The sequence below is a fragment of the Pezoporus wallicus genome, unplaced genomic scaffold (genome assembly GCF_028554395.1).
Source record: "Pezoporus wallicus isolate ANWC-B61680 ecotype Strahan unplaced genomic scaffold, APGP_CSIRO_Pwel_v1 scaffold_8441, whole genome shotgun sequence".
In the NCBI taxonomy this organism is placed as follows: domain Eukaryota; kingdom Metazoa; phylum Chordata; class Aves; order Psittaciformes; family Psittacidae; genus Pezoporus; species Pezoporus wallicus.
In genome coordinates, this window is record NW_026641359.1 from 293,779 (window position 1) to 406,525 (window position 112,747).

Consider the following 112,747-nt stretch of genomic DNA (forward strand, 5'->3'; position numbering starts at 1 on the left):
CAGGGTGGTCTGTGCAGTAGCTCATGAACAGAAGGTTGACTCAAGGTCCATGGTGTGTTGCAGGTTCACCTCTCTGCCCAAAGGATGTCTTTCTCCAGGCAGCAGCTCAGCTCCCGCTGCTTCCCACCCTGCGAGGTGACCTGCCCGCAGCCCATCGCCAACGCCTGGAACCAGCCCTGCATCACCTCCTGCGGGGACTCCCGTGCTGTGGTCTACCCACCGCCCGTGGTCATCACCTTCCCGGGCCCCATCCTCAGCTCCTGTCCTCAGGAGAGCATCGTGGGCAGCTCATCCCCACTGGGGCTGGAGCGCCCCAGAGGCCTGCAGGGCCCTTATCTATGGGGGCTGCTTCTCCTCGTCTTCCTCCAACCAGCTCTGGAGCCAGCGCTATGGGGGCTGTGGGCCATGTTAAGCGTGGCAGAAGCTGTGTCTGGCAGGAGAAGCAGTGGAGGAGCTCACAGCAAGACCTGGATGTGCAATTGAGCTGAGGAGCTCTCCAAAGTCTTGGGCACCCACAGCTCCCAAGTAATCCATTGGGCCCTGTGGGTGCTTCTTAGCACTCATGGGAACTGCTCTTCTGCTCGTCTTTCTAATGCTGTTTTATTGTGATGCTGTTGCTGTAAATCTGCACTGATTTATCAAAATACGCATTTTCCATTCTGACAGTATGGGTGGGAAAGTGGGTCATTTTGTGCTTTAGCCTGTCTGTGAACACATGTGGTTTTTTCTGGTTTCATGTTCAACCTCAAAGATGTGACAAAATTTATATCAGGGGAGTTTCTTTTCCATGTGTTGGGATTTTGACTGCTACAGCTGAACCCAGGACAGTTTGTTATTGATGTAAATGTCATTTCTTGTTCCTAATAAAAATCATGCTGCATCCTAATAGAAATATTCTCTTTTTGGTTTATTCCAGCCTTTCTTCACACCTCCCTCCCTAACATCCATTTATTAGTTGATTTATTAGATGATTATAAATGTACCCACATTGAAAAGGCCAGGATATATCCTGTGCATAATTTCTCCTTCCCAGCAGCTGGAACTAAAATCAGCATCTTACATGGCTTATGTCAGCATAAATATGCCTTTGCACTGGGCAGTGCTTTGCTTCAGGACTCAGTTTATAAATACATACGCAGAGTGTTGTTATTAGGACTAGAATATGCCTATATTTGACATAGATATATTTTTATATTCAAATAAATATTCCCACTTTCATCCCCACTTCATATCTGTGTTTTCACTGTACACCAAGAGCTGGCTGAACCTTGCACACTTGTTTGCAGAAGATTCCAGTCATGTCTTTTGGACGCATGGAAATCCTGCCTCAGGAGGTCCTACAGGTGCATCAGTAATTTGATCCACAACTTTCAGACAAGTAAAGGGTACACCAACACTTCAGCTCAGAGGCATGAATTCATCCTATCTAGAGGTGTCTGAGATAACTCTGGTTTACTCAGCTTGAGTCATGCTCTCATCTAAGCCACAAGAGCGCAGTGCTGAGTCTTGTGTTATCCCTATGAATATTTATTTTATGCTCCCAGCTTTGGGGCCATTCCAGAAACAGAGTTCAGTGGGTCCACATTAGCAGCAGTCATGCTTTCTGGCTTAAGTCTAGTCAGACCAAGGCATGAATATTATTTTTTAAGTACTTAGAAATACTGTTCTTCAAACAGAGAGTGCTATCAATGCCTCTTTGTTGGCAGTTACACCTTTTTTATTGCATTGTCCTTCTGGCTCATCCACCCAGGTTGGACCACAAGGTCCTGGTTGGATCCACAGCATCTTGAGCAACCTGGTCCAGTGTGCAGGTGTCCCTGCCCATGGCAAGGCGGTGGAACTAGATGATCTTAAGGTCCTTTCCAACCCTAACCATTCTGTGTTTTGAATGCTTCTGTACAAGTATTAAAAAAACATACAGATGAGGCTCTTAGCGATAAGGTTTAGTGGTGAACTTGGCAGTGCTAGGGTAATGGTTGGACTTGATGATCTTAAAGGTCTTTCCCAACCTTATTGATTCTATAATTCTATATGGATGCCACTGTGTGTAAAAGTACTGAAGTAAAGCATGTAGCTGTAACCCTGAAAATCATGAGTCAAAAGAAGCAGTCAGGGGTGTCAGCAATATCAATACTAGTATGTAGCTCCCTTTGATCCTTCAGGAGGGCAGGATAGTTGGAAGAGGGACACATCTCCAAGAATTACATGATTCATTGTATGTATCTGTGATCACTGTCCTCACCTGCTGCCTGACAAAGTGAAACCAGGCGTGGTTTGGGCAGGAGGAACAGACCATGTTTCTTATTTATATGAATCCTCTACCATAAACTGTAAGTGACTTCAAAGGGTGTTTCCACAGGCATTGCCAGGAAACTAAGCTGAGCGAAACCCCAAGGTGGCCCTGGAAGAGGCTTCCTCTTCTTTCTTTCCATGGGTCATCTGTACAGCATTGCACTGCAGTATTGCTAACAGTGACCAAATGCTGATGGGCAAACAAATAAAATTAACATTTTAGAACAGAAGCTTTGAGGTTACTCGAAACCAGGCATTCAACTTTAAATTCTGTAGAGGGGCTGGATTTTAGAGGGGAAGAACTCATCTTCAGGAGGTTAGAAAATTGCTTGCAAATTATGTCAACTTGGCTATACAGAATGGTGAGACTGGAAACAGTTTTATCAGTAAATAACTGAAGAACTGAAAACAGGGTGCTGGATCTGAGGAATAAATCTGCTGAAGTAAGCAGCTAATCTCCTGCATCAGCTGAAGCTGCACTTTAAGATTTCATACCAAGGTTTTTATAGGGTGATGCATGCCTTCATTCCCTGACCAGTTTCATCCCAAACCATGAATCGTTCATCACTCAGGAGCCCTGAGGACTTTAGCAATGGTCCCATGGGGTCCCTGATGATGAAAGATGGACATGAATTTCTCATTCTCCTGTTCCCCATGCCAGGGTTGGATAACAGCAGCTCCCTACTTATGGGTTACTCCAACTGTACTGTTAAAGCTTGAAGTGGGACATGTGCTTTGTGCCTATTTCTCAGCCAGGAGGATGGGAACAAATGCTTCCCATTTCTAAACTCAGTAGGAAGGTGTCTGTGAAGTGTAATGCGTCTCGTGTCAGAGTCATAGGAATTAATGTGTGTGGGTATGATGGGATAAGTTGCATAATGCCCCCTCACTGGAGTATGACTTGGAAAAGTGGGGTAGTATCTCAGGTATGTCAGCATATTTTGTTTATGGATAAACTTCTGAGCAATCTTTGCTCCATGAAGCAATCAGAGAAATAGGAAAAAGCAATAAAAGAAACAAAATTGCTCTGCCAGTGTAATGGCAAGAACGCAATAGTAATCACCATCACTGAGCAAAATAATTGCGTTATCTGGGGCAGTTACAGGTGGGGTGAATTTTTGTTTGATAATGCATTAGGACATCATCCATGAAGAATGTTTCATATCCTCTTGATTGCCTAAGAAAAGGAATAAAAGCGCTCCCCATTCTGGGCTGCTCCAACCATTTCTCCTGACTCGCTCTTTGCTCCGAAGAGGTAAGCCTGAGCCTGACTCCATTGCAATGCTGCTGTGACAATGCAGGATTTTAACTGAAAACAAACTGATCTTAGAAATGTGTGAAATGTTTGAAGCTTTCTTTCAGAAAGAACTGTTTCCTATTTATTCAGTGGCAGACTGTAAAAATGCAGGAGCTTTCAGACCAGTTGACAGTTTGGGATATGCAAACTTCTTTATAGTGAGATTCAGTGAATTCCTAATTCCTGACCATCCTGCCTTTATGACTTTGTTCAACTTGACTTGTAATGGTGACTACTAAGAAAAGTTAACTCTGAGTCTCAGACTGAACTAGGAAGCCAGCGCTAGCAATAATGTTTTATCCTGTTCTTTGCAATTGTTTCTGAATGAATTTGAAGCCTGTTATATATTACATTATGCACTTGTTATGGTCAAGACTTTATTCCTTTTCATTATTCCCAGCCTTTCATTTTATGGGTTTTAGTAGGGTAAGACAGAGATCAAGAGGAGCTGCAAATTGATTTTATGAGTGATCAAGTGATCTTATGGTTAAAGAAAAGGACTCCCCAAAATTACACACAGCTCCTAGTTTTGCCACAGACATCTGTCACCTCAGTCATCTTTAGCAGGACAACTGGGACCACATTCACAGGAGTCCTGGTTATACTGGAAAGCTCACTGATACTACGTTCCTACCCAAACATAGGATATTCTGCCAAGCAAATTCTCTTTATGAGCAATTCAGGGATGTGGGTGCTGCTCATTTTATCTCTGCGAAGAACATACAAGATAGCCCTGATGCCAGCTGTAGCATCTGAAATGTTGGGGAATAGCACTGTTGTTAACAACCAGGCTTGCCTGAATTTTAACTCAGTCTCTCCAGTTACTTCACCAAATGGCCCTGGGCAATGCATTCACTTCTCAGCCTCAGTTACCTCTTCCTTAAAGCTGGAATAACAACGGCTTGCTTCATACAATTGTAGTGATTACAGGAGATGCAGAACCAGCACAGGATGTTACTATAGAAGTGCTAGCCAATGTTTTTGTTCTTTTCTGCAGCTGTTTATAAAATAAATGGTCAATGTCACAGGAAGTCAGATTCAAAAGGGAACGGTGGAAAGGAGAAATGGTAAAGAACAGGGGGATAGCTCAAGATCGAACATGCAATTTCTTTATTTGATAATGATATTCTTATTGATTAACTTGGCTCCATAATGAGGAGTCAAAAGAAATAAGGATTGTTCTAGAGGAAAGGAGGAGAGCATGAGAAGATGAGAAAAGGGATATGGTTGCTAAGACAAAAGTGAATTCTTCAGCCTCCTTCTGGTCTTTTTGCTGTCTTGTATTTTTTTCTCTTCCAAACACAGTCTCCATTTGACTGATATCTAAGCTCTCAGCCTTGTGTTGCCTTGGTGTTGTGTGTTTCAGATTTGTCTCCACTCCCTGAAGATGTCTTCCTATAGACAGATGATCAGCTCCCGTTGCCTTGCACCCTGTGAAGTGACCTGCCCACAGCCAATTGCAAATGCCTGGAGCCAGCCCTGTGTCACCTCCTGTGGTGATTCGAGAGCTGTGATCTACCCACCCCCTGTGGTCATGACGTTCCCAGGACCCATTCTTAGCTCCTGCCCTCAGGAGAGCGTAGTGGGCAGCTCAGCACCATCTAGCACTGGGAGCTTCTTTGGATCCATAAGCTCTCTGGGTCACAGCGGCTCCTATGGCTCTAGGAGCTTGTACAATTATGGGAGGTCATATTCTTCCTATGGATCCAGTGGTTATGGTTTTGGAAGCTGCAGACCATGTTAAATGTGTAATGAAGAAGGAGCAATCACTCAACACAGTGGAAGATATGCCTCCACAACTTCTATTAGGGGGATTGCTTTCCTGGGGCATGAACTGTGCATCACTAAAAATCACTCTTACATGTTATTCTCAAGCTTATGATTTAATTTCATTTTCTGACTATTCTTTCCAGTGGCTCCTGATAATAAGGGCCTCAAATTAGTTATATCAATGATCTTTGGCTGGTTGAAAGTGGGATGAGATTGTGTAAGTCTTTCTATGCTATGAAAAAGAAAGAGTAATGTGTGTGGAATGCATAGCCCTGGAGCAATTCTCTACTTGCAGCCTTTAATGAGACTCTGGCAATATTTTCCCTGTGTTTTTATTCTTACTAAGATATTTGCCTCTTACATTCTCATTAAATTATTGTGCATCAAAATTCTGAGCTTTCTTCTTATTGTGTTTTGTCTCCCCTCCCCCCCGCCCCCCCCGTAATTTGCTGTTTACATACCATTCTGGGTGAGCATCACCCTCTACAGTGAAACACCAGTGATTGACTTCTTTCAATGCCTAAAGCTGGAAGGTGACCAAGCCCTTTAAGCAGGAATGAGCGTAATAACTGCCTTCACAAAAATAATTTCATGCTGGATAAACATGTTTTGTAACCCTTACAACTAAGTTTGAAACTTCCTCCAGCACAGGTGTGGTTACAGTGTGCAACACACGAGCAACTTTGAAGCCTCAGTACTTGCCTGCGGCTCCAGTTTAATCATGTTCCCATACATTGGTTTTAAGATAGTTTTCATTGTTTAAAAACAGGATGTAACAATCTGTGGGTAAAACTTTCCTTTGAATAGCCATCGGGAATTTTTAACCGAATGGCAAATCTTTGCTGAAATTCTGTGAGTTCTTTGAACTTTCCCACTAGTACCTTGAAATACTTGTCAACTCCAGTTAAAATAAGGAAAAGATTTATTCTTAAACCTTCCCTGCAGAACAACACATACCATTCAGAATAAAAAAAAATTTCCACCTCAGGATCTTTACACATAAATTTTGGGCTTCTCACAGGTGACTGTGGAATCATAAAACATAGAGTCATAGACTGGTTTGGTTTGGAAAGGACCTAAAAATCATCCAGTTCAAACCCCCCTGCCATGGACAGGGACACCTCACACTAGACCATGCCGCCCAAGGCTCTGTCTAACATAACTTTGAGCACTGCCAGGGATGGAACATAGACAACTTCCTTGGTCAATCAGTTCCTTGTTCCAGTGCCTCACCAGGATGGACTATACATCAGACATTACTCAGCACTTCTGCTTTTCCCTGAATGAAACTGCTCTTCCTAGGAGTACCAGCAATGCACTGACAAACTTCACAAGGCTTGAGCAGGCTAATTCCGAGCAAACCCTGCCTCACACCACAGAAATCTGTTTGGACAGGATCAAGAATGTGGCAATAACTTCAAAGGGTTTGGAGGTGTGACTTCACTTGTAAAAAGGGCTGAAATGATATGAAGCTCCCATGAGGTAGCCAGGCCACACCTCTTTCTTGTTAGGATGTGTCTGAAGGCTTTGCCTTGTTTTCATGCTTCCTGTCTCCAATGCCCTGCGTTCTTGGAGTCACAAGGATGCTGTCAAAAAAACAGTACTTATTTGTACCAGTATGCAGAGCTCTAAAGCTACCAGTTCAGCTATTTTCAAGACACATCACCATGGTGTTGATCACTGCCGAATTTCTTGTTTCAGGACTTTTATTTTCATCCCACACAGTAGAATTACATCGATCCTCTTCTCAGCCCATCTTGCTGAGAAGGTGCTCTGGACTTGCAATAGAAGCTGGTTTCTCATGCTGGGGTGAAAAGTTGCAGTCAAAGAACCTTTCATGTGGATGTAGTCAACATACCTGGATGAAGCTGCTCTGCCTGTGTCCTGGTTATACAACAGAAAAGGCAGATGTGGGAGCTGAAGGTTAGAGCCCAGACTAAAAATAGATCACCATAACATGTATTGATTGATTGATGGGCTTTATTGACTTTGAATGGTTGAAGACATAGCAATTCACACCACCATTATTTGCCAGTCTGAATTTGCATTTTATGACAACAGACCAGAGAAAAAAACTAAAGGACATTTCTTTAACTGCCTTCCATTGTACAGGTCCTGACAATCAGCAGTCTGCTACTTCCCAAATGCACAGCAGGCTGAACTTGGATTACACGTTCATCTAAGTGAAATACAGATGAGCACAGTGATTTCACTGTCAGTACCAAAGCGTCTCAAGTCACACCACATGAAGACATAAGATGGGAGGAATGCCAGCTGCTGTTTATCATCATGATCTGGAAGCAGTCTTGAGATCTTGGCAGTTTGCTGGCCACTGCAACATGAGGATCATACCTGGCTGTGAGGTCTCCTGCAATTCTTGGTCAATCATGTGAAGTCCAGGCTGTTGATAGCACCAGCAACTTTTGTTCCTCCTGCAAGTGAAACAAGTAATTACCAAGAACAGGAAGCAACAATAAATGAAATCACGCTGTCTCTTCTTGAGCTATAGAGGTCACTACACTCTCTCTTCTCTTGTCTAAGTGCTCTGAACATGTGCTTGTATCTTAGTGCAAGGTAACACTATTGTTAAATGAGATGCAATCAGAAGTTGCTTCATAAAGATGATGTAAACACAGCCTGAAGTATATGTCCTCCCCACGCACTAAATTACATTTTAAGACAGATATCTGTTGGAGCTAAGCCTTTCATGTTTGATTTAAATAGGTGGATTCACTAAATATTTAATCATTACTAGAGCCTAATGGTTTTTTATGTGGTTTAGACTGACACCACTGGTAAATAGCCTGCAGGCACAATGGCTTAACATAACAGATCCATAAATACGCCAGAAATAAGCTGAATGACAGCTTCCTTCCAGGGTTTGATTCTGGAGGAATTAGTAAAGTGACTACTTGCAGTCAACCTTTTTATCAATTTTGCAGCTGGAGGACCTGAACTGTCCAAGAAACTGAAATAAATTAATCTTTCTTTTTTTTTTTCTTTTTTTTCCCCCCCCCAGCTTATTCTCCCCTTTTACTTAGAAAACAAATTATATAAACCCCAGGTATTGAAGGTCAGTGCTTTCTGGAAGTGTTCAAGGCCAGTTTCGATGGGACTTTGAGCAACCTGATCTAGTGAAAAGATATCCCTCTTCACGGCAAAGGAGTTGGACTAGGTGATCTATAAAGGTCCTTTCCAGTCCAAACTGTTCCTTGATTCCATGATTCTATGATCTGTTAAATGTCGTATGTCCTGTAATTTACTGGCCATGCCGTGCACCATTTTTCAGCTAAAATAAGCACAACTCCTTGAAAACGTGAATAAGAATGAAAAGCAAACCTGAAGCTAACCAGTGGAATGGAAAACGGGAAACAGAGACCGTATGATTGTTAGGTGGGGATACTGGAGAGAGGAATTCAGTTCTGGGCTTTGCCAAGTGATTTCTTTGTCACCTGGGGAAAATATTTACTAAAGTTTTTATTAGTATAGAAAACACAGACTTTAATCTCCGTATAAAAGATGATAACGATGCTTACTTTTTGTTTGTCTATTTACTCTGAAAACACTTGAAGGCTGCGACTACCTTTATTCTTTGTTTGCACAGCACTCAATACCTCATTTGCAGCTTCATTACAATTTGAATTGGCTGTATTACCAGAAGCTTAAAGCACTGAGTCTCTGCTGCTCCTGGCATTTAATGTACTACAGTTATTTCTTACAGGGAACAGGGATTATTCCTCTTTTTTTACTGGGGAGAAAACACTGCTTGGGATGTCTGGAACACTGAGCAGTGTCAGTGCTGTAGATTAAGTATTGTGTCTGTGAATTTATAGGGGCAAATTTACATTTGGAAAGCGCTTTGCTGAGCATCACCTTGGTGGCATTTGGTTAAGCAGAGTTTAACATGAAAACCCCCAATTAGCATAGAATCATAGAGTCACGGAATGGTTTGGGTTGGAAGGGAACTTAAAGCTCGCCCAGTTCCAGCCTCCTGTCACTAGACCAGGTTGCTTCAATCTGGCCTTGAACACTGTCAGGGATGGGGCAGCCACAGATTGTCTGGGCAGCCAGTGCCAGTTTTTCACCACCATCCAATTCTCCAGATGTTCCTGGGAAGGCCCCACTGAACTAATGTTTAAATAACATTAAAGGAGTTAAGATACTTTGTTATTTTAAACTTTACACATCTTCAAAAGATGGAAAGATCCTGCTCAAGTGTGTCATTATGGAAACATTTGTGATACTGTGTAAGTTCAGTCTGTGCTGGAAGGATCTGCCGTAAAAATGCTCAGTTAGCAGCTTGGTCCTGCCCATGGGAAGATGCTACCTAGGACATACTGCGGGTAAATGGAGAAAACGAAACCAGAAGGCTGCCATGCGATGCAACACAATTTTAATGAGCAAGAAATGCCTAGATTTGCAAAGCAAGATACCACAGAATATGAAAAATCTGTTTCCAGACTATTTCAGAGAATGTTCAACAAATGTCCTGTTCAGAGATACTGCTTTTCTCAGCTGTCTTTCTTCGGTCTGTTGTGCAACTACTGATGAAGATACACATCATTGTGAGTGATGTCCATATGGAATAGGCTGCCCCACGATGGTTAAAAAAAAAAAAATGGGAAAGCTGGAACAGGCAACAATAGCAAAAAAGGAACTAGAAATGGAAGGTTAAACAAAATGTAGAAGAAAGATCAGAAATGCAAAGTGGCAGTAGCTCCACTGCAGGGCTGCAGAAATGCTGAACCCCCATCCTTATTGCTCTGCATCTGGGTCTTCATGCCTCTCTTGTGAGATCTTTCTGCTGCCTTTAGCAGGGCCCACAGCTGTTGCGGAGGAAGCGGCTGTACCGGCGGGAGGAGAATGGGCTGCAGAACCCGCTGCTGAGCGTGGAGAGGGCAGAACTCCCATATCCATACTGGGCTCCATATCCAAGAGAGCCCCCATAAAGGCTTCCAGCACCATAGAGGCCTCCCAGCCCCAGGTTGCCCCCAAAGGCGGGTGCTCCAGAGGAGCCCACCACGGCTTGCTGGGGGAAGGAGCTGAGGATGGGGCCGGGGAAGGTGACAACAACAGGGGGTGGCTGGATCACAGCAGTGGAGTCAGGGCACTGGCGGACACAGGGCTCATTGCAGCTGTTAGCGATGGGCTGGGGGCAGGCAATGTTGCTGCTGGTGGGGCACAAATCGTAGCAAGACATTTCTTTGCAGGGATGAAGGTGATCCTGAAACACAGAACACAGAGCTGAGTCAAAACAAAGCACAAGATCTACTGGAACAACAGGTCAAGTGCTCAGTTGTTGAAGAACAGGCAAAATGATCATCAGATGATGGGGAAAACTGATGCCTGTTCACAAGCTTCCCAGTCAATCAACTTCACTCTTATCTTCCCCATCCAGTAATCCCAGCACTTGTCAGATCTGCCAAGCCTTCTGAAACTGCTGCTTCTTTTCTTTTTCATTTCTCCCTGGTGAATGCCAGGAGCTGCAGGAGCTGCAATAGAGCTCCTCTTTGCACTGAATGGGACAGAAGCAGGTTTTATCTTTGGAGAGATGAGTGGAGTTAAAAACCCAGAGCTGCTTTAACCATACATTTCCTTCTTCTTTCAAGGTCCCTGTTTCTAATCAAGCTCTTTGGAGTAATATATTTTTCAGTTGTTCTCCTTTAGGTCTCAGTTCTCTTAATATTTATGATCCCTCTGGTAAAACCCCAAAAGCATTTGAGCCTTAGGATAGATTCATAGGCTTGATTAAATAAGTAAATGTACCCTATAGAATATTTTTATCCAAATATTTCTTGGCATAGCTGTGTAATTTCATAGAGAGTGTGAAACAGGTTCGTGCAATGTAAGAAGATTATTTCCTTCATCAGATAAACAGTTTGCAAACTACCATTTCAGCTAAATATCTGATAACAAAAGGTTGTGACTTAGCACTTTTTTAAGTAAAAAAGAGGAAATACTACTTTGTTCACTGAATCAGACCACTCTTCTCCTTCCCTTAGTATTGTCCCTGGTGAAAATAATAAAGGTTTAAAATAAGCAGGATTTATGGATATCTATCCATAAAAAATATATACAAGCCAGGAATATTTTATAATTTAATTCCCATTTAGATAACACTCCTTCTTCGGCTGGATTATTGAACAGTTTAGGATATGCTCTTTCTGTTTCAGTCATTAGCTGGAACAGTATAGGAGAATTCTGCATTTTAAAGGTCATGCCATCCTACATTTTAAATGTGCTGAGAGTACAAGAATGTCCAAATTTGAATTACACTGAAATAAATGCTTCAAACCCTAGAACTGACTCCTAAAGCCTACTAGTAACAAAATTTGCCAAAAGAAAAACAAACCACCAAAAACTAAAAAAAAAAACAACCTGAGAGAGAGAAAAAGAGAATCAAAATTAGTCCTAAAAGCTCTAATGTAATGGTAGTGAAAAGTAATCTAAGCTCCAGAAAAGGCATTCTGGCATTTAGAAAGAAATGAAATCACATCAGACTTACCTGGTGTAGAGGACAGTACAGAGGAGAGTGAGATGGAATAGGTCTGAGCCCCTGCTCTTTTTATATGCTGCTTCACATTGCCTGTGGGGCTGAGGCACACTTTACCCATGAAGTCATAGTCACCAACCAGCCCAAATTTGAAGCACATATAACTTTCCAAAGTGACGAAACTGTTTTTGCTTGCTGTTTGCAAAATCACCCTAAATCTCTGAATAGCATGATATGCACATTCCAGCTCCCAGTTCTCTTTCATCTTGAAGCCTAATTGACCAGCTTCATTGCTGGTATCATTCCACCCTGCTTACTGGCATTGCAGGACGAATTAAACTGGTTCTATTTACTTGGCACTTCCTTCATTACCTTCCTATAATGATTTTAATCAGAGCTATAACCTGCTGTCATATACATGTTTGTATTTAAGTGCCTCAGATCTAAGCTGTAATCTAATCTACTCACACATTTTGCAATGAAATGTTCAGTGAGGTAGAAGACACCTTTTGATCCATAGCCACAAAACTTGAGAGAGGTCTTGTACCTATGGTAATCACAGACATTGTCCTATGGTCTGTGATTTAGAAATTCTGGCTTTTCCTTGCTGTTTGGCAAGACTAGCAGAAAACAATGTCTTTTAGTACATGAAACAGTGTTTAAACCAAAAGCTGAAGTTTCCTCTGAAGGGATACCAGTGGTTTTTCCTTATTTTACATCTGGATTCTTAAAGGCACACACAGATTATCTGATAGGTTCAGCAATGTAGAATGGATGTAAATGCAAACAGATTAATGATTACTAGCTTCTCTGTATTGATTGCACAGCTCTGAAGGAGGACAGAACACAAGAGAATGGTGAAGCAGGAGCAAATTTCTCAGTATCTTTGTAAGATTACACATTTCTGTTCAGCACTGCATCCAATTAGTCTATATATTCTCTTTCTGTTTTGTTCGTATGATGGAGTGTAGTTTGGCCCTTATGTCTAGTCCTTCATGTTACAAAGGAATTCAAGGAATCATAAAGTCATAGAATTGACTAGGTTAGAATAGACTTTTAAGATCAACACCAACTGTCCTCAGCGCTACCGAGGCCACCAATAAACCGTATCACTGAGGGCCTCATCTACATGGTTTGTGGACACTTCCAGGGATGGTGATTCCACCACTGCCCTGGGCAGCCTGTTCCAATGCCTGAGCACCCTTTCCATGATGGAATTGTTTGTAATCTCCAGCCTAAACCTCCCCTGGTGCAGCTTGAGGTCATTTCCTTTTGTCCTATAGTTTGTTACTTGGGAGAAAAGACCGACCTCCACCTAACCACAACCTCCTTTAAGGTAGTTGTAGAGAGAGGTAAGGTCCCTGCTGAGCCTTCTCATCTCCAGACTACAACCCCACTCTTCTCCAGAACAACACCAGTTCCCTCAGCTGTTCCTCATAAGACTTCTTCTCTAGACCCTACACTGAACCAAAGTTTCACTGGAGGATGTCACAGAAACAATTTTTTTAGTTCTTCCATCCCAAATTTACTGGGTAAGTGTCAGGAAAAGCAATCAAATGATATAAGAAATCCAACAATAGATTTATTATTTTTCTCATTTTCTTTCCTGACTAGCAGGGCATCTCCTACTAAGTGCATATTGTTGCAGAGCCCAATTTTCACTCCCCAGTGACTTCTCACTTGAAGTTACTCAGTATTCTCCAATACTTAGTAGGGAGGGACAAGAATTTCTACAAGACAATTCATCCCATCTTGGATGCTGACTTTAGCAGAATTGGTATCACTCTCAAAACATACCAATTCTGTTTTCATTGACTATGGAGACAGAAAACCAGCTCAGCTGAAACACCCAGCTTTTAAACAGGGAAGGTTTGATGAGGTGTGTCCCACCCATATTCCAATACTCTGAATATAATAAATGCAATAAAAAAGGCCTGGCCCAGCTGCCATAATCCTCATTTGCTTATAGGTGGGTTGTTTGTTAATTAAGCATTGCAGTATTTTTGCCAGAAGTTATACATAAATTATGAGACTTTAAGATGGCCCCAAGGGATTACAGGAACAATAATCTTCACAAAGGGTGTTCAAATACTTTTTGTGTGTGTTTTTAAGCACTTACCAACCCCTCCTTGGTAGTTTATGCATCAAGTGGTTTGTCATTATTGTAATATAACTACGTGGTTGGATTTAAAGAGCCCAGCCTTTTGAAATATGTTTATTAAATTGTACTGGTCAAGCATACTCTTCCTGTTCGCTTTGCCAGATCATGATTTCTAACCTTGGGTTTTCAGCTGATTTTCTTTCACACTTCAGGTTTTCATTTATTTGTTCTTGTAGAAGCTCCTTCAGGGCTGATGTTGTGTTAATTCACGGCACCTTCACTGTTTGTGGAACAAAGCTCTGCAGCACCTGCCTGTGTTCCCATGTTTTGAGAGCTTTCCCTAGGGTTTTCCTAGTCTAATTACAAGTGCTCTACCACTCTTCTGTGTTTTAAACACATCCTCAGCTTCCTAAAAAAAATATATTTAACAAATTGCCTGTAATCTGGCAAAGAAACTCTTCACCTGTTTTGACCAAATATGAAGAAACTGAACAACTGGGCTGTCTGGGATACAATCAGGGTGATTTTAAAAAATACTTTGCAAAGTGTCTTTCAAATTTTCCTCTGAAAAGTACATGCTGGTCCTGTCCAAATCTGAATGCCAACTTCAGATAAGGATTGTGATTTTGAAGGAAAACCACCATGGTTTGTATCAATTATACTTTGTCCAGCATAGGTCAGGAAGAAAGAGAGAAAACCTGCATATTAAAGCAGATGGCAATTATGATTAACGTTTGAGCCACCCTCATTATGTCAACCAATAGAAGAAGAGGTAAAAAAACAAAGCCAACATAATTCCTCCTGTCATTCTAATGTATTTAATGGACCATTACCAGGAATGAATCTTGCCAATTAAGTGCTAAGATGAAAGAAATATTTGTTTTGTCATTTGCATTTTACGCATCATGAGAATTTGAATCAACTAATACATATAAATATTGAGCAAAACTGTTACATCATTGTGAGGTGAACCACCTGTGATAAATGTAGGCTGGGGTTAATGGGAGCCTCAGGTTCTCCAGACAGTTTGAGGAAATGCATAAAAAGTCGCTCCTCAAAACTGCCTTGCATTTATTTCTATTGACTTCTTCTTCCCACAGCCAGCTGTTTGCTAGATATCAGATTGTTCTTTTTCTGTAGATTGAGTTTGGTTCTCTTTTATCATTTAGGAGGAAGCAGTATTATATTCAGGTTTTAAGGGCTAAGATCTCCACTAGCTCAAATCTGAGCTATAATCTGTTAAACAGATACTAAAACTTTGCCTGTAGTCCTGCTCTGTACTCTTGCACTATAAAGGCCTCAGTTGCAAATGCATTTATCAGAGGATATGTCTTCTTGATACTTAATTACTTGGTTTTCCAGTTACTGTTTCAAATTTGTTTGTATGGAAGAAAGCCAAATCTTGGAGGAGATGTAAGTAAAGCTGCCTACTCACAGCAAAAAGGCCATTTGGGGTGTTAGGAATCAGGTTAGCCTTTGGACAGTTCATTCAACAATGCATTAAACGTCAGACCATGTGGAGCTGCCTTTTATCACAGACAAGGTAAAGGATAAAACCAACCATTTGTCAGAGGAAGCATGTGACCTTCTATATTCCTGTGTTTCCACTAAGCAATTAACCATCACTGAAAAAAAATTTTGGTAGATCTTTTACTAATTTGAGAAATTACATCCACAGCAGTAAGTAGAGGGGAGGAGTAAGGGGGGAGTAGTTACAATTAGGTGGGATGGATCTGGAACTAAATTAGTGTTGCAGAGGATCCAGACTGCTGTACCTTTCCCATTTCCAGGAGATTTAGGCTTTTCTTCCTGTTCCAGAGGAATCTGTTCTGTGTTACACATACATTTAGTCATGTTGCCAGTTGACCAATTCATGTCCAGTACCAGTGTCAAGAGCTCCAAGGAACTGATTGCCGTGACCTGAGGGCAGTGGCTCAGCCACCATCCACTGTCATCACATTACCAGCCCAGATGCTCAGTTTCTTCCTTCAGGACAGGATCTCTGTTAGCGCCCATACTTTAAGGGCTCCTTTTGTTACAGGAGCTTTTGTTATGGTCGTCTTTACCACAACGGATTGCCTTGCAGATTTTAAGGTCCTGGCAGCAAGTAGGATACCCCTTCTGCCTGTTGTTTTAAAACTGGATACCACTGCAGAAGGTGTTGGTCTTGCAGGAAGAGCCATTAAACTTACAAAAGACTACTAGAAGGCAGATTTACAGCTGACTTCTTAAGTAATGAATGTTGAGAATTGTGTGGTATGAACTGTCCAGTTACAGAGGGTGGAGCTGGGCATGAGCAGCAGCACTTGCTTTTTTTTCTTCGTATTCTGCTTTCAGGTTCTGGTTGCAGTTTCTTTGCACACTGTTACATTATGCTTGGCCATGCAGCTTACTGTAGTAAAATATGTAGCCTAAGATCTTCTGGCAGCTGAACCACTTGAAGAAAGCTATCTTGCAAGATAAGCATCTGCTTGAGTGAGGAGATGGTTGCTTGCTTTACTGATAAGCTAAAAAGATATGCCATGTACAGCACAGTAATTTTGTTCAGTTTTAGGCTACCTATATAATATTTACAAAATTCTATTTGTTTTTCATATATACATGACATAAATGGAACCAGAGAAGTCCCAAACGTAGGAACTCAATCAAAAATTATTATGCACATAGTCCTTATTGTGGTTTTGAAGAAGTGTCATTTGCACACAGCCAGAATTTTGGAGTGTGAAACAATTTAATAGCACAGGTTAGTGCTATTAATAGGCTGGTCTAAACTAGAGAAACACAGAACATGAAATTCATTTTATAGCATTCACCAATCTTCCATTAAGAGCTGTGGTTGTGAAATCATTTGTATGACATTAGATTAGAAGTCTGCAGTGGAATAAACCAGGCTTTAATTTTCAGAATGTGAACAGTCCCTTGTAGTTCAAAGAACTATCTCACAAACTCATAAATGGGGAGTCTAATAAAGCAATGTGTAAAGAAGGTTGCTGTTCATCTATGACCATCATGTTGCGACCATGTTGTTGCAATTCAGTAGCAAAACAGGCCTAGCAAGGGCTCCTCATGGAGACTTTCACTATGAAGGCTGGGTTTGCACAATATTATTGCAGCCCTATGTACAACAGGCAGCTTTATCCAGAAAAGCTGGCAAGTTCAGAATGGATGAGAATGCAAAACCACAACAGACTTACTTTAAATGATGCAACAGAATTTTAATGAGAATGAAAAGAACAAAAGTATATTGCAATATCAAGAATGTATATCCAAGATGTCAGAGTCAAATGCATTTTGAAAGACGCTGTTAAATGTCTCACTGAATTCAGGCACAAGTATGATCAAGTTGAGGATAACAAGCAATTGAACCCATGAAGGTATCAGGAAAGAATTCAAAAGAAAAAAGGAGAGGTGTGGAGCATGCAGAAGACACTGCACTGAACAGGATTTGTGAGAGCTGTCACTCCTCTGCTCACCGGTGAATCTGCATTTTGCACACTATTCAGTGGATTTTTCTGTTGAGTTTACCAGAAGCCACAGTTGCCACGGAGGTACCTGTTGTGCCAGTAGGAGTAAGGGCTGGAGTAGCCAGATCCATAGAGTCTACCATAGCCATACAGACCCCCATAACCCAGAGAGCCCCCACAGCCATACAGACCACCGTAGCCTAGGGAGCCATACCCCCCATATCCATACAGACCACCATAGCCCAGGGACCCATAGCCCCCATAGCCATAGAGACCTCCATAGCCCAGGGACCCATAGCCCCCATATCCATAGCCCCCATAGCCAAGTGAGCCATAGCCTCCCAGGCCTCCATAGCCCCCAACGAAGGGTGCTCCAGAGGATCCCACAACTGAATCCTGGGGGAAAGAGCTGAGGATGGGGCCGGGGAAGGTGACGACCACTGGAGGTGGCTGGATCACAGTGGTGGTATCAGGGCACTGGCGGACACATGGCTCATTGCAGGTGTCAGCGAGAGGCTGGGGGCGAGCAACACCGCAGGCAGAGCTGGAGACCAGGTCGTAGCAAGACATCTTGTAGGGATGGAGGTAAGCTGTGACAGATGCTGATAAGTGAAAGAAAGTTACATGTTTAATGGGAAAAAAGAGTTTGAAATTTGGACACATGGACTAGAATAATGGCTTTATCTTTCAGGTCTTGCTTGTCCTTCCTTCTCTTCAGTATTTTCATGAAACATCTCTCCCTCTTGTAAATCAGCATTGCCCAAACTGCACACTAAGCAGTCAGCTCTTCTACAGTCTTATTCCTAATTTCTTACACTTGCTTCTCTTGAAGAAGTAGTTCTTTGTCCCACCCTGCTGCTAAACACTGCAAAAATATAATCCAGCACTTTACTTTGCAAATTACTTCCACTAAACTTTGCAGCCACTCTTACAAATGCCTGTGTCTGAAAGGTTGTTTCATGTTTGTTTTATCCTAGCAAAAACAAAGCAATGTAACCTGACAACCAGCAAAGCTCATGTGGTAAATTAATGGGTAGCTGGAAGAACAACTCTGGTATTGACTTTTTAACATGCTTCCAGAAGCAATAACTAATATCATGCTACCAGTATGCTGAACCTGCTTTAAACACGGACTAAATAAGGCATTCCCTGCCCTGAAGTGCTTGCAAAGTAGCTTGAGAGTCACAGGGTGGGTTAAAGATTGTCTGATTCCCCACATGAGAAACTGGCACACTCAGGTAACCTGCTGCAGGTAAGTATTTTGGGATGTGAGCTTTCAGAAAGACTTTTACCATAGGATCTAAGCCAATCTAAAATAAAATCTGTGGAAACCATTTTTTTTCCCCCTCCAGAACCAATGAGACATTAGAATAGAATTCTGGAGGTCATCTAGTCCAACTCCCTGCTTAAAGGAAGAGCAATGTAAAGGGTAGCCTAGGATTTCCTAGTTTCATCTCCTAGTTTTCCAGTACTTCATGCCTAGTTTTCCAATACTTCTTTAGACAATATTTCTCTATTCTTTCTAGTTGAGCTTGTCCCTTTAACAAACACATACATATGCACAGACACATATAACAAACATGCAAACTCCTTAACAACTTCCTAGTAATTGAATGAGCCTTCTGCTGATGTTTTGGAAGCTGCTTTGACAGCTCACATTTGTATTAGCAGGAAACAATAATTTTTGAATACTCTAGTTTTACCATTTTAAACCCAAATAGACTGATGAACAATATCAAATAAGAAAAATTAATTCATGGCAAAATAATCCAACACTATTAAGAATCTTAGAATACTTATGAATTATTCCAACCTTAATTAAAACTGGCAGAAAAGATATATTTGAATTTTAGGAAAGAAAACACATAGAGGGATACTTACCCTTTTCACGGAGGTGAATAAAGCAAGTAAAGTGGAATGAAGGGCCCTGAGTTGGAAGAGCTTTTATACCATTCTCTAGACCATGGGGATCAGCCAGAGTGCAATTTGAGCACGTGCGTAATTGGGGCAAACCCCAAACTCATACAACACGTAGGTCCTCAAAATTTTGCTGACTGCTTGTTCATTTGTTATTCTAAGTCTCGTGAAATGTGATAGGTGCATTTTGTCATGGAAGCCTCTTTCATCTCAAGTGGCTTCATGTCCTATTCATTCCTGTTATCATTCCATTCACATCCTTAGCGTTACAAGAATTATACTAATGCTCTTCCTTGGCTTCTCCATTATTAATGGCAAAACCCATTGCGTGGCATGGTCGCTCGATGTGCACAGATTTTTCCATTAGATCCAGACTGTAAGACACCTGGAGATAAAATGGAGTTCCATTGGAACAGCTTTGGGTAGTCATTTTTATCTTGATCATTTGTGCTTAATGTGAGACCAATACTGCACCCAAAGGAAGTCATAGAAAATATCCTGTGGAGTTTAAATGGTTTTCTGTTGTTTTGATTTTGCTACTAACACAATGCTGGCCTCATCTAATGAACAAAGGACTTGAGGAAACACCTCTTGCCTTCTTTGTTGTGCATTCAGTTGTGGATTACTTACTCTCCCTGTCCTTATCCCAAAACCGGGCAAATCCTTCGGACCATATTAAGCAAAAGGCAGGAATAGAACATCCTTTTAAACTACTAAGATTTGTCTAACAGATCCCTCAGTGTATTTCAACCCAGGTTGGAGTCTAGAGGCAAACTAATAATTAACCTTTCTGTTCTCAAGATTTCTTTGTGAGGCATTTGACTGCCACATTTTCTAGTTTTCTGTCTCCTGACAGAAAATCATCCTCGCCTTTAGGGATCCAGGATTCCTGGGGTTAAGTCCATCTTCAGATCAGGCAATACTGAATACTTCTGAGGAACAAAATTAATGAAACGTGACTGGTGGAAACTTGCTAAAGCTACCTGGATATATGCCATGATAAAGAGAAAATCATTTACATGAATAAAGGCTGATAATTGATAGAATTGGAACATCTAAAGAAATGAGTCCTCTGTTTCTGTGGTCTGTGTGACTAAAAATGATAAGGATACACTGATTATACAGCTTGTGAAATGCTGTATTTTTTGTAAAACTTTGTATCTTATTCAAATCTAGACTATTAAATAAAAGGAAGGTTACCAAATCCTCAGTATTCATCCATGAACTGATTATACCAAGAACACAAATATCTTGGCTTACATACTTTAATGTGATGTCATTCAATAATTGCTAGATACCTGAATCCAGGTACATGCCTTCAGTCTAATGTAAGATTGTATTTGTAAACCATTAGTGGATAGTTTGTAGCATCTGAAAAGATTTGCTCCCTGAAAGCTTGAAAATATTATTGTCCAACAGAACTTTCAACCACCTCAAAGGCTAAGAAACCCACCTCATAATTTAGAGATAATCTGTGGCGTAGAGTCTGCAGTAGTAAAATGATACACCTGTAAAGAAGGGAAGAACCAGCCTTTGTTTTCTGTGGTGCACTCCAGGTGTGTAATTGTTCCCTGTTCCCAAGAAACTGCCAGTTCAGCCCTGTTCTGGACTTACGGCTTGCAGCCACAATAGTGTATTACGAGAGGTTATGAATTCCTGAGGATCAAAATCAATGAATCAAAGCACTTCTGTCACATTTCATTTTTTACACCAGAGGTTCCATTGGTGTAAAGATAAAACTTAGATTTCCTCAGATCTGTTAAATATTCTCAAATACCATCTTTTACTGGCAACATCAAGCCAGCAATACCTGAAAAAAAGTCTCTTTGGGATCTCCTATCCCTTTAGTTAACTTCAGAAACTCATTCCTTGCTTATGTCCTAAAAACCAAAAGCCAGCTTGAGGAAGATGAAGGCTTCCCCCCCATCTTCTGTGTGAAATTCTGCGAAGTTAGTTCTACACATTTTTTTTTTTTTTGCAGGAGAATGCAACTGTTTGAGCGATCGATGGATGCAGAAACTGATTCAGATCGTAGCTGAATGAAAAGAGCTCCCAACATGCCAAAATGAAGCATTTCTTTTCTTTTTTTTGTTCAAGTTAATTTTCAGTTTCCACATAAAACCTATTTAGAGACTGAAGCAAGTCCCTGGAGTTGCTGTTTCTCTTCTGAACTGAATTGTCCCCATTTTAGCCACTGTCAAATGCCACTGCAAAATAGCATTAACTCCCAACTTCGCTGTGTCCCCCTACTGTAGGTGGGGAAGCTAAATCACCCCCAACCTTCCTGTCACATTCACAGTCTTTACCTTTCATCCTGGCAAGTTGTAATATGAATCATATGCACTTAAACAAAAATCCTGTCCACGACAACAGTTTGTAATTTTGATAAACTCATGAGACACTCTCCAGGTGTTAATACAAGAGGAGGTGGCTTAATAATTTCTGTTGTAACTTCAAGGAAGCAACTGGAATAATGCCAGGTATTCATTTTCCCCAAATTGTCACAAGATGAAAGAATTATCTATAAACTAATGTTTACATCCTTATACAAACAAATTTGAAAGGACTCATAAACGCCAATAATGAAAACAGCAATTTCATCATCTTGATGGGTTACACGTGTTTGAAATTGGGGCGGGCAGCTACCGTTGATCTTGTGCCTCCCAAACGCTCTGATATAAAAGCTCTTCTCTCTCATAGCTCTTCCAAACACTTCCCTTGACTTCTTGGTGACTTGGGTAAGTCTGATTCTTCTATATTGCTATCTGGGTATCTTTTTACTGCTGGTTTCAACTAGAGCTGATGCCCACCACCCATACTGTTGAGTGTATCTGCATTGCCTTGGGACAGAGATTCTAATGCTGGTTCTATGGTAGCAGATACACCTATTTGGTGCATGGGGACTTCTGGAGTTCTCAGTGTTAGAAACACTGGAACTTGGAGAAACTGGATGATGCTCTTAGTCATCTGGTATAGTTTTAAGTAGTCTTGCAAGGAGCAGGGAGTTGGACATGATGATACTTCTGTTTTCCTTCTAACTTGAGAAAATCTATGAACCTTACTTCAATGCATTTAATGTATTCCAAAGTTTGCACATCAGGTTCAGCATTTAATAAGGGCATCACCACTGCAGCCATTCATGCAACCTGAGATGAATGAGCAATGCTTCTGAGAACATTGTGTGTGTTCTGGTGTTGTAAATCTAGCTGTCGTTTTCTTTCTTGCTTTCATATTGTTCCTCAAAACACTGTTAAGGATTTATAGGACATAGTGAATGGAGAAGACTAAAATCACCCTTGGAGAAAATAATTTTAGAGGGGAGAATACAGGCTGAATTCTTGAGTTTACCAAAGAGTCCTAGTTTGTTTTGGGAATAATAATTTGAAATGAGTTTCAAATTCACTGGGGACTAAACCTCTATTTATATTGAAGCTATCCAGATTGAATTCATACAATGGCTGCATAAATGGAAATTGGGATAATAATGTTACCATGTATCCTTTATTGTCTTGTCAAATGGCTTACTTAGCAATCAGGGCAGTCACAGTCCTGTAATCTGTTGTTCCTACAACTCTCAGCAAAATTAGGACGAGTGGGAAGAAGAAGCTACTGTAATTAAGTTGTATATAAACTACTTCTCATGTAAACCTGCTGAAACCAAATCCAAGTTTTCCTACTGACTCATCAAGTAACCTTGGACAAAGTCACTTTGCTCTCTCTGGTTTTGTTTCTCAGATTTCAATTTAATGTGTAGAATTATATCAAAGTTTTTGCAGGAAATTTGTGAAGAAGAACACCTCAAGTGGTAGACATAACATTTCCCATCTGTTTTCATACCTGTAGACATCTTTTAGAGAATTTTTGAAAATCAAGGATAATGATTGCAAAATGGGAAACTGAAGTATTTACTCAAAATCCTGCACTTTGCTCATTATTTTAATGTAAACTGCTGACCTTTGAATTCTTCATCTTCTACTTAGTCTAACCAGTATTATGTGTCACAGCTTACCTCCATCCCTACAAGATGTCTTGCTACGACCTGGTCTCCAGCTCTGCATGTGGTGTTGCTCGCCCCCAGCCCCTTGCTGACACCTGCAATGAGCCATGTGTCCGCCAGTGCCCTGATACCACCACTGTGATCCAGCCACCTCCAGTGGTCGTCACCTTCCCCGGCCCCATCCTCAGCTCTTTCCCCCAGGATTCAGTTGTGGGATCCTCTGGAGCACCCTTCGTTGGGGGCTATGGAGGCCTGGGAGGCTATGGCTCACTTGGCTATGGGGGCTATGGATATGGGGGCTATGGCTCCCTGGGCTATGGAGGTCTCTATGGCTATGGGGGCTATGGGTCCCTGGGCTATGGTGGTCTCTATGGCTATGGGGGCTCTCTGGGTTACAGGGGACTGTATGGTAGATCCTATGGGTTTGGCTCTTGCAGCCCTTACTCCTACTGGCACAACAGGTACCTCCGTGGCAACTGCGGCCTCTGGTAAATCCTACAGGAATATCGCAGGTGTGAATAACTGGCAACTGAGAGATACAACCTCAATCCACAGCAGTGGTTCCAAAGAAGATGTTGTGAAGTCCTGATCTCTGCCACCTCCTTGCTCTGGAGCTGGGAACAAACACAACATGCTTAATTTCTTTACTCTCTACTCATGGTCTTTTTGGTCTTTCTTCCATTTATGTGTATAATGAGTGGGGTAAAATAATTAATTTCCATTCTTATGAAATGGCATGTCACTGTCCAACCAAAGAACAATTTTGGAAGAAATTGCCTGCACTCAGATGCATATTCTTGATATTCTGCAATGCTTTTCTGTGAATGTTTATTTCCCATTAAAATGATTCTACTCTGCATCAAAAAAAACTTATGGTTTTAATTTCTTCTGCTATGAAATACAAGTCTCCTCTTTGTAAATGGGGAAAACTCACATTCTTACATAGGATGAAGCTCAGACTTCAAAAACACAGCTGAAGTGGCCCAGCTATCAGTGAAGTGAGTCAACCTTTGCTGCACTCAATGCATACATTTGGGAGCAGGAATCCTCCCTCCCCAGCTGGCCTGAGTTACAAAAATAACATTATATTTAGAAAGAAACCACACTAAATCTCCATTCCTTAATGATCTGCTTGAATGTCGTTACTGATTATAGCAGGAGCAGAGCTGGTGGCTCAGCTGAGACATGATTCAAAGCAGGTTATGGAGAAAGGGTGACCGACAAGGAGGCTATCAGGTGGGACGGATGCTCCTGTATCAGAAAGGGTTTAGGGCAGTGAAGGGTGTTAGCATGGAGCTGCTGAGAGAGGGTTTTGAAGGAGTTGTAGCAAGGAGAAGAGCTCTTCAGCAGTTGGTAGGTTGCCCAATAGGCCTTTTAGATGAGGAATATCACGGTAGAGGCTGAAAGTTGGAGTTGCTGAAAAGGAGGTTTTTGTTGTGAGGAGTTCTTATGCAGAAGAAATTAGGGAACACAACAACAGTGTTAAGGATACATGTGCAGGGTTGTGACTTTCTTCTCTTTTAAGCTTTTTGGGCACTGTAATTGTCTTCTACATTTCCAGCTCTTCTTGCTGGCATAGATGAATTAGCATTTGGGGTATGGAGTAGCTGTTTTTCTGTCTAAAAACACCCAATACCTTAGATTTCAGGATTATAGAGAAAGAGCAGTACCCACAATTCAGACTTAAAGTTCCATTTTATGGCCCAGAAAACTTCATTTCTTTAAGGATTTGATAAAATTGAATTCAATTTTCGGCACAGACTATTACTGAGGATAGAGTTTAAGTATTTGAGTGATAACCTGAAGTTCGAAGAGATTAAAAACAGATCTGGAAGAAATCCTTACTAAAATCTAATGTTTTTATGAAAGATCCATAATCTGCTGATTCATTTCTCCACCACTACTAATTTGTAAATAGTGGATGTATAACCAAGAAGCCAAATTCTTCAAAAACGTCAAGAATCTTTATCTGGAAAATGGGGGGGCAGGACAGTAGTTCCTTTTGTGGCAAGGGCTTCACACTGCTTTTGTTCGTTTGAAATCCCTCATTCTTTGGGCAGGACATTCATCTTGGACTGTTACTGATGGCTGTTCAGGTTAGGTTTCTCTTAAGACAAATAACAATTGCAAAAGCACATGAAAAGAACACCAGAACATAGCAACTTTGATACAATAAACTTTTAATGACAGTGAGAAAACAAACAAATTTTCAGAGCCTCTAAGAACGAAACTGTTCTCCAGTCAGGGATACAGTCACATTTAATTGATTTTAGGTTTTTTTTCCTGAGTTTTAGCTGTTGATTTGAAAAAACAGGAACCATTTTGAGCAACTCTGTTGCATGTTCACATCAGTCAATATAGAAATATGATGGAAGAAAAGGCAGGAGCTGAAAGTAGAGGTTAAGAGAGGAAATGCAAAGGGGGCTAAGGGATATGTCTCACGGTCATGGAACAGAGCACTAGAGGTTTAGATCTTGTTAGCTCTGAAGCCATCACATCTCATTTGTCAGTTATACCTTGCCTGGGATATTTAGTAGAATTTAGCAGGGGCCACAGCTGCCACGGAGGTACCTGCCAAACCGGTAAGGGCTGCAAGAGCCAAACCCATAGGATCTACCATACAGTCCCCTGTAACCCAGAGAGCCCCCATAGCCATAGAGACCACCATAGCCCAGGGACCCATAGCCCCCATAGCCATAGAGACCTCCATAGCCCAGGGAGCCATAGCCTCCATATCCATAGCCCCCATAGCCAAGTGAGCCATAGCCTCCCAGGCCTCCATAGCCCCCAACGAAGGGTGCTCCAGAGGATCCCACAACTGAATCCTGGGGGAAAGAGCTGAGGATGGGGCCGGGGAAGGTGACGACCACTGGAGGTGGCTGGATCACAGTGGTGGTATCAGGGCACTGGCGGACACATGGCTCATTGCAGGTGTCAGCGAGAGGCTGGGGGCGAGCAACGCCACAGGCAGAGCTGGAGACCAGGTCGTAGCAAGACATCTTGTAGGGATGAAAGTCAGTCTGTAAAACATAGTTGTTCATGTTAACATCAAAAAATATCAAACATTAGATTATGATGAAGCAGTCCAATAGCATATTAGTCATAAATCTGGGATGAAAACCTGTTTTCTATTGCTATTCCACGTAGCACTGTAATCTGGAGGTTAATTTTGACTTTGTCATCTTCATGTCATGTACTTTTTAATTGTATATTTGGTATTTCCAGATGAGATAATTTTTATGGTTTCTACTTAGTAAGTTTCATCTTTCCTGTTACAAACTCAGCAGAACTCTACTAAATGCAGCCACATATAACCATGTACATGAACTATTCTTAACCTTTTAAAATAGTCAAGGAACTCTTTGAAGCACTAAAAAGTTACAAGTTTGGGATTCAGAAAGGCTTCTTCTGGAGCCTCTCTTTACAGGACCCGGTAACAAATGAGAAACCAAACACTGTTTCAGCAGCAATCTACAGACCACTGGCAGCCTGGCAGTAACTGAAGAGGACTTGGTCCTAAGTTAAAATCAAGATTTCTTGACAGCAAGGAAAGCTTAGAGAAGTTTGAGAGAAATCTGACTTACCCAGTTCACGAAGGTGAGCGAGGTTGAGAGAAGTGGATGTAAAGACTTAATGCAGAGGGCTTTTATACAGCTCTGGTGATTGCCTGGAGGACATTGAGCATCCTATGCGTGAGCCCATAATTAAGTACCAACCCCAAATTGTAGGACACGTAGTTCCTCAAAGTGCTGAAACTGTTTTTGCTTATTGCTTGTGCGTTGCAGGCATTTCAAGCCCACACATAGCGTGACGTGCACACTCCACCACAGACCTCTCTATTATTTGCTGTCTTTATATGTGGAATTACATTTTATTATTCCATTGCTCTCTTTAACATTAAGGGAGGATTTAAGCTGACTTAAGATTCCTGCATAATTAGGATGACAGTCATATCTTTTGACCAGTGACAGGTCTTTTAGTGTAATCAGCAGTATACAAGGAGACAAAATGCAATTTCTTTTAGGATCTCAAACGAAGGCTGGAGACAACAAGGGTGGGAACTTTCCTCCTACAGGCTTAACGTTTCTACCTTGAGCTACTCAGTACAAGGCGAACACAATAGTTGGGAATATCTTTTAATGGCTTTTGGATGGTTCTCTACTAGCTGTCTTTCAGCCTTGGGAACAGAGAAATATTTCACCTGGAAATCCCAAGTCTATGGAAGATGATTTTTTCTGAGACGTTTCACTGAGCTTGTCCTTTATATTTTACCGTGTTTTCTTCTACTGTTATGTGTTAGACAGACATACCTAGGAACATAGGACTAAGAGAAGCAAGTACATCAGGCAACAAGACACAGATACTGAAAGGGACTGTAGCCCTGACACAATGAAGACAGGCTCCATTGGATCCTGTTTTGGTCTGGTGTTGGTTGGCTGGGGGTTTTTGTGGGTTTCTTTTTTTGTTTGGTTGAGGTTTTCTTTCCTTAGTCGTTCAGGGAACATTAGCAAATCTCTGTTTCTAGACAAACGTGCCCTTTAAAAATAAAATTTACTTTCTTTTTTGTTGAAGTCAAATAAACTAAGGTCCAAAAAGTGTTATAAACCATAAACTTATTATGGAAAGACCCAAGTGACCTTAACTTACCTATTTTAATGTGATTATCTCTCAATAGTGGGGTGTATGCATCCACCTACTTTATATACTTTTTATATTATTATGACGCAGTATGTATAAGCTAGTAATGGGTGTTCATGTGGTATTTCAAAAATCCCTTGGAATGTTCTCATAAAACTTTCAGATGACTTTTTGCAGTATTATAGCTCAGGAAATTTCCATATGTATCACCGGATTTGGAAAAGCTCATAATTAAGAAATAATATGTGGTCTGAAGATAACCACATTGATGATTATGATAACCATGATAATAATACAGTATTACAACAATGGCATAAACAAAGAAAGAAACCTCAGCAAAAGCCAGGATTTGCCTTTCCCAGCTGATTCCCACTTCATAATTGCTCTCTACTGAAAGATGCCACCAATATTGGAGTTAGCTGCAAGGTCAGCTTGTTGTGGGGAGTTCTTATGCAGAAGACCAAGATATTAATTCAATGTACACATCGACTATTTTAATCTTTCAATCCTGAGCATTAAAAGTATAAATATCTCTCCATTCAGAACTAAATTCAGCTTTATGCTGTAATTTGAAGGTCAGATAAAACGTAAGGCTGTTTTGGATATCTGCCACTGTGTGTTTGGGAATGCTCACAATACAATTTGATTCAGAGAGTATTGAGAATCCTGCATGGATTCCAATATGAACTGTATCAAAGTAATAATCAAAATAATCCTAAACAAACAAAAAATATTGCTCATCCTCCTGAGGATTTAATGATAATCGAATCATAAACATGATAGACTGTGTTTTATTTTTAAGATAAGTTCTTAAACTTAAACTTAAACTTAAACACCTCACCACAGGTTTTTTTCTGATAAATGGCTGAGCACCATTTTCATATAAGACAGCAAAAGAAGAATATCCATGTATAAGCAGCTTACTACATGGTGCAGCTCCAAAGAGAATAGAAAACTGATATTAATTTCATGAATCATGTTTTAGGATGAAAGATGCATCAATTTCACCCATCATTCTTTTAGATGAAAGAGCCGCATGTGATGTAATGTGTGTGTTATATTAATGATAATTGAAATCAAGTCATAAACAAAAACAAAGCGCAACAATTTCATCACTTTGTGGAGCTATCAATACAAAAAATGTGCCGTGTCAACTAATTAGATCCACATTCACGAAACCAGCTTCTCATCCCTCAGGCATTCTAAACTGTATAAAAGCTCTCTCCACTCAGGGTTATTCCAACCTCTTCTCTTCTCTCCTTCTCAGCTAACTGGGTAAGTCTGAATCTGCTCTTCCCAGGTATTGGAATAGTTCTTTGCTCTACAATTTAATCTAGGATGGTCTTTTCCATTAAGAACTAGTGGGTAAAATTTTAGGTGAAATGATATATCTTACAAAAATGATGAAAGGTGTTATACACAGCTCTTCTCTGCCTTCAGGGTTGGCATTTAATTGCAAAGCCATCTGGAAATTTCTTGATATGGCAGAAAACTAAGTTCATGATTGGGCCACTTCCAACAGCTGAAGAAACGATGGGACTAGTTAAATGTGCATTCCTCTTCTCTGTATGGTTATATGGGTGACTGGAAATGACTTGAAAAAGTTTAAATCTTCATGGTTCACAAGGGAGATGCTGAGCTGAGAAGTAGAACTTCCATTATCTCCAGTTTATTCTACTACACATCGCTTAAATTGCTTTTATATTAATTCAAGATAATTGGGCATGGATATTACCAGAGATCAGGCACTGGCTAAGAGAGAGTATCACACAGAGGAATTGAGAACTCTTGGAAATTCTTTCCAAGAAATGTATTTAAGAGAAAGTGGGATCATAGAGGGAGTTTAAGGAGCTGACCGGGATTTTTGTGTCAAGGGGGGAAACTTGTTTGGGGTGGCAAGTTTTTCAGGAGAGTTCAGAACTCAGAATCAAAACACTATGCTGTTAAGCTGGTTGTAAATATCTCAGTCCCCTGATTCAATGTGTGGAAACTAGGGACAATAATCTTTGTAATTCCATTGTAATGTTCTCATCAAACAAGTTACTGAGCAAAATGAGTAATGACTTATAATCCCTTTTCTGACAAGTCTCAGCACAAAGGAGATCAGTGAGAAGGAACAGCTAGAGTAATGAAATCCAGCATAACAACGCATTCCACTCTTGGAGTTCTAGTACTTGATGATCTACTGAGTCACCAAAACATCTGAGTAAAGAATTTTGCAGTTCTACTTCAATTTTAATTTCTAAAAGACAGCAGTTACCTGGTATAGTTCAAAGCGCTCTTGTCTGAGGAAAGGCAGTGAACTCTATAGCATTTTGATGTATGTAAATAATTCTTGTACTTGGTAAAATCAACTCTTTTGTAGATTGAACTCCACCCCTACGAGATGTCTTGCTACGACCTGGTCTCCAGCTCTGCCTGTGGCGTTGCTCGCCCCCAGCCCCTTGCTGACACCTGCAATGAGCCATGTGTTCGTCAGTGCCCTGATACCACCACTGTGATCCAGCCACCTCCAGTGGTCGTCACTCTTCCCGGCCCCATCCTCAGCTCTTTCCCCCAGGATTCAGTTGTGGGATCCTCTGGAGCACCCTTCGTTGGGGGCTATGGAGGCCTGGGAGGCTATGGTTCACTTGGCTATGGGGGCTATGGATATGGAGGCTATGGGTCCCTGGGCTATGGAGGTCTCTATGGCTATGGGGGCTATGGGTCCCTGGGCTATGGTGGTCTCTATGGCTATGGGGGCTCTCTGGGTTACAGGGGACTGTATGGTAGATCCTATGGGTTTGGCTCTTGCAGCCCTTACCGGTTTGGCAGGTACCTCCGTGGCAGCTGTGGCCCCTGCTAAATTCTACTAAATGTCCCCTGATCAAAGAATGACTGGCGAATACATGATATAGTTTCGATCCTCAACTGAGCTCCTGAGTAAGGGGCAGAGCATCAAAGACTTCCACTTCAGTGGAGTCAGAACAGTTCCATAAATTACACTTATTTCCTTCTTTGTTTCATCTCCTCTTACTTGCCCCTGCCAGCTAAATGTGTCAGCTCCACCATCCTAGAGGATGCCTCCTTCTCCCTGAAACTGCCACCTCCTGGGAGAAGTCTGAAGGAACACTTCTCTTGAAGCCTGGGAGGACAACATATCTGCCTCTGTCTTATGTGTCTTTCTCCATTGCAATAAAACAAGTCTGCATCCAACACCTGCCTCTGCACCTTTCTGTCATAGCCCAGCCTGGCCTGAAGGGTTCCCTGGCCCTGCTGTGGCATGAGACCCTTCCAGCCAAGCCGCAGCAGTCTCACAGTCCTGGCAGCAGGGCTAGGCTGAGCTGCCTCTGGGGACACCCCAGAGCCCTGGAAGCTCTGGCCACATATGATCTTGCTCCTAAGAATCCTCTCTGCCCAGTCTTTCATTGCTACTCAGCTGAAAATAGTGTCTCCCCTACACTAAACACTCCAGTTGTCAGACATCCAGTAGTTAGCACAAATTTTATTTTCACTAGTTAATTTAGCGCTTGAATTCCTTTTTATTTTACATCTTCTCAAGTGATGCACTAGAAATCATCAAAATGTGACCACAGACAAAGTAAAAAAAATGTTGCCTGAAGTTCTGTCAAAGCAAATTCTGAAAAAGAACAATAGGAGGAAGGTAAATAATAGGAAGCAATTTTTAAGATAGGTATCTGATGAGCAAAGATCAAGCACTGCCTCTTTTTTGTTAATCACTCCTGTGATAACAGTTGCCTCAGGGGAGTTTTGGCTGAGTGTTTTAAGTCATCTGGGTGAAGTGAAAAGAATAGGAACTAACACATTACAGAGGATTTACCTGAGGATTTCACTGAGACTCTTTCAAGGAACAGCTCCACATGTGTAGGTAGAATTTCTGGAGCCTATCTCAGTGTCAAGGAACAGCAAGCTTGTTTTTAACAGGTAACTTCAATGTTCCCCACCAAATGTAACTGGATATGTCAGACGGATGGATATGTGCTGTAAGAAGTGACAAGTTCAAATGAAAATTTGTCTTCAGGACACACAAATCTCACTTTTAAGAAAACACTGTTTTATTTTACTGATTAGCTAGTATTTATTGAGAATATTTTGACCAAAGAGAAGTTATTCACTGAAGGCTCTCCTGCTTCATCCCCCTGTCCCAACACTGCCTAACCTCATGGCCCTGTGATTTTGGGGAAAGATCAGGAGAGGTGGCAGGGGTGTCTGGAAAGGGACTGGAGCTTGCAGGACTCAGCTGAGAGCGCAGCTGCTGACCCATGAGTGTCTGGGATTTGTGAAGAACCCAGCAGCTGAGCTGCAGAAGAAAGTCTCCTGTCTTTGGGGCACCAAGAAATGGCTCTTTGTCCCTGCTGCTGCTTTCCATGTTCAAATGGCTTGAGGCCACTCAAGGACACTGCTGCTGTGAATTCCCAGGAGCTCAGCAAACCACCTCCTTGTTCCTGCAGCACCAGCCCTGCATCTCCTTGGCTCAGGTGCCTTTTTTGTGCTGAGAAAAGCCCTCTTTCCTCGCAGCTAGTTCAGCCCAGGGCAATTCCTGCGACAGCTTTACAAAACCACCCCTGTATGCCCCCCTCAGATATTGGAAGGCTGCTACTAGGTCACCACACAGCCTTCTCCAGGCTGACCAGTCCCAGCTTTATTAGCCTGTCTTCATAGAGGAGGTGCTCCAGCTTCCTCATCATCCTTGTGGCCTCCTCTGGACTTGCTCCAACAGCTGCATGTCCTTCTCATGTTGAGGACACCAGAACCCCTCTCTGTTTCCTCTCTGTTTCTCTTCTGCTCCACATCAGGATCCTTGCTCTAACACAGAGCTTATAAGAGGTACTTCAGTGTAAATCATACATGATCACAGCTGAACACTTGACCCCCAACTGCCAACTTTTTCCGCTGATTCTCTCAGTAACGCAGTGTCAGACAGGTACCAGCAAGCTCCCAATTAGATGTATATTGTGTCAGACAGTAAGTGCCTAGCCCAAGATAACAAGATTGGTGAGAGCTATTAGCACCCAGCTGACATGATTACATAGCTTTTATTTGGGCTGGATGCCTGTTAAGGGTGATCTCATGTCTGGTTGCAAAATAATACATAGAGATGCACTTCTATCAGTGTCTCATGTTATATGGGAGTTAGAGGAATGGAGAGAGTTTACTACATTGGTTACTCAAGGATAACTCTCAGAAAACCTCTATTTCCATTAATGACATTGATGCATGATTTAGGAGTGTTCTGTTCTATCTGCTGTTAATATAAAGCTGAGTGACATTAAGCAGGAGGGAATCAGGCTTTAAGACAGGAAAAACAAGATGGCTTAACTGATGGGAATAGCAGTAATGTTATTCCCCAAATGTCAGTAATACAGTGCAAAGCCACGTGGCTGCTGACTAGGGAGAAAATATCTGGTTTAACACAAACTATAATCAGAAAGAAGTGACAGAAGATGAAAGTATCTGAGTAGCCCCAATAAGTGATGGTAAGGTACAAGGAGATGACATGCTCTTGAGTGAATCCATGCTAAATATAGAATCCCACAGAGTGGTGGTACTGTAAAGCAGAACCTGTAGAAGGAGGGGGAAGAGCACACCTAATTTTGTCCTCACTGCCAATGTGCCACTACTTCTCCAAAAGAAAATGTGAATCCAAGAAACGTGAATGGCACTAATCTGAAGTTAAAAGAGCTCACACGTACAACAGTAAGAGGCAGAATATTGTTCTGGGATGGGTCATAAAGAGGAAGATTAAAAAAAAAATGATTTGTGTTTGATTTTTGACCCCAAGGTAGTTATAAATTCCCTCAATATCATATGGTAACAGTTTTATAAAAGTATGAAACTTTGTTCAGTGAGAGGGAAGCATTATATGTCCTCCTGAAAAGCCAGTAGCTAAGGCAAGACATTCTAATACATTAATATTATGGCCCACATATATACCTGCACACGTATTCATACATTAGTATGCACATATGAAGAGGCATCTATAGCTCAGTGACCTGCTGCCAATTCATTGCTACAATTCTGCAATTAAAAAACACCTCTCACCAGTTAGGGAAAACTTGCAACAAGCTGAAAAGCAAATGGCTGGAGCAGAGCAGGAGAAACTAGGAATCACTTTTCCTCTCGTAGATATGGTAAGGTACATGATATCCCACGGTACATTAAGGGGATTAAAACATCAACCCTCGACAGTTACCAGGCACAAAAATTCAGAAAAAGAGAGACGAAGTTTTGATGCAAGAAAACTTTATTGTACCCAAAGGGGTAGGAGAGACTATCAAAGACCTAGTATGCAATTCTGAGAGATATTGGCTGCCCTGCCTTAGGGGAAGCAGAGGGGTCTTCTCCAAAGCATGGCTTCTGGTTTCGAATGCCCCACTGGTGAGGCATTCCAGATCCCCAGGACTTGACACATCAGACCTTCAGGGCCATATGCGTGAAGATCCTGCCTGAAGTAACAGCAGACAAGAGAGGAGAGGGGAAGTGAGCAGAAGGCAGGAGAAGAGGACAGTGATAAGGGGAGGGCATGTGGCATTGCCATAAGACCAGGCTTTAGCCAAGGCTGAGGATGCTAAGCACTCCTAAGGGCTATCTGCACACCATCTCACCACTGAAGGGGTGGGGGTGAGGGTGGCTTGGCTCTAGCAGGAGCCACAGGAGTTCCAGGGCCTCTGGATGTAGCGGGGCAGAGCCAGAGGGCTGCAGGCAGCAGGAGCGTAGGGTCTGCCAAAGGTGCAGAGACCCCCTGAGGCCTGAGTGGCCCCGGCACTGTAGAGGCCTCCCAGCCCCAGGTTGCCTCCAAAGGCGGGTGCTCCGGAGGAGCCCACCACGGCTTGCTGAGGGAAGGAGCTGAGGATGGGGCCGGGGAAGGTGACAACCACAGGCGGTGGCTGGATGAAGGCTGAAGAGTCGGGACACTGGCGGGCACACAGCTCGTTGCAGCTCTCAGCGATGGGCTGGGGGACGGCCACGCTGGTTCTTGGTGGGCACAGGTCGTAGCAAGACATCTTGGTGTGAGAAGAGAGGTGAGCCTGCAATACCAAGCAGGGGTGTCATGAGTGAGGGCTTGATCCTTCCTAGTTAAGAATCACTGTTCTTCTCATGCTACCCTGCAGATACAGGGGCCAGAGCCACGGCCTTGCCTGCACTGCCCAATGCTTGTCTTTCACCCGTCCATTCCCCATCTACGCCCTATTCTTCACGCACAGAGTGCGCACAATCCCTTCCCCAGAGCCTGTGCTGATCCTGGCTCTGCTTGTCCTCGCCAAGCGGCTCCATCCTCCCTCCTGCCACCATCATTTAGGGCTGTCTGCCGCCCCCCCCCAGCCTGCTCCCCGGATCGCCACTGTGCCAGACATCTCCTGGATAGGGAGAGACTAACCGGACTCAACCACTGGAAGCAGAGCCCCGCAGGCACTCACCTACCCTTTTCCTGAGCAGAGCAAGGCAGGAGCGATGGATGCCAGTGCTCACCCTGGCCAGGGCTTTTATGCCTGGCTGGCGAGGGAGGGGAGCAGCGGCCGCGCTGGGGGCACGTGGCTCATGGCGGCCAATTCGCGGCCTCCTCCCTGCGTGGTGCGGGGCTGTTTTGCTGATGCCGTTTGCTCACCAGCCCCAACCCGCTCTATCAGCTCCAGCAATTACCCTGCTTGGTCGCTTGACAGCTGCCACCTCATGGGTCAGATTGTCCCCACTGGCTTTTCATTATCTGCGTGTGTTAGAGGGCACGCAGCGTGACAAAGGCTGACTGCAAGTGCCATGCGTGCCATGGCTCTTCCTCACGGGCTTGATCTCAGAGTGGCCTCAGGCCTTCATTGCAGAGCCACAGGGCATACGAGGGCGCTGAGCAAGAATTTGCCTTGTCAAGGCCTCCCGCACGCCAGTGACAGTGTGATGTGTTCCCAGCGTCCATTATCTGCAGAAGCGTGAGGTTGCGAAATGTCAAATCAAAGGCATTCCTGTGGGGATCCGCCTGCTCAGCACTGAGTATCGCTGCCTGCTAAGAGCAAGGGAGCGGGCTCCCATATGCCTGCAGGCACTGGCCATTGACCTCTGCCAACATGGGCCAACAAGAGTCCTCATGCTCTTCTTTCCTGAGGTGCGTGGCATAATGAGCACAGATCCCCACTCAGGCCCAAGAATCGGAGGATGTGGCCAGCCCCGACCCAGAAGGTCCTTGACAGAGTTGAAGGAACACTGCTGTGTGTGGGAGATGTTAGCTCTCATGTAGCCCGCAGAGCAGAATGGGGAGGGAAGGAAACCTGGAAGCAGAATGTGCTGTTCTGGCAAGGGGATGCTGACTCAGGGAGGGGCAGGAGCCAGACAGCCCTGTCATCATAGGACACAAGGTGTTACCAATTCTGCAGATTGGCCCAGGCAATGCTGAGCCATGGCAAGGCTGGTATAAAAGCCGTGCCTCTGCCATTCTCTCCCAACCACCACTCTGGTCTCCTTCTCCTTGAGGAACAGGGTAAGTCTGTGAGCGCTTGTCTTTCTGGCCCTGTGCACCAGCCCCAAGGTCTCCCTCTTGGGAGTTACCCTTTGCTGCTCTCTTACAACCTCTAACTCTTGCAGAGCACCATCCCATCGCACACCAAGATGTCTTGCTACGACCTGTGCCCACCGAGAACCAGCGTGGCTGTCCCCCAGCCCATCGCTGAGAGCTGCAACGAGCTGTGCGCCCGCCAGTGTCCCGACTCTTCAGCCTTCATCCAGCCACCGCCTGTGGTTGTCACTTTCCCTGGCCCCATCCTCAGCTCCTTCCCCCAGCAAGCCGTGGTGGGCTCCTCCGGAGCACCCGCCTTTGGAGGCAACCTGGGGCTGGGAGGCCTCTACGGTGCCGGGGCCACTCAGGCCTCAGGGGGTCTCTGCACCTTTGGCAGACCCTACGCTCCTGCCGCCTGCAGCCCTCTGGCTCTGCCCCGCTACAGCCAGAGGCTGTGGGACACCCGAGGATCCTGCTAGAGCCAGGTCATCTCCACCATGCCCATTCTGGGGTGAGGTGGCATGCACGGGCTACTGAGGAGTGCTGACCATCCTCATCCCTAGCCAAGGCCTTGGTAGCTGCCACTGTCGCATGCCCTTCCCTTATCCTTGCCCTCTTCTGCTCTCTGCTCTCCTCCCGTTTCCTCTCTCGTCTCAGCTGGGGCAAGATCTGCACGTAAAAGGCCCTGAGGGGGCTGATGGACCAAGTCCTGGGGATCTGGAATGCTTCAGCAAGGCAGTATGCCAAGCTTGAAGCCCTGCTCTGGAGACATTGCCTCTGCTTCCTCCAGCAAGTGGTTGTCAGCCTCTCTGGGATTTGCCCTCCGGTTCAGTGTCAGTCTTTCCAGCCCCGCTGGGCACAATAAAGGTTTCCTGCATCTAAGCTTTGTCTCCCTCCCTTCTTCTCCCAGCTGGGGAGACCATGGAGGCAGGTTCCAGGCAACTGTGGGAGGGCAAATGCTGGTGCTGAGATGCCCATCTTAGGTGAGGGTGGGTGCTGGTTGGTCATGAAACGTTCAGGCAGGATGGAGAAAAGCTTTTGGTGGGTCTGGCAGGAGCCGGAGAGAGGGCAGAGATCTAGATAGGCTCAGGCAGTGCTCTTGTGCCTGCTCTCCGCCGCCTGGGAGTGGCACCAGCTCCAACAGGTTGCAATGCTCTGCAGAAACAATACAGCATTTCCAGGCATCTGCAGAGGGGAGACTTGGCGAGAGAGAGTATTAAACCCTGTGCCAGCAACGTGGCATGAGTTGTGAAGAGCAGTTTGTCAGGAAAGGCCCTGGGAGTGCATAGGGACACCATGGGGAGCAGGATCAGAAAACATGCCTTGGCCAAAAGTGTTCAGCTGCACCCTGTGTTACAAACATTATATGTAGTGGAATCCTGCTTTTCTGGAGATGGCTGTACATCTGCTGTTGACGGCAAGCAGGAAAATGTTGTCAGGACAGGGAGTATCTGTCCTGTGGCAAGGGCATCAGAGAGCTAGCTTAAATACTGCTCATACAGAGGATGCTCACAGGGTCTAATCAGTGCTCACACAGGTCTGAAGTTAAGCTGTCAAGCAGCAGGAGTTAGGCTCTTTTCAGAGGTGTCCAGTGCCAGGACTACAGGAAATGGGTTCCAGGGAAACCTCAACTACCCAAGGCAGTTTTTCACGGTGAGGATGAGCAAGCACTGGAAGAGGTTGTCGTGGATCTTATGGAGTCTCTGTGCTTGGAGGTGGACAATAGCCTCTGGACATGGTTCAGGGCAGCCAGATCCAGGTGATCTTGCAAGAAGCAGCAGCATGACAAGATGCTTTCCTTGCAAAACACACTCCCACTTTCATCAAGCTGTGATTCTTGTGCTTAAGTGTGTGCATCAGGGAAACAAGTTGGCTCAACCATGTTGGTCTGTGCTTGGAGTGAGCAAGAGAAAAAGAGAAGGAAGGGGAAGAAGAAGAGGGAATAAGCAGAAGGGTAAAGGGAGGTAGAAGAGGGAAGTGGTGGAATAACACAGGGTGAAATGACCCAGAGAAGGGGAGAATAGATAGGCAAAGGAAAAGGGGTAGGAAAAGGGACAGGAAATGGAATTGAAGGCCCTCCATCTGCTTTCTTCCGCAGCAAATCAAGCAGAGCCTAGGAGACACACAGGGCTGGAGTCACTGCAGACATTGCCCCGGAGCGCCTCTAGTCCCTGGTGCAGAGCCAGTCATGCGCAAGGAGGCTGGAGGTCTGCAGACGCCTTGGGCCTGCGTGTCCCCTGGCAAGGGAGCAAGCGCATTCAGCCTGGGCTCCTGGAGCTCAGCTGTGGGGCCGTGTGTGTCCAGAGCTCCCGAAAAGCAGCTAAGCCTGGCTTTGCTGCTGCCGGGGCTGGGAGACTACCATGGCCTGTCTGGCAGAGCTCTGAGCAGGATGGGGAAAGCCTGGTAGCCCAGGCTGGTCTGTGAACAGAAAGGTGCAGAGGCAGGCATTGGATGCAGGCTTGTTTTATTGCAGTGGAGAAAGACACACAAGGCAGAAGTCGGAAGGTTTTCCTTCACGGCTTCTGGAGAGGTGGTCCTTCAAAGTTCTCCCACCAGGAGGCTGCTTATAGACAAGGAAGTTTCTTGTGGGTTTCTGGTGGATTAATGCATTTGGGCACAGGCAGGAGCAAGGGGGAGGAGAAGTGTCATTGAGAGAGGGAAAGCAAGGAAAGAGAAGGAGGAGGCCTAGGGGTGAGTTGCCCCAGGAACCCTGGAGAATATGGGGCTGGCTCTAGCAGGAGCCACAGGAGTTCCAGGGCCTCTGGCTGTAGCGGGGCAGAGGCAGAGGGCTGCAGGCGGCAGGAGCGTAGGGTCTGCCAAAGGTGCAGAGACCCCCTGAGGCCTGAGTGGCCCCGGCACCGTAGAGGCCTCCCAGCCCCAGGTTGCCTCCAAAGGCGGGTGCTCCGGAGGAGCCCACCACGGCTTGCTGGGGGAAGGAGCTGAGGATGGGGCCGGGGAAGGTGACAACCACAGGCGGTGGCTGGATGAAGGCTGAAGAGTCGGGACACTGGCGGGCGCACAGCTCGTTGCAGCTCTCAGCGATGGGCTGGGGGACGGCCACGCTGGTTCTTGGTGGGCACAGGTCGTAGCAAGACATCTTGGTGTGAGAAGAGAGGTGAGCCTGCAATACCAAGCAGGGGTGTCATGAGTGAGGGCTTGATCCTTCCTAGTTAAGAAGCACTGTTCTTCTCATGCTGCCCTGCAGATACAGTGGCCAGAGCCACGGCCTTGCCTGCACTGCCCAACGCTTGTCTTTCGCCCGTCCATTCCCCATCTACGCCCTATTCTTCACGCACAGAGTCCGCACAATCCCTTCCCCAGAGCCTGTGCTGATCCTGGCTCTGCTTGTCCTCGCCAAGCGGCTCCATCCTCCCTCCTGCCACCATCATTTAGGGCTGTCTGCCCCCCCCCCCAGCCTGCTCCCCGGATCGCCACTGTGCCAGAGCTCTCCTGGATAGGGAGAGACTCACCGCACTCAACCACCGGAGGCAGAGCCCCGCAGGCACTCACCTACCCTTTTCCTGAGCAGAGCAAGGCAGGAGCGGTGGATGCCAGTGCTCACCCTGGCCAGGGCTTTTATGCCCGGCTGGCGAGGGCGGGGAGCAGCGGCCGCGCTGGGGGCACGTGGCTCATGGCGGCCAATTCGCGGCCTCCTCCCTGCGTGGTGCGGGGCTGTTTTGCTGATGCCGTTTGCTCACCAGCCCCAACCCGCTCTATCAGCTCCAGCAATTACCCTGCTTGGTCGCTTGACAGCTGCCACCTCATGGGTCAGATTGTCCCCACTGGCTTTTCATTATCTCCGTGTGTTAGAGGGCACGCAGCGTGACAAAGGCTGACTGCAAGTGCCATGCGTGCCATGGCTCTTCCTCACGGGCTTGATCTCAGAGTGGCCTCAGGCCTTCATTGCAGAGCCACAGGGCATACGAGGGCGCTGAGCAAGAATTTGCCTTGTCAAGGCCTCCCGCACGCCAGTGACAGTGTGATGTGTTCCCAGCGTCCATTATCTGCAGAAGCGTGAGGTTACGAAATGTCAAATCAAAGGCATTCCTGTGGGGATCTGCCTGCTCAGCACTGTGTATCGCTGCCTGCTAAGAGCAAGGGAGCGGGCTCCCATATGCCTGCAGGCACTGGCCATTGACCTCTGCCAACATGGGCCAACAAGAGTCCTCATGCTCTTCTTTCCTGAGGTGCGTGGCATAATGAGCACAGATCCCCACTCGGGCCCAAGCATCGGAGGATGTGGCCAGCCCCGACCCAGAAGGTCCTTGTCGGAGTTTGGAGATCTTTGGAGGAACACTGCTGTGTGTGGGAGATGTTAGCTCTCATGTAGCCCACAGAGCAGAATGGGGAGGGTAGGAAACCTGGAAGCAGAATGTGCTGTTCTGGCAAGGGGATGCTGACTCAGGGAGGGGCAGGAGCCAGACAGCCCCGTAATCATAGGACACAAGGTGTTACCAACTCTGCAGATTGGCCCAGGCAATGCTGAGCCATGGCAAGGCTGGTATAAAAGCCGTGCCTCTGCCAGTCTCTCCCAGCCACCACTCCGGTCACCTTCTCCTTGAGGAACAGGGTAAGTCTGTGAGCGCTTGTCCTTCTGGCCCTGTGCACCAGCCCCAAGGTCTCCCTCTTGGGAGTTACCCTTTGCTGCTCTCTTACAACCTCTAACTCTTGCAGAGCACCATCCCATCGCACACCAAGATGTCTTGCTACGACCTGTGCCCACCAAGAACCGGCGTGGCCGTTCCCCAGCCCATCGCTGAGAGCTGCAACGAGCTGTGCGCCCGCCAGTGTCCCGACTCTTCAGCCTTCATCCAGCCACCGCCTGTGGTTGTCACTTTCCCCGGCCCCATCCTCAGCTCCTTCCCCCAGCAAGCCGTGGTGGGCTCCTCCGGAGCACCCGCCTTTGGAGGCAACCTGGGGCTGGGAGGCCTCTACGGTGCCGGGGCCACTCAGGCCTCGGGGGGCCTCTGCACCTTTGGCAGACCCTACGCTCCTGCCGCCTGCAGCCCTCTGCCTCTGCCCCGCTACAGCCAGAGGCTGTGGGACACCCGAGGATCCTGCTAGAGCCAGGTCATCTCCACCATGCCCATTCTGGGGTGAGGTGGCATGCATGGGCTACTGAGGAGTGCTGACCATCCTCATCCCTAACCAAGGCCTTGGTAGCTGCCAGTGTCGCATGCCCTTCCCTTATCCTTGCCCTCTTCTGCTCTCTGCTCTCCTCCTGTTTCCTCTCTCTTCTCAGCTGGGGCAAGATCTGCACGTAAAAGGCCCTGAGGGGGCTGATGGACCAAGTCCTGGGGATCTGGAATGCTTCAGCAAGGCAGTATGCCAAGCTTGAAGCCCTGCTCTGGAGACATTGCCTCTGCTTCCTCCAGCAAGTGGTTGTCAGCCTCTCTGGGATTTGCCCTCCGGTTCAGTGTCAGTCTTTCCAGCCCCGCTGGGCACAATAAAGGTTTCCTGCATCTAAGCTTTGTCTCCCTCCCTTCTTCTCCCAGCTGGGGAGACCATGGAGGCAGGTTCCAGGCAACTGTGGGAGGGCAAATGCTGGTGCTGAGATGCCCATCTTAGGTGAGGGTGGGTGCTGGTTGGTCATGAAACGTTCAGGCAGGATGGAGAAAAGCTTTTGGTGGGTCTGGCAGGAGCCGGAGAGAGGGCAGAGATCTAGATAGGCTCAGGCAGTGCTCTTGTGCCTGCTCTCCGCCGCCTGGGAGTGGCACCAGCTCCAACAGGTTGCAATGCTCTTCAGAAACAATACAGCATTTCCAGGCATCTGCAGAGAGGAGACTTGGCGAGAGAGAGTATTAAACCCTGTGCCAGCAACGTGGCATGAGTTGTGAAGAGCAGTTTGTCAGGAAAGGCCCTGGGAGTGCATAGGGACACCATGGGGAGCAGGATCAGAAAACATGCCTTGGCCAAAAGTGTTCAGCTGCACCCTGTGTTACAAACATTATATGTAGTGGAATCCTGCTTTTCTGGAGATGGCTGTACATCTGCTGTTGACGGCAAGCAGGAAAATGATGTCAGGACAGGGAGTATCTGTCCTGTGGCAAGGGCATCAGAGAGCTGGCTTAAATACTGCTCATACAGAGGATGCTCACAGGGTCTAATCAGTGCTCACACAGGTCTGAAGTTAAGCTGTCAAGCAGCAGGAGTTAGGCTCTTTTCAGAGGTGTCCAGTGCCAGGACTACAGGAAATGGGTTCCAGGGAAACCTCAACTACCCAAGGCAGTTTTTCACGGTGAGGATGAGCAAGCACTGAAAGAGGTTGTCGTGGATCTTATGGAGTCTCTGTGCTTGGAGATGGACAATAGCCTCTGGACATGGTTCAGGGCAGCCAGATCCAGGTGATCTTGCAAGAAGCAGCAGCATGACAAGATGCTTTCCTTGCAAAGCATACTGCCACTTTCATCAAGCTGTGATTCTTGTGCTTAAGTGTGTGCATCAGGGAAACAAGTTGGCTCAACCATGTTGGTCTGTGCTTGGAGTGAGCAAGAGAAAAAGAGAAGGAAGGGGAATATAGAAGAGGGAATAAGCAGAAGGGTAAAGGGAGGTAGAAGAGGGAAGTGGTGGAATAACACAGGGTGAAATGACCCAGAGAAGGGGAGAATAGATAGGCAAAGGAAAAGGGGTAGGAAAAGGGACAGGAAATGGAATTGAAGGCCCTCCATCTGCTTTCTTCCGCAGCAAATCAAGCAGAGCCAAGGAGGCACGCAGGGCTGGAGTCACTGCAGACATTGCCCCGGAGCGCCTCTAGTCCCTGGTGCAGAGCCAGTCATGCGCAAGGAGGCTGGAGGTCTGCAGACGCCTTGGGCCTGCGTGTCCCCTGGCAAGGGAGCAAGCGCATTCAGCCTGGGCTCCTGGAGCTCAGCTGTGGGGCTGTGTGTGTCAAGAGCTCCCGAAAAGCAGCTAAGCCTGGCTTTGCTGCTGCTGGGGCTGGGAGACTACCATGGCCTGTCTGGCAGAGCTCTGAGCAGGACGGGGAAAGCCGGGTAGCCCAGGCTGGTCTGTGAACAGAAAGGTGCAGAGGCAGGCATTGGATGCAGGCTTGTTTTATTGCAGTGGAGAAAGACACACAAGGCAGAAGTCGGAAGGCTTTCCTTCACGGTTTCTGGAGAGGTGGTCCTTCAAGGTTCTCCCAGCAGGTGGCTGCTTATAGACAAGGAAGTTTCTTGTGGGTTTCTGGTGGATTAATGCATTTGGGCACAGGCAGGAGCAAGGGGGAGGAGAAGTGTCATTGAGAGAAAGAAAGCAAGGTAAGAAAAGTAGGAGGCCTCGGGGTGAGTTGCCCCAGGAACCGTGGAGAGTATGGGGCTGGCTTTAGCAGGAGCCACAGGAGTTCCAGAGCCTCTGGCTGTAGCGGGGCAGAGGCAGAGGGCTGCAGGCGGCAGGAGCGTAGGGTCTGCCAAAGGTGCAGAGGCCCCCCGAGGCCTGAGTGGCCCCGGCACCGTAGAGGCCTCCCAGCCCCAGGTTGCCTCCAAAGGCGGGTGCTCCGGAGGAGCCTACCACGGCTTGCTGGGGGAAGGAGCTGAGGATGGGGCCGGGGAAGGTGACAACCACAGGCGGTGGCTGGATGAAGGCTGAAGAGTCGGGACACTGGCGGGCGCACAGCTCGTTGCAGCTCTCAGCGATGGGCTGGGGGACGGCCACGCCGGTTCTTGGTGGGCACAGGTCGTAGCAAGACATCTTGGTGTGAGAAGAGAGGTGAGCCTGCAATACCAAGCAGGGGTGTCATGAGTGAGGGCTTGATCCTTCCTAGTTAAGAAGCACTGTTCTTCTCATGCTACCCTGCAGATACAGGGGCCAGAGCCACGGCCTTGCCTGCACTGCCCAATGCTTGTCTTTCGCCCGTCCATTCCCCATCTACGCCCTATTCTTCACGCACAGAGTCCACACAATCCCTTCCCCAGAGCCTGTGCTGATCCTGGCTCTGCTTGTCCTCACCAAGCGGCTCCATCCTCCCTCCTGCCACCATCATTTAGGGCTGTCTGCCCCCCCCCCCAGCCTGCTCCCCCGATGGCCCCTGTGCCAGAGCTCTCCTGGATAGGGAGAGACTAACCGCACTCAACCACCGGAGGCAGAGCCCCGCAGGCACTCACCTACCCTTTTCCTGAGCAGAGCAAGGCAGGAGCGGTGGATGCCAGTGCTCACCCTGGCCAGGGCTTTTATGCCTGGCTGGCGAGGGCGGGGAGCAGCGGCCGCGCTGGGGGCACGTGGCTCATGGTGGCCAATTCGCGGCCTCCTCCCTGCGTGGTGCGGGGCTGTTTTGCTGATGCCGTTTGCTCACCAGCCCCAACCCGCTCTATCAGCTCCAGCAATTACCCTGCTTGGTCGCTTGACAGCTGCCACCTCATGGGTCAGATTGTCCCCACTGGCTTTTCATTATCTGCGTGTGTTAGAGGGCACGCAGCGTGACAAAGGCTGACTGCAAGTGCCATGCGTGCCATGGCTCTTCCTCACGGGCTTGATCTCAGAGTGGCCTCAGGCCTTCATTGCAGAGCCACAGGGCATACGAGGGCGCTGAGCAAGAATTTGCCTTGTCAAGGCCTCCCGCACGCCAGTGACAGTGTGATGTGTTCCCAGCGTCCATTATCTGCAGAAGCGTGAGGTTACGAAATGTCAAATCAAAGGCATTCCTGTGGGGATCTGCCTGCTCAGCACTGTGTATCGCTGCCTGCTAAGAGCAAGGGAGCGGGCTCCCATATGCCTGCAGGCACTGGCCATTGACCTCTGCCAACGTGGGCCAACAAGAGTCCTCATGCTCTTCTTTTCTGAGGTGCGTGGCATAATGAGCACAGATCCCCACTCGGGCCCAAGCATCGGAGGATGTGGCCAGCCCCGACCCAGAAGGTCCTTGACGGAGTTTGGAGATCTTTGGAGGAACACTGCTGTGTGTGGGAGATGTTAGCTCTCATGTAGCCCACAGAGCAGAATGGGGAGGGTAGGAAACCTGGAAGCAGAATGTGCTGTTCTGGCAAGGGGATGCTGACTCAGGGAGGGGCAGGAGTCAGACAGCCCTGTCATCATAGGACAGAAGGTGTTACCAACTCTGCAGATTGGCTCAGACAATGCTGAGCCATGGCAAGGCTGGTATAAAAGCCGTGCCTCTGCCAGTCTCTCCCAACCACCACTCTGGTCACCTTCTCCTCGAGGAACAGGGTAGGTCTGTGAGCGCTTGTCCTTCTGGCCCTGTGCACCAACCCCAAGGTCTCCCTCTTGGGAGTTACCCTTTGCTGCTCTCTTACAATCTCTAACTCTTGCAGAGCACCATCCCATCGCACACCAAGATGTCTTGCTACGACCTGTGCCCACCAAGAACCAGCGTGGCCGTTCCCCGGCCCATCGCTGAGAGCTGCAACGAGCTGTGCGCCCGCCAGTGTCCCGACTCTTCAGCCTTCATCCAGCCACCGCCTGTGGTTGTCACCTTCCCCGGCCCCATCCTCAGCTCCTTCCCCCAGCAAGCCGTGGTGGGCTCCTCCGGAGCACCCGCCTTTGGAGGCAACCTGGGGCTGGGAGGCCTCTACGGTGCCGGGGCCACTCAGACCTCGGGGGGTCTCTGCACCTCTGGCAGACCCTACGCTCCTGCCGCCTGCAGCCCTCTGCCTCTGCCCCGCTACACCCAGAGGCTCTGGAACTCCTGTGGCTCCTGCTAAAGCCAACCCCATACTCTCCAGGGTTCCTGTGGCAACTCACCCCTAGGCCTCCTCCTTTTCTTACCTTGCTTTCCCTCTCTCAATGACACTTCTCCTCCCCCTTGCTCCTGCCTGTGCCCAAATGCATTAATCCACCAGAAACCCACAAGATACTTCCTTGTCTCTAAAGCAGCCTCCTATTGGGAGAACTTTGAAGAATCACCTCTCCAGAAACCCTGAAGGAAAACCTTCCGACTTCTCCCTTATGTGTCTTTCTCCACTGCAATAAAACAATCCTGCAACCAATGCCTGCCTCTGCACCTTTCTGTTCACAGACCAGCCTGGGCTACCAGGCTTTCCCCATCCTGTTCAGGGCTCTGCCAGACAGGCCATGGTAGTCTTCCAGCTCTGCCAGCAGCAAAGCCAGGCTTAGCTGCTTTTCGGGAGCTCTGGACACACACGGCCCCACAGCTGAGCTCCAGGAGCCCAGGCTGAATGCGCTTGCTCCCTTGCAGGGGGACACACAGCCCTAAGGCATCTGCAGACCTCCAGCCTCCTTGCGCATGACTGGCTCTGCACCAGGGACTGGAGGCGCTCCAGGGCAATGTCTGCAGTGACTCCAGCCCTGCGTGCCTCCTTGGCTCTGCTTGATTTGCTGCGGAAGAAAGCAGATGAAAGGCCTTCAGTTCCATTTCCTATCCCTTTTCCTATCCCTTTTCCTTTGCCTATCTATTCTCCACACTCTGGGTCATTTCCTCTGTGTTATTCTACCGCTTCCCTCTTCTACCTCCCCTTACCCTTCTGCTTATTCCCTCTTCTTCTTCCCCTTCCTTCTATTTTCTCCTGCCAGCTCCCAGCACAGACCAGCATGGTTGAGCCAACTTCTTTCCCTGATGCACATACTTAAGCACAAGAATCACAGCTTGATGAGAGTATAAGCATGCTTGGCAAGGAAGGCATCTTGTCATGCTGCTGCCTCTAGCAAGATCACCTGGATCTGGCTGCCCTTAACCATGTCCAGAGGCTATTGTACATCTCCAAGCACAGAGACTCCATAAGATCCACGACAACCTCTTTCAGTACTTGCTCATCCTCTCCGTGAAAAACTGCCTTGGGAAGTTGACGTTTCCCTGGATCCCATTTCCTGTAGTCCTTGCCCTGGACACCTCTGAAAAGAGCCTGACTCCAGCTGCTCGACAGCTTAACGTCAGACCTGTGTGCACACTGATTAGACCCCAAGAGCATCCTCTGTGCAAACAGTAGGTAGCCCAGCTCTCTCATGCCCTCAATACAGGACAGATTCTCTCTGTCCTGCTGTCATTTACCTGCTTTCATCCCAGCCGCCCACTAAACACCACAGAGCAGCTCGCTCAGAACCTCCCCGCAGGGATGGGGAGAGAATTGGAGGTCTAAAATTGAGAAAACTCATGGGATGAGGGAAAGAAACCTCCACGAGGGAAGCAGACTCGATGGAGGGAAGCAAAGCAAGCAAGGATTTCATTCTAGACTTGCCATTGACAGGAGATATTCAGCCATCTCCAGAAAAGCAGGACTCCCCCACATGTAATATTTGTAGCCCAGGGTGCAGCTGAATCCTTTTTGCTGTGGTATGTTTCTGGATCCTGCTCCAATTGGTGTCCCTACGCACTCCCAGGGCCTTTCCTGGCAAACTGCTCTTCACAACTCATGCCACGTTGCTGGCACAGGGTTTAATACTCTCTCTCGCCAAGTCTCCTCTCTGCAGATGCCTGGAAATGCTGTATTGTTTCTGCAGAGCATTGCGACCTGTTGGAGCTGGTGCCACTCCCAGGCAGTGAAGAGCAGGCACAAGAGCACTGCCTGAGCCTATCTAGATCTCTGCCCTTTCTCCAGCTCCTGCCAGACCCAGCTGGGAGAAGAAGGGAGGGAGACAAAGCTTAGATGCAGGAAAACTTTATTGTGAACAGAGGAGCTGCAAAGACTGTCACTGAACCGGAGGGCAAATCCCAGAGAGGCTGACAACCACTTGTTGGAGGAAACAGAGGCAATGTCTCCAGAGCAGGGCTTCAAGCTTGGCATACTGCCTTGCTGAAGCATTCCAGATCCCCAGGACTTGGTTCATCAGCCCCCTCAGGCCCTTTTACGTGCAGATCTTGCCCCAGCTGAGAAGAGAGAGGAAACGGGAGGAGAGCAGAGAGCAGAAGAGGGCAAGGATAAGGGAAGGGCATGCGACACTGGCAGCTACCATGGCCTTGGGTAGGGATGAGGATGGTCAGCACTACTCAGTAGCCCATGCATGCCACCTCACCCCAGAGTGGGCATGGTGGAGTTGACCTGGCTCTAGCAGGATCCTCGGGTGTCCCACAGCCTCTGGCTGTAGTGGGGCAGAGGCAGAGGGCTGCAGGCGGCAGGAGCGTAGGGTCTGCCAAAGGTGCAGAGACCCCCCAAGGCCTGAGTGGCCCCGGCACCATAGAGGCCTCCCAGCCCCAGGTTGCCTCCAAAGGCGGGTGCTCCGGAGGAGCCCACCACGGCTTGCTGGGGGAAGGAGCTGAGGATGGGGCCGGGGAAGGTGACAACCACAGGCGGTGGCTGGATGAAGGCTGAAGAGTCGGGACACTGGCGGGCGCACAGCTCGTTGCAGCTCTCAGCGATGGGCTGGGGGACGGCCACGCCGGTTCTTGGTGGGCACAGGTCGTAGCAAGACATCTTGGTGTGAGAAGAGAGGTGGGGCTGCAACACAAGGCACCAAGTATGGGTATCATGAGCAAGGTACGGATTGCTCCTGGCCAAGCAGCTCTGTGTTCCTCATACTACCCTGGAGCTTGAGGGCCCAGAGCCAATGCCCTGCCTGCACTCCCCGCCACTTCCCTTGGCCTATCCAGCCCCACTCAGCACCCTACTCTCCATACACAGTAGCCACACAGTCCCTTCCCAGAGCCTGTGCAGGGCCTAGCTCTGTGTGTCCTGGCCGTACAGCTCCTTTCTCCCTTTTCCTGCCTTGGCTCAGGGAGCTCTGGCCATCCCAGCCTGCTGCCATCACAGACGATGCTGCCAGAGCTGTCCTGGCCAGGGCGGCCCTCACCAGCCTTGGCCACAGGAGGCAGAGCCCCGCAGGAACTCTCTTACCCTTTTCCTGAGCAGAGCAAGGCAGGAGCGGTGGATGCCAGCGCTCATCCCGGCCAGGGCTTTTATGCCTGGACAGTGAGGGTGGGGAGCAGCGGCCACGCTGGGGGCCCGTGGCTCATGGCTGCTGATCCTTTCCTCCTCCCTGCGCGGCGCGGGGCTCTTTTGCTGATGCCAGTTCTTTGACAATCCCAACCCGCTCTATCAGCTCCAGCAATTACCCTGCTTGGTCGCTTGACAGCTGCCACCTCATGGGTCAAATTGTCCCCACTGGCTTTTCATTATCTCCATGTGTAAGAGGGCATGCAGCATGACAAAGGCTGACTGCAAGTGCCCTGCCTTCCATGGCTTTCCTCACAGTCTTGATCTCAAGGCAGCCTCAAGCATCCCTTGCAGAGCCAGAGGGAAGACCAGGGTCCTGGCCAGGGCAAGAATTTGCCTTGCCAAAACTCCCACAAGGCAACGACAGCGTAGTGTGCTCTCAGTGTCCATTATCTTCAGATTCGTGAGATCACAAATCAAAGGCACTCGTGCAGGGCACTGCCTCCTCTGCATTGTTCATCCCTTGCCGGACCAAGCGAGCTGGCTTTCATGTGCCTGCAGGCATTGGCCATTGATCTCTGCTACTCTGGGCCAGCAACAAGCTTCATGGTCTTCTTTCCTGAAGTAAATGGTGTAAGAAGCACAGGTCCACAGGCGGGCCCAAGCGGCAAAAGATGTGACCAGCCCTGCCTCAGAACTGAGAGGTCCTTGAGGGTGTTTGGAGATCTTTTGAGGAACATTGTTGTGTGGGGGGAGATGTCAGCTGTCATGTAGCCCATGAAGAACGGAGAAGGAAAGAGTCCTGGAAGCAGAATGTGCTGTGCTGGCAAGGGGATGCTGACTCAGGGAGGGGCAGGAGTCAGACAGCCCCGTCATCAGGGACAGGAAGGTGGCTCCACCCCTGCAGGTTGGCCCAGGGGGTGCTGAGCCATGGTAAGGCCGGTATAAAAGCTGTGTCTCTGCCAGTCTCTCCCAACCACCACTCTGGTCGCCTTCTCCTCGAAGGAACAGGGTAAGTCTGTGAGCGCTTTTCCTCGTAGCTCCCTACTCCAGCCCTGGTCTCTCCGTCTTGTGTACTCCCCCTTCTTTTCTCTTCCAACTCCTGTCTTCTTGCAGAGCACCATCCCATCGCACACCAAGATGTCTTGCTACGACCTGTGCCCACCAAGAACCGGCGTGGCCGTTCCCCAGCCCATCGCTGAGAGCTGCAACGAGCTGTGCGCCCGCCAGTGTCCCGACTCTTCAGCCTTCATCCAGCCACCGCCTGTGGTTGTCACCTTCCCCGGCCCCATCCTCAGCTCCTTCCCCCAGCAAGCCGTGGTGGGCTCCTCCGGAGCACCCGCCTTTGGAGGCAACCTGGGGCTGGGAGGCCTCTACGGTGCCGGGGCCACTCAGGCCTCAGGGGGCCTCTGCACCTTTGGCAGACCCTACGCTCCTGCCGCCTGCAGCCCTCTGGCTCTGCCCCGCTACAGCCAGAAGCTGTGGGACACCCGTGGCTCCTGCTAGAGCCAGGCCATGCCCACCAGTATCTCTGCAGGAGTGACACGGCTGGCACAAGGCACTGAGGAGCGATGAGCATTCCCATCCCCATCCAAGGCCTTGATACCCAGGGCAGGAACTGTGCATAAAGGTCCTGTGATGCTGACGGGTCAAGTCCTGGGAATCTGGAATGCCACAGGAAGGGGTATGCAGTGCCAGAAGTCATTCTTTTGAGAAAATGCCTCTGTTTCCCCAAAGACGTGGCAGCCAGTCTCTCTGGGATTTGCCCACTGGTTCTGTGACAGTCTCTCCTGCGCCTCTGGGCACAATAAAGTTATCCTGCATCCAAGCTTTGTCTCCCTTCCTTCTTCTCCCAGTTGTAGGGATTTAGGGCACAGGTTAGGTGACGGTGGGTGGTGGTGGGACCCGGAGCATGTAGGCAGGATGGAGAAAAGTGTTTGGTGGGGCTTGAAGGATCGGTGAAATGGAAGGGATCAGAATAGGCTCTGGCAGTGCTCCTGTGCCTGCTCTTCTCCCTGAGAGCTGCAGCTGTTCCAACAGGCCCCCAGTGCTCTGCATCTGCTCAGAGGAGTCTGGCAAGAGTGAGTATTAACCCCCATGCCAGGTACATTGGCAGTGGGTTGTGAAGTGCAGTTTGTCAAGAAAGGCCCTGGGGTGCTGGGAACCCCCAAGCAGGAGCCGGAAGCATGCTCTTGCCAAGGGCATTCGCTGCATCCTGGGCTGCAACAGTTACATGTGAAGGATTCCTGCTTTCCTGGAGATGGTCAAAAATGGTTGCCCATGACAAGTCCGCAATCAGTCCCTTGGTTTCCTTTGCTTGCCTCCATGGCATTTGCTTCCCTTTTTGGAGATGTCTTTCTCTCATAGAATCATCATAGAATAATTAGGGTTGTGAAAGACATCAAGATTATCTAGTTCCAACCCCTCTGCCATGGGCAGGGACACCTCACAGTAAACCAGGTCTCCCAAGGCTCTGTCCAACCTGGTCTTGAGTACTGCCAGGGATGGAGCATTCACAGTTTCCTTGGGCAAGCCATTCCAGTGCCTCACAACTCACTGTAAAGAGCTTCTGCCTTATATCTTATGTTCCCTTGTTTAAGCTTGTCCTATCACTACAGTCCCTAAGGAAGAGTCCCTCCTCAGCACCCTTATAGGCCCTCTTCAGATGCTATGCCCTCAGGCTGCTATGAGTTCTCCACGCAGCCTTCTCTTATCCAGGCTGGACAGCCCCAACATTCACAGCCTGTCTTCATATGGGAGGTGATCCAGCCCCTGATCATCCTCATGGCCCTCCTCTGGACTTGCTCCAACAGCTCTGTGTCCTTTTTATGTTGAGGACACCAGAACTGCACACAATACTCCAAGTGAGGTTTCACGAGAGCAGAGCAGAGGGGCAGGATCACCTCCTTCGACCTGCTGGTCACGCTCCTTTTAATGCAGCCCAGGATATGGTTGGCTTTCTGATCTGCGAGCACACACTACCAGCTCATGCTTCTCATCTACCAGCACCCCCAAGTCCTTCTCCACAGGACTGTTCTGAATCTCTTGTCTGCCCAGCTGCTTTTGTGGCTGCCTTACCCAGGTGTAGGACCTTGCACTTGGCTTGGTTGAACTTCATGAGGTTGGCATTGGCCATCTCACAAGTGTGTCAAGGTCCCTTTGGATGGTATCTCTTCCCTCCAGCATATCAACTGAACCACACTGCTTGGTGTCATCTGTAAACTTGCTGACGGCACACTCAATCCCACTGTCCATGTGGCCAACAAAGATGTTGAACAAGATCAGTCCCAACACTGATCCCTGAAGGACACTGCTTGTTACTGTTTTCTAACTGGACATTGAGCTGTTGACCACAATTCTTTGTGAGCAGCCATCCAGCCAGTTCATAATCCACAGAGTGGTCCATCTATCAAATTGATGTCTCTCCAATTTAGAAACAAAGATGTCGTATGGGAAGGTGTCAAACGCTTTGCACAAGTGCAGGTAGATGACGTCAACTGCTCTGACCCTGTCCCATCAGTTCTGTATCCTCATCATAGAAGGCCACCAAATTGGTCAGACAGGATTTCCCCTTAGTGAACCCATGTTGGATGTCACCAAGCACCTTGTTGTTTTCCATGTGCCTTAGCATGCTTTCCAGGAGAATCTGCTCCAATATTTTGCCAGGCACAGAGGTGACACTGCCCAGTCTGCAGTTCCCTGGGTCATCCATCTTTCCCCTTCTTGAAAATGGGGGTTATATAACCCCTTTTCCGGTCTTCCGGAACTTCACCTGACTGCCATTATTTTTCAAATATGATGGATAGTGGCTCAGCAACTTCATTCATCCTGCAAGTTTCCTTACTTTTATTCCTCCAGTTCTCTCCTCATCCTAGTGGGGAATTTGTGAGTGAGCTGCTTCTTGTGTTTAGTGGCCAGCTGGAGTTAAAGCTGGCAGGACAGGGAGAATCTGTCTTGTGGTGAGGGGATCAGAGAGCTGGGACTACTCCTGGTGCAGAGGATGCTCAGGGGGCCCCATAAATGTACACACGTCTGAAGGGAAGGTCTTGAGAAGATGTAACCAGGCTCTCTTCTGAGGTGTCAGTGCCAGGCCTAGAGAGAATGGGATCCAGGGAAACAGAGGAGGCTCATTCTTAACATCCCAAGCCCCTTTTTGCAGGGTAAGGTTGAGCAAGCACTGACACCTCTGGGCCTGGGGGCTTGTGAAGTCTCTGCCCTTGTAGAGGCACAAATGCCCCTTGGACATGGTGCTGGGCACATGGCTCCCAGTGACCCAGCTTGAGAGAACAGCATGAAAAGATGCTGTCCCTGCAAAAGGCTGGTCCCATTGTTACCAGGCTGTGATTCCTGTGATTTTGTGTGTGTGACAGGGAGCAAAGCGGCAACGAGCGTATAGTTCTGTACAGGGGGTTAACATGGGAGAAAGAGAAGGAAGGAAAAGTGGAAGGAGACAAAGAAGAGAAGCAGAAGTAGAAGAAGAGGGAAACGGGAGAATAAGGAAGAAGGAATAGGAAAGAAGAAGAAAGGAAGACTGAAGGCAATGGTTTAGGGAAGCCATGCTCAAATGCTAGGAGGCTGGAGGTCTGCCAATGCCCTTCGGCTGCATGTCCTGCTGGCAACAGAGTAAGAGCCTTTACCCTGGGCCCATGGAGCACAGCAGTGGGGCCGTGTGTGTCCAGAGCTGCTCAGGCTGTGGGGTGTCCCAAAGGCAGCTCAGCGTGGTTGTGCTGCTGGGGCTGGGACACTGCCGTGGCCCGGCAGGCACAGCCCGCATCAGCACCAGGCTGGACAGTAACAGAAAGGTGCAGAGACAGGCATTGGATGCAGGCTTGTTTTATTGAACTGGAAAATGACACATAAGACAGGGGCAGGCAGATTTTCCTTCTGAGCTCAAAGAAAGGTGTTACTTCAGGCTTCTCCCAGGTGGTGACTGCCTTAGAATCAGGAAGTTCCCTGAGGGACACAAGTGAAAACATGCATTTGGGCATAAGAGGGGGCAAGAAGAAGTGTCATGGAAGGAGGGAAAGCAGGGGAAATAAGAGAGGAGGCCTAAGGGTGAGGTGTCCCAAGGACTCTCAAGTCGCCGGGGCTGGCTCTAGCAGGAGGCACAGGAGTTCCACAGCCTCTGGCTGTAGCGGGGTAGAGCCAGAGGGCTGCAGGCGGCAGGAGCATAGGGTCGGCCAGAGGTGCAGAGGCCCCCTGAGGCCTGAGTGGCCCTGACACCGTAGAGGCCTCCCAGCCCCAGGTTGCCTCCAAAGGCGGGTGCTCCGGAGGAGCCCACCACGGCTTGCTGGGGGAAGGAGCTGAGGATGGGGCCGGGGAAGGTGACAACCACAGGCGGTGGCTGGATGAAGGCGGAAGAGTCGGGACACTGGCGGGCGCACAGCTCGTTGCAGCTCTCAGCGATGGGCTGGGGGACGGCCACGCTGGTTCTTGGTGGGCACAGGTCGTAGCAAGACATCTTGGTGTGAGAAGAGAGCTGAGCCTGCAATACAGCGCATCAAGGATTGGTGTCATGAGTGAGGGCCAAAACCCCCCCACTGATGCGAGTCCTTTTCCTAAACCTGTAATGAGGCTGGAGGTATGACAGCCACTGCATATCCTGCATTGCCCATTACTTTCCATGAACACTCCCTCAGCACCCTACTCTCCACAAATAGAGGAAAACCAACCCCTTCCCCAGAGCCTGTGCTGATGCTGGCTCTGAGTATGCTCCCAAAGCAGCTCCTTTTTCCATCCTCCTAACTTGGCTCAGGGCACTCTGGCCATCCCAGCCTGCTCCCCGGAATGTCACTGTGCCAGAGCTCTCCTGGATAGGGAGTCCCTCACCGGACTCAACCACCGGAGGCAGAGCCCCACAGGCACTCACCTACCCTTTTCCTGAGCAGAGCAAGGCAGGAGCGGTGGATGCCAGTGCTTACCCTGGCCAGGGTTTTATGCCCGGCTGGCGAGGGCGGGGAGCAGCGGCCGCGCTGGGGGCACGTGGCTCATGGCGGCCAATTCGCGGCCTCCTCCCTGCGTGGTGCGGGGCTGTTTTGCTGATGCCGTTTGCTCACCAGCCCCAACCCGCTCTATCAGCTCCAGCAATTACCCTGCTTGGTCGCTTGACAGCTGCCACCTCATGGGTCAGATTGTCCCCACTGGCTTTTCATTATCTCCGTGTGTTAGAGGGCACGCAGCGTGACAAAGGCTGACTGCAAGTGCCATGCGTGCCATGGCTCTTCCTCACGGGCTTGGCCTCAGAGTGGCCTCAGGCCTTCATTGCAGAGCCACAGGGCATACGAGGGCGCTGAGCAAGAATTTGCCTTGTTAAGGCCTCCCGCACGCCAGTGACAGTGTGATGTGTTCCCAGCGTCCATTATCTGCAGAAGCGTGAGGTTACGAAATGTCAAATCAAAGGCATTCCTGTTGGGATCTGCCTGCTCAGCACTGCGTATCGCTGCCTGCTAAGAGCAAGGGAGCGGGCTCCCATATGCCTGCAGGCACTGGCTATTGACCTCTACCAATCTGGGCCAACGAGAGTCCTCATGCTCTTCTTTTCTGAGGTGCGTGGCATAAAGAGCACAGATAACCACTCGGGCCCAAGCATCGGAGGACGTGGCCAGCCCTGACCCAGAAGGTCCTTGACGGAGTTTGGAGATCTTTGGAGGAACACTGCTGTGTGTGGGAGATGTTAGCTCTCATGTAGCCCGCAGAGCAGAATGGGGAGGGAAGGAAACCTGGAAGCAGAATGTGCTGTTCTGGCAAGGGGATGCTGACTCAGGGAGGGGCAGGAGCCAGACAGCCCCGTCATCATAGGACACAAGGTGTTTCCAACTCTGCAGAATGGCTCAGACAATGCTGAGCCATGGCAAGGCTGGTATAAAAGCCGTGCCTCTGCCAGTCTCTCCCAACCACCACTCTGGTCACCGTCTCCTCGAGGAACAGGGTAAGTCTGTGAGTGTTTGTCCTTCTGGCCCTGTGCACCAGCCCCAAGGTCTCCCTCTTGGGAGTTACCCTTTGCTGCTCTCTTACAACCTCTAACTCTTGCAGAGCACCATCCCATCGCACACCAAGATGTCTTGCTACGACCTGTGCCCACCAAGAACCGGTGTGGCCGTTCCCCAGCCCATCGCTGAGAGCTGCAACGAGCTGTGCGCCCGCCAGTGTCCCGACTCTTCAGCCTTCATCCAGCCACCGCCTGTGGTTGTCACCTTCCCCGGCCCCATCCTCAGCTCCTTCCCCCAGCAAGCCGTGGTGGGCTCCTCCGGAGCACCCGCCTTTGGAGGCAACCTGGGGCTGGGAGGCCTCTACGGTGCCGGGGCCACTCAGGCCTCAGGGGGCCTCTGCACCTTTGGCAGACCCTACGCTCCTGCCGCCTGCAGCCCTCTGCCTCTGCCCCGCTACAGCCAGAGGCTCTGGAACTCCTGTGGCTCCTGCTAGAGCCAGCCCCACATTCTCCACGGTTCCTAGCTGGGAATGTCACACACAGTCGCTCATCAGTGCCCTCTTTTACTCTCTGCTCTCCTCCCATTTCCTCTCTCTTCTCAGCTGGGGCAAAATCTGCATGTAAAAGGGCCTGAGGGGCTAATGGACCAAGTCCTGGGGATCTGGAATGCTTCAGCAAGGCAGTATGCCAAGCTTGAAGCCCTGCTCTGGAGACATTGCCTCTGCTTCCTCCAACAAGTGGTTGTCAGCCTCTCTGGGATTTGCCCTCCGGTTCAGTGACAATCTTTGCAGCTCCTCTGTTCACAATAAAGTTTTCCTGCATCTAAGCTTTGTCTCCCTCCCTTCTTCTTCCAGCTGAGTCTGGCAGGTGCTGGAGAAAGGGCAGAGATCTAGATAGGCTCAGGCAGTGCTCTTGTACCTGCTCTTCACTGCCTGGGAGTGGCACCAGCTCCAACAGGTCGCAATGCTCTGCAGAAACAATACAGCATTTCCAGGCATCTGCAGAGAGGAGACTTGGCGAGAGAGAGTATTAAACCCTGCGCCAGCAACGTGGCATGGGTTGTGAAGAGCAGTTTGTCAGGAAAGGCCCTGGGAGTGCGTAGGGACACCAATTGGAGCAGGATCCAGAAACATACCACGGCCAAAAGGATTCAGCTGCACCCTGGGCTACAAATATTACATGTGGGGGAGTCCTGCTTTTCTGGAGATGGCAGAACATCTCCTGTCAATGGCAAGTCTAGAATGAAATCCCTGCTTGCTTTGCTTCCCTCCATCGAGTCTGCTTCCCTCGTGGAGGTTTCTTTCCCTCATCCCATGAGTTTTCTCAATTTTAGACCTCCAATTCTCTCCCCATCCCTGCGGGGAGGTTCTGAGTGAGCTGCTCTGTGGTGCTTAGTGGGCGGCTGGGATGAAAGCAGGAAATATGACAGCAGGACAGAGAGAATCTGTCCTGTATTGAGGGCATGAGAGAGCTGGGCTACCTACTGTTTGCACAGAGGATGCTCTTGGGGTCTAATCAGTGTGCACACAGGTCTGAAGTTAAGCTTTCGAGCAGCTGGAGTCAGGCTCTTTTCAGAGGTGTCCAGGGCAAGGACGACAGGAAATGGGATCCAGGGAAACCTCAACTTCCCAAGGCAGTTTTTCACGGTGAGGATGAGCAAGTACTGGAAGAGGTTGTCGTGGATCTTATGGAGTCTCTGTGCTTGGAGATGTACAATAGACTCTGGACATGGTTCAGGGCAGCCAGATCCAGGTGATCTTGCAAGAAGCAGCAGCATGACAAGATGCCTTCCTTGCAAAGCATACTTATGCTCTCATCAAGCTGTGATTCTTGTGCTTAAGTGTGTGCATCAGGGAAAGAAGTTGGCTCAACCATGTTGGTCTGTGCTTGGAGTGGGCAGGAGAATATAGAAGGAAGGGGAAGAAAAAGACGAAAAAGGCAGAAGGGTAAGGGGAGGTAGAAGAGGTAAGTGGTTGAATAACACAGGGTGAAATGACCCAGAGAAGGGGAGAATAGATAGGCAAAGGAAAAGGGATAGGAAATGGAACTGAAGGCCTTCCATCTGCTTTCTTCCGCAGCAAGCAGAGCCAAGGAGGCACGCAGGGCTGGAGTCACTGCAGACATTGCCCCGGAGCGCCTCCAGTCCCTGGTGCAGAGCCAGTGATGCGCAAGGAGGCTGGAGGTCTGCAGACGCCTTGGGGCTGCGTGTCCCCCTGCAAGGGAGCAAGAGCATTCAGCCTGGGCTCCTGGAGCTCAGCTGTGGGGCCGTGTGTGTCCAGAGCTCCCGGAAAGCAGCTAAGCCTGGCTTTGCTGCTGCCAGAGCTGGGAAACTACCATGGCCTGTCTGGCAGAGCCCTGAGTAGGATGGGGAAAGCCTGGAAGCCCAGGCTGGTCTGTGAACAGAAAGGTGCAGAGGCAGGCTTTGGATGCAGGCTTGTTTTATTGCAGTGGAGAAAGACACACATAAGGCAGAAGTCGGAAGGTTTTCCTTCACGGTTTGTGGTGAGGTGATTCTTCAAAGTTCTCCCAATAGGAGGCTGCTTTAGAGACAAGGATATTTCCTGTGGGTTTCTGGTGAATTAATGCATTTGGGCACAGGCAGGAGTAAGGGGGAGGAGAAGTGTCATTGAGAGAGGGAAAGCAAGGTAAGAAAAGGAGGAGGCCTAGGGGTGAGTTCCCCCAGGAAACGTGGAGAATATGGGGCTGGCTTTAGCAGGAGCCACAGGAGTTCCAGAGCCTCTGGCTGTAGCGGGGCAGAGCCAGAGGGCTGCAGGCGGCAGGAGCGTAGGGTCTGCCAAAGGTGCAGAGACCCCCTGAGGCCTGAGTGGCCCCAGCACCGTAGAGGCCTCCCAGCCCCAGGTTGCCTCCAAAGGCGGGTGCTCCGGAGGAGCCCACCACGGCTTGCTGGGGGAAGGAGCTGAGGATGGGGCCGGGGAAGGTGACAACCACAGGCGGAGGCTGGATGAAGGCTGAAGAGTCGGGACACTGGCGGGCGCACAGCTCGTTGCAGCTCTCAGCGATGGGCTGGGGGACGGCCACGCTGGTTCTTGGTGGGCACAGGTCGTAGCAAGACATCTTGGTGTGCGATGGGATGGTGCTCTGCAAGAGTTAGAGGTTGTAAGAGAGCAGCAAAGGGTAACTCGCAAGAGGGAGACCTTGGGGCTGGTGCACAGGGCCAGAAGGACAAGCGCTCACAGACTTACCCTGTTCCTCAAGGAGAAGGCGAAGTGAGTAGTGGTTGGGAGAGACTGGCAGAGGCACGGCTTTTATACCAGCCTTGCCATGGCTCAGCATTGCCTGGGCCAATCTGCAGAATTGGTAACACCTTGTGTCCTATGATGACGGGGCTGTCTGGCTCCTGCCCCTCCCTGAGTCAGCATCCCCTTGCCAGAACAGCACATTCTGCTTCCAGGTTTCCTTCCCTCCCCATTCTGCTCTGTGGGCTACATGAGAGCTAACATCTCCCACACACAGCAGTATTCCTCCAACTCCATCAAGGACCTTCTGGGTCGGGTCTGGCCACATCCTCCGATGCTTGGGCCCGAGTGGGGATCTGTGCTCATTATGCCACGCACCTCAGGAAAGAAGAGCATGAGGACTCTTGTTGGCTCACATTGGCAGAGGTCAATGGCCAGTGCCTGCAGGCATATGGGAGCCCGCTCCCTTGCTCTTAGCAGGCAGCGATACGCAGTGCTGAGCAGGCAGATCCCAACAGGAATGCCTTTGATTTGACATTTCGCAACCTCACGCTTCTGCAGATAATGGACGCTGGGAACACATCACACTGTCACTGGCGTGCGGGAGGCCTTGACAAGGCAAATTCTTGCTCAGCGCCCTCGTATGCCCTGTGGCTCTGCAATGAAGGCCTGAGGCCACTCTGAGATCAAGCCCGTGAGGAAGAGCCATGGCACGCATGGCACTTGCAGTCAGCCTTTGTCACGCTGCGTGCCCTCTAACACACGCAGATAATGAAAAGCCAGTGGGGACAATCTGACCCATGAGGTGGCAGCTGTCAAGCGACCAAGCAGGGTAATTGCTGGAGCTGATAGAGCGGGTTGGGGCTGGTGAGCAAACGGCATCAGCAAAACAGCCCCGCACCACGCAGGGAGGAGGCCGCGAATTGGCCGCCATGAGCCACGTGCCCCCAGCGCGGCCGCTGCTCCCCTCCCTCGCCAGCCAGGCATAAAAGCCCTGGCCAGGGTGAGCACTGGCATCCACCGCTCCTGCCTTGCTCTGCTCAGGAAAAGGGTAGGTGAGTGCCTGCGGGGCTCTGCTTCTGTAGCCGAGGCTGGTGAGGGACTCCCTATCCAGGAGAGCTCTGGCACAGTTGCATTCCAGGGACCAGGATGGGGGGGGGGGCAGACAGCCTTAATTGCTGGTGGAAGGAGGGAGGATGGAGCCACTTGGCGAGGACAAGCAGAGCCAGGATCAGCCCAGGCTCTGGGGAAGGGATTGTGAGGACTCTGTGCGTGAAGAATAGGGCGTAGATGGGGAATGGACGGGCGAAAGACAAGCATTGGGCAGCACAGGCAGGGCCGTGGCTCTGGCCACTGTATCTGCAGGGCAGCATGAGAAGAACAGTGCTTCTTAACTGGGAAGGCTCAAGCCCTCACTCATGACACCCCTGCTTGGTATTGCAGGCTCACCTCTCTTCTCACACCAAGATGTCTTGCTACGACCTGTGCCCACCAAGAACCAGCGTGGCCGTCCCCCAGCCCATCGCTGAGAGCTGCAACGAGCTGTGCGCCCGCCAGTGTCCCGACTCTTCAGCCTTCATCCAGCCACCGCCTGTGGTTGTCACTTTCCCCGGCCCCATCCTCAGCTCCTTCCCCCAGCAAGCCGTGGTGGGCTCCTCCGGAGCACCCGCCTTTGGAGGCAACCTGGGGCTGGGAGGCCTCTACGGTGCCGGGGCCACTACTCAGGCCTCAGGGGGCCTCTGCACCTTTGGCAGACCCTACGCTCCTGCCGCCTGCAGCCCTCTGCCTCTGCCCCGCTACAGCCAGAGGCTCTGGAACTCCTGTGCCTCCTGTTAGAGGCAGCCCCACATTCTCCACGGTTCCTGGGGTAACTCACCCCTAAGTCTCCTCCTTCTCTTTCCTTGCTTTCCCTCTCTCAATGACACTTCTCCTCCCCCTTGCTCCTGCCTGTGCCCAAATGCATTAATCCACCAGAAACCCACAAGAAACTTCCTTGTCTATAAGCAGCCTCCTACTGGGAGAACTTTGAAGGACCACCTCTCCAGAAACCGTGAAGGAAAACAAGCAATAAAACAAGCCTGCATCCAATGCCTGCCTCTGCACCTTTCTGTTCACAGACCAGCCTGGGCTACCCGGCTTTCCCCATCCTACTCAGGGCTCTGCCAGACAGGCCATGGTAGTTTCCCAGCTCTGGCAGCAGCAAAGCCAGGCTTAGCTGCTTTTCGGGAGCTCTGGACACACACGGCCCCACAGCTGAGCTCCAGGGGCCCAGGCTGAATGCTCTTGCTCCCTTGCCAGCGGGACACGCAGCCCCAAGGCGTCTGCAGACCTCCAGCCTCCTTGTGCATGACTGGCTCTGCACCAGGGACTAGAGGCGCTCCGGGGCAATGTCTGCAGTGACTCCAGCCCTGTGTGCCTCCTTGGCTCTGCTTGATTTGCTGCGGAAGAAAGCAGATGGAAGGCCTTCAATTCCATTTCCTAACCCGTTTCCTACCCCTTTTCCTTTGCCTCTCTATTTTCCCCTTCTCTGGTTCATTTCACTCTGTGTTATTCAACCACTTCCCTCTTCTACCTGCATTTACCCTTCTGCTTTTTCCCTCTTCTTCTTCCCCTTCCTTCTCTTTTTCTCTTGCTCACTCCAAGCACAGACCAACATGGTTGAGCCAACTTCTTTCCCTGATGCACACACTTACGCACAAGAATCACAGCTTGATGAGAGTATAAGTATGCTTTGCAAGGAAAGCATCTTGTCCTGCTGCTGCCTCTAGCAAGATCACCTGGATCTGGCGGCCCTGAACCATGTCCAGAGGCTATTGTCCACCTCCAAACTGAGACTGCATAAGATCCACGACAAGCTCTTCCAGTACTTGCTCATCCTCACCGTGAAAAACTGCCTTGGGAAGTTGAGGTTTCCCTGGATCCCATTTCCTGTAGTCCTGGCACTGGGCACCTCTGAAAAGAGCCTAACTCCAGCTGCTCGACAGCTTAACTTCAGACCTGTGTGCACACTGATTAGACCCCAAGAGCATCCTCTGTGCAAACAGTCGGTAGCCCAGCTCTCTCATGCCCTCAATACCGGACAGATTCTCTCTGTCCTGCTGTCATTTACCTGCTTTCATCCCAGCTGCCCACTAAACACCACAGAGCAGCTCGCTCCGAACCTCCCCGCAGGGATGGGGAGAGAATTGGAGGTCTAAAATTGAGAAAACTCATGGGATGAGGGAAAGAAACCTCCACGAGGGAAGCAGACTCGATGGAGGGAAGCAAAGCAAGCACGGATTTCATTCTAGACTTGCCATTGACAGGAGATATTCAGCCATCTCCAGAAAAGCAGGACTCCCCCACATGTAATATTTGTAGCACAGAGTGCAGCTGAACGATTTTGGCCATGGTATGTTTCTGGATCCTGCGCCCCTTGGTGTCCCTACGCACTCCCAGGGCCTTTCCTGGCAAACTGCTCTTCACAACCCATGCCACGTTGCTGGCACAGGGTTTAATACTCTCTCTTGCGAAGTCACCTCTCTGCAGATGCCTGGAAATGCTGTATTGTTTCTGCAGAGCATTGCGACCTGTTGGAGCTGGTGCCTCTCCCAGGTGGCAAAGAGCATGCACAAGAGCACTGCCTGACCCTATCTAGATCTTTGCCCTCTCTCCGGCTCCTGCCAGACCCACCAAAAGCTTTTCTCCATCCTGCCTGAACGTTTCATGACCAACCAGCACCCATCCTCCCCTAAGCTGGGCATCTCAGCACCAGCATTTGCCCCCTCGCAATTGCCTGGAACCTGCCTCCATGGTCTCCCCAGCTGGGAGAACAAGAGAGGGAGACAATGCTTAGATGCAGGAAAACTTTATTGTGAACAGAGGAGCTGCAAAGACTGTCGCTGAACCGGAGGGCAAATCCCAGAGAGGCTGACGACCTTGTGGGTTTCTGGTGGATTAATGCATTTGGGCACAGGCAGGAGCAAGGGGGAGGAGAAGTGTCATTGAGAGAGGGAAAGCAAGGAAAGAGAAGGAGGAGACTTAGGGGTGAGTTACCCCAGGAACCGTGGAGAATGTGGGGCTGCCTCTAACAGGAGGCACAGGAGTTCCAGAGCCTCTGGCTGTAGCGGGGCAGAGGCAGAGGGCTGCAGGCGGCAGGAGCGTAGGGTCTGCCAAAGGTGCAGAGGCCCCCTGAGGCCTGAGTAGTGGCCCCGGCACCGTAGAGGCCTCCCAGCCCCAGGTTGCCTCCAAAGGCGGGTGCTCCGGAGGAGCCCACCACGGCTTGCTGGGGGAAGGAGCTGAGGATGGGGCCGGGGAAAGTGACAACCACAGGCGGTGGCTGGATGAAGGCTGAAGAGTCGGGACACTGGCGGGCGCACAGCTCGTTGCAGCTCTCAGCGATGGGCTGGGGGACGGCCACGCTGGTTCTTGGTGGGCACAGGTCGTAGCAAGACATCTTGGTGTGAGAAGAGAGGTGAGCCTGCAATACCAAGCAGGGGTGTCATGAGTGAGGGCTTGATCCTTCCTAGTTAAGAAGCACTGTTCTTCTCATGCTGCCCTGCAGATACAGGGGCCAGAGACACTGCCTTGCCTGCACTTTCCAATGCTTGCCTTTGGCCCGTCCATTCCTCATGTGTGCCCTATTCTTCACACACAGAGTCTGCGCAATCCCTTCCCCAGAGCCTGTGCTGATCCTGGCTCTGCTTGCCCTCGCCAAGTGGCTTCATCCTCCCTCCTTCCACCATCATTTAGGGCTGTCTGCCCCCCCCCCAACCTGCTCCCCCGATGGCCACTGTGCCAGAGCTCTCCTGGATATGGAGCGCCTCTCCAGACTCAACCACCGGAGGCAGAGCCCCGCAGGCACTCACCTACCCTTTTCCTGAGCAGAGCAAGGCAGGAGCGATGGATGCCAGTGCTCACCCTGGCCAGGGCTTTTATGCCTGGCTGGCGAGGGCGGGGAGCAGCGGCCGCGCTGGGGGCACGTGGCTCATGGCGGCCAATTCGCGGCCTCCTCCCTGCGTGGTGCGGGGCTGTTTTGCTGATGCCGTTTGCTCACCAGCCCCAACCCGCTCTATCAGCTCCAGCAATTACCCTGCTGGGTCGCTTGACAGCTGCCACCTCATGGGTCAGATTGTCCCCACTGGCTTTTCATTATCTCCGTGTGTTAGAGGGCACGCAGCGTGACAAAGGCTGACTGCAAGTGCCATGCGTGCCATGGCTCTTCCTCACGGGCTTGATCTCAGAGTGGCCTCAGGCCTTCATTGCAGAGCCACAGGGCATACGAGGGCGCTGAGCAAGAATTTGCCTTGTTAAGGCCTCCCGCACGCCAGTGACAGTGTGATGTGTTCCCAGCGTCCATTATCTGCAGAAGCGTGAGGTTGCGAAATGTCAAATCTAAGGCATTCCTGTTGGGATCTGCCTGCACAGCACTGCGTATCGCTGCCTGCTAAGAGCAAGGGAGCGGGCTCCCATATGCCTGCAGGCACTGGCCATTGACCTCTGCCAATGTGAGCCAACAAGAGTCCTCATGCTCTTCTTTCCTGAGGTGCGTGGCATAATGAGCACAGATCCCCACTCGGGCCCAAGCATCGGAGGATGTGGCCAGACCCGACCCAGAAGGTCCTTGACGGAGTTTGGAGATCTTTGGAGGAACACTGCTGTGTGTGGGAGATGTTAGCTCTCATGTAGCCCACAGAGCAGAATGGGGAGGGAAGGAAACCTGGAAGCAGAATGTGCTGTTCTGGCAAGGGGATACTGACTCAGGGAGGGGCAGGAGCCAGACAGCCCTGTCATCACGGGACAGAAGGTGTTTCCAACCCTGCAGATTGTCCCAGGTACTGCTGAGCCATGGCAAGACCGTTATAAATGCCATGCCTCTGCCAGTCTCTCTCAACCACCACTCACGTCGCCTTTTCCTAGGGAACAGGGTAAGTCTGTGAGTGCTTGTCCTTCTGGCCCCGTGCACCAGCCCCAAGGTCTCCCTCTTGGGAGTTACCCTTTGCTGCTCTCTTACAACCTCTAACTCTTGCAGAGCACCATCCCATCGCACACCAAGATGTCTTGCTACGACCTGTGCCCACCAAGAACCAGCGTGGCCGTTCCCCAGCCCATCGCTGAGAGCTGCAACGAGCTGTGCGCCCGCCAGTGTCCCGACTCTTCCGCCTTCATCCAGCCACCGCCTGTGGTTGTCACCTTCCCCGGCCCCATCCTCAGCTCCTTCCCCCAGCAAGCCGTGGTGGGCTCCTCTGGAGCACCCGCCTTTGGAGGCAACCTGGGGCTGGGAGGCCTCTACGGTGCTGGTGCCACTGAGGCCTCGGGGGACCTCTGCACCTTTGGCAGACCCTACGCTCCTGCCGCCTGCAGCCCTCTGGCTCTGCCCCGCTACAGCCAGAGGCTGTGGAACTCCTGTGCCTCCTGCTAAAGCCAGCCCCAATGACTTGAGAGTTTTTGGGACACCTCACCCTTAGGCTTCCTGTCTTATTTCCCCTACTTTTCTCCTGCTGAGAGAAGCCTGATGGAACATCTTTCTTTGAACCCAGAAGAAAATTCCGCCTCCTTCTGCCTTATGTGTTATTTTCCAGTTCAATAAAACAAGCCTGCATCCAGTGCCTGTCTCTGCACCTCTTACTGCCCAGCCTGATTCCAGCCCTGCCTGCCAGGCCATGGCAGTCTCCCAGCCCCAGCAGCACAGCCAACCTGAGCTGTTTTTGGGGCACAACACTGCCTGTGAAGCTCTGGACACACATGGCCCCACAACTGCACTCTGTGGGCCCTGGCTGAAGGCGCTTGCTCCCCTGCCAGCAGGACATGCAGCCCTAGGGCATCTGCAGACCTCCAGGCTCCTTGTGCATCAGTGGGTCTGCGCCTTGGACTGGAGGAAGCCTGAAGCAATGATTGCTGTGGCTTCAGCCCTGTGTGCCTTCCAGCCTCTGCTTGAGCCTCTGTGGGAGAAAGCAAAGGGGAGGCTTCCCCACCCTCCTCCCTACACTGGTCCCTTACTTCCTCCTCTGTTCCATTCCCTCCTCCTTCCTTCGCACCTTTCTTCTACTTCCTCTTCTCACACATTTGCCAATTTCCTCTTCTTTCTCCCTTTACTTCTCTTTTTCCCTTGCTAACTGCCAACACAGACCAGCATGCTCACTGCTCTGTGGTTCCCTGCTGCACACACAAAATCACAGGGATCACAGTTTGGTGACAGTGAGAGCAGCCTTTGCAGGGTGGGCATTTTGTCATGCTGTTACTTCAAGTAGGATCACAAGGAGCCAGCAGCCCAGCACCATTTCCAGGGGCTTTTGTGCATCTCCAAGAACAAAGTCTCCACAAGATCTTGAGCAACTTCTGCCAGCAATTCCTCACTCTCATGATGAAAAAAAGGCTTGGGATGTTGAGACAGAGCCTCCGTCTTTTTGCTGGAGCCTATTACCTGTAGTCCTGGCACTGGACATCTGTGAAAAGAGTATGGCTGTATTGCTTTAGCACAGCTTCGTAACCTGTCAGATATGGTGCCACTCCCAGGCAGTGAAGAGCAAGCACAGGAGCACTGCAAGAGCCTGTTCTGATCTTTGTCTTTTCCTCGGCAGCTGTAATCCCCACCAGAATACTTTCTACATCCTCCCTGCATGCCTCAAGACCCAACACCACCCATCCTTCCATAACTGGGGCATCTCAAGACCAACATTTGCCCTCCTACATTTTCCTGGCAAACATCTCCATGGTCTCCCCAGCTGGGAGAAGAAGGGAGGGAGACAAAGCTTAGATGCAGGAAAACTTTATTGTGCATAGAGGGGCAGGAAAGACTGCCATATAGTCTGTGAGCAAATCCAAGAGAGACTGGCTGCCACATCTTTGGGGAAGCAGAGGCATCTATTCCAGAGTGTAGCTTTTGGCTCTGCATGCTGCCTTGGCTCGATATTCCAAATTTGTAGGACTTAGCTCACCAGCCCCAGAGTGAATTTGGGTGCAGGGTCAGCACCCTGTGACAACTGAGAAGAGAGGGGTGGTGAGAAGAGCAGAGAGCAGGAGAAGATGACAGCGATAAGCAGAGGGCATGGGACATAGCTGGCTGCCCAGGCCTTGGTTGGGGATGAGGATGCTCAGCACTCCTCAGTAGCCTGTGCACACCATCTCACCCCAGAATGGGTATGGTGGAGTTGACCTGGCTCTAGCAGGAGCCACGGGTGTTCCACAGCCTCTGGCTGTAGCGGGGTAGAGGCAGAGGGCTGCAGGCGGCAGGAGCGTAGGGTCTGCCAAAGGTGCAGAGACCCCCTGAGGCCTGAGTGGCCCCAGCACCGTAGAGGCCTCCCAGCCCCAGGTTGCCTCCAAAGGCGGGTGCTCCAGAGGAGCCCACCACGGCTTGCTGGGGGAAGGAGCTGAGGATGGGGCCGGGGAAGGTGACAACCACAGGCGGTGGCTGGATGAAGGCTGAAGAGTCGGGACACTGGCGGGCGCACAGCTCGTTGCAGCTCTCAGCAATGGGCTGGGGGACGGCCACGCTGGTTCTTGGTGGGCACAGGTCGTAGCAAGACATCTTGGTGTGCGATGGGATGGTGCTCTGCAAGAAGTCACAGGTTGCAAGAGAGCAGCAAAAGGTAACTCCCAAGATGAACAGCTTGGTGATGGTGCACCGGGAGTGGAGGACAAGCATTCACAGACTTACCTTATTCCCTGAGGAGTAGGCGACGTGAGTGGTGGTTGGGAGAGACTGGCAAAGGCACACCTTTTATACCAGTCCTGCCACGGCTCAGCAGTGCCTGGACCAATCTGCAGAGTTGGAACCACCTTCCTCCCCGTGATGATGGGGCTGTCTATCTGCTGCCCCTTCCTGAGTCAGCATCCCCTTGCCAGGACAGCTCATGCTAATTCCAAGTTTCCTCCCTTCCCCATTCTGCTCTATGGGCTACATAACAGCTAACATCTCCCACACAAAACCCTGTGCCTCCCCAGCACCACAGACACTGCAAAATTCATGTGGTGCTGGAGCAGCACTGGCCATATCTCATAATGTGTAGGCCTGATTGTGTGTATATGCTCCTGAAGCCATGTATCTCAGGAAAGAAAAGTATGATCTCTCTTTCTGCCCCAGCATTAGAGAGGACGAAAGTCAGCACCTGTAGGCAGATGGAAGCTGGCTCCTCTTAGCTGGAGAGTTGTTCATGGTGCTGAGCAAGCAGTGCACAGCAGAAGTGCCTTTGATTTGGCATTTCGTAACCTCTTGCCTCTGTAGATAATGGACACAGGCTGCACGTCACACAGTTGCGCATGCGTAGGAAGCCTTTGAAAAAATAATTCTTGCCCAGTGAAAGCAGTCTGGTCTGCCCTGTGGCTTTGAAAAGTATGCCTGAAGATGTCCTGAGACCAAACCCATGAGGAAGAGCCATGGCATGCAGGGCAAATGCAGTCAGCCTTTGACACACTGCGTGCCAGCTGACACACGGAGATAATGAAAATCCAGTGGGGACAATCTGACCCATGAGGTGGCAGCTGTCAAGCGACCAAGCAGGGTAATTGCTGGAGCTGATAATGCTGGTTTGGGGCTGGTGAGCAAACGGCATCAGCAAAACAGCCCAGCACCACGCAGGGAGGAGGCCGCGAATTGGCTGCCGTGAGCCACGTGCCCCCAGCGCGGCCGCTGCTCCCCGCCCTCGCCAGCCGGGCATAAAAGCCCTGGCCAGGGTGAGCGCTGGCATCCACCGCTCCTGCCTTGCTCTGCTCAGGAAAAGGGTAGGTGAGTGCCTGTGGGGCTCTGCCTCTGGTGGTTGAGTCCGGTGAGGGACTCCCTGTCCAGGAGAGCTCTGGCAAAGTGGCCATCCGGGGAGCAAGCTGGGATGTCCAGACAGCCCTAAATGATGGTGGAAGGAGGGAGGATGGAGCCGCTTGGTGAGGACAAGCAGAGCCAGGATCAGCACAGGCTCTGGGGAAGGGATTGTGCAGACTCTGTGCGTGAAGAATAGGGCATAGATGGGGAATGGACGGGCGAAAGACAAGCGTTGGGCAGTGCAGGCAAGGCCGTGTCTCTGGCCACTGTATCTGCAGGGTAGCATGAGAAGAACAGTGCTTCTTAACTAGGAAGGATCAAGCCCTCACTCATGACACCCCTGCTTGGTATTGCAGGCTCACCTCTCTTCTCACACCAAGATGTCTTGCAACGAACTGTGCCCACCAAGAACCAGCGTGGCCGTTCCCCAGCCCATCGCTGAGAGCTGCAACGAGCTGTGCGCCCGCCAGTGTCCCGACTCTTCAGCCTTCATCCAGCCACCGCCTGTGGTTGTCACCTTCCCCGGCCCCATCCTCAGCTCCTTCCCCCAGCAAGCCGTGGTGGGCTCCTCTGGAGCACCTGCCTTTGGAGGCAACCTGGGTCTGGGAGGCCTCTACGGTGCCGGGGCCACTACTCAGGCCTCAGGGGGCCTCTGCACCTTTGGCAGACCCTACGCTCCTGCCGCCTGCAGCCCTCTGGCTCTACCCCGCTACAGCCAGAGGCTCTGGAACTCCTGCGCCTCCTGCTAGAGCCAGCCCCACATTCCCCAGAGTTCCTGGGACCCCTCATGCCTAGGCCTCCTTCTTTTCTTACCCTCCTTTCCCTACCCTCCTTTCCCTCTCTCAATGACCCTTCTCCTCCCCCTTGCTCCTGCCTGTGCCCAAATGCATTAATCCACCAGAATCCCACGAGAAACTTCCTAGCCTGTAAATCAGCCTCCTACTGGGAGAACTTTGACGGAACCCCTCTCCAGAAATTGTGAAGGAAAACCTTCCGACTTCTGCCTTATGTGTGTCTTTCTCCACTGCAATAAAACAAGCCTGCATCCAATGCCTGCCTCTACACCTTTCTGTTCACAGACCAGCCTGGGCTACCAGGCTTTTCCCATCCTGCTCAGAGCTCTGCCAGACAGGCCATGGTAGTCTCCCAGCCCCGGCAGCAGCAAAGCCAGGCTTAGCTGCTTTTCGGGAGCTCTGGACACAAACGGCCCCACAGCTGAGCTCCAGGAGCCCAGGCTGAATGCGCTTGCTCCCTTGCCAGGGGACACGCAGCCCTAAGGCATCTGCAGACCTCCAGCCTCCTTGCGCATGACTGGCTCTGCACCAGGGACTAGAGGCGCTCCGGGGCAATGTCTGCAGTGGATCCAGCCCTATGTGCTTCCTTGGCTCTGCTTGATTTGCTGCGGGAGAAAGCAGAGGGGAGGCCTCCAATTACTCTTCCCTATGCCTATCCCTTTTCTCGTCCTCTGATTGCTTCCCTCCGGCCTTATTCAACCTCTTTCCTCTGCTTCCTCCCCTTACACTTCTGACTATTCCCTCTTCTTCTTCCCCTTCCTTCTCTTTTTCTCTCACTAACTCCCAGGACAGACTAACATGGTTGAGCCAACTTCTTTCCCCAGTGCAGACACTAGATCACAGGAATCATGGCTTGAAGAGAGTGGGAGCAGCCTGTGCAAGAACACATCTTTTCATGCTGTTTCCTCAAGCAAGATCACCTGGATCTGGCTGCCCTGAACCATGTCCAGAGGCTATTGTTGAACTCCAAGAACAGAGACTCCACAAGATCCATGACAACCTCTTCCAGTACTTGCTCATCCTCACCGTGCAAAACTGCCTTGGGAAGTTGAGGTTTCCCTGGAATCCATTTCCTGTAGTCCTGGCACTGGACACCTCTGAAAAGAGCCTAACTCCTGCTGCTTGACAGCTTAACGTCAGACCTGTGTGCACACTGATTAGACCCCAAGAGCATCCTCTGTACAAATAGTAGGTAGCCCAGCTCTCTCATGCCCTCAATACAGGACAGATTCTCTCTGTCCTGCTGTCATTTACCTGCTTTCATCTGCCCACTAAGCACCACAGAACAGCTCACTCAGAACCTCCCCGCAGGGATGGGGAGAGAATTGGAGGTCTAAAATTGATAAAACTCATGGAATGAAGGAAAGAAACCTCCACAAGGGAAGCTAATGCAATGGAGGCAAGAAACGCAAACAAGAAATTCATTCTAGACTTGCCGTCAACAGCAGATGTTCAGTCATCTCCAGAAAAGCAGGACTCCCCCACATGTAATATTTGTAGCACAGGGTGCGGCTGAACGATTTTGGCCAAGGTATGTTTCTGGATTCTGCTCCAATTGGTGTCCCTACGCACTCCCAGGGCCTTTCCTGACAAACTGCTCTTCACAACCCATGCCACGTTGCTGGCACAGGGTTTAATACTCTCTCTTGCGAAGTCTCCTCTCTGCAGATGCCTGGAAATGCTGTATTGTTTCTGCAGAGCATTGCGACCTGTTGGAGCTGGTGCCTCTCCCAGGCAGTGAAGAGCAGGCACAAGAGCACTGCCTGAGCCTGCCTAGATCTCTGCCCTTTCTCCAGCTCCTGCCAGACCCACCAAAAGCTTTTCTCCATCCTGCCTGAACGTTTCATGACCAACCAGCACCCACCCTCCCCTAAGCTGGGCATCTCAGCACCAGCATTTGCCCTCTCGCAATTGCCTGGAACCTGCCTCCATGGTCTCCCCAGATGGGAGAACAAGAGAGGGAGACAAAGCTTAGATGCAGGAAAACTTTATTGTGAACAGAGGAGCTGCAAAGACTGTCACAGAACCGGAGGGCAAATCCCAGAGAGGCTGACAACCACTTGTTGGAGGAAACAGAGGCAATGTCTCCAGAGCAGGGTTTAAGCCCGGCATACTGCCTTGCTGAAGCATTCCAGATCCCCAGGACTTGGTCCATCAGCCCCTCAGGACCTTTTACGTGCAGACCTTGCCCCAGCTGAGAAGAGAGAGGAAACGGGAGGAGAGCAGAAGGCAGAAGAGGGCAGGGATGAGCGGAGGGCGTGCAACATGGCCAGCTACCAAGGCCTTGGCTAGGGATGAGGATGTTTGGCATTCCTCAGTAAGCCTGTGCCCACCATCTCACCCCAGAATGGGTATGGCGGAGTTGACCTAGTTCTAGCAGGAGCCACAGGAGTTCCAGAGCCTCTGGCTGTAGCGGGGCAGAGCCAGAGGGCTGCAGGCGGCAGGAGCGTAGGGTCTGCCAAAGGTGCAGAGGCCCCCTGAGGCCTGGGTGGCCCCGGCACCGTAGAGGCCTCCCAGCCCCAGGTTGCCTCCAAAGGCGGGTGCTCCGGAGGAGCCCACCACGGCTTGCTGGGGGAAGGAGCTGAGGATGGGGCCGGGGAAGGTGACAACCACAGGCGGTGGCTGGATGAAGGCTGAAGAGTCGGGACACTGGCGGGCGCACAGCTCGTTGCAGCTCTCAGCGATGGGCTGGGGAACAGCCACGCCGGTTCTTGGTGGGCACAGGTCGTAGCAAGACATCTTGGTGTGAGAAGAGAGGTGAGCCTGCAAGAGAAATCACCAAACATGGGTGTCATGAGCAAGGGCCAGATCACCCTGGTGGAGCTATGCCCTGATCATCGCACTTTTCTGGGGATGCAGGGGCCAAAGCCACTGCCTTGCCTGCACTGTCCAAGACTTTTGCTTGGCTCATCCAGCCCCCCTCAGCACTCTACTCTCCAAACACTGAGGTCACACGATCCCTTCCCCAGAGCCTATGCAGGGCCTGATCCTGTGTGTCCTGGCCACTCAGCTCCTTTCTCCCTCCTCCTGCCTTGGCTAAGGGCACTCTGGCAATCCCAGACTGCTGCCAGCTTGTCGGCTGCTGTCAGAGCTCTCCTGGATAGGGAGGCACTCACCAGCCTCGGCCACAGGAGCAGAGCCCCGCAGGCACTCACCTACCCTTTTCCTGAGCAGAGCAAGGCAGGAGCGGTGGATGCCAGCGCTCATCCCGGCCAGGGCTTTTATGCCTGGCTGGCGAGGGTGGGGAGCAGTGGCCGCTGTGGGGGCACGTGGCTCACGGCAGCCGGTTCCCGGCCTCTTCCCTGAGTGGCGCGGGGCTGTTTTGCTGACATTGTTTCCTCGCCAGCCCCAACCTGCTCTATCAGCCCCAGTAATTACCCTGCTTGGTCACTTGATTGCTGCCACCTCATGGGTCAAATTGCCCCCACTGGCTTTTCATTATCTTCATGTGTAAGAGAACATGCTGTGTGAAAAATGCTGACCACAAATGCCATGCGTGCCATAGCTTTTCTCCATGGGCTTGGTATCGAGGCATCCTCAGGCATTCATTTCAGAGCCACAGGGCAGATGGGGCTGTTGCTGCTGGGCAACAATTACACTTCCCAAGGACCATGAAACGCAATGCGGAGTGAAGGAAGCCCGGGCACAAAATGTGCTGTTCTGGCAAGGGGATGCTGACTCAGGGAGGGGCAGGAGCCAGACAGCCCCATTATCATGGGCAGGAAGGTGTTTCCAACTCTGCAGATTGGCCCATGTATTGCTGAGCCATGGCAAGGCTGGTATAAAAGCCGTGCCTCTGCCAGTCTCTCCCAACCACCACTCTGGTTGCCTTCTCCTCGAGGAGCAGGGTAAGTCTGTGAGTGCTTGTCCTTCTGGCCCTGTGCACCGTACCCAAGCTCTCCATCTTGGGAGTTACCCTTTGCTGCTTGCTTGCAACCTGTGACTTCTTGCAGAGCACCATCCCATCGCACACCAAGATGTCTTGCTACGACCTGTGCCCACCAAGAACCGGCGTGGCCGTTCCCCAGCCCACCGCTGAGAGCTGCAACGAGCTGTGTGCCCGCCAGTGTCCCGACTCTTCAGCCTTCATCCAGCCACCGCCTGTGGTTGTCACCTTCCCCGGCCCCATCCTCAGCTCCTTCCCCCAGCAAGCCGTGGTGGGCTCCTCCGGAGCACCCGCCTTTGGAGGCAACCTGGGGCTGGGAGGCCTCTACGGTGCCGGGGCCACCCAGGCCTCGGGGGGTCTCTGCACCTTTGGCAGACCCTACGCTCCTGCCGCCTGCAGCCCTCTGGCTCTGCCCCGCTACAGCCAGAGGCTCTGGAACTCCTGTGGCTCCTGCTAGAGCCAGCCCCACGTTCCCCAGAGTTCCTGGGACACCTCACCCCTAGGCCTCCTGTCATTTTTTCTCCGATTTCCCTCTATCCGTGATGCTTTTTCTTCTTGCTCCTTCCCATGCCCATGTGTGTCACTCCACCAGTGCTCCATGAGGAAATTGCTTATCTCTGAAGCAGCCACTGCCTGGTGAAAGCCTGAAGAAAAACCTCACCTGAAGCCCAAAAGGAAAATCTGCATGTTTCAGCCTTATGTTTCTTTCTTTACTGCAATAAAACAAGCATGCATCCAAGGCCTGCTTCTGCATCCTTCTGTCACAGGCCAGCCTGGTCTGCAGTGTTCACTGGTCCTGCTCAGGGCACAGCCAGACAGGCCACGGTGATCTTGCAGCCCTGGCAGCAGAGCCACGCTGAGCTGCCTTTGGGGACACCCCACAGCCTGGGCCCCTCTGGACACACACATCCTCAGAGCTAAGCTCCAGGGACACAGGCTGAAAGTGGCTGCTCCCCTGCCAGCAGGACATGCAGCCCTAGGGCATCTGCAGACTTGCAGCCTCCTTGCACATCTGTGTGTCTACACCATGGCCTGAAGGCAATCAGAAGTAATGCCTGCAGTGGCTCCAGCCCTGGGAGCCTCCTTGGCACTGCTTGAGGCCCAGAGAGAGAAAGCAAAGGGGAGGCTTCGCCTTCCTTATTCCTATGTCGCTCACTTCCCTTTCTCTTTCTTTGTCTTTTTTTCCCATTCCCTCCTTCTAGTTCTCCTTCTCCCTTCTTTTTCCCCTTCTGCTTCTCTCTTCTTCCCCTTCCTTCTCTTTCTCCCTCCATAACACCCACTCGCTGCTCCTTGGTTCCCTGGTGCACACACAAAATTACAGGAATCACAGCCTGATGAAAGTAGAAGCAGACTTTGCAGGGAGGGCATCTTGTCATGCTGCCTCCTTAAACAGGGACACTGGGAGCTGGCTGCCCAGCACCATCTCCAGGGGCTTTTGCACCTCTACAAGGGCAGAGACTTCACAAGCCCCCAGGCCAAGAGGTGTCAGTGCTTGCTCAACCTTACCCTGCAGAAATGGGCTTGGAACGTAACAGCTGAATGAGACTCCATGGGTTTCTCTGGAGCCCATTCCCTCTAGACTTGGTGCTGACACTGTGGAAAAGAGCCTGGCTCCCTCTCCTCAACACCTTCCCTTCAGATATTTACACACATTGATGAACCCCCCTGAGCATCCTCTACATGTGGAGAAGTCCCAGCTCACTTATCCCCTCACCAAAACACAGAGTTTCCCTGTCCTGCCATCATTTTCCTGCTTTAACCCCAGCTAGCCACTAAACACCACAGAGCAGCTTGCCTCTACCTCCCTCCTGGGATGGGAGAGACGGATAAAATTGAGAAAATTCATGGGATGAGAGAAAGACACCTCCATAATCGAAGCAAATGCCATGCAGACAAGAAAAGCAAACCAAGGAATTCATTCTCCAAGTGCAGCAGATGTTCATCCATCATCAGGAAATCAGGGCTCCATCACATGTGGTTGCTGCAGCACAGGATACAGCGGAATGCCCTTACTAGACCATGTTTGTTGGTCTAGTAAGAAACTTGCTTTCTAGTAAGAAACCCTCTTGCTCACCTTGGTGTTGCCCGGCACCCCCAGAGCCTTTCTTGACAAACTGCACTTCACAACCCACTGCCAGGTACCTGGCATGTGGAATAATACACGCTCTTGCCAGCCCCCTCTGTGCAGATGCTTGGAGATGCTGTGGTGCTGATGGAGAGCACTGGGGGCCTGTTGGAACAGCTGCAGCTCTTGGGAAGAAGAGCAGGCACAGGAGCACTGCCAGAGCCTATTCTGATCCCTTCCATTTCACTGGTCCTTCAAGCCCCACCAAACACTTTTCTCCATCCTGTCTACATGCTTCGTGTCCCACCACCACCCACCGTCACCTAACCTGGGCCCTAAATCCCTTCACCTGGGAGAAGAAGGAGGGGAGACAAAGCTTAGATGCAGGATAACTTTATTGTGCCCAGAGGTGCAGGAGAGACTGTCACAGAACCAGTGGGCAAATCCCAGAGAGACTGGCTGCCACGTCTTTGGGGTAACATAGGCATTTTCTCAAAAGAATGATTTCTGGCTCCGCATGCCCCCTTGCTGTGGCATTCCAGATCCCCAGGACTTGACCCGTCAGCCCCCCAGGCCTTTTGGGTGGAGTTCTTCCCCTGTGTTATAATTGAGAATTCAGGGGAGGAGACGAGAGCAGAGAGCAGGAGAAGAGCACAAGGAGAAGAAGCAGGGGTGTGACATTGGCAGCTACCAAGGTCTTGGCTGGAGATGAGGATGTTCAGCACTCCTCAGTGCCCTGTGCTCACCATCTCACTCCTGCAGCGGTGCTGGTGGAGTTGACCTGGCTCTAGCAGGATCCACGGGTGTCCCACAGCCTCTGGCTGTAGCGGGGCAGAGCCAGAGGGCTGCAGGCGGCAGGAGCGTAGGGTCTGCCAAAGGTGCAGAGGCCCCCCGAGGCCTGAGTGGCCCCAGCACCGTAGAGGCCCCCCAGCCCCAGGTTGCCCCCAAAGGCGGGTGCTCCAGAGGAGCCCACCACGGCTTGCTGGGGGAAGGAGCTGAGGATGGGGCCGGGGAAGGTGACAACCACAGGCGGTGGCTGGATGAAGGCTGAAGAGTCGGGACACTGGCGGGCGCACAGCTCGTTGCAGCTCTCAGCGATGGGCTGGGGGACGGCCACGCCGGTTCTTGGTGGGCACAGGTCGTAGCAAGACATCTTGGTGCGAGAGAGGTGAGCCTGCAATACAAGGCATGAAGGATTGGTGTCATGAGTGAGGGCCAAAACCCCCCCTACTCTTGCCAGTCCTTTTCCTAAAACTCTCCTGTGCCTGAAGGTATGACAGCCATTGTCTATTCTGCGCTGCCGACTACTTTCCACAAAGACCCCCCCCAGGGCCCTACTCTCCACAAATAGAGGCCAAATAACCCCTTCCCCAGAGCCTGTGTTGTTGCTGCCTCTGCTTGTCCTCGCCAAGCAGCTCCTTTTTCCATCCTCCTAACTTGGTTCAGGGCACTCTGGCCATCCCACCCTGCTCCCCGGATGGCCACTGTGCCAGAGCTCTCCTGCACAGGGAGTCCATCACCAGCCTCGACCACTGGAGGCAGAGCCCCGCAGGCACTCACCTACCCTTTTCCTGAGCAGAGCAAGGCAGGAGTGATGGATGCCAGTGCTCACCCTGGCCAGGGCTTTTATGCCTGGCTGGCGAGGGCGGGGAGCAGCAGCCGCGCTGGGGGCACGTGGCTCATGGCGGCCAATTCGTGGCCTCCTCCCTGCGTGGTGCGGGGCTGTTTTGCTGATGCCGTTTGTTCACCAGCCCCAACCCGCTCTATCAGCTCCAGCAATTACCCTGCTTGGTCGCTTGACAGCTGCCACCTCATGGGTCAGATTGTCCCCACTGGCTTTTCATTATCTCCGTGTGTTAGAGGGCACGCAGCGTGACAAAGGCTGACTGCAAGTGCCATGCGTGCCATGGCTCTTCCTCACGGGCTTGGCCTCAGAGTGGCCTCAGGCCTTCATTGCAGAGCCACAGGGCATACGAGGGCGCTGAGCAAGAATTTGCCTTGTCAAGGCCTCCCGCACGCCAGTGACAGTGTGATGTGTTCCCAGCGTCCATTATCTGCAGAAGCGTGAGGTTACGAAATGTCAAATCAAAGGCATTCCTGTGGGGATCTGCCTGCTCAGCACTGCGTATCGCTGCCTGCTAAGAGCAAGGGAGCGGGCTCCCATATGCCTGCAGGCACTGGCCATTGACCTCTGCCAACGTGGGCCAGCAAGAGTCCCTATGCTCTTCTTTTTCTGAGGTGCGTAGCATAAAGAGCACAGATCCCCACTCGGGCCCAGATATCACAGGATGTGGCCAGCACTGTCCCAGAATGGAGAGACGTTTGGGGAGCTTTGGGGAGCTTTGTTTTTGGAGCCCCTAATGGTGTTTAGGGAGCTTTGTTTGAACATTGCTTTTTGTGGGAGACATTAGCTGTCATGTAGCCCACAGAGCAAAATGAGGAGGGAAGGAAGACCAGAAGCAAAATGTGCTGTTCTGGCAAGGGGATGCTGACTCAGGGAGGGGCAGGAGCCAGACAGCCCCGTCATCATAGGACAGAAGGTGTTTCCAACTCTGCAGATTGGCCCAGGTACTGCTGAGCCATGGCAAGGCTGGTATAAAAGCCGTGCCTCTGCCAGTCTCTCCCAACCACCACTCTGGACGCCTTCTCCTCAAGGAACAGGGTAAGTCTGTGAGTGTTTGTCCTGGCCCTGTGCACCAGCCCCAGGCACTACATCTTGGGAGTTACCCTTTGCTGCTCTCTTACAACCTGTAACTCTTGCAGAGCACCATCCCATTACACACCAAGATGTCTTGCTACGACCTGTGCCCACCAAGAACCGGTGTGGCCGTCCCCCAGCCCATCGCTGAGAGCTGCAACGAGCTGTGCGCCCGCCAGTGTCCCGACTCTTCAGCCTTCATCCAGCCACCGCCTGTGGTTGTCACCTTCCCCGGCCCCATCCTCAGCTCCTTCCCCCAGCAAGCCGTGGTGGGCTCCTCTGGAGCACCCGCCTTTGGAGGCAACCTGGGGCTGGGAGGCCTCTACGGTGCCGGGGCCACTCAGGCCTCAGGGGGCCTCTGCACCTTTGGCAGACCCTACGCTCCTGCCGCCTGCAGCCCTCTGGCTCTGCCCCACTACAGCCAGAGGCTGTGGGACACCCGTGGATCCTGCTAGAGCCAGGTCAACTCCACCAGCACCGCTGCAGGAGTGAGATGGTGAGCACAGGGCACTGAGGAGTGCTGAACATCCTCATCTCCAGCCAAGGCCTTGGTAGCTGCCAATGTCACACCCCTGCTTCTTCTCCTTGTGCTCTACTCCTGCTCTCTGCTCTCCTCTCCTCCCCTGAATTCTCAATTATAACACAGGGGAAGAACTCCACCCAAAAGGCCTGGGGGGCTGACGGGTCAAGTCCTGGGGATCTGGAATGCCACAGCAAGGGGGCATGCGGAGCCAGAAATCATTCTTTTGAGAAAATGCCTCTGTTACCCCAAAGACGTGGCAGCCAGTCTCCCTGGGATTTGCCCACTGGTTCTGTGACAGTCTCTCCTGCACCTCTGGGCACAATAAAGTTATCCTGCATCTAAGCTTTGTCTCCCTTCCTTCTTCTCCCAGGTGAAGGGATTTAGGGCCCAGGTTAGGTGACGGTGGGTGGTGGTGGGACACGGAGCATGTAGGCAGGATGGAGAAAAGTGTTTGGTGGGGCTTGAAGGACCAGTGAAATGGAAGGGATCAGAATAGGCTCTGGCAGTGCTCCTGTGCCTGCTCTTCTTCCCAAGAGCTGCAGCTATTCCAACAGGCCCCCAGTGCTCTCCATCAGCACCACAGCATCTCCAAGCATCTGCACAGAGGGGGCTGGCAAGAGCGTGTATTATTCCGCATGCCAGGTACCTGGCAGTGGGTTGTGAAGTGCATTTGTCAAGAAAGGCTCTGGGGGTGCCGGGCAACACCAAGGTGAGCAAGAGCTAGAAACATGGTCTAGTAAGGGCATTCCGCTGTATCCTGTGCTGCAGCAACTACATGTGATGGAGCCCTGATTTCCTGATGATGGATGAACATCTGCTGCACTTGGAGAATGAATTCCTTGGTTTGCTTTGCTTGTCTGCATGGCATTTGCTTCGCTTATGGAGGTGTCTTTCTCTCATCCCATGAATTTTCTCAATTTTATCCGTCTCTCCCATCCCAGGAGGGAGGTAGAGGCAAGCTGCTCTGTGGTGTTTAGTGGCTAGCTGGGGTTAAAGCAGGAAAATGATGGCAGGACAGGGAAACTCTGTGTTTTGGTGAGGGGATAAGTGAGCTGGGACTTCTCCACATGTAGAGGATGCTCAGGGGGGTTCATCAATGTGTGTAAATATCTGAAGGGAAGGTGTTGAGGAGAGGGAGCCAGGCTCTTTTCCACAGTGTCAGCACCAAGTCTAGAGGGAATGGGCTCCAGAGAAACCCATGGAGTCTCATTCAGCTGTTACGTTCCAAGCCCATTTCTGCAGGGTAAGGTTGAGCAAGCACTGACACCTCTTGGCCTGGGGGCTTGTGAAGTCTCTGCCCTTGTAGAGGTGCAAAAGCCCCTGGAGATGGTGCTGGGCAGCCAGCTCCCAGTGTCCCTGTTTAAGGAGGCAGCATGACAAGATGCCCTCCCTGCAAAGTCTGCTTCTACTTTCATCAGGCTGTGATTCCTGTAATTTTGTGTGTGCACCAGGGAACCAAGGAGCAGGGAGTGGGTGTTATGGAGGGAGAAAGAGAAGGAAGGGGAAGAAGAGAGAAGCAGAAGGGGAAAAAGAAGGGAGAAGGAGAACTAGAAGGAGGGAATGGGAAAAAAAGACAAAGAAAGAGAAAGGGAAGTGAGCGACATAGGAATAAGGAAGGCGAAGCCTCCCCTTTGCTTTCTCTCTCTGGGCCTCAAGCAGTGCCAAGGAGGCTCCCAGGGCTGGAGCCACTGCAGGCATTACTTCTGATTGCCTTCAGGCCATGGTGTAGACACACAGATGTGCAAGGAGGCTGCAAGTCTGCAGATGCCCTAGGGCTGCATGTCCTGCTGGCAGGGGAGCAGCCACTTTCAGCCTGTGTCCCTGGAGCTTAGCTCTGAGGATGTGTGTGTCCAGAGGGGCCCAGGCTGTGGGTTGTCCCCAAAGGCAGCTCAGCGTGGCTCTGCTGCCAGGGCTGCAAGATCACCGTGGCCTGTCTGGCTGTGCCCTGAGCAGGACCAGTGAACACTGCAGATCAGGCTGGCCTGTGACAGAAGGATGCAGAAGCAGGCCTTGGATGCATGCTTGTTTTATTGCAGTAAAGAAAGAAACATAAGGCTGAAACATGCAGATTTTCCTTTTGGGCTTCAGGTGAGGTTTTTCTTCAGGCTTTCACCAGGCAGTGGCTGCTTCAGAGATAAGCAATTTCCTCATGGAGCACTGGTGGAGTGACACACATGGGCATGGGAAGGAGCAAGAAGAAAAAGCATCACGGATAGAGGGAAATCGGAGAAAAAATGACAGGAGGCCTAGGGGTGAGGTGTCCCAGGAACTCTGGGGAACGTGGGGCTGGCTCTAGCAGGAGCCACAGGAGTTCCAGAGCCTCTGGCTGTAGCGGGGCAGAGCCAGAGGGCTGCAGGCGGCAGGAGCGTAGGGTCTGCCAAAGGTGCAGAGACCCCCGAGGCCTGGGTGGCCCCGGCACCGTAGAGGCCTCCCAGCCCCAGGTTGCCTCCAAAGGCGGGTGCTCCGGAGGAGCCCACCACGGCTTGCTGGGGGAAGGAGCTGAGGATGGGGCCGGGGAAGGTGACAACCACAGGCGGTGGCTGGATGAAGGCTGAAGAGTCGGGACACTGGCGGGCACACAGCTCGTTGCAGCTCTCAGCGGTGGGCTGGGGAACGGCCACGCCGGTTCTTGGTGGGCACAGGTCGTAGCAAGACATCTTGGTGTGCGATGGGATGGTGCTCTGCAAGAAGTCACAGGTTGCAAGCAAGCAGCAAAGGGTAACTCCCAAGATGGAGAGCTTGGGTACGGTGCACAGGGCCAGAAGGACAAGCACTCACAGACTTACCCTGCTCCTCGAGGAGAAGGCAACCAGAGTGGTGGTTGGGAGAGACTGGCAGAGGCACGGCTTTTATACCAGCCTTGCCATGGCTCAGCAATACATGGGCCAATCTGCAGAGTTGGAAACACCTTCCTGCCCATGATAATGGGGCTGTCTGGCTCCTGCCCCTCCCTGAGTCAGCATCCCCTTGCCAGAACAGCACATTTTGCGCCCGGGCTTCCTTCACTCCGCATTGCGTTTCATGGTCCTTGGGAAGTGTAATTGTTGCCCAGCAGCAACAGCCCCATCTGCCCTGTGGCTCTGAAATGAATGCCTGAGGATGCCTCGATACCAAGCCCATGGAGAAAAGCTATGGCACGCATGGCATTTGTGGTCAGCATTTTTCACACAGCATGTTCTCTTACACATGAAGATAATGAAAAGCCAGTGGGGGCAATTTGACCCATGAGGTGGCAGCAATCAAGTGACCAAGCAGGGTAATTACTGGGGCTGATAGAGCAGGTTGGGGCTGGCGAGGAAACAATGTCAGCAAAACAGTCCCGCGCCACTCAGGGAAGAGGCCGGGAACCGGCTGCCGTGAGCCACGTGCCCCCACAGCGGCCACTGCTCCCCACCCTCGCCAGCCAGGCATAAAAGCCCTGGCCGGGATGAGCGCTGGCATCCACCGCTCCTGCCTTGCTCTGCTCAGGAAAAGGGTAGGTGAGTGCCTGCGGGGCTCTGCTCCTGTGGCCGAGGCTGGTGAGGGCCTCCCTATCCAGGAGAGCTCTGACAGCAGCCGACAAGCTGGCAGCAGTCTGGGATCGCCAGAGTGCCCTTAGCCAAGGCAGGAGGAGGGAGAAAGGAGCTGAGTGGCCAGGACACACAGGATCAGGCCCTGCATAGGCTCTGGGGAAGGGATCGTGTGACCTCAGTGTTTGGAGAGTAGAGTGCTGAGGGGGGCTGGATGAGCCAAGCAAAAGTCTTGGACAGTGCAGGCAAGGCAGTGGCTTTGGCCCCTGCATCCCCAGAAAAGTGCGATGATCAGGGCATAGCTCCACCAGGGTGATCTGGCCCTTGCTCATGACACCCATGTTTGGTGATTTCTCTTGCAGGCTCACATCTCTTCTCACACCAAGATGTCTTGCTACGACCTGTGCCCACCAAGAACCGGCGTGGCCGTTCCCCAGCCCATCGCTGAGAGCTGCAACGAGCTGTGCGCCCGCCAGTGTCCCGACTCTTCAGCCTTCATCCAGCCACCGCCTGTGGTTGTCACCTTCCCCGGCCCCATCCTCAGCTCCTTCCCCCAGCAAGCCGTGGTGGGCTCCTCCGGAGCACCCGCCTTTGGAGGCAACCTGGGGCTGGGAGGCCTCTACGGTGCTGGGGCCACTCAGGCCTCAGGGGGCCTCTGCACCTTTGGCAGACCCTACGCTCCTGCCGCCTGCAGCCCTCTGTCTCTGCCCCGCTACAGCCAGCGGCTGTGGGACACCCGTGGATCCTGCTAGAGGAACTGCTACAGCCTTCATACCTGCCAGTAATGGAAGTTCTTAGTAGAAGCTAGTCATGCCCAGTGTTGCAACTATTAATCTTTTCTATTAACACTGATATTTATGGGTTTAATTTTTTGTTTCACTCAAGTTTCACACATCTTTTCCCTAATATGCTCTTTTGTGTATTTTCAATGTGTTATATTTTCACGTTTGTTTTGCTTTGTCATTATCTTTGTAAGTTGTGGCATGAACCTGTGTAAAATATTGTATTTTGTTATCTGTGGTTGAATTTTTAACTTGACAACTGTAAGAGTAGAAATGTTCATCTGCATTTTTTCATTTCTTTTTATTATTCTTGTCCTATTTTTTTGTTTTGTGTCATCAGTCTGATTTTCCTGCTTTTCTTTTTTCAATAAATCCTTTATGCATCAGATTTTCAGTGTGTTTTTTTTAATCTTTTCTTATTCTAAATATTTTTTGAGGATTGAGCTAATTTTATACCTGGTTATTGCACAGAAGATTTTCTGCTTCACTGCTTTAGTCCATAATTGTCTGTTTCCTTCCGATTATATTTTACATTCCCATTTTTTACAGATTTTCTATGATTTATATTTTTGCGCAGTACTATTCATTCATGGCCATGTTAGTACACGTTTAGGGGAGAGCAACAGAGTTAAGGATTGAGAATAGCTGTTTCCATCTTTTCCATACTGTATGTATTTTCTTTCTCTCAATATTTGTCTCTGCTAACATCATATCCTGCATCTGCATGATTTTTTGGTTGTTGTCTATTCTGTGTAGTTGACCTTCATTATCGTATGATTATCAGCAAAATTTAAAATAAATGATGAATTTTCTTTGGTTGATTATGTTACTATTGCACATAAACATTTGTTTTCTTTATCTTCCATGAAAATACATTCCACCTTCTCTCCTATGATAAAATTTGTCACGCTTAGTTTTAAGAGTACTTTAGAACAGTAACAGATCTCCAGACCAATGAAGTACTCCTGTCTCTTATTTAATATGTAGAAATTATTATTAATTTTGAAAATATGACCTTTATACTCTCCTCATCTCTTGTCCTTAACATCCAATCTCACCCTTTCTGATTGCTTAAAGGTCTAGAGAGATACTGGAAAGAACAGCAGGTTTTTATCACAGTCTATGAATCTCTTGCTCAAGACAGCTTTAGACACTGTGAAAGGAGCACACTGCCATGGGTGACACAAAAGCGAAAGCAGGGCAGGGACAGAGATGGCCATCCCCAGCAACTAGGAGCCACAATCTGATTAGTGAAGTGATATGATTAAGAGCATCTCCCTGTTTAGACTGATGATAATAATCATCATTGGGACACACAAGTCTCATTATAACAACAAAACAGCATGCATAAATCATTAGTCAGTGCTTCTAAAGTGCTCTTTTATACTTTGTTCAGGAGTGGCTAGAGAAAATCTGCAATAAGCGCTTTTTTCCCATGGGAACCCCCAAAGACATTTTGTAATTGACAGAGCATTTAAATCACAATGTTATTAAATACAGAATAATGCTACCGAGTGGCAGGAGAAACTAGAGAACTTTGATGTGGAGAGAGTTTGTTGCCCTGAGAGAGTAGTGAGACACAACTTGCTCTGACTTGCAGACTTTGTGGTAAAATGTGAATCAAGGCAAGGAATTCACCCCTAGGCTGGGAGATGTGGATTGCAGTAATTCACTTTCTATGCCTGGAAAGTGTTTTTTTTGTCTTCCCCTGCAGTAAATGCAGGATAATTTTTGGCTGGGGAAACAGTCACTTTAGCCAGCTATTGTTTCCACCTACCTTCCCAGCCACAACTCCTCCCAAAGTGAAACAATACATGTCAGAACAAAACCCACAACCTAAACACAATCCCTTTATCACTTGAAGAAAAAATGAAAATATCAGGATGAAGCTGTATCACATCAAGAAGTATTCACCTTAATCATTGCAGGTATTAAGATATTTCAGTTCCGGGGAATTTCACTGGTATGACAATGAGTAGGGTCTGTAAAATGCCTTGGACATGCACAAGACATTAAAAGTTGGATAAAAGATACTGACTGTCCTCTGGAAAAAAAAAAACACAGAAAAAGTGTAAACAATCACAATGTATGTAGAATTTTTTTCTGGAAAGTATAGTTCAGAATACTGACATAATACAATAAACGTGGTAACTTATACTAACAGAGGATTTGATTCAGAAAGTTGAAAGGTCATTTTTTTAATGAAAGATCTATGTTAATGTTGACCCATGACTTCCAATGGCACAATTCTAATGATCTCATTAAAGTAATGGCATGCACCGTCTTGTTTCCTGTACATTAGAGTAAATGTGATTGTGTAACACTGAAGCATCTAAATCACTCACACATTTTCATACATTAACCCAACACAAAACATTCACAGGGTTGAACACCAGCTCATGAATGTTTGTGAAATCATTCTAAATAACTTTTTCCCAAGAAGCTTCAGAACATACTTGGTAAGAGTTGACACCCACGACATCTAACAAAAACTCTTTATCTGCTTCTTCTATTTGTCCTCAAAATTCTACTTGTTTTGGTGCATCATGGGCCTCATACATATCTAGATGGCGATTTCTTTGACTTCTTGGCTCAAATCACAGTCAGCAGAACCATGAGCTCTTTTAAAGCTGAATTTCAATTCCCACTTAACCTCTTTTAGTGAAAAAAAATACTTTTACATAGGATTAAGTTGCCATTCAAAAGACTGTTTCTCTCTATGGAAAGCTTTTTGGGAATTGTCATGGGCATTGTATGATCTCTGCTGATATTTGTGACCACTTTAAATACAGCTTAGATCAAAGAAGTCTATTTAAGTTAGGGATAGAAAAGACAAAATCCTGGGTAGTCCTAGGAGAAGCTGCACTCTGTCTCCAATTAATTTATGAGACAGATTAAAGGACTGTTTAGGAAAAATGTACATGTCAGCCAAAGATGAGTCTTACAAAATCTCTGAGCAGACAAGCTTATGACAACTTTGTAAAGGAAGAAGTAACATGTGGAGTCAGCTTAATGCACGTGGCAATTCTAGTGAAGTAATCATAATGATACAAGGAATTACAACTCGAACCAATTAAGACCCAAGATTAAAGAAATCATGATGGTGTAACACGGACATCACATGATGCGAGAATTTGAATAAAATCATAACCATGACAAACACAAAACTTTCATCACTCAAAGCTCCTAAACAATTCCTGTTAGGCAGCCAAATGAAAAACCCAGCACCAAGGGAGATTCAAACCCCACTGGAATGCTGAGAAACTCTATATAAGCTATAGTCCAAGAGTTCATCCACACACATCTTTGGGCTTGTTCAGCTTCCTGAGATTCGTAAGTATGATTTTTCAGTCTATTTCTATTTATTTAATCAGAATGTGTATCAGAGTAGTAGAAGAAGATTCCTATGAGCATTATAAAGTTTTTGTCCATACTTCTGGTGGGAAGAGTGATAAATGCGGGATTTGGGAAACAGGGTGTGAGTGCAGAAACTCTGAGAAATATATTTGCGTGTTCTAAGTAACTGGAAGGCTAAAAATTGCAGCTGAAAATATTATTTCAGATTATTATTTTAGTACTTCATAAAATTTACGGTAAATACGTAAGATAGCCACCTTTTCATCTGTGTTTAGCATCTTTCTGGGAGATATAAATAAACCCTTCTATTTCAAGAAAAGCCACATTTAACTTGACTCTGTTTCCCCACTTTGGGAACTCTGTGGTAGATGTGACTGAAGTTCTTATATTGTTCTTCAGTGTGCATGCTTGCAGGAAGCGTAATACACACCCACGTAAGCCCAGAAAAAAAGGTCATTCAGTGGTGTTTGGTCATTCCTGGGGAGGTCTTTATACAGCCAGAAAATTTGGATCCAGGTGCTCAGCTAGTGTAAAGAAAGTTGATCAAGGCTGAATATAAAGTAAATGCTATAGCACACAAAAGCACATCATATTAATTTCACACATCAGCATTTTGAAATTTATCTCATAAATCTTCTGCCTTTTTTCAGTCTTTTCCATTTCCACTTTCCACTCTATACCAAGATGTCTTGCTACGACCTGTGCCCACCAAGAACCGGCGTAGCCGTTCCCCAGCCCATCGCTGAGAGCTGCAACGAGCTGTGCGCCCGCCAATGTCCCGACTCTTCAGCCTTCATCCAGCCACCCCCTGTGGTTGTCACCTTCCCCGGCCCCATCCTCAGCTCCTTCCCCCAGCAAGCCGTGGTGGGCTCCTCCGGAGCACCCGCCTTTGGGGGCAACCTGGGGCTGGGAGGCCTCTACGGTGCCGGGGCCACTCAGGCCTCGGGGGGCCTCTGCACCTTTGGCAGACCCTACGCTCCCGCCGCCTGCCGCCCTCTGGCTCTACCCCGCTACAGCCAGAGGCTGTGGGACACCCGTGGGCCCTGCTAGAGCCAGCTGCAAAGCCCCCAGGTTCTGCAGCCCGTACTCCTCACCCCAATGCACCCAGTTCCTCCACAGCACCTGTGGGCCTGCTAAAAGTAGCAGGAGCATCTGTGGTGAATCTCCTGAAAGTGTTAATGTTCTTTTCCTTTGGATTAATGATGTACATTATTTCTGTCTTGGTTCTCATTTTATGCTGGTTGAGGGTATTTGTTTGTCATCGAAGGAGAGGTTGGTGTTGTTTTCCTGTAACTTTCATTCTGATTAAAGTTTTGCTGCATAATACAGTCATCTTTCTGCTTAACCCATCTTTGTCAACAGTCTTTGTCAACAGCCTTACAGTCTGTGAAGTTTAGCTTTTAGTATCAGGTCAACACCCTCATCACTGGCAGACAAATGCAAATCCTAGTCCTACTTTTATGGGGCACTCCCGTTGTTCCCTTGGCTACTGTTGTTTTATAGGAACAAGAACATTTAGATCTAAGAAAAACCCTCCTATTTTCTTCATCATATATTTGAGCTCTTCTTCCACGTATAGCAGAGTCTGTGAACTTATCTGAGCTCAATGCTTAATCCCAGTGTACAGCCTATCAATCCTTCTACAGACAATGGCTCAGGAAACTGTCCCCTCAAAGAAAACTGCACAAAACCTGTGTGCACTTTTTATGAGGACCAGGAATGTATTTCAAATAACAAAAGATCTACTGCTGAGGAAAGAAATTCCTCCTTATCACAGGAAAATTGTCACTTCTGTGGCATTCCAAGTAGAAGAGTGAATATTCCTCCTGGAGGAGGCTGAGAATCAAATGAAAACTAGAGAGGTTCTTATGCAACACCACGGAGATTTAATGCTAAAGAGAAGTCAGCCATTCACAGAGAATCAAGGCAATACAAGGGGAATACAAGTGTGATGCAGGTATCAGGCTCTGGTACCAGTGCTCTGTGCAGGACACACGGGACAGCCAAAGTGATAGAAGGATGCAGGAGATACCGGGGCTCAGTCATGCAGTGAGAGCACACCGTGGCACAGGGCAGTGGGCTGCTGGGTACACACAGCCCCCTCAAGACCCATGCCAGGGCAGCTGACGCATGCTGCTGGTCCCCATGGCACTTGTTCCACATCCTGGTGCCATGATCCTTGCTTCAGGGTTATTGCTGGTTCTGGGCTCCATCCTGTGGACTTCAGAAAGCCCCGCAGCTCCCACGGCGGGACCTGCCCCACCTCTGGGAGGTAATGCCAGTGCCACAGGAGGAGAAGCCAGAGCTGCCAAAGCCACTGGACCCGTATTGACCCCCATAGCCCAGGGAGCCCCCATAGCCCAAGTCAGCTCCATAACCTAGGGAATGGCCATACCCAAGTGAGCCTCCATAGCCTCCCAAGCCAAAGGAGCCCCCATAGCCCCCCATACCAGAGGAGCCCCCACAGCCCCGGAAGCCCCCATAGCCCAGGGAGCTACCATAGCCCCCCAGACCAAAGGAGCTCCCGTAGCCCCGGGAACCTCCATAACCCCTCAAGCCCAGGGAGCCTCCATAGCCTCCCAAACCAAAGGAGCCTCTGTAGCCCCCCAAGCCCAGGGAGCTCCCATAGCCTCGGGAGCCCCCATAGCCCAGGGAGCCTCCATAGCTCCCCAAACCCAGAGAGCCCCCATAGCCCCCAGAGCTTTGGGAACTAAAGGACCTCCCCAACAGGGCTGGACCTGATGATCCCACCACGCTCTCCTGAGGAAAAGAGCTGAGTATGGGGCCCGGCAGTGTCACCACAGCTGGCGGGGGGAAGATCACTGCTCTGGAGTCGGGACACTGCTGCACACAGGGCTCATTGTAGCTCTCGGCAATGGGCTGAGGGCAGGTCACCTCACAGGGTCGGCAGGACTCACTGTAGTAAGACATCCTTCTGGTGTTGGCTCTGAGTCTGCAGTAAGGAGTTTTAAGGTAAATGAACAAATACTAGAAGTGGGTGGGAGGAGATTAACTAATATTATTAAGCAATGATTCTCTGTTTAAAATATCAGAAGTTAACAGGGATGTGGATACATTTCTACATGCTAAAAAAATGAAACTCATTCTTGTACCAACTCCACCTCTGTCCTTTCTTTCATCTCATCATGATCACCTTTGGAAACTGTACAATATGAAAGAGAAATTCAGTACTGGGTAAATTGGATGGACAGATCTGTCTATAGAAACTTGGACAGGCAAGGGTGTCCCTACAAAGTGAACAGTGAAAAGAAGCCAACAGGAATAGGAGAAAAGGCTCATTGGCTATATGCATTATTTCAGACTTCATGATGTGGAAGTCAACCCAAGTATTTCTATAGCTTGAGAACTATTTCCTATCCTAATGCTGTGACTCCTGATGCTGCATCTGCACAAAGACACATTTTCAGAGGGAAACAAAGGATCTAAGTCTGAAAAAACACATGCAGGAATCATCTCTGTGACAAGAACACTGTTAAAGTAAATGCTAATAGTAGTAGAAAGAATGAGTGAAGTCACACTTACCTCTTTCACTGCTGAGACTGAGACAAGAGAACTGGATAGAAGGCTGTGGGTGATACAAGGTTTTATACCCTTCTTTAAGCCAGCCTTTGTGCCTCTGGTCCTAATCTGTTACAAAACATGATAGTGGGAGCTCTAATTTCGTCATCTCAGCACTGTCCCTCCCAAATATTAGTGTGGGTGTGATACAACTGCTGATACAATCACTTACCTGTGATTGTCATTTTAGGGGATTTTGGGAACTTGAAGCTGAAGGGTTGCCATACAATCAGCAACTGGAAGCCGGAACAAGAGTCGTGCGTCACATTAGTCCAATTTTAATGTTCCAGGTAGTGCTTACGTGGTGTGGAACCCTTTTATGTTGCTACATGCACAAACTAGGTGAAGGTCACCACACGGGCTGGGAGGACACAGCTTCTTGCAGCGGACTTGAAGAGGACACAAGTTGATCTCCTTGCAGGGATCCATAAATGCTGTTACACAGAAGAGCAAAGAGTTGACGTGATACAGGCTCACTCCTGATGGGATATCTCTAGTAACAGCATGAAAGCAGAAGACCTGGCAAAGTTTTAGCTGGTGGTCTAAGCTTTTAATTTTCCCTGTAATTAACCCAGGCAGTGAGATCTGTGTCTTATTTACTGCACCTACCAAGTGGTATAGGGGAATGATGGCCCTCAGTGACATGGTTTAATAGTAGTCTTGGCACTCCTGGGGTAATGGTTGGACTTGATGATCTTAAAGGTCTTTTCCAGCCTAGCTGATTCTACGATTTTATGCAGTCCCATCATCACTAGAGGTGTTATCTATAACGCATCAGTCCATGAAACCTTTTCTAACATCCTTCTCTCAAGTTTTGAGACAATTCAGATGAGACTAGGTCAAAAGAGGAATGACTGGCCTAAGTGACATCTCCAAAGAAGCAGAAAAGACCTTACTGAAATAGGCAGACTGCTGACCTTGTCTCTGTCTAACTTTACAACCAAACATGTCAAAATTTCATTTGAAATCTTGACTTTTAGAAGTTCTGTTAGAAATACATTTCAAAACAATCCTGATTTTGTCCTCATTCCCTAAAGTCCTGACCAATTAAGAAGTGGGAAATGAATAAAATAGTAGTAAAAAGGGATATATTTTAATAAGTCTGTGGCATCATATAGTTATTTGCAAATCTGTCATTTTCTAATTTTACAATATTGCAAAAGATAGGCTATAAATTACCTCTAAATTGTAAGATACTTATGCCTTTGAAGTGTCATCAGGATTTGCTGATTATAATGAGGCACCTGGAAGATAATGACTTTAAACTGCTTCACAAATACTCGTTAATAGTTAGTGCTTGCAATTTCTGTTATTATCATATTAAATGAAGAAAAGTAAGATTTGGAAGTGCCCCTGTTACGAAATAACATCATTTAAAAATATGCCAGCCAATTATTTTGATTCCCCAATCAGACCATGATTTATAACTTCACTACTAGCAATGATGTGATTTTCATTCAAATCAGTGATCAGTAATACTTTTGCTAAGTATGAATAAGTTTGGGGAGATTATGGTATGTCAGTGCTACCAACTGTAGCTAGTAGCTTCACCTCCCAAGACAGTACTTTGCTACTATGCCTGAAATGTCTATTGACTTAAATTCTATTGAAAAAAATAACAATAATCTGAATTTTCAGGTTTAACTGGCTATTATTCCATGTTCAGAAAAACAAGGGGTCAGATAGATCGATGTTCTAAAATCTCTACTCTTAGACTCTCCAGATCACTTGCTCTCACCTCTAAATGACTCTTATGCATGAAGCTGTACCTAACGACGGATCGCTTCATTCACACATCCCCAGATTGATGCTCTTGCGCAAGATTTGAATGCTGATCATTGCATGCCGTGTATAATCATGGTACAACACATCAAATGTGAATTTTTAGTAGGTGTTTGTAAAGCTTCTTATCATTCCTAGGAGGATTGGGAGTATCATTGAAGCATCACTGTCTCAATGACATTCTAAAGACAGCAGTAAAAGTAACAATGGAATCCACCTTATAATTCACAAGCAATTATTGGTATTTGATCTGCAAATGCAGATGTTTAAAACCCCATGTTTCTAAACCGGATGTAGATACCTGAAATTCTCCCTCTTTCTATTACCCCCTCCCTCTTTTTATCCAGCTTTTCACAGAATTCACTTAAATGGCACTGTTACTAAAAGACAGATGACTTTAACTGATCCTTACTCATCAACCCTAAAAACAGCAGAGGCCCAGTGCTGGTGCTGGGTATTAGATGTCTGAAAGATGTCATCATTCACCAGACCAGTGCCCAGAACTTAGTACTGAAATTGTATCACACTTGTTTTGGAAGGTGGGGAGTGGCAATGCAAAGCCAGCAAAATTAAATCCCTCAATGGGAAGGTTGCTTTGTTACTGAGTAGGACCTGAGGCACAAAGGGTGTTTCATATTTGTAAGCAGTTTAAGAAAGGTATAAAAGGTGCCTCTACTCCTAGCCTTTCCATCCACATCTCCTGGTTTAGTCTCCTTGGTGAACAGGGTAAGTCTGATTTGGTTCAACCTTTATGCTTCTCAAGCTTTTTTTCTGTTGATGCTAAATTCTACATGATGCTACGGAGTAGCAGGGCAGAGAACTGAGAGACAGAAGGTGTTATTCTTAGAACAAAATGGGAAGTTTTACTATGTCACTTGGAATACCCTTTCCCAGACTTTTTATTTCCAATTCATGAACTACAAGCTTTATAAATCTAAAAAATATCAAAGTGATCACAGTATCTACCACTTTATAGTAGTATTTGCACCAGAAGGGTAAATATTCCTTTTTGGAAGTTGGGTACTACTGGGGACTCAAGATGAAACTACAGAAACAGCTGCCTGTATCTGACACTTCATTTATTAACATGCTGTAAAAATATTACCAAACTTCAGTGTGTTTCAGCTCTTCTTAATATATTAGATTCATCATGCTACAAGCAAGAGCAGTTGATATCAAGTGGCATCCACTCCACATGACACTAGATGTCTGCATCTAGAGTCAGGTGAATATTTCTGCATCTGAAACCTGCTTACTACTGTGCATTGCAGACTCAGAGCCAACACCAGAAGGATGTCTTACTACAGTGAGTCCTGCCGACCCTGTGAGGTGACCTGCCCTCAGCCCATTGCCGAGAGCTACAATGAGCCCTGTGTGCAGCAGTGTCCCGACTCCAGAGCAGTGATCTTCCCCCCGCCAGCTGTGGTGACACTGCCGGGCCCCATACTCAGCTCTTTTCCTCAGGAGAGCGTGGTGGGATCATCAGGTCCAGCCCTGTTGGGGAGGTCCTTTAGTTCCCAAAGCTCTGGGGGCTATGGGGGCTCTCTGGGTTTGGGGAGCTATGGAGGCTCCCTGGGCTATGGGGGCTCCCGAGGCTATGGGAGCTCCCTGGGCTTGGGGGGCTACAGAGGCTCCTTTGGTTTGGGAGGCTATGGAGGCTCCCTGGGCTTGAGGGGTTATGGAGGTTCCCGGGGCTACGGGAGCTCCTTTGGTCTGGGGGGCTATGGTAGCTCCCTGGGCTATGGGGGCTTCCGGGGCTGTGGGGGCTCCTCTGGTATGGGGGGCTATGGGGGCTCCTTTGGCTTGGGAGGCTATGGAGGCTCACTTGGGTATGGCCATTCCCTAGGTTATGGAGCTGACTTGGGCTATGGGGGCTCCCTGGGCTATGGGGGTCAATACGGGTCCAGTGGCTTTGGCAGCTCTGGCTTCTCCTCCTGTGGCACTGGCATTACCTCCCAGAGGTGGGGCAGGTCCCGCCGTGGGAGCTGCGGGGCTTTCTGAAGTCCACAGGATGGAGCCCAGAACCAGCAATAACCCTGAAGCAAGGATCATGGCACCAGGATGTGGAACAAGTGCCATGGGGACCAGCAGCATGCGTCAGCTGCCCTGGCATGGGTCTTGAGGGGGCTGTGTGTACCCAGCAGCCCACTGCCCTGTGCCACGATGTGCTCTCACTGCATGACTGAGCCCCGGTATCTCCTGCATCCTTCTGTCACTTTGGCTGTCCCGTGTGTCCTGCACAGAGCACTGGTACCAGAGCCTGATACCTGCATCACACTTGTATTCCCCTTGTATTGCCTTGATTCTCTGTGAATGGCTGACTTCTCTTTAGCATTAAATCTCCGTGGTGTTGCATGAGAATTTCTCTAGTTTTTGTTTGCCTTTAGCCTCCTCCAGGAGCAAAAATCCTTGGTATACTGAGTTAATTTAACAATCTGCCCTGCTCAATCACTCTATAAAACGTAGAATGGAAGTTTAATTGGGATCCTTAAGGCATCAGCAGCATTGTGTTAATGAATGTTTGCTTAGCAATTTAACAGTCATTATCTTCAAGGTTCAGAACAGGTGGGGTAATTGTTTTAGCTCTGAGGACTTCTGGTGACACCACAAAGGCCCTCAGCTCACCACTTAATTTAGCAACGAATTCCACCTAATTGCAGCATTCCTTAACTAGCATCCAACAAAAGAATCATACATAGTGGGTTTTGGTTTTTTTCCACTGGTCGATTTTTAAATGTTTTTCCTGGTATTTACCACCATTCTTTGCTATCAGCAAAATCTTCATAATCTAAAAAGTGAGCATGAAAATAATACTAGAGATTGCTAGAATTTTATGAGCTCAAAAATGTTAGAACTCCAAACAATGAAACTATATATTTCCTGTAAGACAACATTAGCTTTCCCACCTCTTTCCCTTCATTGATTGTTAGCCAGGAATTTTAATTTCATATTGTACTTATTGAAGTGTGACTGAAGGAAAATATACCCTGTAAAAGAAGGGGTATTACTCATTGCTTGCATTTATCTATGTTTACCTCCTTCCCTAATTGGTAGGGTAAGAGTTAAATGATGATCTGTCTGTACTGACAATTTATACATAAGCAAATTTCTCCAAGAGAAGGCTCCAAAGAGGAAGAACACTGCAAGATACATATTATGATGCACCATAAATTTAATGAGTAGAATAAAAAAAAATGTACAGCATAAGAAAGCAGTAGGGCTGAATCTGGATAAAACTAATCATCCATTTCAAGGCAATGCTTTACAGCTGGACACCCAACTCCTATATGCAACAATAAAAGTTATGTTTTTCACCTCACTGATAACAGAGAAAGGCATTCAATCAGCAACGCCAAGCTCCAGCAGTCCCAGTAGCTCAGGGGGAAGCTGAGGGTGGTCAGCAAGCATATGGCCATGGTCATGAACTCAGTCCTGCATTCAGATCACACTTGTAAGCTTCTGGTTGTTCCTTTGATTTTTTTCCCCCAGGGCTTTATCAAGGCCCACACCGGTTGTAACGACGGTAAGACCTCCCATAAAGGCCACCTAGACCTGAATAGCCAAGGCTCCCAAGTCCCAAGGAGCTCCCAGAGGAGATGGGGACCCCTCCAGCATTGAGAGCATCCCCTACAGCTGCAGATGCTGAAGATCCCACTGTGGTATTTTGTGGGAAGGAGCTGAGGATGGGTCCAGGCAGGGTCACCACCACAGGAGAGGGCTGGATCACATACGTTGAGTCCTGGCACTGCCTGACACAGGGCTCGTTGCAACTATTCGCCAGTGGGGTTGGGCCACAGGAGGTGGGAGCACACAGGTCATAGCAAGACATGTTTGAAGGGTGGAACTGTCTGTAATACAGGGAAGGAAATAAATACAAGAAAGAAGTTGTAATTATAGTCATGTAAATTAAGCTGCTAAGATGATGGAGCATGCAAGAGACTATATGGCAAATGGAATAATGTGTTTGTCTAAGGTTCAAAGGAGACTTCAATGAAACTCAAACTCCTGTATGCTACGGAGGACAGCTGAAGGGGTAGCTCTACCTGCTCCTGAGCAGTCTTTGATAGCTCATTTTCCACAACACTCTTCCAGGATGTATGCAGCCCTGCAACATGAGGGAAGCAAGGGACAAAACTTATGATCTCCTGTATGATATGGCTAGGAGAAACCTTATTTTCACAGTACCCTGGTGCAAGAAGACATGCTTGCTCAGCACACTTTTGAAAATTTGAGCCTGCTTGTCTGTCTACAGAAAAAGCTCTGAGAAAGCCAAAATCTCTTCACAGATTCTCCCCATTTACTTCTAGCTGCTTAACAATTAACATGCAGAGTTCTGAACATCTTGGAACTGAATGATGCAGAAAGAGGAGTCTGAAGTCCTGTGGCTAGCAATTGCCACCCTTCAAAAATAGCTACCCTCTTTCAGAGAAAGATCTACTAGCAGGTCTCACACACACACACTGATAAAGAGCATGAACCTTAGACTTGCATAAACTGACAAGACCGTGTAAAAATAAAGTGACATGGAGACAACAATTCAGGACATTGAAAGATAGAAAACAGATTCAGACTTACCCTTTCACCAAGGAGAAAAAAGCAGAAGTGGATGGCAGCACTCACTGTGCTGGCTTTTATACTGTTTCCTAGAGTGCCTGAAGACGTGAGACATAATAACATGTAGCTATTTACCAGCTAATTGTTGAAGACTTCTTGTATGCAAAATATTCCCAGATGATGATTTACTTTTTCCTCAATGTTTGTATTTATTGCCTTGATTTAATTTCCTCATCATAATGTATGCATTCCACTGGAGAGGTTTCTTTTATCTTAAGATCTTATGAGCCCAGTTAATTCCTGGTCAGATCAGCTGATTCATCTGAGTTACTAAAGAAATTATTTTGCATCCTAAGGACAGTATATGCAATGTACATAATTTGACACAGATGAATACATGTATTAAAGACATATGTGAACTCCCCTGTGAAATCCCCTTTCCATCTTCTTGGAGAGAAGAAGTTTTTGACACATTCCTTTCTGAAAAGGCCAGAAGTTACCATTTCTGACTATTGGACTGCAGTTTTACCAAATTCCTCTCAAACAACCAGACAGCTGCACAGATTCAGCAATAAGATTGTTACAGACAGCACTTAGTAGAGCTAATTACACTTTTCCAGTCTACAAGGCACTTACTGGGAAATAGATTATTTGGGGGAACATGTTTTACTTTCTTGACTCAGGAGACAGGATGAAAGAGTACAGGCAGTCTGATCTATTCTTTTAATATTAAACTACTACACTTCCATGAGGGAATTTGGGACACAGCTCTTCAATTTGGGAACTGAGTGTCAAAGTCCTTAATCTAAGGAGTCTGCAGTTTTAGCTTTCTTCTTACATCAAACTCCAGGAAAACAATTGAGATCAGATTGAGGATGCATGTGAATTTTAGCTTACTCAGAGACACTGGCACTCAAAGTCTTACACAAGTTTTCCTATGGGGTCATTAAAGATGCCAAACAGTTTTACATTTGCCATTAAATTATAATTTTCCCCTACTGTGTCTTGAACTATTATACAAAATTATATTCCAAATTAATGGTAGCTACTTACAGCAGTTTATAATATTCTTGTTCTTTTTTCATCTTTTGAAAGCAAATAATGTTGTCTTCATTTTGCATGGCCTTAAAGACCTTTGCAATGTACAACAACTCAATTTCTTTTCAAAGACAATCTCTAGATTAAAAAGTAATTATATACAATGCATAAGCAGTCTTTAGGGGAGGGATCAGTATTTGAATCTCACCTGTCGTCTCTTAATGTTTAAATCACTTAGCTAGAGACATGCAAATAATCTCTGAACTGTGAGTATCTTCAAGAAGATCTCCTGGGAAATAAATGCTGACTGTACACTTCTGAAGAACAGAAGTCTTCAAAGTTTACAACATGTTTTCATTAATGGCTCAGATGTGCAAACGAGGCACTATCAGAAAATGTGAAAGTATTGGACACTATTTGAACATTTACAGTTTGTTACCAAGATAACTAACGAACTTCTCAAACTTCCTCACATTGGTGTCACAAACTGCTGTACTTCCATTTTTTACATAAAATACAAGTAAGTCTTTCCACAAAATCATGTTAAAAACCTCATTCCAATCATCAGCTACTGGATGCCCTTAGGTATGTGATTATCTCTACTAGTGACACTGTTGGTTGAAGTTCTCCTATCCCCTGAGATTTACCAGTCTTTCCCCAATGCTCTTGACAATGAACACACAGAGACACACTGCTATGGTACCAAAATGTAAAAAACCATCTTCCTTTATAGGAATAACTACCTATCGACCATAAGAGAAGAATGTGGGTTTGAAAACAAGCTCATCAAAAGGTATGATGATGATAAAATGAATCACAAGTCCTCTTGTGAAGGTGATCATATGTCAAGTTAGCCTGGTTGGCTCAATCTCCTTATCCTAGGAGCAAAAAGCTTTGGGATGTTGTATATTGGAATATTACAAAGAGTAGTGATCCTAACTCTCATAACCACTTATCAGGGATAAAGTTGTACACTCACAACTGAAATGACAAGCCCCTGCTGCTACAGCAGTGGTACTTTCATGGGCCAGTGTAACCAAACTGCTGAAGTGCAGACAAAATTCTCAACCAAATTGAATTTTGACTCCTTCATATTTTGGGAAGGTGGAGTCAGTATGATGGAGCCAGGTATACTGAATGGATGTAAATCAAAAAGATGAAAGAGACACTGTGGATTGTGGTTTTCGTCCAACACCAGGATAAGTCCAGACAATAAACATAAACAGCAAACAAAACCATTTCATTAGTGGGAAAGCAGCCACATGCAAGAAAAAAAAAAAAAGCCCTAATAGATGCAGAACCTGGTTAGTAAATGTGCAAGAAAGTCTCAGATCCTCCAGGCAGCCCAAGAAAGCCTTTGGTCTTCAGAGCCTTTCTGCCTCATACCTCACCCCTGTATACACATCAGACAGTACAATACTGGTTTGAGTTTTACAAAATTCAGTACTGAGATACATTTTCAACATCAACAGTAGTAAATATTTATTATTCTGCAAAAAACATCTCATATTATTCTTTTTCTTATGGGACCAACTTGTCCCAGCTGTTCACTGATAGGTATTAACAGATGTGAGTTTATAAAGTGAGAGAGAGAAGACATAGACTGTTCTTTTGTTCAGAGCATGTGTACTCTATCATGTACTGGGGTTTATGCTGCTGTTTCATTGTTTAATACTATGCTTTATTGACACATGCTGCCTGATTTTGTAGACCCCAGTCTAACATGGTATGACATTTCCAAAGCAAACATGACAGTAACTTGAGAGGTAGCACCTGAGCTTGTCTTGCTTAGAAAGTTCTCTGTAACATTATAATCTAGCTCATATACTGTGGCAGTGTCTAAACCAGTTTCTGATCAACTACAAAATCATACAGAGAAACCTTTTACTTTGGTTCTGTGCTACACTTGTAGCTACAATAAATTTTAACCCAAATTAGGCAGCTCTTTCTGCTACAATTTCTGATCACTTGAGGAACAGGTCCTAACTTTGGAAAGAGTGTACATGCACAGGGCTTAAATCTGCAAAGAGCTTTGAAAGATTTGATTTGAAGAAAGCTTAAGAAGGAACTGCAGAAGGGGATTACAAGAGTAGGAGAATGTACTTTATCATGAGAAATGTCATTCTCTGTCCACCTCTATATGTTAAAAATACCTGTACTGTGCTACCTCAGCCATTATTCTTTCCAGCCATATTGATACTGTGGAATTATAACTTCTCTGCTGTGTTAGATACATAGGTTTAATCCATAAGAGAAACCAATTTTGCAACAACTGCAAATGAGTGATGACTTCTTTGGAATGCATCTCCTTTGATTGAGCAATAGTTTCAGCTGAGATAGAAAAAAAAATGTATTTAATTCAGATCAACCTTCTATTATATTATAATATCAAGTTGCTAAATTTCCATTCTCTTCTGTTGTTTATTAAGAAATTCTAGTCCTTAAACTTAGTAATTCTACAATGGGACTGATGAACCTCCTTTAATTTAGTTCCAGTAATGACTATAGTCAATATAACTTCATTAACATCTTTCCCTGGTTTTAATTACAGTTCAACATCTGTCTGTACAGACACAGACAAAGACTCCAAGAAAGAAGTTTTAGAGATATCAGGCTGTGAGTTGTATGGGCTGACAGGATATTGAGTCATCCAGAGCCTTCAGGCAGAGCTTTTCAAACCTTCTTCCTGTAAAGACCAAAGCTCCTGGTCTCTAAACACCACCTTTATTACAACACAGCCAACCAAAGCAATGCCTGATAAAGTACAGATCTACCAGACACAACAAATAGGAGTCAGTTTATAAAGACACACTAAGAAAGGCTTAGAACTTCAAACCTTTTCATCTTTCTCCCAGACCTGCTCCCAGGCCAGCAAATTTCAAAGACCAATTCCACATAGCCTTCTCTTCCTTCTGTCTGAGACTTACCAGGGCCTGATCTCAGATGCCAAGAGGTGCCGCACCCATCAGAAAGCTCTAAGCTCCATTCAGAAGAGTGTTCCAGCTTACTGCATCTCCCCCAACACCTCTGCCGTGAGCAATCTCAGCTGTGCTCAGGAAAAGCATAATCTCTCCCTCCTTTTAAAGGAGTCTTCCAAAGTACCACAGATAGGATAAAGAAAACCACAATCATCTTCTATGTTGCTCAGGTAATAGTACATATATCCTATTTGTGCAACAAGCTGAGGAGTGGATGTAGTGCTTCAGAAGAAGGTTTATCTCTATAATTTTGAGCGTTCCTAGTAAATTTTCATACTGTATCCATCTATCCTCTTTTTTTTTTACAAGGATACTCTCATCTATTACATCTACGGAAGGATAAGCAGAAACAGTAATCCCCTCAGTGAGCTTTTCACTGAATTTCCCCCTTCTCAAATCAGCTTATTGTTCCATTCTCATCCCCAAAGACATTATTCTCAAACCAAACATATTCTTATAAAGCAAGAATATTGAAACAGTTAAAGGGCCTTTTTCCATCATCATGGTACTGTAGGTAGAGGGTCTTTAAAGTGTAACAAAAGAAGCTTCCTTAGTTTAAAATTTCCTGCTTATGCAACAACAGGAGGCACACCTATTACAGGTGACCATCATCACTTTCCAGGCTTTGATAAATTGTCTCAGGCTTGCTTTAGCACATACAGACAACAGAAAATCTTCTTCCACAGCTGCAGTCTGACTCGTTCTCCTTTGGCAATGGGTATGAAGTTATGTGCACAGTGTTTTCTGGAACTGGTGACTTGTAAAGGGACTTGGTTCAGTACAGACAAGCTGGAAAAGGGGCTGGGAAAAGAAAGAAGTACAGGACAACTCAGGTTATGATGCAGCACAAATTTAATGAGGCTGAGGAATGGAAGGAAGCAATGTAAAGCATAAGGAATACATTTCCATGGTCCACTAAGGACAGTACCCACTCATCCCTCTCACAATGACACACTCAGCAAAATGAGATCTTCCTTCTTCTTTGTTTAAGTGAATTGTACTAATTCAGCCATGCAAAACAATTTCAAATAATTACATATTTTCTAGTCATTTTCAATTACAAAAAAAAAAAAAAAAAAGCACGAGAGAGCAAGACTTTTGATCAGAAATGTAAAGTAAAGCATAACAAAAGTAAGACAAGCATAGGCCTGATTTTAGGAGATGCCAAGCTCCCACAGCTCCATAAACTTCAGGCTGTGGGCATCTAACGCTGCATCTGAAAACCATGGCCATGAGCTCAGTCCTGTGTCGAGTTGTGCTTCAGCGTTCCTGGTCATTTCTTCCTGCTTGCTCCTCACGCTTTAGCACGGCCCGTAGAAGCCACTGCGGTAGGTGTTGTAGCGACGGTAGGGCCGGCTGTACCCACTGCCCAGGCCTGGATAGCCAAAGCTCCCTAATCCCAAGGAGCTCCCAGAGGAGATGGGTACCCCTCCAGCACTGAGAGCACTCCCAACAGCAGCAGATGCTGAGGATCCCACTGTGGTGTTCTGGGGGAAAGAGCTGAGGATGGGTCCAGGCAGGGTCACCACCACAGGAGAGGGCTGGATCACCACTGTTGAGTCCTGGCACTGCCTGACACAGGGCTCGTTGCAGCTATTTGCCAATGGGGTTGGGCCACAGGAGGTGGGGGGGCACAGGTCGTAGCAGGACATGTCTGAGGGATGGAGGTAAATCTGAAACACAAAAGAAGGAAGAAATGCGATACAAGAATTTAAATCAAACTGTATTTGTACAGCTTGAATTCTCTGATAAGGGAAGTTTATCACAAACAAGATGATATTTGACAGGGTTGATCTTGTATTTTCTCTAAGGAGACCTCTCTTGGAGGTCCCTTTGCCAAGTTTTAGAAAGTGGAAAATAGAAGCTTAGGCACTTAAAATTTGTTCTATATGAAATAGAAACAGGCAGCTGAATCCAGGAACACTTCTGGTTTTGTGTATTGTTAATATTAAAATCATTAGCAGACCTTACATGTTACAGTGCAAATCTGTATGCAGTTGTTTGGAGGATTGAGAAGGTCACTCCTTGCTTACAGAACTAAGAATTGAGTTTCAAAGGCAGGCATGGGCTCTATGTGGAGAGCTGACAATCCATGACTACCAGTATTGGCCACTATTCCAGTGTTTTTCTGATGTGACCTTATCTGGATTCTCCACAGACCAGCACACTACTCTGAACAGACCCAAGAATTCACTACAGATATTTTATGTTCAGCTGCAGGACTTGAAAACTTGTTTGTTTCCCAAAGTTGAATAAATACACCTAACTGTCTAACTTGTAGTTAATCACCCCATTCAATGATTTTTATAACTGACCACCAACAAAAAACTTCCTCTTTCATACTACAACATTTGGGATGAAAAACTACAAAATCATCAGGGCAACAGCTCAACATATAAAGAGAGAAGAAATGGGTTCAGACTTACCCTGTTCACCAAGGCAAAGAAGGCAAGAGAAATAGGTGGAAGAGCCTTGAGTTGCTCAGGTTTTTATACTGAGGCCCAGGTTGCCCAACAACTTAGGGCATTCTTTGTGCATGAAGTTATTTATGAGCCACTACTGATTACATGTTTTTTTGCCTTAGTATTTGTGTGTATTAGTGCTCCACTTCCTTATCTTGTGGCATGAATATCTGACCACAAGTCTCTTTCATCTTAAAATATTCTGGGCCAAGTTAATTTCTCCAAACACTAGAATGATTAATTCAGAAGGATTTATTCTGCCTTCAAAACCCTTTTGGATCTGCTTGGTGTCATTAAAGAAGATTAATCTTAATTTACATAATACAGTCCCTTGTACACTTCTCTGCAAGGTAAATACTGTTGGAAACCACGAAGAATTTCAGCTTTTGGAAGTCAGCCCATGAGCACTTGTAGTCTGGGGATTCAAGCTGCTTTTAGAGAAAAGAGAGATTGAATTTTGCAGAAAATAGCTAGGAACAATGCAGTTTTCACCCAACTCCAGCCCCAAAATTAGAGAAGAAGCACAAGTACAAAAGGGAGGGACACTGAAGGACCCTGTCAGAATCAGAAGAAACTGAAATGTTATGGCTGTGTACAAAGGCTGAGATATACCTAGAAAAACACACCAGATACAGTTTCTTTGTCATGGAAGGAGAAACAAAAAAGAGTATTAGAAGTCCAGTCTAATGAGATAATATCAAGTGATAGCACTTCTGTGAAAGAGTCTGTCTCTAATTCTGGGCCTAACCACTTAGGAGTTCTTTACAGAATTCACAAATCCACTTTTATTCTTATCTCAGATCTCAAAATATCAGCAACTGGCTTTACGTTAACTTCCACATGCATAAATACGTTGTATTGTTTGGTGACGCTTGTTCTCAAGGAAGAGTTCTGCAAAAGATAAGAATTTCCAAAAGTCAGCTGTGAAGGCAGACATCACATACATGAATTCTTCCTTTCCTAGTGCAGCATTCATTTCTCCAGCTATGCTGCAATATTCAGTACAGATATATTGTAGACCAATGGCACCAGCTGGAGAACTATAAAAAGTATAGAAAGTGTCAATAACTTCTTCACTTGTAGTCAATTTTTCTGTCACTTTGCAGCAGTCTTTGGATTGCACAATGAAATTGAGCCTTTTGGGGAGTGTGGGGGGATGCAGGATAAATAATAAGTGAGTAAAATACATAAACAATCCAACACACAGAGATTAGTACTGAAATTTCTGCTCTCCTAGCACTTGAACTACTGAGACATGTAAATCATCTTTAAGTTAGGAGTGTCTTTATAAAGATCCCCTGGGAAGAGAAACTTGTTTGGCTTGGTCATAGGCTCCTGAGAACTTCAAAGTTTATCAGAAGCTTTTATTAAAGTGCTAAGCATGCAAAAGATCATATGTGCAAATTGAAGATACGTGACCCATATTTGAATTCTTATATCACTGCTATAATAATATATTATTAAGATTTGAGAGTGCAGGTCAGTTATTGGGTTCTAAAATTAATGTCACTGTTCCTAGCTGCAGGAATTAAAGTATTTTATTTTTAATTAAAGAAATAGTTCAAGGTTTAGTTTAAACCATCTCCTATTTCAAGGAGATTCACAGATAAATTGGCCTAAGTTTTTCTATCTTCACCAACCCTCTCCATTCCTTAGTATTTCTCTGTATTCTAAGAGGTAGGCAGCTCCTCTTCTCCAGGCTGAACAGCCCTAATGTTCTCAGCCTGTCTCCATACAGGAAGTGCTCCGGCCCCTGACCATCCTCGTGGCCTCCTCTGGACTTGCTCCAACAGTTCCATGTCCTTCTTATGTTGAGGACATCAGAATTAGACACAGTGCTCCAAGGGAGAGTCTCAGACTATAAGTTTAAAATAAAAAAGGCCTAGCAACATTTTAAGAGCTGTCTACAGCCTTCCTTGGGAAAAAAAAAAAAAAATTATTTTTCTAACTCCAACCAATTTAGTATACAAATTTAGTATACAGGCTGAAATGACTTAATGGCCCCATCTTTGAGGTGAATTCAAGTGAGTGAATCAGAAGTTCACAGGGGTTTTTGTATGATCAAGGACAGACCTATATATTCAGATTATAATTATAATTCTTTGCATAATGTGAGAACATCCTCCTGAGACAACAGAGGGTGACGAAATGTCTGAACAAAAAACCTTAATCAGAATGGAACTGGAAGCTGACTCCAGTAATGGCCCCAGGCACAAAAGTGACCCCAAATGTGTGCATGGAGAAAAAAACACACAGAAAATGGATATTTCAAAGAAATTAAGAGCACCATCTGCAATCAATTTTTTTTTTTTTTTTTTTAATTAGCTTATATAAAGAAATTGATGCCTCGGAGGCTTTGAGAAGTTGAACTAATCTGAAAAAGTTCTGGCAACTCAGAGCTCTCCTTTCTCTCACCATTCACAATGGATCTGATAATTCTTGCTTTTATCTTAAAACTCATTCTTAGCTAATTGTATTAATATAGGTGCTTGTTGACCACATTAGGAGCAATCTGCGTGTCCTACACACCATTTGAAGTTCACAGAATAATCCATAGCACCTGCTTCCAGGTGACTGAGGGTGAAATCTGCTTAATGCCCTCATGGTGTTAGCAATTTCTGGCTTATTGCTTAAAACAGAAGATGTATCTGTAGCATAAGGTTGTTCAACTTAGTCAGACCGGATGCCTGTGCCCGGCACTGCTATTTTTTGTGCAACCCACCACTTGGTATTTGCTATAATTTGTTATTTAGCCCAGGCAGATGAGTGGCACTGCTGTATGTGTAATCTCAGATGCCTTTTGGTGTAGGCAAAGCCTATGTTTTGGGCTTTGCAGATTCAGCTTCTGCTGCTCAGAGAATTTCCCTCAGGGCAAAGGTGTTCAAATATGGGTAGATATGTAGTCCTTGAGTCCATACATTAGCATATCTATTTTCATTGTTAATGTTATTCAAATACTGCTATGAACAACTTTCAAATTACTAAAGTTTGAGGTTTGGTTTTGCATCTGACTGTGGTCTGATAAATTTCATCAATTTACATTACAATTTCCCTTTTTGACAAAAAAACTACTGTGTACAGATCTGTGGGGTATTTCTGCAAAGAATCGGGTGTAGCATGGTCATTAGGCTGGAATTCAATGGGAACAGTAAAAGAAAACAACAACAAAAATTAATTTACCTTGGAGAGAAGAAATTATTTACTCTCCAGAACCACTGCAAAACACTACTCCCCAACTGGGTGGCCTTTAGTTATTACTTAAATATATTTGAAATGGAGATTTTCATTATATTTCAGATTGTAAGAGTGCAATCAGTATTTCTCTACCCAAGGTCCTATAAGTCAGACATGTTCCTTGCAGAATGATGTCTTGGTGCCACACAGGCTAATGAATGTGTTCTTGTAATCCATCACCTCAGAGCAAGGGATTGCCAATAAATATTGATATAAAACCTTTTCACCAGGCATTACTTCACCAAGCATTAGATGAGACATTGATTAGGTGCATTTTTATACAATTAGATTCCAGGTCCCTGATTTTACATTTACTTGCATTAGTCATTTAGGAAGGAAAAGATCACAGACTTCTTGTTTGGAGCTGCAGACCCAGGACTAACACACATCCTTTTGAAGCCTTTCTGTGGCTTCATCTCAAGACAGGTTTTCATCTCAAAATAGAGTTTGAAACTAGATTTTCACACAGGGTGAAAGTTCAACTTGTCGCTTACCCTGCAGATACCTACAACCTGTGAGCATACACAAGTACCTCTGCTAACCCCACTATTTCAGTATCAGTCCGTGAAGATCCACAGAGGCGCCAGCAGTTCAGTTAACAACATGAGTTACGCATCTAAATTTGAGTAGCCTTAGATAGGTTGGAATTAGTTATAAAAGATACATAATATGATCTGCAGGGGGAGCAGGTCTATTCTGAGAGTATTCCCTTCCAGACTCCCAGTTTTGGGTCCCGTTTGGCTCAGAAATGCTTTCCAATGATGGAGAGAATTTGGTAACAGGCACTTCTAAGTGCACAGTCTTAACCCTCGTGATGCAGATCCTCCTCGGAGCCGGGGAAGGAAAAGCAGCAAAGGTATGGTATGTGTATACAAAGTAGATACTATATCAATACATAGTATCCACTTTGCTACAATGTGACTAAGCCTCTACTTTCTTACAAACTATCGACCTTGTATATGCAATATTCCCCAAGTTTCCTGGCTATAAAATGATCTCTTAGCAGAGAAGTCATCAGAGGTCATACTTACCTCTAGTCAACACGGAAAAGCAGCTTTTGATTAATAAAACAGAGGAACAGTAAGAAATCTTACCAAAAGTGAGCTGCTGAGAGTTTTTCAAACAAACCCCAGGAGACTTGGATAGTGATGCAGCATAACTTTAATGAGGGCAAAAAGCAGAATAAAAAAGTACAAACTATGTATTTCCAGGATTCAGTAAGACAACAGCTATTGTGCCTTTCATCCTGGGTTACTTTTCTCAGTGCTGCTGTGAACTGAGACAATCAAGTCCCATTTACAGCAATAGAAAAAATAGTATTTCATCAGAAGTATGAAGTATTTGAAGAATAAGACAAGCAATGGCCTGATTTTAGAAGCTTCCATAGTTCCACTAACTTCAGGTGGAATTGTGGGTGTCTGACATCACATCTGAAAACCATGGCCATGAGCTCAGTCCTGTGTCGAGTCGTGCCTCAGCGTTCCTGGTCATTTCTTCCTGCTGCTCCTCACACTTTAGCATGGCTCACTAAAGCCACTGCGGTAGGTGTTGTAGCGATGGTAAGGCCGGCTGTACCCACTGCCCAGGCCTGGATAGCCAAAGCTCCCTAATCCTGAGGAGCTGCCAGAGGAGATGGGCACTCCTTCAGCACTGAGAGTGCTGCCAACCGCAGCAGAGGTGGAGGATCCCACGGCGGTGTTCTGGGGGAAAGAGCTGAGGATGGGTCCAGGCAGGGTCACCACCACAGGAGGGGGCTGGATCACATACGTGGAGTCCTGGCACTGCCTGACACAGGGCTCATTGCAACTATTTGCCAGTGGGGTTGGACCACAGGGGGTGGGAGGACACAGGTCAGAGCAGGACATGGCTGTAGGACAGAGAAGTCTGAAATACAGGAAAGAAAGTAAATGTAATAAAATCCTGTATTAAGTTTATAGAAGTCAGGCAGGAGCATAATGTCTATGAAAGTACCTAGAGAAGGTAGTCAGAAAGGTGATCACTTATCAGATCAAAGTCCACAATAGTCTGAAAATAGCATAGAGGTTTCTCCTATCTTTATAAGGCTGCTGGAAGATGCTTCTGCCCTATGCTGGTCTCTGAACTGTGGTGCCAGTCATTGCAAAATATACCCTAAGCCTTACCAGCAAAGGCACCTCCTGTTCTTTGGTAGTTTCCCTTTGCACTGTCTCCCTGAAGTACAATTGTGACTGTGACCAGGAGATGAAGAACAGCAGCTGGAGCTCTCATGAGGCGTCGACAGTGACCCTGAGATGAACACTGACACATAACTGGTTTTAGTGCCTTAATGCTAGAACTTAACTGCTAACAGCCCAGCCAACACTGCAGAGCTGTAGAACAGTGTTCAAGAAGCATCCTTTGCTCCCAAATGCCCAAATGTATGGCCACAGCTGGCAAACTTGGAATGTGCAGAAGCATTATTTTCCTCTTCAGAAGTTTCTGCCTTGATTTGAATTCAATGTATTTGGGTCTGCTGGGATCACTGCCCTTCTGCCTGTGGAAAACAAAGACTTAGGGATAGAACCCTGGACTCGACATGGGTTTATGGTTTTGCTAGTACCAGTTTCTTAAGATGATATTGTATTTCCAGGTTCATTGGCTAACTACATCTTTAGCACTAAACTATAAAATGGAGCATGAAGCTGTTTGAGAGACAGCATTGTCAGTATCCTCTAAGCCCTGTCTCATCACACCCTGCTTCACAAGTAAATAAAGCCCTGTTTTTGATAGAACTAAGGCTTTCTAATTTTCCTTCCCAAGGGGAGTGGGGGAAGCTAGCAATATTTGTAAAGAACTAAGAATAACAACAGCAGAAAAGCAGTCATCAAAGTAACAGTTTAGCATTTAAAAAGACACTGGGTAGATTCAGACTTACCTGTTCACCTGGGCGAATAAGGCCAGAGAAGTGGATGGAAAAGTCTTGTCTTGTATAGGCTTTTATACCATGTTGCAGACTGCCAGCAGACCAGAAACATACATTATGCATGAAATTATTTCACGATTTTGCATGCAAAACCCACCAAACTCATCAACCTTATTTTTCCTGACTCAAAATCTCTTTCACTATTGTTCTATTTTTTTCCCTTCCCCTTATTACATTCACATTCCAGTACAGACAAAGCTTTCATCTTCACCAATGGGCACCCACTGAATTGCTTGGAAGACTGTGGTGACTCGTTTGAATTACAGCAGTAATTATGTCACCTCCTAAGGCCAATGTAAATTTTATGCTTCATTTTAGTCATCAAGACACTGCTTAAGGGAGTATAGGAAATGCATAGCCCTTACTCAAGACTTCACTCCTTTAGGTGAATAACCATTTAGGACTGAGATGGGGACTTGGGCTGAAGCATTTCCATTTCAAGGACTTAGCTTTACCACAAGACAAGATGTAGAATAGGTATCCCCAGATTTCTGCACTGTTTCAATACCACACATAGAGCTGAGGTTAAAGAAAATTCAGGCTGGTGAGAACTGCTGATCAGAGACAACAAAACACATTCTAAAGCTGCTTGGACTAACCCACAATTCTCCATACAAACCCAGTGTATGTATGAATATAGCTAATACACACATAAGGCTGCATTTCTCTACCCAATCATAAATTTAACTTCATTTTCCATGCTAAACTCAACCACACTTTCAATGAAAGAGCTTGATTATTTGATCTTATTACTTTGTGACATTTATTAACTGCCTCTAATTCTCAGTATGATTTCTGTGCAGCCTCTCATCTGAGGGATCACCATTATTCCTACCTGAAATCACACTAAGTCGCTGGGATATGCAACATTTTTCACATCAAATTGAAGACAAATGTGGATGTTAAAGATTGCTTTCAAGTATTGGTTCTTAGAACCAGGGTTCTGCCTGAGCCAAACAATGGCATCAGGAGAAATTATACCCAGCATTTCTCCATTACATTAATCACTACATGATTCTTTTACCTCTGCAGCCTTCAGTGGCCTGCCCTAGCTGTGCTCCAACCTGCTGGAAACACTGGCAGACATGGAAAGGACACAAAAAGCAGGGTTGAAATCTCTCTTCTTAGCACCACTGTCCCTCAGCAGGAGATATGAATTAACTCTAAATGAAGAGTGTCTTTGTCTATGAGTTGGTCTTGGTCTTCAGAAGATCAAAGGACTTCAAAGTTCAGAAGAGCTTTTCACTAATGGCTCAAATATGCAAAGTTTCATATTACCTGATGTTCAAGGTACATGACAAGATCTCAGCACCTGCATCACCTGGCTAATAACCCAATTCTGAAGTGTGAGTCAAGATCACTCAAAGAACTTCACAAAGTAATTCAAGGGGAACACCTTCAGAAACTTTAATGATTTTATTAAAAATTTACCTAATTGATTAAAAAAAAAAAAAAAGCAGCTAAATCTTCATCTTCTTTAAATACTATAAAAGGGTTTAAAAAAAATAAAAAAGTCTACATGTTTTAATGATTCTCCACAAGAAAATTCTCCTGTCATAGAGTCATAGAATAGAATCATAGAGTAGTTACAGTTGGAAAGGACCTTAAGATCATCCAGTTCCAAGCCCCCTGCCATGGGCAGGGGCTCCTCACACTAAACCATGTACCCCAAGGCTCTGTCCAGCCTGGCCTTGAACACTGCCAGGGATTGAGCATTCACAACATCCTTGGGCAACCCATTCCAGTGCCTCACCACTCTGAGAGTAAAAAAACTTCCTCTTTATATCCAATCTAAACTTTCCCTGTTTAAGTTTTAAGCCATTACCCCTTGTCCTATCACTGCAGTCCCTAATGAAGAGTCCCTCCCCAGATGAAGTCCCTAATGAAGAGTCCCCTTCTTATACGCCCCCATCAGATACTGGAAGGCTGCTATGAGCTTTTCTATTTAAGAGTCTTTTCCTTCCCTTTCCTCAAAATCTCTACTATCCAATGCTACCTGGAGTCTTCTTAAAAAATTATTTCCTCATAGCTCCTCATCCTATATAAAGGTGAAAAGTATCACTTACCTGGAGAATTCTTTCCCCTTTCATCTGTAAAATGCCAATTTTTCCTCCTTCTCACCTCTAGGGACATAAGCAGTGTTTCTTGGAGGGTATATAATATTTTAGAAACATTAACAGCCTGCAAATGTTTTCACTGATATTATGCTAGTTCAGTTTAGATTTCACCCAAAAGATCGAGAGCCTTTGGATCTTGCTTTTTGGGATTAAGGCTGTTGAACAAGGATACTTCTCGCTTACGAATCAGTGATGGAATTTCACATTCCACACACCCAATTACAACCCTTTGTGTAATAACAGAGAGCTCCTTGTCAGTCTGGTGAACTACCAAATTGCCAAAGAGCTGACAAATTACTTACATGAATTGAAATTTGTAGCATCTTGATGTTGACTTCAGAGGCCTGAGTGTAGTAGAACAAGGCATTCAAATGATCATCAGATCTCTGAGATGAAAGAAGCTTTGAGGAAGACTTTTCATTAAAAGCCAGGATGAGGCTAGACTGGTACATAAACCATAAGCAATTTAACTCCTGGGGACAATTTAACTACTGGTGACAATGTACGAGCTGCAACAAATTTTATGACTGGACTTATTTCAGTGCCTACATGAGGATCTCTTCTATTTCCCCCCCCAAACTTACTGGTTTAGTAGCTTCAGTAACTGTTGCAAGTTTTGTTTAAATTTCAGCTCTGTCCTTTAACAAAGACAATTTACTTGTGAGGATTTCTAAAGGTTTTAATGCCTGCATGTGCTATATTTATTTTGTGTTGGCATGCTTCATTCCTTGACTCATGTTGGAACTCTGTAGGGCTGCAGTCAGGACAGTAAAGACAACTTAGCTCTTATCAGAAGCCCTAAAAGACACAGTACTTATGCAGTAAATAGCAAGTAAATACATCAAATACTGTTGTTGAAGATGCTATGTGTATCCCTTCTTTGAGAATTCTGCTGTTTTACTTCAGCAGAAGTAATGTTTTCATGTTTTACTTCACAAATCCAAGCATTCAAACAGTGATTTGGTGGTAAAAGAATGTAAATCTTTCTTTGTACCCTGCAGCTCCACATAAGAGTAATTGAGAGTGTGAATCACAAGATTCCTTGAAACAAACATCATTATATGCTGGGTTAGATACCCTGGCATTGTGCTAGATCATAGAACGCTTCCAGGCTTGAGAATAATTTCTTGGCAGAGATGCAGAAAGCCAAGTAATATGATGAGTCAGTGTGGAATCAATAAGCAATTCAGCTGCTAAATTAAACATTTTCTTGATCTGGAGCTCTAAACATATGTTCTTCTCTTATTAGTGGCCCCAGTATTATTCATATCATGTCTCTGGGCAGTGATGATCTAAGCAGTGAAGAATTTCACCCAGAAAAAGTCTCAAAAGAAGGTAGGTGAGGAAGCAAAATATAACAGAAGAT

The 112,747-nt window shown here is 48.0% G+C and overlaps 31 protein-coding genes, 1 long non-coding RNA gene and 1 pseudogene across 36 annotated transcripts; 16 read left to right on the forward strand and 17 right to left on the reverse strand.

Annotated features, from left to right (window-relative positions):
* The first annotated feature begins 4,959 nt into the window (after window positions 1-4,959).
* On the forward strand, window positions 4,960-5,346 carry LOC130606718 (scale keratin-like). Its single transcript, XM_057423237.1, has one exon. The coding sequence runs from the start codon at window positions 4,977-4,979 to the stop codon at window positions 5,331-5,333; it is 357 nt and encodes a 118-aa protein (XP_057279220.1). The 5' UTR covers window positions 4,960-4,976; the 3' UTR covers window positions 5,334-5,346.
* Window positions 5,347-9,886: 4,540 nt separating this feature from the next.
* On the reverse strand, window positions 9,887-10,562 carry LOC130606746 (scale keratin-like). The gene has a single exon (XM_057423269.1). It carries the CDS (start codon window positions 10,557-10,559, stop codon window positions 10,170-10,172), a length of 390 nt encoding a protein of 129 aa, XP_057279252.1. The 5' UTR covers window positions 10,560-10,562; the 3' UTR covers window positions 9,887-10,169.
* Window positions 10,563-17,474: 6,912 nt separating this feature from the next.
* LOC130606661 (scale keratin-like) lies at window positions 17,475-17,987 on the reverse strand. Its single transcript, XM_057423174.1, has one exon. It carries the CDS (start codon window positions 17,985-17,987, stop codon window positions 17,475-17,477), a length of 513 nt encoding a protein of 170 aa, XP_057279157.1.
* A 5,371-nt stretch (window positions 17,988-23,358) lies between these two features.
* On the forward strand, window positions 23,359-23,823 carry LOC130606662 (scale keratin-like). The gene has a single exon (XM_057423175.1). It carries the CDS (start codon window positions 23,359-23,361, stop codon window positions 23,821-23,823), a length of 465 nt encoding a protein of 154 aa, XP_057279158.1.
* A 2,048-nt stretch (window positions 23,824-25,871) lies between these two features.
* On the reverse strand, window positions 25,872-26,330 carry LOC130606684 (scale keratin-like). 2 transcript variants are annotated; one of them, XM_057423208.1, is made up of 2 exons: window positions 26,099-26,330; window positions 25,872-26,035 (listed from the first exon to the last, which is right to left on the reverse strand). In XM_057423208.1, exons 1-2 carry the CDS (start codon window positions 26,328-26,330, stop codon window positions 25,872-25,874), a joined length of 396 nt encoding a protein of 131 aa, XP_057279191.1. The 2 variants fall into 2 exon arrangements, with proteins under 2 accessions (XP_057279191.1, XP_057279190.1); XM_057423207.1 differs by having other exon boundaries at window positions 25,872-26,330.
* Window positions 26,331-30,355: 4,025 nt separating this feature from the next.
* LOC130606683 (scale keratin-like) lies at window positions 30,356-30,814 on the forward strand. 2 transcript variants are annotated; one of them, XM_057423206.1, is made up of 2 exons: window positions 30,356-30,587; window positions 30,651-30,814. In XM_057423206.1, the coding sequence occupies exons 1-2, from the start codon at window positions 30,356-30,358 to the stop codon at window positions 30,812-30,814; spliced, it is 396 nt and encodes a 131-aa protein (XP_057279189.1). The 2 variants fall into 2 exon arrangements, with proteins under 2 accessions (XP_057279189.1, XP_057279188.1); XM_057423205.1 differs by having other exon boundaries at window positions 30,356-30,814.
* A 3,793-nt stretch (window positions 30,815-34,607) lies between these two features.
* On the reverse strand, window positions 34,608-34,997 carry LOC130606742 (scale keratin-like). Its single transcript, XM_057423266.1, has one exon. It carries the CDS (start codon window positions 34,971-34,973, stop codon window positions 34,608-34,610), a length of 366 nt encoding a protein of 121 aa, XP_057279249.1. The 5' UTR covers window positions 34,974-34,997.
* A 1,558-nt stretch (window positions 34,998-36,555) lies between these two features.
* On the forward strand, window positions 36,556-36,930 carry LOC130606751 (scale keratin-like). The gene has a single exon (XM_057423273.1). The coding sequence runs from the start codon at window positions 36,565-36,567 to the stop codon at window positions 36,928-36,930; it is 366 nt and encodes a 121-aa protein (XP_057279256.1). The 5' UTR covers window positions 36,556-36,564.
* A 2,252-nt stretch (window positions 36,931-39,182) lies between these two features.
* Window positions 39,183-39,569, reverse strand: LOC130606741 (scale keratin-like). Its single transcript, XM_057423265.1, has one exon. The coding sequence runs from the start codon at window positions 39,546-39,548 to the stop codon at window positions 39,183-39,185; it is 366 nt and encodes a 121-aa protein (XP_057279248.1). The 5' UTR covers window positions 39,549-39,569.
* Window positions 39,570-40,918: 1,349 nt separating this feature from the next.
* LOC130606714 (scale keratin-like) lies at window positions 40,919-41,515 on the forward strand. Its single transcript, XM_057423234.1, has one exon. The coding sequence runs from the start codon at window positions 41,150-41,152 to the stop codon at window positions 41,513-41,515; it is 366 nt and encodes a 121-aa protein (XP_057279217.1). The 5' UTR covers window positions 40,919-41,149.
* A 2,253-nt stretch (window positions 41,516-43,768) lies between these two features.
* LOC130606740 (scale keratin-like) lies at window positions 43,769-44,158 on the reverse strand. The gene has a single exon (XM_057423264.1). The coding sequence runs from the start codon at window positions 44,132-44,134 to the stop codon at window positions 43,769-43,771; it is 366 nt and encodes a 121-aa protein (XP_057279247.1). The 5' UTR covers window positions 44,135-44,158.
* A 1,343-nt stretch (window positions 44,159-45,501) lies between these two features.
* On the forward strand, window positions 45,502-46,101 carry LOC130606710 (scale keratin-like). Its single transcript, XM_057423231.1, has 2 exons — window positions 45,502-45,607; window positions 45,712-46,101. The coding sequence occupies exon 2, from the start codon at window positions 45,736-45,738 to the stop codon at window positions 46,099-46,101; it is 366 nt and encodes a 121-aa protein (XP_057279214.1). The 5' UTR covers window positions 45,502-45,607; window positions 45,712-45,735.
* Window positions 45,519-50,730, forward strand: LOC130606708 (scale keratin-like). Its single transcript, XM_057423230.1, has 2 exons — window positions 45,519-45,607; window positions 50,341-50,730. Exon 2 carries the CDS (start codon window positions 50,365-50,367, stop codon window positions 50,728-50,730), a length of 366 nt encoding a protein of 121 aa, XP_057279213.1. The 5' UTR covers window positions 45,519-45,607; window positions 50,341-50,364.
* Window positions 48,400-48,771, reverse strand: LOC130606753 (scale keratin-like). The gene has a single exon (XM_057423275.1). It carries the CDS (start codon window positions 48,763-48,765, stop codon window positions 48,400-48,402), a length of 366 nt encoding a protein of 121 aa, XP_057279258.1. The 5' UTR covers window positions 48,766-48,771.
* Window positions 50,731-54,319: 3,589 nt separating the features above from the next.
* On the reverse strand, window positions 54,320-54,700 carry LOC130606743 (scale keratin-like). The gene has a single exon (XM_057423268.1). It carries the CDS (start codon window positions 54,683-54,685, stop codon window positions 54,320-54,322), a length of 366 nt encoding a protein of 121 aa, XP_057279251.1. The 5' UTR covers window positions 54,686-54,700.
* A 1,571-nt stretch (window positions 54,701-56,271) lies between these two features.
* LOC130606748 (scale keratin-like) lies at window positions 56,272-56,646 on the forward strand. The gene has a single exon (XM_057423271.1). The coding sequence runs from the start codon at window positions 56,281-56,283 to the stop codon at window positions 56,644-56,646; it is 366 nt and encodes a 121-aa protein (XP_057279254.1). The 5' UTR covers window positions 56,272-56,280.
* Window positions 56,647-58,861: 2,215 nt separating this feature from the next.
* LOC130606715 (scale keratin-like) lies at window positions 58,862-59,246 on the reverse strand. The gene has a single exon (XM_057423235.1). It carries the CDS (start codon window positions 59,225-59,227, stop codon window positions 58,862-58,864), a length of 366 nt encoding a protein of 121 aa, XP_057279218.1. The 5' UTR covers window positions 59,228-59,246.
* Window positions 59,247-60,358: 1,112 nt separating this feature from the next.
* Window positions 60,359-61,185, forward strand: LOC130606738 (scale keratin-like). Its single transcript, XM_057423261.1, has 2 exons — window positions 60,359-60,400; window positions 60,793-61,185. The coding sequence occupies exon 2, from the start codon at window positions 60,817-60,819 to the stop codon at window positions 61,183-61,185; it is 369 nt and encodes a 122-aa protein (XP_057279244.1). The 5' UTR covers window positions 60,359-60,400; window positions 60,793-60,816.
* A 2,230-nt stretch (window positions 61,186-63,415) lies between these two features.
* LOC130606739 (scale keratin-like) lies at window positions 63,416-64,242 on the reverse strand. The gene is made up of 2 exons (XM_057423263.1): window positions 64,201-64,242; window positions 63,416-63,808 (listed from the first exon to the last, which is right to left on the reverse strand). Exon 2 carries the CDS (start codon window positions 63,782-63,784, stop codon window positions 63,416-63,418), a length of 369 nt encoding a protein of 122 aa, XP_057279246.1. The 5' UTR covers window positions 63,785-63,808; window positions 64,201-64,242.
* A 1,132-nt stretch (window positions 64,243-65,374) lies between these two features.
* Window positions 65,375-65,749, forward strand: LOC130606749 (scale keratin-like). The gene has a single exon (XM_057423272.1). It carries the CDS (start codon window positions 65,384-65,386, stop codon window positions 65,747-65,749), a length of 366 nt encoding a protein of 121 aa, XP_057279255.1. The 5' UTR covers window positions 65,375-65,383.
* Window positions 65,750-67,408: 1,659 nt separating this feature from the next.
* Window positions 67,409-67,881, reverse strand: LOC130606747 (scale keratin-like). The gene has a single exon (XM_057423270.1). It carries the CDS (start codon window positions 67,853-67,855, stop codon window positions 67,490-67,492), a length of 366 nt encoding a protein of 121 aa, XP_057279253.1. The 5' UTR covers window positions 67,856-67,881; the 3' UTR covers window positions 67,409-67,489.
* A 1,575-nt stretch (window positions 67,882-69,456) lies between these two features.
* On the forward strand, window positions 69,457-69,831 carry LOC130606752 (scale keratin-like). The gene has a single exon (XM_057423274.1). The coding sequence runs from the start codon at window positions 69,463-69,465 to the stop codon at window positions 69,829-69,831; it is 369 nt and encodes a 122-aa protein (XP_057279257.1). The 5' UTR covers window positions 69,457-69,462.
* A 2,418-nt stretch (window positions 69,832-72,249) lies between these two features.
* Window positions 72,250-72,621, reverse strand: LOC130606755 (scale keratin-like). Its single transcript, XM_057423278.1, has one exon. It carries the CDS (start codon window positions 72,613-72,615, stop codon window positions 72,250-72,252), a length of 366 nt encoding a protein of 121 aa, XP_057279261.1. The 5' UTR covers window positions 72,616-72,621.
* A 1,218-nt stretch (window positions 72,622-73,839) lies between these two features.
* Window positions 73,840-74,259, forward strand: LOC130606716 (scale keratin-like). The gene has a single exon (XM_057423236.1). It carries the CDS (start codon window positions 73,854-73,856, stop codon window positions 74,217-74,219), a length of 366 nt encoding a protein of 121 aa, XP_057279219.1. The 5' UTR covers window positions 73,840-73,853; the 3' UTR covers window positions 74,220-74,259.
* Window positions 74,260-76,601: 2,342 nt separating this feature from the next.
* On the reverse strand, window positions 76,602-77,718 carry LOC130606707 (scale keratin-like). 2 transcript variants are annotated; one of them, XM_057423228.1, is made up of 2 exons: window positions 77,611-77,718; window positions 76,602-77,001 (listed from the first exon to the last, which is right to left on the reverse strand). In XM_057423228.1, the coding sequence occupies exon 2, from the start codon at window positions 76,978-76,980 to the stop codon at window positions 76,615-76,617; it is 366 nt and encodes a 121-aa protein (XP_057279211.1). In that variant the 5' UTR covers window positions 76,981-77,001; window positions 77,611-77,718; the 3' UTR covers window positions 76,602-76,614. The 2 variants fall into 2 exon arrangements, with proteins under 2 accessions (XP_057279211.1, XP_057279212.1); XM_057423229.1 differs by lacking the exon at window positions 77,611-77,718 and adding an exon at window positions 77,392-77,501.
* A 665-nt stretch (window positions 77,719-78,383) lies between these two features.
* LOC130606711 (scale keratin-like) lies at window positions 78,384-78,980 on the forward strand. Its single transcript, XM_057423232.1, has 2 exons — window positions 78,384-78,489; window positions 78,591-78,980. Exon 2 carries the CDS (start codon window positions 78,615-78,617, stop codon window positions 78,978-78,980), a length of 366 nt encoding a protein of 121 aa, XP_057279215.1. The 5' UTR covers window positions 78,384-78,489; window positions 78,591-78,614.
* A 2,360-nt stretch (window positions 78,981-81,340) lies between these two features.
* LOC130606717 (scale keratin-like) lies at window positions 81,341-81,724 on the reverse strand (annotated as a pseudogene).
* A 1,213-nt stretch (window positions 81,725-82,937) lies between these two features.
* Window positions 82,938-83,309, forward strand: LOC130606754 (scale keratin-like). Its single transcript, XM_057423277.1, has one exon. The coding sequence runs from the start codon at window positions 82,944-82,946 to the stop codon at window positions 83,307-83,309; it is 366 nt and encodes a 121-aa protein (XP_057279260.1). The 5' UTR covers window positions 82,938-82,943.
* A 4,071-nt stretch (window positions 83,310-87,380) lies between these two features.
* Window positions 87,381-87,746, forward strand: LOC130606712 (scale keratin-like). Its single transcript, XM_057423233.1, has one exon. The coding sequence runs from the start codon at window positions 87,381-87,383 to the stop codon at window positions 87,744-87,746; it is 366 nt and encodes a 121-aa protein (XP_057279216.1).
* Window positions 87,747-88,919: 1,173 nt separating this feature from the next.
* LOC130606672 (scale keratin-like) lies at window positions 88,920-89,627 on the reverse strand. Its single transcript, XM_057423182.1, has 2 exons — window positions 89,156-89,627; window positions 88,920-89,110 (listed from the first exon to the last, which is right to left on the reverse strand). The coding sequence occupies exons 1-2, from the start codon at window positions 89,625-89,627 to the stop codon at window positions 88,920-88,922; spliced, it is 663 nt and encodes a 220-aa protein (XP_057279165.1).
* Window positions 89,628-93,350: 3,723 nt separating this feature from the next.
* Window positions 93,351-94,058, forward strand: LOC130606663 (scale keratin-like). Its single transcript, XM_057423176.1, has one exon. It carries the CDS (start codon window positions 93,351-93,353, stop codon window positions 94,056-94,058), a length of 708 nt encoding a protein of 235 aa, XP_057279159.1.
* Window positions 94,059-95,821: 1,763 nt separating this feature from the next.
* LOC130606757 (uncharacterized) lies at window positions 95,822-100,666 on the reverse strand. 2 transcript variants are annotated; one of them, XR_008974041.1, is made up of 3 exons: window positions 100,577-100,666; window positions 99,803-99,980; window positions 95,822-95,905 (listed from the first exon to the last, which is right to left on the reverse strand). It is a non-coding gene; the product is annotated as an uncharacterized LOC130606757 (long non-coding RNA). The 2 variants fall into 2 exon arrangements; XR_008974042.1 differs by lacking the exon at window positions 95,822-95,905 and adding an exon at window positions 97,906-97,938 and having other exon boundaries at window positions 99,817-99,980.
* Window positions 100,667-101,603: 937 nt separating this feature from the next.
* Window positions 101,604-102,288, reverse strand: LOC130606719 (feather keratin 4). The gene has a single exon (XM_057423238.1). The coding sequence runs from the start codon at window positions 102,277-102,279 to the stop codon at window positions 101,929-101,931; it is 351 nt and encodes a 116-aa protein (XP_057279221.1). The 5' UTR covers window positions 102,280-102,288; the 3' UTR covers window positions 101,604-101,928.
* Window positions 102,289-112,747: the final 10,459 nt, after the last annotated feature.

What these genes read in the sequence shown, in the direction of transcription:
- LOC130606718 (XM_057423237.1), top strand. Translation starts at nt 4,977, where the DNA reads ATGTCTTCCTATAGACAGATGATCAGCTCCCGTTGCCTTGCACCCTGT.
- LOC130606746 (XM_057423269.1), bottom strand. Translation starts at nt 10,559, where the DNA reads ATGTCTTGCTACGATTTGTGCCCCACCAGCAGCAACATTGCCTGCCCC.
- LOC130606661 (XM_057423174.1), bottom strand. Translation starts at nt 17,987, where the DNA reads ATGTCTTGCTACGACCTGGTCTCCAGCTCTGCCTGCGGTGTTGCTCGC.
- LOC130606662 (XM_057423175.1), top strand. Translation starts at nt 23,359, where the DNA reads ATGTCTTGCTACGACCTGGTCTCCAGCTCTGCATGTGGTGTTGCTCGC.
- LOC130606684 (XM_057423207.1), bottom strand. Translation starts at nt 26,330, where the DNA reads ATGTCTTGCTACGACCTGGTCTCCAGCTCTGCCTGTGGCGTTGCTCGC.
- LOC130606683 (XM_057423205.1), top strand. Translation starts at nt 30,356, where the DNA reads ATGTCTTGCTACGACCTGGTCTCCAGCTCTGCCTGTGGCGTTGCTCGC.
- LOC130606742 (XM_057423266.1), bottom strand. Translation starts at nt 34,973, where the DNA reads ATGTCTTGCTACGACCTGTGCCCACCAAGAACCAGCGTGGCCGTCCCC.
- LOC130606751 (XM_057423273.1), top strand. Translation starts at nt 36,565, where the DNA reads ATGTCTTGCTACGACCTGTGCCCACCGAGAACCAGCGTGGCTGTCCCC.
- LOC130606741 (XM_057423265.1), bottom strand. Translation starts at nt 39,548, where the DNA reads ATGTCTTGCTACGACCTGTGCCCACCAAGAACCAGCGTGGCCGTCCCC.
- LOC130606714 (XM_057423234.1), top strand. Translation starts at nt 41,150, where the DNA reads ATGTCTTGCTACGACCTGTGCCCACCAAGAACCGGCGTGGCCGTTCCC.
- LOC130606740 (XM_057423264.1), bottom strand. Translation starts at nt 44,134, where the DNA reads ATGTCTTGCTACGACCTGTGCCCACCAAGAACCGGCGTGGCCGTCCCC.
- LOC130606710 (XM_057423231.1), top strand. Translation starts at nt 45,736, where the DNA reads ATGTCTTGCTACGACCTGTGCCCACCAAGAACCAGCGTGGCCGTTCCC.
- LOC130606753 (XM_057423275.1), bottom strand. Translation starts at nt 48,765, where the DNA reads ATGTCTTGCTACGACCTGTGCCCACCAAGAACCGGCGTGGCCGTCCCC.
- LOC130606708 (XM_057423230.1), top strand. Translation starts at nt 50,365, where the DNA reads ATGTCTTGCTACGACCTGTGCCCACCAAGAACCGGCGTGGCCGTTCCC.
- LOC130606743 (XM_057423268.1), bottom strand. Translation starts at nt 54,685, where the DNA reads ATGTCTTGCTACGACCTGTGCCCACCAAGAACCAGCGTGGCCGTCCCC.
- LOC130606748 (XM_057423271.1), top strand. Translation starts at nt 56,281, where the DNA reads ATGTCTTGCTACGACCTGTGCCCACCAAGAACCGGTGTGGCCGTTCCC.
- LOC130606715 (XM_057423235.1), bottom strand. Translation starts at nt 59,227, where the DNA reads ATGTCTTGCTACGACCTGTGCCCACCAAGAACCAGCGTGGCCGTCCCC.
- LOC130606738 (XM_057423261.1), top strand. Translation starts at nt 60,817, where the DNA reads ATGTCTTGCTACGACCTGTGCCCACCAAGAACCAGCGTGGCCGTCCCC.
- LOC130606739 (XM_057423263.1), bottom strand. Translation starts at nt 63,784, where the DNA reads ATGTCTTGCTACGACCTGTGCCCACCAAGAACCAGCGTGGCCGTCCCC.
- LOC130606749 (XM_057423272.1), top strand. Translation starts at nt 65,384, where the DNA reads ATGTCTTGCTACGACCTGTGCCCACCAAGAACCAGCGTGGCCGTTCCC.
- LOC130606747 (XM_057423270.1), bottom strand. Translation starts at nt 67,855, where the DNA reads ATGTCTTGCTACGACCTGTGCCCACCAAGAACCAGCGTGGCCGTCCCC.
- LOC130606752 (XM_057423274.1), top strand. Translation starts at nt 69,463, where the DNA reads ATGTCTTGCAACGAACTGTGCCCACCAAGAACCAGCGTGGCCGTTCCC.
- LOC130606755 (XM_057423278.1), bottom strand. Translation starts at nt 72,615, where the DNA reads ATGTCTTGCTACGACCTGTGCCCACCAAGAACCGGCGTGGCTGTTCCC.
- LOC130606716 (XM_057423236.1), top strand. Translation starts at nt 73,854, where the DNA reads ATGTCTTGCTACGACCTGTGCCCACCAAGAACCGGCGTGGCCGTTCCC.
- LOC130606707 (XM_057423228.1), bottom strand. Translation starts at nt 76,980, where the DNA reads ATGTCTTGCTACGACCTGTGCCCACCAAGAACCGGCGTGGCCGTCCCC.
- LOC130606711 (XM_057423232.1), top strand. Translation starts at nt 78,615, where the DNA reads ATGTCTTGCTACGACCTGTGCCCACCAAGAACCGGTGTGGCCGTCCCC.
- LOC130606754 (XM_057423277.1), top strand. Translation starts at nt 82,944, where the DNA reads ATGTCTTGCTACGACCTGTGCCCACCAAGAACCGGCGTGGCCGTTCCC.
- LOC130606712 (XM_057423233.1), top strand. Translation starts at nt 87,381, where the DNA reads ATGTCTTGCTACGACCTGTGCCCACCAAGAACCGGCGTAGCCGTTCCC.
- LOC130606672 (XM_057423182.1), bottom strand. Translation starts at nt 89,627, where the DNA reads ATGTCTTACTACAGTGAGTCCTGCCGACCCTGTGAGGTGACCTGCCCT. An exon ending in GGGCTTCCGGGGCTGTGGGG is followed by an intron (nt 89,111 to 89,155) that starts GCTCCTCTGGTA and finishes TTGGCTTGGGAG; the next exon opens with GCTATGGAGGCTCACTTGGG.
- LOC130606663 (XM_057423176.1), top strand. Translation starts at nt 93,351, where the DNA reads ATGTCTTACTACAGTGAGTCCTGCCGACCCTGTGAGGTGACCTGCCCT.
- LOC130606719 (XM_057423238.1), bottom strand. Translation starts at nt 102,279, where the DNA reads ATGTCCTGCTACGACCTGTGCCCCCCCACCTCCTGTGGCCCAACCCCA.